This window comes from Drosophila sulfurigaster, chromosome 3 (assembly GCF_023558435.1).
Source record: "Drosophila sulfurigaster albostrigata strain 15112-1811.04 chromosome 3, ASM2355843v2, whole genome shotgun sequence".
In the NCBI taxonomy this organism is placed as follows: Eukaryota; Metazoa; Arthropoda; class Insecta; order Diptera; family Drosophilidae; genus Drosophila; species Drosophila sulfurigaster.
Window position 1 is genome coordinate 12,354,496 of NC_084883.1, and position 119,861 is coordinate 12,474,356.

Sequence of the window (119,861 nt, forward strand, 5' to 3'; positions counted from 1 at the left end):
TTCAAAATTGATGTTTACTATCGGATTTTAGTTATACCGCCTGCAGTTAGACTTCAGACTTTGTTAACAATAATATGTTTCTCTACAAATTTAATTCTCTGGATCTGTTTATTCTAGTTCGTGTTAGTTAATCGACTTTTTCAAATTAAAACTTCAATCCTACATAAGCATAATCCATAAGAAGCTTTAATTTTAATTATTAATAATTTATTTGATAACTTAGTTTTTCAACGTTTAATTAATTGTTCGCAGTTTCCTTTCAATACGTGCATGCAAACGTCACAAATAAATAAAAAATCAAGTAAATATATGGGCCAATATAAAATTCCTTAGGAAATAGTGGCCGGCGTCGACATTGAAAGAGAGAGACAGAGCGAGTAATGTGAGCGAGCGAGCAATATGGCGAGAGCTTGCACAGTGAGAGAAAACGATGACTTTGCCTCCAAATTTGGACTTTTTGCATGCAAATTGGGTTTGGCACCAAAGTGCAGTACTGCCATTTGAATGCCAGTGCTGCCATTTTAATTATCTAACGCCGCTAATAAGTGAGGTCGTCTTAGTTTTTAATTGTGTTATGCGCGCCATAAACATCCGATGGCATACATGATACCAATGTACGTAATGATTATTTCAGTAGGATTTATAAAGCAATTTCATCTATTTATTAAATAATTCGTAATCTACAACAAATACATTACATGAGTATTTATTTTATTGCCCAATTCACAGAAATTATTTTGTCGGAATGGCGAAGGTCAGTGGCAACTTTCCATGTGCCAGAATCAGAGGAGTGGCGATGTGCAAATGGGTTATCTACCAGAGCCCTACTTAATGTCAAACTGGAAATTGTGTTCATAAATCAGAAACGGTCGCAAATGTGACACTTCAAAGCCATTGGAAGCAGGGAAGCTTTCCTGTGACTCTCGACCAAACGTCGCATAACGTGTACTAAACTGTCCACGATTATTGTGTGGTCAATTTGCAGTGTTCATTGGGTCTCCATTGGCGTAATTAGATTTTGAGCTGCTCGGGCTTCCACGTAAACGGGAAGTGGCAGACAATTAAGGCAGCAGGCAGTAACCAACAGCCAATAACTAATATTCGACTGGTTGAGGGGTAGTTGCCAAACTTGCATTGAAGGAAGCATAGGACGGCTCAATTAAAACACAAACTGATCATATCAGCATTGACACTAAACCACTGCAGCTTCCTTTCCTCTGAATGGCTGACTATAAAACAACATTAAAATATTATTTTCAGTCATCTACTGCAGTTGATTTATCATCATACCCATGTTCTGAATAATCGAAATTAATAAAAATGGCAGGTAAACGGAATTGGTAAAAGGAAAAACTTAGTCTGATTCAAACTAAGTGATTAGCGCAATTTTAGCTTTTCTTATAGATAGACACCTAAGCTGTCCCGTTACCTGACACGGGATTCCATTTTGAATTATGTTCAGAAAGTTATTTAGTTCTTTCAATGAAATAGGTTTTTAATTGAATTTTTCGCCGTTTGTCACAAATCTGAGCACGACTATTGTGTAATGTCAGTAAGACCAGCTTTTATATTTCATGTTATATGTGAATGCATGGTTGAAGTAATATGGTAATGCATGATAATTCCAAAAAGAATAAATTGTTGTGTCAACTTCAATATAAATTTCGAAAAAATCCAAATTAGCGGATATCGTCGCAGCAGGTCGGCTTTCTAGTATTACATGTTTACATTTTTAAAGAATTCTTCAATACATATTTAAACAATAATACAAATCCAATTAATTCGATTTTAAAAACAACAAAATCATGGAAGATAAAATAAGAGTTGTTGAGAATCATTCTTGTTGTGGCCCGTGGTGTTCCGAGTGTAAATGTTTTATTAAAAGTAATAAAAATAATTAATCAACAAAATGGTTCTATTGCGAAGAATAAATCCTTTGATTAATTCTCTTAAGCCTAGCATCGATGATAACATATTGATTGACCACAATAATACTCGTTTGCACATATGCGTGTAATTGTTTCAACAACTTGTATTGCGAACCAGGTTAAGATGAGAGAGAGGAAATATACAAGTGTCTTCGCAGTCATATCATCTTCCCAGTTTGTTAGTTGGCTAAACTTCCGCCCCACGGGTGATGACGACGGAGCACCGACTGCATCCGCATGCGACTTTCCGTGACACATTTCCGCATTATGCAGTTGCAGCTGCAGCTGCTAGTCAACCAGTAGAGCAGGGCAAGTTGGTTTATCTAGCAATCACATATATGTGTATGGCCCGAGACAGCAAAGCTGTCAGGTGACCAAAACTTAGGAGTAACTCTCCTCTTGAGATAGGAAGTATAACCGAGCACACTGCTAATAACCGAATACCAAAACAAGTGAACACAATAGAGTGTTTAAGATTCAAAAGCACAATTAAAGTATTTATCTACAATAGCTCTCTTCTGGGCAACTCTTGTGATCGGTGTCAAACCTATTCTATTCAAATGTGGCACGAAGATAAGTAATCCCAAGCTCCAAATCCAGCTGTTAGTTTTATCTCTCAACAACTTAATCAACAATGCCGCGTTCGTGACTCTGATGATGACAACAACGGCGACGGAAGCTCTAACTATGGCTGTGGTTTAAATGCTTAAAACGTGTTGACTGGGCTTAGTTGTTGCGTCTTTCTTCTATCTCTTATTGCGTAAGTGTTGAACTTTCACATGACGCTGCTTGAGCAATTGTTTTCTTCCCAATTATCTGGCTACACTTTTGAATAAGTATGGAATAAATCATAGGGAAGGAAATAAATTATAAGATAAGGCACACTTAGCTATACCTTTTTTATATATTTAAATAAAGCGATATCATCTTACTATCGGAGTTTGGATTATACATGCACAACTTTAACTATACACTTTGTGAATATCAATATATCCAAAGCTATAATTATACCCATATTAACTTTATAGCATTAAAGCCATAATGATGCATTATTTAATTATGATTTTCCTACGATTCGTAAATCCTAACCAACTCTCAATTCAAGCATGATCATCCCCCAACCTCTATTATACCCTCTATAACCACACCAACATTTACGATGCAACAATAGCAACAACTTTTGGAAAAACTGGCTGGAATCTTTTGCGAAAATGTGAGTCTGCAATCACACAAAACTGAAGTGGCGCGAAAATTGAAGCCGCAGTTGCATCAGCAGTGCGCTAGCGTGCGGTTTTGCTTCAGTTTGAAAAGGCTTATAAAAATATAAACAGAAGACAGCTCAATAAGTGAAGAGAAATCACCGGAACAAGTTTAATGATACATATCAAATTTTGTTTTTAAAAATATAATAAAAATCAAATAAGTTGATTTATAAAATCATTAAATTTATTTTAAATTAATAAAAGAATTTAATAAAATCTCGGTGAAGTTTGAGTTGGTTCATTTTAATTTGAAATATCTTTTAAATTGTACCGCGAAATACATAATATCGAAAGTTTATTGAAGTTTGCAAGTATACAAAGCCACACTTGGAAAACATATATCAAAACCGGTGAAAAATAAAATACCAAAGTATCTTTAATAATGAGAAGAGCTACAAGAGGCAGCGGCTTTATATTGCTGGTAAGTGTGCCAATATGGTTTATAAATAATTACGCATATAAAAAGTAAAAAAATGGCACGAATTTAAAATATTATCTGAAAAAAAACAGCTGAGCGCTAGCACATTTACAACAATGAAGAATGCTACAGTTGAGAGACACTATTCAACTTTTAATAAAAGCTAAACAATTATTGTTCAAGTTTACCAAACTAATATACTGAAAAATAGTAAACTATAGTTATACTTTTACATTCAAAGTATATACAATATATAAATAATCTAAAAATTGAGACTTTAGCTATAAAAACTCTTGCTATTAGATTTGCTCATTTTTAAAAAATCGAAGATAAACTTGAACTGCGCTCAATAATAACAAGGTTTGTCAATCAAATCATAGCTCTATCTCGTATGGATCTAGTTCATAAGGACAGACATATAGACCGATGGTTATATAGGTTACAAACATATATCGAATATCGGAACCGAACCGGCTTCTTCCGCTTGTTACATGCATTTATTGTTGGCACACATTTATTCCTTTCTTCCCTATGGGAAGCGGGTATTAAAACAAAATACATACATTGCAGTCTCGATAAAAAACATCTTTTGTAGCTGCATTTTTTGCTATATAATTTCGTTAAATGCACATATTTTTTTAATTGTATATCTAGGATAATTCCGTTTTCATGTTCAGTCGCATACTCTATACCCTACCTTATGTTACGAGTCCAGATTTGATTGCATTTGTTAATGTAAATTTTGTAATTTATTTCGGGTGATTATCTATATATGAACATGTAAACACCTTTTGCTATAAATAATACTAGTACCGGATATATTGTCTGCTAGGATGTGGAAGCAAACATTGCCACTGTCGTTTAAATTCATTGCGTAATTAAATTAATTAGCACGATTTTACGTGCATACAACTATAAACAATAATCCTCCATTCAAGCTTGGCCAATATTGCATAACCAGAAGCAATGTCAATGGCGTAATTACATAAGCAATGTGTTAGCAATGAATGCTGGCTAATATGACCAGTCCTGAATATTAGAGAGTAAGTTTAACGACCATTACCAACGTTGTTGCAGTGAAAGTAGACACAGCTAGACTGTTGCAGACACGGATTGGTCCCGACGCAAGGGAACCGGTCGCGCAGCTTTGCAGCCTATTGCAACGCTGCAACGAAACGGGTTTTGTGCATCTCATTCAGGTGTCGAGGGGGCATTCGTTACCAGTAGGCTTTATCCAAATGAGGAACCACGGAGAGTGAAAGTTAGCGAGAAGGTTCGCAGGTGGGCAGATAACTCATTTGTTTTATGAATACTAATCAAGTGGAAGCGTTGCTGCGTACTCAAATTGTGTATTGTATTTAATTGTGTGCAGTTTTATTACTTGATGTAATTAGGATAGAAATGTATTACAATCTAATCAGCTTTGATCACAGTTTTAAGCGCATTATTTGGCTCTGCATTTATAAACTTCTTCGTACGAATTCTCTTTTTCAACATCGATCAGCAACTGTTATATTTTTCATTTAATCACCTTAAATTATTTTCGGGGATCATGTAACCGTCGGGTTCCCAGACTTCTGAAATATCGCAGTCACTGAGCACGTGCCGTTGATTTTGCGCTCCAACATGTTTCTCAAGCTGCGATTGCTTTTTGTGTGCCTCTGACTGAGCTTCTTATCTCATCTTTTGGGTGCCGAGTGCTTTTTTTCTCAACGACCATGAAACAATTGCGACCTACGAACAGCGTTCGTGAGAGAGAAAAATTAATTGTAGGTTGAAAGAAAGGTGCTTCACCGACTTTATAGTATTTATACCCGCTACCCATAGGGTAGAAGGGTATTATAACTTTGTTCCGACAGGAAATGTATCATATGGGCAATTCTCTAGAAAGTGCAACCGGCGCCAAAAAAATTCAAACTCTATAAAAGCATGTTTTCTTCACATTTGTGTATAGGGAAAATATTACATTTAACTAGTATAAACGATTTTTCCATTTACTCATAACACATTTTGAAAAATTTCAATGCAAAGTCGAAGATGAGCAAAAGTTCTGTATTGAAGATTTCTACTGCAAGTTTTGTTTTGATTCATTTCCTTAAAGGGAGTCAGTATGCATTGATACCCCTAGTTTAATATCTTGTTTAATATCCAAGGAATATACAAAATATATAAAAGAAATGATGAAATAGCTAATAACGGTAAATTTCTTTTCAGCTAATCAGCTTATATTTTTGTCGCGTGCGACAGTGAAAAACAGCATTTGTTATGAGTGCATCTAAAGTTTTTGTCCATTGAGCATGGAAAATTGTGTCCAAACACATATTTTGCTACCGAATATAATAAAATAAAATTTGGATGAATATAAGCACAACTTCATTTTTAAGAATTTTTGAAAGTTTGTCGCGTGCGACATGGCAAAAAAAAATTTTTTTTTTTTTTCGTTAAATTATTTTTTTAATGTAGATGATGCATACTCTTTTTATGTACAAAAAATAATATAAATTTCATGTCATAAGCGCCAATTGAGACTTTGTCATTATAAACAATGATAGAATGAATGTGCACAGTATACCGGGTATAAACCAAATGAATTTGTTTGGCTGAAATGGCCAACAAACGAAATCTACTAGAACACTATATTCATAAAAAAAAATTTTTTTTGACATTAATGATGTAATTTAAGATAGGTAATTATGTTTCTAATGTACATGATATTAATATATTACGGTTTGTTTACCTTTATTAAAGGTTTTTTTTTAAGTATGAAATTTCAATTGAAAATAAAAATATATATTGAATATATTAAAGAACTATGAAAATGCTTCATATGCTCTTCAAATGAACTTAAAAAGTAAAAAAAAAACAGCATAAAAAGTATGATGGAAAAAATGTCGCGTGCGACATGTCGCGTGCGACAGTGATTAAAATTTAATTAAAAAAAAAAACAACTTAATATTTTTAAGTCAAACCAAATACACTATTTAGATAAATATATGCATAATACATTAAAATAAATTGCATTAAAATCTTTCATCACGTTTCGCTGAAATTAGTGCTTGAACTGGTTTTTGAAAAAGTAACTTCTGTTTTTGTCGCGTGCGAATGCGCAACATTTTTGCAATTTTCTTGAAAACGAACAATTGCCCAAAATCCATCTTACCACCAATTATAGTGCTAACCGAGAGCTATAAGTTTCAATTTTTACAAAATTAAAATAATGCCTTGGCACATGTTTTTTTTCAGTTTGAATGCGTACAAATGTCGCATTCGACATCAGAGAATTGCCCATATGTAACAGGTAGAAGGAGGCATCTCCGACCCTATAAAGTATATATAATATATGATATTCTTAATCAGCATCAACAGCCGAGACGATCTAGCCATGTCCGTTTTTCCGTCTGTGTGTCTGTCCGTCCATCCGTATGAACACTTAGATCTCAGAGACTGTAAAAGATATTTTTTATGTTTTCACGCAGATCAAGTTTGTTTCAAATTTTTGTCCTTTCTTACTTGTTTTAACTGCGCATGTTTTCAGAACTAGCGCAGACTCTTTAGTGTATTCAAATTATTTATACAACTATTACTAATAAAATTAATAAAATGTTCTATCGTTTATGTATTTTTTTAAGATGCTGTTTTTGTATCTAGCAGTGTCAATCAATGCTTCGGATAATTGGCAACAATTACCTACCCTGGATACATTTGCCAGCTATGAGGTAAGTCATTTCACTTTACTAGTTTATCACAGTTGTGTCTAATGCTATGTGAAGTTGTTTTTTAGTGAATTATAATTAGTTTATTGTAAAAAAGTTGCCACTTATTTCTCAAATAATAGAACACGCATTATTTAAAACAAAAAAAAAACAAGTAAGAAAGCTACAGTCGAGTGTACTCGACTGTGAGATACCCGCTACCCATTTTGAATAAAAGAAATATATTTTGCGGTATTTTTCTCAAAATATAGTGAATATACTGATCAATACTAAAAATATACCAAATGGTATATTTGGTATATCGATATAGTACCGCATTCAAAATATACCATAGACGGCACAATATACCAGATTGTCAGCCAAAGCAACTAAGAACCCTAGTAAGTAGGCGTTTTTGCCCATACAAAAGTATTTCTTTAATAACTTCGACAATGTGTATCTGATCGCAACCAAATTCAAATTTCAGGAATCATAACTACTATAATAATTATTGTATATACCAAAATTCGTAACTCTAGCTTTAAAATACGCTTGTTAATCGATTTTTTTGATTTGCGGGGGGGCGTGGCAAAAATTTGAAACAAACTTGATCTGCGTGCAAACATAACAAATGCTGTCGAAAAATTATAGCTCTATCTCTTATAGTCTCTGAGATCCAGTGTTTCTTACGGACGGACGGACAGACACACAGACGGACAGACGGACAGACGGACATGGCTATATCGTCTCGGCTGTTGACGCTGATCAAGAATATATATACTTTATAGGGTCGGAGATGCCTCCTTCTACCTGTTACATACATTTCCTACCGACACAAAGTTATAATACCCTTCTACCCTATGGGTAGCGGGTATAAAAAGTCTTTCAATCCTAATTTTTTTTGCGATTTGAGATAGTTTGAGGGGGAATTTCGGAATACCCAATACAAAGAAAGTTGCCACAGAAGTGTGAGCTATATGTATTAATATGTAACTATGATGGACATTGGCTTGCTACATATGATAGAGTACCAATAAATGTTTTAGCTGAAAACTAATGTGGTTTTTCTCTAATATATTCTCAGGATATGCAACGCTACTTCGATCAACGAAGATTACATAGTACGCGACAGATTAAGAATCCCACCGGTGATAGTTACTTGGCCGCCTTTAATCAATATAACGAGCAACCAGAGAATTCCAACCCTGCAACTCATCTGCGTACCAAAAGAGAAGAGCGTCAACTGCCGACTGCACCTCGCATGTTGCGTTTTCAATTAAGCGATGCAGTGGAGCCAAGTAATGAATTAAAGCAGCTTCTGCGGATGTATCGCGACAGTGCACCCATTAAAGCAACTGTGGCAAGTGAAGTAACCAAATCGCCAGCAAGCCCTTCATCGAAGAACACGAAAACAGCAAAGTCACATCGATCGCGACGATCTACAGTGAATCAACAACCTGCCAATTTTAAGGTGCAAATGATTCCCTTTGAAGCGTCCGATGCTCGCGAACCGGATACGATTACAGCAAAACTTATATCGCGAGCCAGAGCCTTGGATCTGCAAAGACAACCAGTTTTGGTCAATCAGCCCATTCATAAGACAACTGCTAAGACGCCAAAAGTTTCGGATCAATCGACAAGGTCGCGAGTACGCCAAAATAAACGTTCAAAGCGCTCAGCATCTTTGCACGTGGTGAAGTTCGAGTTGGCTGATGCCAAGTCTGCCTTGCCAGACTCTTTGCAACGCTCTGGTAAGCAGTTGTTGACTATGGAGACGCTAGCGCCAGTGAAGTACAATAGAACAGAAGATGTAACCAATCGAGCCAAGAGTATGGACGATAACATGGTGCTCTCTGGAGAAACTGCAGCCGAAACCAAACGCATGTTTGTCTACAAAGATGCACCACATGCCAAGACTAAAAAATCGATAACACTTCCGCATGAGGTGCAAAAGGTCATTACGCATTTGATTAAGGATGGTCATGGGGGCAAGGCTTACATAAAGTATTTAAATCCCCAAAATAGCAACTATGAACACCTGAAGGCAAAAACTGTTTCTTACGTCCACAAGCCAGCTATCAAATTGGTACCCGCTAAGTCCATCGAGCCGGTTCAAGTGCATATTCAACCTGTTCCCGTTGTGGAGGAACTTCGTTATGTCTACAAGCCAAGTTTTAACAAAGTTTATCCTATTACACCAACCATTAACCAGCCAATTGTTGTACAAGAAACAGCAGCTCCAGTCCAGAATGTTGAGGAGATTCATCATACTTACAGTGCGCAATTGGCACCTCCTCAAGCAATTGCCGATGAAGCTACAGCGGTGGTCCATCCTTATGTGGCAACAAGCTTTGCCGAACCTCAGTTCCACCCTTCAAAGCCTGATCCTTTGCAGACAGAGCTGACGCAACCGGATACCCTCTATGAACACAGACCTATAGAGCAATACAATTATGAGACTCAAGCTGCGCCTCAGCAACTGATCAAGATTGAATATCACGCTCCTGTTGACAGTATTAACGATCACTACAAACAGATGCCCGAGTTCCGGGAACTATCAACTCTTATTGGGAAGTCGCCTGATGATCAAATCCATGGACTGACCTACCTATTGGCCAAAGATATGCAAGCCAAATTGCAACGCCAGCCCAAACTTGTTAAATTTCAAGATCGTCCTCAGGATAGCACAGCGCCTATACTATTTCATCCACAGCAAATTCCTTCACAATCAGACAAAATAAATACTCCTAGCGTACCAGATCATGGAACATTAGGCGTGCAGCCAGGTCGATTAATTGGCATGGCAAAGACCAAGCAATATGTGCCCATTGTGGAGCCTGGCAACAATGATGTTGTGGAATTACCTGTTGTTCCTAGCAGTGCCTCACCTAAGGTGCCTACGCCCAGTTCTTACATTGACTTTCAGCCCGGTCATGGACTCTCAAATGGCTACGATGGAGCGCAAGATGAACAGCCTTTGACCACTTTAAAACATATAGGCCATCATTCATCCGTACCCACTATTTTAAAGGAAGAGACGGTTTTCAAAAATCTACACTATGCGCCTATCCATAACGACAAATCGGTGAGTATCTAGAACATTCAGAAGTTGTACAAAATATCATACTTTTCCTGACTGACTTAATGACCGACAAAGTGATTTACTAAATAACTATCATACATGTCGACAGTGATTGCTATGACCCTGCAATATTTGATCGTTTTCAATTTCTTATCATATTACATCACTAATTAAATCACTAATTAGTATAGTAAGAATCTTCTCAGCAGCAAATGTTTTGTTGTTCTCACCTTGTGTTCATATCAGCTGACATAAAACACAGCTCTGCACTTAACGATATTTTTTTGAATTTCACACGACATTTAAAGCTCATTGTATTCAAACAAACTTTACCATATTGATTTTTTACGAGTACAAAGTTAAGAATCAAATTAAAACGGTGCAACACCTAGATCGCATGAAATAAATTTATTATCTTCCTCTCAGAGATGAATTCGATCACTTCAAATGAGCAGAAGATTCTAGGCTTTGCAAGTAAATATCAATTAAAAGCGTGAACGTTGAAAATGTGCTCACTACAAGGTTAGAGGCGAAAGCTTGTTGACCATTGTTGTTCATTAAGTTAATAGATGAGGCTTATTATAGGCTAATAGTATTACTACATGATTCCAATTCTTATATTTACCTAACAGAAAATATATATTAATAAAACTACATGATCAGGAAGGGCATTAATTTGTATGCATTCGATCTTACAGATGTTACTTAAATAATATTAAAAATGTAAAGTAAGAAAGAACATAAGCTAAAAAAAAACTTGTATGGAATAAAAAATGCCCTTGTTTAATGCCCTTGCCAACACGGCAAACAAACGCTTCAGTAAACACATGATCACGTCCAAAGCAAATAACAGTACAGCGTAGAAATTACAAATTTAGATCATTAATGTTCTGTATGCGCGACTTCTTTCTCTCATTGAATGGGAAACAGTGGAAGGTTGTATGCAATTAAATTACAATTAATCTGAATTTATGAAGAAATATCGAACAAAAATATTGTCATTTTATTTACGTTATATCTGCAAAGGTAATACAAAACAAAAACTTTTCACTTCACTTCGGGACACGCCATCTGGTAGACAAACTGCACTAGAGTTCTAGTCGGGCGTCCAGTCATGTAGCTGGCAGTCAGGTATGGGACTAAGCCGTAGGTGGTCAGCAAGCCAGTTCCGCGCGTGTCAATGTGAGCCCAATCCGCGCAAGGAACCAGCTCATGGAGGATGGCAGCGGCTAGACAAGAACTTGCTTCACCACGACCATCGTTGCTCAGATCATATCCAGTCTCGTCTGTAACTTGTTTTTTGTAATACTGCCACAGTGGCATGCGCCAGACGCGATCACCCGTCAGGGATCCAGCTCGCTGGAATTGCTTCCAGATGTAGTGAGAGTTGGAGAAGATGCCAGAGGCGCCACCTCCATAGGCTTTCTTGACTCCCATGCCCAAGGTAGCGACATCCACCACTAGGCGCGGCTTGTATGTTGTCTGGCCGTAGAGCAATGGGTCGGCCATAACCACGACACCGGCCTTGTCAACATCGCGAATTGCCATGGATCTGGCATTCAGCAATGTAACCACATCACCGGGCTTCGCAGACATGCCCGATGGCATATTCTCGCACAGGGGGATAACACAAGTCACATTAATGGGCAGCGAGAGGGCCGCAACGCAACGCATCATGCCAATGATTGCGGCAGCCGCCGACATGCTTCCACGGTACTCATCCATGCCCTCGCAGGGACGGAGATTGATGCCACCCGAGTTGAAGGTAATGCCCTTGCCGACAAACAGTATGGGCTTGTCCTCGGGCGCAGTACCGCAGTAGCTGATCTCGAGCAGAACGGGCGGTTCGCAGCTGCCCTTGGCGATCATGAGGAAGGCATGCATGCGCTGCATTTCGATCCAATCCATCGTCCGGACCTCTACCGTAATTCCGCAGGGACAAAGCGCATCCACTGTCGCCTGAGCGAACATCGTAGGTGTCATGCAGTTGGCCGGTGCATCTGAGAGTCGCCTCGCTAGATTTTGAGATTCCGCCTTGAAAATGCCTCGAGTCCAACCATCCATATCTGGGGAGTCATAAAGCTCGAGTCTCGGCACCACAAGACGATTCTTCTTCGCCAAGTTATCGGTAAATCTCCAAACGCCCAGAGATGATCCTTCAGCCGCCTGTTCGGCATAATCCATAGCATCAACGGAGATTGTGTGGCAGCCCTGCAATTGCAATGATCGGGCACCCACTCCAGCTGCAACACGTACATTCTCCATTCCCTCGTCTAGCATCTCCAGCTCATTGAAGCCAATTCCCTCGATTCCCACTCCCACAACGGCCACCGAGCTAAAGTCCGGATCCACATTGTTAAACACACGTCCACGACCCAAGCGTCCATCGATTTGAGTCTCACAGACGAGCTGCCTTAATTTTCCACCAACGCGATCGTTGATCTTCTCAGCGGACGCAGTAAATTTAGGCTCCTTGTCGCCTTCCTTCATATAAATGCCCAACACAAGACCCTTGCCACCGCCACCAGAGCTTTCAGCACCACAGGCAAATCGTACATTCGTCAATCTAACCATACGGGTCAGGTCCAGAACGTTACGGACCGTGTTGCGTCGCATATGCTTCATTTTGATTTAATTATTTAGAAACTACGAATTTGGATTTGAAAGCAATATATAAAATCAAAGATTTTTTTTCTAGTAACAAAAAATATTGAAATGTTCGGTACAATTTTCACAACTATAAATTTTGGTTTTTTACTTTTTACGAACTCTCTGTTCTGTGCTGGTCTGCAACTAAAACAATTGTATTAGGTCTAGCACTGTAGCCCCAGAGTTCAAAAGCATTGATGAATGAATCAATGATGATATGATAGAACATTTTTTTTGAAATTTTTAGTACACGACTTCTGACAAGTATGACTGTAATTTTCTTTTCTAAGTTATAATTTCTAATACTAACCATTGCAATATGTATTAGTAAACGAATTTTTATACTCGCTGACCAAAGAGTATTTAAACTTTGTGCCTGTAGCAAATTTTTGTAAGAAGAAAAAGGAGCCAACAGTCGAAGCGATTTAGTTAAGTCCGAAAGGCTGTGGGTCTGTGCGTATGAACACCTTCATCTCAAAGACTATAAGAGATATAGAAATTAATATTGTTGAGTGCAGACCAAGCTTGCTTCAAATAAAATCAAAATGGAAGCTTAATTTTAAAGATAGATTTTTGGAAAATACAATTACGATCAAATAAAAATTTTAGACTTTTTTATATTTTTCCGTATATTAATTTAATATATTTTAAGAATAATACCGCCTTGCTTTTATTGAAAACGAGTTACGGATGTCTCACAGTTGAGAACACTTGACTGAAGTTTTCTTTATATGGTAGTTTATGTTTGAATTTCGTTGGGTTTTATTTCTGAGGCTTTTTGATAGAAAAAGATTAGCATTTTCATATACAGAGTTTTACTTAATGATTTTAGGCTTAAACTCTTTCTATTCGGACTATACGTTAATTTTCAGTCATCTATTTTCCCACTTTTAAACATATACGAGTACATACCATTTATTGACCAACCCGTTTGATATTGATTGTGTTAAAAAACAGCTGTAATTTTTAAATTTGCATTAATAATGATTCAAACGAATTTCAAAGGTTTATTTATAAGCATATGTAAACGTTTTCACTTAACACTGCCTATGACATTTTGGCTCAATATTGCCATTGACTGAAAAATAATTAACGCAAGTATGGATATAATATTACTATTTATTGTTGTTAATTGTAAATATGCGTTGTCATATTTTGCGCATATTAATTGTAAACGTACTCATCGTTAATATTGCTAAAATACATTTCATCGCGTGCTTATAATATATATAATAATAATAAAAAATACCATGTCCATGTAACTTGTTTTTGGGAAAGTTTTTAACTTTTGACGTACTCCAGTTCGTTGATTTATACCTTTTGTTTGAAAAAAAGCGATTACCAGTTGTAGCGGCCCGTCCTAGTGTGGACACAGCTGCAAACCCAAAGATGCTTGTGAAGCTTTAGTTTTACGATAAAACCCGCTCCTACATCACCTCCTCCCTCCCCCTGCCATGTCTGTCAATGAACTTATTTCACAACAGCTGCCGCTGATGCTAGTGTTGGGTGCAGAACACTGACTCGGCACATGACGTTTATCGCAAGAATCTTGTATCCTGGTGCTAACCAGATTGTAACGCGTGCGAACATGGTCAAATTTTCTGGCCATTTGTCATTTTATTGCGGTCCAAAACGTTTGGTAACGGTCCTTCAACTGGAACCTTGTGTGACCAGCAGCAGGTGCAGTACTTTCTGGAAACTAACTCACATATTTTAATTCATTTTTTTATGATCCTTTAGCTCGTTTCCAATTTTTTGCGCAAGTGTTGCGAAAATGTTACCAAGTCGAAGGTCTTTGATTTGAAGGCGATTTCAAAAGCCGGTTAATTTTGTAGATCCCAAAAAAAGGGCCAAATCTGTATTAATATGTTATCCCAAAAATAAACATTTTTTTGTATTGTTGATTGAATTGAATTTCTTCTTTAATGTTTATGTACATAAGTACCCAAGATGTGAGCTCTTACAGTACGCAGACAAAAGCTGGTTGACATACCAATTTGTAATTTTTGTTGCATACTTTTAGGATGACGAAACTCTATTTCCATAGCTGACTATGAATATGCAACTAATTACTTTGCTCGCCGAATATGTTTAATATTTAAAAAAAAAAATAAGAATTGTGTGAAAGTAAAAAATTCAATTTTAGTGAAAAATTGATAGTTCTAAATTTAATATCAGAAATCAAATAAGAACTCTTTCTAATGCGCTCGACTTTCAAGAAAGCCAAATTTAATGAAAACCAATGAATCATGTTGAAAATTTGGGAATACTTGATTTGATATATTTTAGCTGCTTTGGTAAAAAATGCTATTTAAACTTAATTTTAACTTATTAACTCATCACGAAGTTTTGCAACATCTTTATTTAAATGCCATAAAGACCGCAATGGCTCCTCAACATGTAGGGAAAGTTGTGACAACTTGAAATGTACAACAAGAATCATTTGAATTAAATTTACAGAACAACATTTGTTGTTAAATATAACGAAAAATACTGAAATACTAAATATTATATTTGGTATATCGATTTTCCACTACAAGCAAGATATTCGCCAAGTACAATTCTAGTATAAATTGTATAAATTTAAAAAAAAAAGTTATTAACACACTGCAGTTGCTGTTAATATCATACATACTATAAATAATTTTTAGAAGATTAATTCTCTTAATTATCTTAAGTTCTTCAATTCCTTCGATTACATGTTAAAAACAACACTATAAACTGTAGATTTATTGTTGATAATATTGTGAGTTTTCGCAAGTTCACAATATTGAACCAGCAAGCATACACAATTGAGATTATCCTTAGTGATGACTGTTGCATATAAAAATATTCAATGTAGTCACATACACACATTTCTACCATAACACGAAGCTGACTTTAACGCCGTATGCTCTTCATTGCAGCTGCAGTATGCCTCAAAGTATGCGTTTGGCTATCGCATACGTGATTTCCATACCGGCAATGATTTCGGTCACAAGCAGAACAGAGACTCGCATGGAGTGACACGCGGTCAATATCATATTTTATTGCCAGATGGACGCATCCAGAATGTAATTTACCATGCTGACGATACAGGCTTCCATGCGGACGTTAGTTTCGAGGGCGGAAAATCAAGACACTGAACGAGATCATCAAACATCGGGAAATGTGCAATCAATGATGCTTAAGATTTAGTTGTAACTAAGTTAAGTGTTTTATATTATATATAATAAGATGGTTTACTTCTAATTCTATCAATAAATAATTATTTTCCACATTATATTAATAATAGCTTTATTTACAATAAATAATGTAAATTTCTTGTATACTTTCTTCTAAAATTCCATTAATTGTTGTGTCTCTTTGATAAAAAGTTTCGTTATAAATAAATGAAAAATAATGAACGTATATTGAATATTAAGGTGATTTGTCATTATTTTTACTTTTAACCAAGCACATATGGTTTAATCCAAGAAGAAGACGAAATCAGTTTATTCGACTGTGAAATACCTACACCAAGCGTTAATGAAAATCGTTAAAATCGGTAAGGAAATGCATTGCTTGTATGAGCTATGAGTACGTTCTAAAAATATAGTTCAGTAAAGTTTATTATATATAATATTATATTATAAATTCAGTTTATCATGTACAATATTTATTTTGAGTATTATAAACCCAAAATCTAGCCGATTAAACCCGATTTTCAGCATACAAAAATGAGGTTGAAAGAACATCGAGGTTGAAAGAACATCTTTAAAGTGAAGGTAGTCGAACTACATAATTCAAGCATGAGACGCTGAGCAGGAATACAATATGGAAAATTATAGCTTCGTGGAAACTCTCATAAGCAGTTTTCCTTTATTTATGCGTGTTATTGTTGAAAAAATAAATCAAAAGGCAAATATTTTCCATTAAACCTGTTTATTAACAAACATTGAATTTCGTGTGATCAATGTGACAAAATATTTCAATGTTCAATACGCACTCGTGAAACACAAGGAAGCGGCTGGGATAATTGCTTAGCATCCGGTAGTTGCTCAAACTGTTAGACGCATTAATCAAATTTTTAATGGAGTGGAAAACCTTCGTATGGCAGATGCGCATCATTTGCACCCATATTTAACATTCTAACTGACAACATGTTTTATTGCTGATACATGTTCTGTTTAAAGATACCCTGTTCCCTCCAACTCTATAATATGAATACACGTTTATAGTTTTTTGATTAATATTAATGTGAGATTTTGTTTCCAATATGTACGATTTAATGATGTCGTGAATTTTACTTTTCTAAATTGAATCTTAACTAAATTAAAGCGGGCATGCTGAAAGGTCAATCACTTTTTTATATACTGAATAAAAATAAACGTACTTCATAGGGTCGGACATAAATGCTCTCTATATATACTATCAGTATATACTATATCCATATTATAGTATATGGATAGAAGTATATTATATAGTAGTATATTATAATACGATTATCTCATTCTTAACGGGTACAGGGTATAATCAAATTGAATGTATCTTTTCTTGAGGCTCTCAGTTTTGATAACTCAAATACAACCATCGAATCGAAATAGTCATTGAATTGCTTAATTGGATACACAATCACTAGCACATGTTGCTTTGTTGCTACCATTTAAAGTTCAATGTTGGCAACAAATGAAAAATTTGCTGCGCCTCTCCTCACATCAACAGTTTTGTCAATTGTAGTGTTTCATGTCTTACTTCTGTCGGGGCCAATTTGCTCAGTTACTAATGCATTCAAAGTCAACAGCACAAAATTCATGTTTGCAGTTAATTATTTTTGTGGTCTAATGGGACTGTGCACGTTAGCCAATTTAAGCTACATACTTGTACTTGAGCACAACACTCGATTCCGTATACTCGATTAGAAAATCTCATTTCGATGTTTAAATGATGATTCTTTGGAATCATGGATTTTACATACATGGTGGAAAATTATTAGGTTCATATTAATACATTCTCAGCATATAAGGAACTAAACTAATTTCAAACAGAAGAGATCATTATGTAATGCGATGCATTTTTACGTAACAGAACACAACAAGATGTGTTTTTGTTTAATTAAATATTTATGGGAACATATATGCATATATGTACATAAAGTACTTGCGAAGGTTGACTTAAAAACATACTAAAACCAATGATGAGAACCAAGTGCACCACAGACTGAATTATGGGTATTATATTTATTAAATTGAGAAAAAAAATTACGGCCTTAAAAAAGTTTGCAAGCGCTTGAGAAACTCTCAGGCCACAACTGATTTTATGTGGTTTCAAAATACTATGTGAAAATGAGAACAAATGGTTAAGAATACAGAAACTATTGGAAAGAACTTGCTCGCCTTTAATATATCCTTCATTTCTTAATACGATATTAAACCTAATTAATATTTTTTAGTCTTTATATTATATTTACATATCAAATCAAATCATTTTATGAAAGTCAAGAATTTTCAGAATTTTGTCATTAACTCGAAAATAAACTTAAAAATTACTCTGTTACCCCTGTCTCTATAATCTGAATATAAATTAAATGTTTATATTACATTTTTAATTGAATTCATTTTGCTAAAACTGTTGATGCTTTAATATGTTTGAAAGTGAAAATTTTATTTGTTCTTATGAGCACTTTATAATAAAATTAACAAGAGTGTTATTAAAAACTTGAGTTCTGTCATTTCTACTGTTCAATTGACTCAATTAGTATCATACAGCGTTCACAATTAAGAGTGAATACCTCTCAAGATCATTGTGTTTTGATAAACGTCAGGAATTAAATGAAAGTAAATGTAAAATATGCGTCATTCAAAACATGCGTTTTCTGACCGTATCAATCACACACATAAGGTAAGAATTACGTCATCAAATGCAAATAGTACATACATACTTACACATAAATGTGCATAGTAACATATTAGCAACACAGAAGCAATCCTACATCATTTGACGATCAATTATTTATTGATAGATTCAATTTAGAAACGAGAATAAAACTGCGGTTGCCAGCGTCTGCATAGAAGTAAATCCAAATATTCTTTCAAATGCAACTTGCATTTAAGATTATCGAATACTCTTACCAAACATATTCTTTTATAAAGTTTTAACTGCATTAATAGTTTTGTCATTGACAAATTCCTAAAAATACAAACCATAAAAATAAAGCTTATTTCTTGCAGACCACGCATTTTTACACTCCTTTTTTTCTTGCTACCAAGTCAAGTTTATTTTAGAATTTAAACATGCCCACAGACGCAACTTAAAACCAGTTATTAATTAAATTTATTTTAAATATTATTATTATATTATGATTATTATTACACAACGGGGTTTTACAATCCCTGGTAATAATAGAAAAGCTGAAACTTACAAAATATAAGAACCAAAAAAAGATATGTGAAAAAAACCCACTATCAATTTTAAATAAAAACAAGACAGACAAACACAAATACAACACCTTTGCTTGATTAATAACAAACATCTGTATGTACATATCTTTATATATTAGGTTGGTCCGATTGTTATTTACATTTTCTGTTGGCACAAATTTAGAATACCTTTTTACCTTATGGGTAGCGAAAATATTGATAACATTTAAATTTTGCATAACAATATTATTATAATACAATATTATCATAATACTATTGTTATAAAGACAGTGTGTAAATTTCCCAAGTCTATGCCAAATCACAATCAGTTTTTTTCCTATGTTGACATATTTACAAAAATCAAAACGAACATAAATAATTAAATATATGTAACTTCAACGCTTACTTGTGCTTTAGCAAAGCCAACATTCAATTACAAAGACGATAATATTTTTAAAACTATAGTCAAAATAATATACATATATTGTAAAAAATATACGAAAAAGTTCCCTAAGTTCCATTTAAAATCAGATTCTAGATCATTTCAAACTTTCTTAACTCGAAAAATCAAATTCTTTAATGGAAGATTAATATTTAAAACCACATCGTATTCGTTAAAATCTTCGTCTTTTTCTTAATTATGTTTAACGTGCGTTTACTAACTGTCATTAAATATATGCAATTGCACATATTTGATTAATAATGATTACAAAATACTTATCACCTAATCGCCACATCATTTGCGACTAACTGCGAACATTTTTATTTCCTGAATAAAATTGTAAAGGATGAAAGTACGATAAAAATCGAAATTTTACATTTGAATTCATTTTTCATTTTATTAATTAATGTATGAGAGAGTGAATGAATGAATGATGACAAATAAATTATGACAAAAATGAAACGCTAAACGACGATTAGTAAGACTTGGCTTGCAGTGACTTCTTACACTAAGTAGTCGCCAGCTCTGCAGCCAAAACATCAGTAACTAAGCCAAAAAGCATAACAACAATGGTAGGAGTTACCATTGCTTTTGGCAATAAACGCGTCAATTACATAGCTTGGCTATTCTAATTCACTCATTTTGAGGCAAAATAGGTGCGCCTCATCGGGTTGCATTCGAAACTTGCATTCGATCTGCAACAGCAGCAGCAACAGGTTATTCGCCTTAATGTTGCACGAAAAGCGCAAAAACAAAGTCGCAGAAAAATGCTCAAAAATGTTTGCAGCATTTAAACTCGAATTTGGTAGTCGACAACAAGGTATTGTTGGGATTCTTATTAAAATTGCTAAATATGAATTTGCGAAATATGAATTGCAAATACTAAAGACATCTGCGAAGTTAAAAAATTCTTTTGTTGAAAGAATGTAAGCGGCTTAACAACCGAATTTAATTTTGATTACATTAAGAAATAACTAAATTATTACAATAAAGATAATTATCAAAAAAAGGTAGAAATAAAAATTGGTGATCATTTTAATTGAGCAAGTAATTAATAAAGATGCACCGCAAACCGCATTTGCTTAATAATTTATTTATTGTAGAGTTAACTAATCTACTCTTTTTATTGCCAATACCTAGGGTGTAAACGTTTTTAAATGCTTCTGTGGCTGGTAAGCGAATGCAGAATTTTTGTCTATTCTTTTAAATGTTAATTTGCTCAACTCCGCAACAATTCAATAACCAATACAACAAAAGAAAATGAACATTAACAAAGAACGTTCGATTTAAAATGTCATCAACAACATATTTTTGACAATTTGTTGGTATTTATTTGTTATCACATTATGCGATTCATTTTAATCCATTTCAGTATCAAGCGGAATGAGAGTTCAATGTAACAGGTGACTGCAATGTGAAGCTCATTAAAGTATTTGAGACCCGAGTTAATATGTACAAACAGTAGCGGCGTATCAAAAGTAAAAGTTGCCAAATACTATGAATTGATGTCAAGTTACTACTTCGTTTTAAAATAAACACAATTTGCTCCTATTACAATTTATGTAATATTTTTACCAAATATCAGCTTCCACATACAGATTGAGCTCAAGAAACTTGAAGTGAACACTTCAAGAAACTTCAGCACTTGCTCTCTTGGTTTTGTTTATTTTTGGGCATGGGCAACCGACCTGCGACTGCTCGAGATTAAGTGTGTAATTTACAATTTTCTTTGATTGACACATATTTATTATAAGCGATGTGTGTATGTAAATAATAATAATGAACAAAAGTTACATTTATGATGGAAATAGTGGAACGAGAAAGAGAGGTAAGGGTATATGATGTTCGGCAGTAGATAATTATTTTGAAATCTTCACCATCCACACACACACACACACTCGTGTTTGATAAGTGGGCAATAAAATTATAACAGCCACAAAATCAGTAATCAAAAATAGATTGCTTTTAATTGTTATTTAATCTTTGCTTGTCGTTGGTACATCAAATTCGTTTTGGTTTTTGCTTTATTTTATTATTATTTTTCTTTTTGATTCGCTGTTGCCTAACACATGAAGGTTAATTGGCATTTGAAGAACATACTTCGTTTCCTAAGCGGTAGTAGATACACGTGTATGTGTGTGTGTGTATGTACGTATAGTACGCACATGAACTTTTGACATAAGGAAGTGTTGCAGGTTTGTGTCTTTTCCAATCGAACGATGAGATGTGGCGGAAAGTACTCGTATCCATGTTTGAACATAACAGATAAGTTATGATTTTGAACATCAAACTCAAGCTCACGTCATAGATTGAATTTTGGCATCTATGCTCAGCTATGGGAACATGATGTCTCATGCCGTCAGGAGAACGTAAAAATCTGTACGTGGCCACGTACTTAGCCATAGACATAGACAGAGACAGAGACGCTTGTGCAATTTTTACTCACCAGGTTTTGTCACGTTTTCGGCTGAAACTTGTTAAGGTCTTCTTCTCTTTACATTCTGGAAATCAATGCTTTCTCTCAAGGGGCAGGAGCTGGCCGCCTTCTAATACACAAACTATGACTATGACCAAACGCCCATTTGACATTCACAGTGACATTTTCAAGAAGGGAAGGAAGCGAGCGAGAGCCTAAGTTGAGGTTTGGTCTAGTTGCCAGAGTGCTTGAGGCGCAGAATTGAAATTCAGTCAAAAAAAAAAAAAATGAGAAAAAAATTGAAATATCAAATTTGTATGCATTTAATACAGTCATTGCGAGAGTTTTTTCGCAAGCTTTGAGAAATAAAGTTACAAACAATATGCTATAATATCTATGTGAGTAAAGCCATGTAGCAAAATGTACAAAAAAATAACTTGTTATAGATTCACCATGCTCATAATGATCATTAGCAAGCGCATAACGAGCATCATTTGATCATCATCATCGCGAACGTCAACAATTGTTTTGCTGCTGATGCTTCACTTTATGTTTCTGTCGATCTGCAATAGTTTTTACATCAACAGTCTACGACTTGATTCTCAACGTTGAGCAGTAAAGAGCATAAAGCTCTCTGCGCCAATTACTGTTGAGTCATTTGGTAAGAGAGACAGCGAGAGAGAAAGAGAGAGAGAGAGGCGAAGAGACACTTGTACTCGTACTTAGTCGTCAGCCAAAGCTAAAGAAGATGAACTAGAAGTTCAACGCTATGAACCTGCTTCATTTGTTATACTACAGCCCTTTTATTATTTTTGAGTACAGAAGTTGCCGAAGTTGCTCTTTTTAAGTCGCAGCCGAAGTCGCAGTCTCTGCCTCAGTCTCCGTCTCAGTCTCCGTCGCAGTCGATGTCGTTGTCGTTGTTATTGTAGTTGTAGTTGTAGACGAGAGCATCGCTGGCTGCTGCGAATGCGCGGTGATTATAAAAAGCAAGCGCATCTCCATTGTCTAACCTAATTGAAATCGTGTACTTTTGCGCGGTACTTGTTACTTGTGCTGCACAGCAGTGGAAATACAAAACAATTGCACAAACAATTGGATCATTTAAAAGTGAGAAACGTTTACTAGTGATAAAAAGGATAATTTAAATCTTAGTGCTTGGATATACAGTGAACGATACTACGAATGGATTTAAACTACAAAGAAAAACATACAAAACATATGTTTAATAACCAATAAACTGAACATTTTTTTAATGAAAAGTGAAATCAACAATCGAAATAAAAATATTATTATAAATCCTTTACTAAAATAATTCATTTATTTGCCGTTACTTTAGGGTTGATCCTTAAATCAAAAATATACTTAAAGTGGAACTAATTCAACGCCATTCAAATTTAAAGTCAACAAAATGATGTCCTTTAAATCCTTCTTATTGCTTGTGAGTATAAATCGCTATGTAAATTGCATTTTGTATTTCAGTTGAGCTACTACTAAATAAAAAATATAGGAATTTATTGATTTTTCTTAAGCAAATCCGCAGCCAATCTTACATAAATCAGCATCAAACAAATCATTTTAAGCATCTTTCATACAAAATTATATCAAGAGAAAAACAAAAGCTCAAACGCAGGACAACTTAAGCTTGTTATATGTCAAAATTGTGTATGAGCTTTTGGGCAAAGGACATGTCCTGGACATGACGATTTTATGCAGAGCGTATCCTCCTTGAATTTTCTTCTACGAACTCGTACTCATTTTTCTTTTGAGCAATGACAGGTTAACTGACTTTTGAGCATGCGGGTTCCCTTAGCTATTTACAAACTTTACACAGAAAAAAAAATAGTTAACAATGTAAAACATATTTGTGAAGATAAAATTATATTTACAAATTATTTATACTTGCTTTCTGTTTATAATAACTAGCAGCCAAGACATAAAATTTCTCGTTTTTTAAACTATGATGAAAAATATGTCAAATGAATCAGAGTAAAATTACATATTTTATGTTTAATAAATGAAGACAAAGCGACTAGATTGCATTAGTTAAATATGCCTAAGTTGAAACTATTTCAACACTCAATTTAGGATCATACCTTATGAATATTATAATGTGCATGACCAAACCAACAAATAGCGATAGTTCAGATTGAATTTCACCGTCTAGATTTATGTTTTTCTTTAATTTTCAATTTTCTTTGTAAATCTTTGCAAGAGATATAAATATATATGCTTTACGATTTTACTTATTGAAGAACAGAAATTACTGTATCGAATATTATTATGTCTCAACAATCTTTAGAAACATTTAAGTGTTGTTTTAATACATGTAAATAGTTTTGTTAACAGAGTTTTCTGTGCAATCAAAAATATAAGATAAACGAGAAAGTGAATAGATTTTCTGTATTGTGTGCATTTTAAATAGTAGTGATAATAAGTCAAAAAACATTTATATTTCAAAATACGATAATATTTAGTTTATGCTAGAGCCACAACTTGTTCAAATAAGGGTCTATAATTACTTAAGTTTTTATTCTTCTTAAATTTTGATTTGCAACAAGCCAACTTTAACTAGAAAGTGCCTCTTCCCTGTTTATTACCCGATTATCTTAACATACATACAGGTGAACATACAGGTTTCAAATATTTGTGAAACACTAAACTTAGTTATTTAAAATTTAAACTTGGCTATTTTAACGTATGGAACAGGTAGAATTCACTATCACTATTCAGTTTTTAAAGTGAATTGAAAGGTAACCAGAATCTTTGCTTTAGTCTCACGTCATTTTTCCACTATTCTTTAAAGAGGAAAAAGTTGAGAGTAGTCGACTGGGCAAAACAAAATATCAGGTCACGAAATTAATTAATTAATTAATTAATTTTGTTGCGAAGCTAAATTCTTCGATGAGAATAATTTCGCAACGAAAATATCAGGTCACTAAAAAGTAATTTTCTTGCCAGCTAAATTCTTTGTTGAGGATATTTTCGCAATATTCACTACAAGGTTTGCACACTGAGGATATCCAGGAAATACATTTTCATTGCACAATAAAAAGTATTATTTGATATCACATTAGATTTGCATTTAATCAGAGAAGAATTTATTTATAAAGGATGTGATATTCATAAAACAGCACTCCCACAAATTAATATAATTTGAACAACCAATTTTGGTGTTCATAATCTTAGTAAATTGAATGCGCTGCAAGTATTTTTTTACATTTTTAACCATGTAGAAAAGGTTAATATTTTTAAGTAGGGTCACCAGAAGCGTAAATTTCAAGAGTACTTAAGCAAAATAGCAAAGTTATAGAATCGTAAAGGAGTCGTAAAGTTATAAAAGCTACAACTATAAAAAATAAGCATTCATAATATCAATTATTTCATCTATTAACCATGAGCGTGGTTAGATATGGACCTCGATGTCTTCTTCCTCTGCAACATAGACTTAGACCAAAATAGTTAAAAATTCACTGAATTACGAAGATCTAAGTAAATTTTGCGAAATTGCAACTGCTAATCACATAGCTAAGTCACCTCATATTGTAGATGTACTTTTTAATGCTTGCTTTATTAAATTGAATAATGACATGTGACTTTAAAATGTATTCACACCAATATTTGAATTGTTTGTTCAAAAAGAAGTTTAATGAATGGCGCTCAGTATTATGGGAAAACATTGTAGAGTTTTTTTATTTCTCGATTATTAAACAAACATCTCAATCTACTGCACAACCCACACAGCATAACAGAATATATAGAAAACTGATTCCATTACTCATACACACACAGAAAGAATCCGTTACAACTGTTTTTGTTGCCATTCACATGGCCCATTAACTTTTATTTTGGCAAATTTGCATTTCCATACCCCCGAAGTGGGGGAAATAAAAACAACAAAGCAACAACGACGTGCAACATGCGATGAAAAGGTCAGCAGAATGTTTGTTATTTTATCGACCGAACCGACGTTGTGTGTGTTGCAAGTTGCAAGTTGCAAGTCGCAAGTGGCAAGTGTAGCGAATCAATATAGACAAGATTCACTTTTGCGGTTTGACTAAAAAACAAAGATTGCCAACTTTGGTTCGAAAATGCGATAATACATCTGCAACACATGCACCTTGTGATATTCTATATAAAAACAGAATCAAATAGACCAAGAGTAGACAAGTCAGGCCTGGCTGGCCTCAAGCCTCGCACGCTACACAAAAGCAGCGTGTAGGTGTTGCAGAATGTTGTCTTGGGTGCCGCACAATAGCGAACTAAGCTAAGTAAGCTAAGTAAGCGAGAGGGAGACATAAATCATGAAATACTTGTAGCTCGAATATGGATGGGTTCGTTAGAATGGCACATAACATAGTCGAGAGGAAGAATTTGCAAATACTACATACAACAAAAAAAAAAAAGCAGAAGAAGACTTCTTTGCAAAATGTCGTGAGATCCAACCCCAGATCTGCTACTAAACTATAACACTCTGAAGCCATCTCACTTAAGTCATCTGGTCAATTAAATTAATTATTTTAAATGCTCGTTGTCTGTACATCCGCTATGGCTATCGCATCTCAAGACAGCTTTATGAATTTACTTTATTGCAAAAAAATTTAATTGTGCCCATAAATTCAAATTTACGCCGCTTCAATCGTAACTTGCAAACAAAAAATTACGAGTTCGTCGAGTAAACGCGCATTAATCAATTCCCAGATAGAATACCATTTAGCTCTAAATGCACTTAATGTGCAATGGGTAGACCATTATATATATATAGGTATACCATTAAGTTTGGTATTGTGCCTAGATTTATGGATTGCGATTAAATGTGAAATCATAATTTCATTTACATGTGCCACAATACTTTATTAGCATCATCTTAGATTTAACATATTGGTTTATATCTTGAAATTTTAATTAAAAGCCAGACAATTAGTTTAGGTTTCATCATTAGCACTTTATTAAAACGTTTCCTTTATTTTCACTAACTATTAATTAAAAATTTGAGACAATGAGTTTCTTTTTCACCTCTGTAAATTCTCTAAAAATAACTATTTCATGTATTGTTTTATGTACATAAATATTTAGCCTCCAACTTGACGCTTTTCCGTCAAGATACTTTGGTATTGTGCATTGTTCAGTCATATAATTATGTTTAAACGTGCAATGTAGAGCCTTCTATATAACTTTACTTCCGGTAATTGAGCTGATGACTTGAAAATATTATCAATTTATCCGTCTATATTCATGACTATATGTAATGATTTAAATTATACAACGATTGTAGAATAAAAGTTAATCTTAGATAGAAACAAATAAAAATTTGTTAATATTTATTGGTAATAAATAAAGATGGCATTTTGATGTATTTTGATACAACACAAAATATAAAAGAAATATGTATTTGTTGTTTGTAGATCCTCAGAAAAATCTACTATAAATAATACTGAATTTATCAACAAAGCATTTGTTGTTGTTGTTGTTGTTGTGGTTTGCCGCTGTTGATGTCATTTACTAAGCATTTATTCGCAACTCTTTATAAAGTCGTACTTTACTATATGGAACTGAACATCTTCAATGTCTGTTGCACCATTATTACCTTTCAGTTCTTGTCGCACAACGGCAATTTGTTAACCGCTCTTTGACGATGCATTTTATTTAATTTACACCCAAATTAATTTTTTTTCGGTTTTATTTTCTTGTATCTTGTAGCTAGGCAAAGATCAGACAAATTTCGGGTACAGTAATTACGTTGGTTAACGTTGCCGAAATTGTTGCTGAAATGTTTATGGTGTTTATCGAGTTTACAGCTGTTTTTATTTTTTACTTTTAAGGTTGGGGACCACCCTCAAGGAAAATGTTTGAGTAATTACATAAATTCGCAAGTTAAATGATTTCAAGAATTTCGAGGGAGTTGACTCGTATAAAATTAATCATGTATTATTAGTGAATCATATTATAGCATAAAATGTTTGCACCTGGTGGCTATGAATGCAATCGGATGAATCAATTGTTAATCACAACAACTTGGCAAATAATTCAATGCGTTTATTTTTAGCTTAGTTAACATATCTTCTTATTTTACTTATCATATTAACGATATGCAAGGACAAGTGCAGTTCTCCGATGTTTGAAATTCTCACATTTCCGCAATCCTCAAGTGAATTGCATAAATCAAATGCCCGCGACACATTGTTTATGATTAGCTTCTGCTAAAAGTTGTTTGTATAAATACGGCTGAGTTTCATATGTCAATTAAAAATGTTTGTGCCAATCAAAAGACATGACATTGAGAAGAACACAAGTCCACTTGAATTCTGCAGCTAACCTCTGCCATTCCCTGCCCTTTTAGTGAGCGTAAGCGTTTTGCTTTTGGCCCGTATTGGAATTGCGAATTGCCACAAGTTTATTATTATTGAGCGAGTGCACCTGCCCCAGAGCAAATGCTGTTAATGTTGCCGCTGAATGTCAGCTCCGATCTTATCTCATCTTCTATTTCTATTTGTGAACGTTCACTTTATATTATCTGCAACTTCAACATTTTTAGCGCTACCATTTTAAAATGTCAATTGCTCTTTGAGTGTTTTTTCCTCTACTAAGCTTCTTTTTGGATGTTCATATATTTACAGAGCTTATCAATTGCTGCCATTACCGCATATGTATTCGCCCAGGTTGCACCGGGATCAAATGCGTATCTGCCGCCCACCAAGAACGGATACGATTATCCAGAGCCCAATAAACCATTTGTAAGTACTAAGCCATCTACTGACATTCATCTATTTAAATCGTATATTAAACGAATAAGTCACTTGCAAAACAATCTTAAACATACTATGCATAAAGCAAAGGCTTACTATATGCAAATACCTAGAACTTAATTTACTTGCATATGTGAATGCATTAGGAACGTGTTCATATGTTTATTCAAGGGGCACTGAATATGCATAGTTTACTAAATAACAGCATTTATTCGTATTTAATTGGGATTCTACATAGACTTCCAAAGCTTACTTGATTGCTACAGATGGAGTAAAAGGGAGTTAAAACTTTATGCCTTCTATCTGTCTGTCTATATGTCCATCTGTCCGTATAAACTCTTAGATCTTAGAGAGTATAAAATATATATATAAAATATATACGCTTGTTTTGACAGCACTTCTGATTGTTGCACGCAGATTAAGTTTATTTTAAATATTTCCAATGACAACTTCCGAACCACGACATTAAGGATTTATAATAATAACTAAATTTATAATTTATTTAAGAAATAATTTTATATGGCAAACGATTGTTTTGGATGATAATTTAGTATAATTTGTACTTTATGGTATATTTTTACCATTGTGGTATAATAATATAGCAAATATTGACTTAGGTATATTAATTTAATATACTTTAAGAATAACACCGGACTGTTCTGTTTTAATTGAATGTGGGTAGCGGGTATCTCACAGTCAAGCATACTCTACTGTCTTTATTATTCATTATTAATTTAATATTTCTAAAATTGCAGCAACCAAGCCAACCTGGAAGACCCGGACCCGGACCCGGTCCACGACCACCAGGTCCACAACGTAACATTCCCGGACAACCTGCTGATGTAAGTTGATGTAAATACATAATCGCTCAATTATACAATTGTGATATTATCAAACAGGATCATGTTCATGTGCCTGGTATGCCATTCGACTTTGAGTACGCAGTTCAGGATCCAGAGACAGCTAATGACTATGCCCACAAAGCATCCAGCGATGGTGATGTTGTAACCGGCGAATATCGTGTGCAATTGCCCGATGGACGCACACAAGTGGTACGCTATATGGCCGATTGGAAGACCGGCTACCATGCAGACGTCAGCTATGAAGGAGAAGCTCAGTTCCCACAGGGACCAACTGGGGGACGTGGGGGTGGCGGCGGCGGAGCCGCTGGCTACAAGTACTAAACATGCATATTTCTAAAATCGCATTGCGATTTGTGTCATGTGTGATGCCACTTTTGTTGTGAATTACATTTGAAATGTTAAAATTGAATTGTATATCATTAAAATCCACTGATAAATCCACAATTAAGAGTTTTCTTTTTAATGTACTATTATATTACCTTGTCCAATCCGCTGCCTATATGGTAGAAGTGTATATAAAGACGTAAGATTATATACAAAGTTGATAATACCCACACTCAAATTGTTTGACAACAACAAAATCGGAACAAATATATAATATTATATTTAATATATAATCATTTTTAAAATAATGTCAAAATATTTAAGTTTTTTACGTTTAGTGCGCGTACGATCTTTGACAGTACCCATTATTTTGTTGAATTACGTACATACAAGAATGTTTTAATCGAGGATGTTTTACTACATGATCTTATAAACTAAATTTTTCCATTTTAACGAGAGCAAAGTATATGAAGAATTGTCTCTATTAGTTATTATAAATTGTGATTATAATTAATTATAAAACAATATATTTATTATTTTCATTGCGTTTGATTTAAGTTTAATATACCCGTATGTAGTTAAGACTTATTAAATTCATATTACAGCTACAACTATTAGCATATTGTTATGTTGTCCCTTGACCTCAAAAGAACTCAGACAGTGTATGGTTTTCATGGTCTTCAAAATATGGGAACAAAAACCCTGTCACTGTTTTTCTCATTTAACTAGCTAATAGCATATTGGTTTATTTCATACAGGTTTATTTATTGCTATATGCATACATATGCTTATTGTTTTGAATTGAATCAGTATTTTCTATTAGTCCCGCCACATGATTTGAAGAGTTGCCAGACAGTTCAAACAAGTAGCAATCAAATACAACACTATAATAAATACCAAACAGCAATAAAATACCATTCAAAAATTAATTTTTAAGCTAGTTGTTAGAAAAACGAATCTGAATCTAGTAATATAGATATTTTCAAGCATAAAAATTATTTTGTATTTTAGTCGCTCTTATCGTTCGATAAATGGCAGCGCCAGCTTGCGCAGGCCCCGCTCACTGGCCAGTAGTCCATACAATCGATATAAATTATCGATACTTATCAGTTGTGTTGACACGGAACTATACAACACTAACGACAAAAGATGGAGCCACTTCGCATAATTGTTGTAATCAAATCGAAAATAAATAAAATAACAATTAGCCTCACTTAGTATATTGAATTAATAACAAACAAAAATAAACAGATCCTAATGGGCAACTATTAAATTTACCTTATCTGGTATGCCCACTAAGGAAGATAACGATCTTCCTTGCGTTCAATACTTCCAGCAGCCGCCATGGAGAAAGAAATTAATTTAATTTTACCATATAAGTTTTGACATACATATAATCTTGTTGTAAGTAAACAAGTTTCTTTTTGAATTTTGCAAAAACTTTCAAAGTGTATGGAACGATGTTTTCCTACAATAATAAGGTAAAAATTATTACAAGAGTCGCAAACCATCTGAACGGCATTATTTAAAATAATTTTAAAGCGCCATAATTTGCTACTGTAGTCACGCTATCGATATCAAATTTTTTTCAATAAGAAAAATACTAAAATTTTAGTTAAAACGCGGCCACACATTGTGTATCATTCAAAAATCAACTTTATAAGCTGTCCCTCTCTTACTCACATCTATATATGGAAGGTTCAACTTTATGTTGATGTTTAGAGTTTTCGCCAAAGTAAATACCGTATTATAGAAAAGCTACACGGCAGTTCAAATTTAAATAAACTGGCAACAACATAGAATTGCACGTAAGTCAATGGATACTACTATTTTGTATGTCATTGTTATGTAATTGACTATAAAAAGTATCGAGAGGTATCATGAGTTTAAGATTTCGAATATTATTAACTTCACTGGAAAACTATAAGCAATTTGGTTTTGCACGGCAACAGCGAATGTCTATTTATAGACAAAAATCTGCAAATTGCGCGGTCATTTTTATTATATTTTAATTAGCGTTAATTGATTATATTCAGTTTTACATTATTCTCGAATACTACTAGCGAAATACTTATCATCAAGTCGCTCAAAATTTGAACTCTTGGACCTCGGATTAGTTGAAGAAAAAATCTCATCATTGATAGCTGATAGCTAGATTAAAATTATAAAAGAATTGATTGGCTGGAGAATTTTAGATTATATATTAGCAACTTTATGAACAATGCAATTAAATTAAGCAGCTGCATTGAGATCGAATTGTGCGTCCCGAAAGCATGCACCACATTTTTTGTTGATGTCACTCCCTTCATGCAGGTGGCAAAATGTATGTATAGAGTAGCAAAATTACCAATAAACACTAACCTTTTTTATAATATCAAATAATTTCACTCAAGTAACCGACACATTACAGATTTTTAATTGAAATTAACTTTTTTGAAGCTTTCGTAGGAAACATAAGCTTTAGTATACATCTGTTGCTAACTCTTCTAAGGTTTATAGGGGAAAAGTTGCACCCCTTCTCATAAATGTATGTGCTCAATGGCTGCATGTATGCAACAAGTGCTCAGCTGACAGAAGCTTGAACATATGGGAAATGAGAACGCTTTCAGTGCGCAGCTGCACGCGCATGTAAACAAACACCTGTAGGGCTTCGTAGAATGTAAATAAATGCAGAGCGCAGATGCGGCAAATGTCAACGCAATCGCAGAGCAATGCGGAAAGAGTGTAGCAAACGTCAAATTCGTGCTTACAGTATGTATCCCGCTCGCACTTTTTAACAGTAAACGCATTTGTCATCCATGACACAGAAACGTCAGCCAAACGTCAAAGCTAACGGCAGTATACATAGAAAAGTTTTTTGCAGTCGTCCTGAATTTTTCACGCACAAAACGAAAAGTGTAACGCAATCGCTACAATATAATATTTAAACAGAAAAAGGAGAAAATGTTATACTACGTTTAACAAATAACTGGAAATTCAAAATATGATTGTTATCTAATCGTGAACGTAGGGCCAAAGCCTTAAACTTGATAAATTGATGGAATGTCTATGTGTATGACAATATAGCAAATCGGACAACAATTTAATTAGGCCGGATAAGATTTATGTTGCGGCTCACATTAACGCTTCAAGTGCTGCATTATGGCGAGACTAACTTGGGCCCGGAGTCGCCTTTGCTTTAGTGTTCTATTGGTGTTCATATGTTGGGCACCTGACGTCGATCTAGTTGCTGGCGAAACTATTAATTACAATCTGTGAGTACATCCCAGCCTGATATTATTTATTCTGATTTTCTTCTAATCAACGTACAGAGTGCACTCATGGGCGGACAGACTAGGCTTGGAACTATTTTCCCTGGGCGATTTCATCACCAGACGCAAGGAATTACTAGAAGTAAGTTATTTATTGATTTTTCACATTACCACTGATTGCTCTTGACGTTTGTAAGTGAAGTTAATAACTTTGGCATTGTTGGGAGCCAGAACCCGTCACGATGTCGACGTGTACCCGAAAAAAGAAAAATAACCCTATATCTGGTATATCAATATACCATTACATTCAAAGTAGAATATTAAATATACCAAACCGTCAACCAAAACAATTAATAACCGACACATGCAACATTTTGTTCCCATATAAAATGAATTCTTAAATAAGTTCAACGATTTTTATTCAGTTCAACAACATTTTCTGAAATAACAAGGACTGTATGTTACTTTTACTGTATAACTAGAACAAGTGGTGTCATTTCGGCTGCTGATAATGATATCATGACATCATAACATCATGTACATATGTACTTCATCGGGTCGGAGATGTATCCTTCTCCCTTTGCATACTTTTTATATAGGCTCACTTCTTCCCTATGGAAATATATACCTACGGGTATAACAAATTGTGCAAAAAACCTTTTAACCCTAACTAGTTTAATGTAGTTTATTTAATATTCCAAAAGATAAAGTTTATGTAGTGAAGTTCTGCTTTATAGAGGTCGCCCTTATTGAAAATTTAAGTCAATAATGATTTATCTTTACAGCAGTATGACACAGAAATCGTAAATACTTGGTGGGGTAACAGCTTTCCGCCAAGTGATTTGAATATGTCCTGATTAGGACTGTCTGCTGGCTCTTTTCCAGAATTTTTTAATAATTTCATGGCTCGTCCTGAATATTTGTTCTTTGGAAAGAAGTTAATGGTCACTAGAACTTTCGCACATTAAAATCATTGTTTCAGAAATGTTGGATGCATTTTTCTGATAAAGTTTTATTACCATATGCCACGACAAGCATTTTGTAGTTCCTTTATTGAAATAAGAATTTGAATTCTTTAGTATGATGAAGAAATTAGATATAGTTTGTGTTTTGACTGGACGAAAATCGAATATGATTTATAGATATTATAGAAAACAAGATATAGGAAAGAGAAAATGTGCATTTAGTAATGAGAGAAATGTCTGTTGCATCCTCATTTTCAAATCAAGACATTAATGTATAAATACTTCACCTCAAATCGTAACATAATAATCTCTGAAATTTGCGTGCTCTAGCAAGGTGTCTAACACTCTTACATTTTTTTGCAGAACTTTAAACAAGAAGGAGCAAAAGTAGTTCCACGACAGGGAGGCGCAATTGTCGAATCAATGGCCAAAGAAGTAGAAATGATGATGGATCTTAAAGTCAGCGCAGTGCGAGTAAGTCTAAATGTCTTAAATAATTGTACATTTAACAAATATGTATATTTTTGTTACCCTAGCGTATTATGGATACCGCAGAGAACACCGCCTTGTCACATCAAAACGATTTGGCGGACAAAATGTTCTCATACTACAATGCCAAAGAGATGGCGGAGCCCGGCGAACCGACGCCACCACCTCCAACAACTCCACCGGATATGGATGACCAGATTGGTGAACCACTCATCTATGTGCCGCCCAAGGTGTTGGTTCTGGAGCCAAGACCAGAATTTCACAACACATCGGTCAACTTCAGCGTCAGTTCAGTCCACGTGCCTGTGAATGTGTTTGATCGAGGTTTGAGATAGCATTTTTTAACAATCTTACTTAAACTCTACTCATTAATGCTATTACTAATCTATGTTTTGTACAAGAGCTTACACACGCATACACAACGTTACCAGAGAAGATGCTATGTTGTTATAGTTTCTTCACACGCAATATACAATATTAGTTAGAATAATTATTAGTCGAAGTACTTATGTCGCTGATTTTGTAATTTTCACCATTCCGAAATGTTGAGTAGTCTCTCTAAAGTCTTCGCTTCGATAAAAAGAAATCTCAATATTATAAAGGGTTTATTCTCGTGAGGATTATATTATAATTTCTCATTTTGTATAGAGTTTCTGGGTTTATGTTTTCATAACATCAATTAGTCTCTTCGAGAGTATATTGCGTATACTGAAAATATTGAACTGGTCTGACTTATAAATTATTCCTGGATATCTGCTATACTGTGAATGATGTTTATATACAAAATGCTTTGCCAAATACCGTACAACTCCCAACTAAGCCACATTAACACTTGACTAACACGCTCACCATATTGCCTAAGTAGAAAAAATAAGCATACGCACTGTATTGCACCTGTGCACCGTTTTTATGCAATTTTAAAATGTATGCGTACAAAATTTTTCTAGGTTTAGTTTCTAAGGGATCCAAAGAAATGAGAACTAATTATAACATTCTCTGAAAACTTTTTCCGTTGCTTCCAACAAAAAAAAAAAAACAAATGTACACGCATACAACAACAATTCCACAAAAAACATTCAGCATCGGATGTTATAAAAGCGATTCAATGGTCGGAGAATTTGGATCAAATCTTTCGTGATAATTATAAAAACGATCCCAGTTTGTCGTGGCAATTTTTTGGCAGTTCAACAGGCTTTATGCGTCAATTCCCAGCATCGAAATGGAAGAAGGATGTTCCGGTCGATCTATATGATTGCCGATTTCGCTCTTGGTACATGGAGGCGGCGACAAGCCCAAAGGATATTATTATCCTATTGGATAAATCTGGCTCAATGTTGGGACAGAGGCTAGATATCGCAAAGCATGTTGTCAATACAATACTCGACACGTTGGGTACAAATGACTTTGTGAACATCTTGACCTTTGATAATAAAGTCACCCCGCTTGTCCACTGTTTCGACGATCAGCTAATTCAAGTATATACTTTTGTTTTGAATATTCTAAAATTATTTTCATTTTAATTAATTTACCGAAAAAACCAAAAAAAAAAACAAAAACATTTTAAAAAGCTGCAACTATGTGTGAGATACCCGCTATCCTTTTTGAGAAAATATACAAAATACCAAAGATACCGCAAAAAATACTTATAGTGTAACAAATATACCATAAGTTTGCCAATTATTTTTGCCTATACAATTGGTACTAAATTAACCTATGTGCCTTTTTTTAATTAAATTCAAAATCTATACAATTACTTTTTTCAATTCAAGAATTTATACAATTAATTTTTGTGTATAAATTAGACCAAGAACTTTAACTCAATATAATGCGCGTTATGTGTCGAATTTAAAAATACATTTTAACGACGTGCTAATACAAAAAGATCTAGATCTAATAGTCACTGAAATCTAGTTGTTATCTATCTGTAAAAATTATACACTTTATGGTTGACAAAAATTTAATTGAATACTCTAGGGATAGCGGATACTTTCACACATACACATTCATATATTTATATATACTACTGCATACATATAATTGCATAAATTGGTTTTAAATACATAAATATATTTCAAATATAAATAGTATATATAAATATATGCAGCTTGGCATACGTTAGAAACAACCCATTTTGACACCCAACTTCGAAATTCATTCAGGCAAATCTGGGCAACATCCGTGAACTAAAAGAAAAGATTGAAACGATTAAACCCCAATCGATTGCCAATTATACCGCCGCACTTACTTATGCATTTGAAATATTCGAAACTGCGAGACTTAATTCGCGCGGAGCACTTTGCAACCAGGCCATAATGATTGTTGGCGATGGAGCTCCGGAGACTAATGAAGAAGTTTTCCGGTTTTACAATTGGCGTGATCCGCCTTATAGGCCGGTGCGCGTGTTCACCTATTTAATTGGTAAAGAGGTGGCAAATTGGGATGATATACGGTGGATGGCATGCGAGAATCAGGGCTATTATGTGCACCTCAGTGATACTGCAGAGGTGCGTGAAATGGTCTTAAACTATATACCGGTAATGGCTAGACCTCTGGTATTGGGTAGGCACGATCATCCGGTTATATGGACGCAAGTTTATGCCGACCTTGAGGTGGGTACCTGAATCAATACAAAAAAACAAAAAACAAAAAAACAAAAACAATCTGGAAGCATTTACAATACCCACAAAACACTCTACAACCCACAATAATGCCACCATCTAGGATACCAAGCTGTCCGATCATTTGTGGGAGTTGAAACAGTGCGAGGAACAAAAAAGAAGATGTCCTTGAATACAGACGAGTTCAGGACGCGATGCTGGAACCCAGCCAAATGCGTCAGCGAGCGTATCAACGGACAAAGGAGGTCAGTCAGAATGATCGAATGTGATTTAAATAGCTCGTATTAAGTTGGAATACTAATCCATTTGATTTTATACAGACGTGGGACCAACCAGTTGACTCGGATGTTTATCAATTCATGACAACCGTATCAATGCCAATTTACGATCGACGTGAGAATGCGGTAAGTTAGGTTCACAAAATCCCAAGTGCCCGGGCACGAAACCAATTTAAAACCAATACCAATACCAAAAACCAAAAGTTAGCACTCTAAATTCTTAGCGAAAATATTATAAATTACTATGCGAAGTCGCACGGCAGACGACGATGCATTCATTTACGCTCTCTCATCATCAAACGATCAATAAAGCAATTATTAAATTATTAAAATGAACAACAGCAACAACCAGAACAAAAACAAAAACAAAAACCATTATCCAGATAAATTTCTATTCATCTATATAAATACTCTCACTATTTAATACAACTATATATTAATATTTTATGCGTTATATATATATAACACACAACAATTACTACTACTACTACTACTACTATCAAACTACTACTACTATACACAACTATACTACAGAATATCACCGAAGAAGTTTTAATAAATGAAGCACTCTGGGAATTGCAAACACGTGAGGTACAAACTATAATGCCAAATTCTAACAAAGCTACAAAATTAATTAATTAAATTTAAAGTAAACGTAAACGTAAAAGTACTTAAACATACTCGTACATGCTGTTAAGCAAAACGTTTTGTATACGCCAATTAATCGCAATATTGATTTATATCGAATATACTTTTGATGTATATTTACATTGATATATATGTGTATAAGACCTAAAGTAAACAATTTGTTATACTTTGCGCTACATTACATACATACTTATTCCATATTTAACCGATATACTTAATTATGTAACTTACTACTCGTATATAACTACATATATATATATTTATATACATATATAGCTAACATGATCTAGGATCATGATATTTTATTAGCTAATTTTTTGACATTATAGTTGACCACGTATTCTACATATACTAGGAAAAATCCAATTATTCTAAAATCAACTTATACAAACCTTACAAAACTTACAAATTCAATAATCCAATTCGAGTTGTAAAGTATTTACCAATATACTACTACTACTACTACTACATAATTATACTACATAATAATATATATCTAGCATATACAATTTTCTTTCTATATTCATATATACCTCGTTACCTCGTTACATATATATATTTACAAGTAAAAGTATATCTAGAATTTACAAAGCATTATTATAAAGCATTATGTGTAGTTCAGTTTGACATTTGTTGTTTTACGTAACAAAACAAACCGTACTCGTAATTATAATAATAATACAAAATTATTTAGCTGATACGCGTGGTAAAAAGAGTCTTCAAGTATTTATGTAAAATTGATACAAACACTGGAACATGATTGAAACACAAAAACTATAATCGATTAATGTTAGGATACCGATTTAATTCTGTTCTAAAACAATCATCATCGGGAACTCATGCTTAAGCTGCAAAGCACATTACTAATAATAAGAACAACAGACCCAAAAAAAAATCATTATTTAAATATTTATGTACATAAATATAAATACAAAACCAGAAAACACACAAAATTAGGTATAAACAATTAAGTTTTTATACCCTTCGTAAGATCTGCCTTAAGGACGGCAAACAAATTAACAAATTAATAGACATTGCTCCAATATTAGCTTAATACTATACACTTTATTACCCAAACCTTAGTTGCTTGCTGCTAAGCCCCGAGATGTAGCGCACTTAAGTTGCTTGGGATTATAGACATTTATTATTATTAAAAACTATACCAATACAAATTCACAGCTCATTAATCTAACGACCGATATAAATCCGGCTGCCAAGCAAAATACCATAGTTGTGAGTAAATTGTTTATAAATTTAAGCAACAACAACTGCAACAATCAAGAAATTGAAATCAACTGATTTATAATCTATTATTATGTTATATTTTTCTTCTGTTTCTCTTTAGTTTGATTTGAACTGTGCTGCATGAGTTTTATTCAAAAAAAAAAATAAAAATAAAAAAATGTCACCACGAAATTTTCAAATTTTGCACTTCCTAACTTTATTCTTTTCGCCACTTCATTAACCAGCATTCAAATTAACTTGTATTTACATATAAGATGGCTTTCGTGCGATTTTGGGTTTTTATTTCTCTTGAGAGATATCTTTCGATATCTTCACTTGATGCTAAAATATATTCTTGTATAACATTCATTAATCTTGTACGCTTCAACTAACGACTCTTGACTACAACCAAATGTAAAAAAGCGATTTATATGGAATCATGTGTACATATCTGTTCTTAATTCTACTGGCAACACTCGGCTGAACGATTTCCACAATACTACGCAATATAGCATATATATATAATATATAATATTATGCACCCTTCGTAATCGTCCCTACACCTAACAAGCTCTCCACCCAAACAACAATCTCTGTGAGAAGGGTATAAAAACTATGATAAGAAAAGAAGAAAAAAAAAATACAACTACACTCACACGAAATTCCATGATACAAATCCTAACTCAACACTAAAGTACACTGACAATTTACATACTATACTATATATTTTTTAGTTAGCTAATTTTATACTTGAACTGATTTTGCATTTAAGATTAAAGTTTCATTTAAAGCTTGTGAAATTTGTTCAACTAAATGAAAATTATTTTTGTGTCCTTCGGTTTACATTGCGCTACTTCGATTTCCACTCTCACTACGCTCTCTCATACGATCTTAGTACTTTATTTGGCAGACTATGTAATTATATTTATATGCCTTTAACTGCCAATAAAAAAGATGCAAAATTCAAAAATAAAAAGTTGCTTAATATAATTATTTTATGTTTCAAATTACAAAAAAAAACCAAAAACAACTGTCAGCTAATTTAACTGTATTGTAAGTTCTTGCGTAGTAAAAACAAATGCTTAATCATACTCGTATTCGTAAATGCATTTATAAATTTCTGGTTTACTTTTCAATTTCTTTAATGTCATTAAATGTAAGCAAAGTCAAACGTTTTCTTTTGTACTAGCAATGCCATTTCAACTTGAAAATATAAATTCATTTTCAGTATTCAGTACTCGTAACATGCAAACATAAAATATCTGTACTATTGTATTTCTATTTGCGCTAAAAAAAACAAGCATATAAATATCAAACTTGTGAATTGTTCTGATTACTCTACCCCAAATCTATCAAAATCATTTTAATAAACTTATGAACAAATGTTTGATTACGAACAGACAAGAATCGCAAACATTTTGGGCGTGGCTGGAACCGATGTACCAATAACTGAAATCAAGAAGTTGCTGTCGCCTTATATGGTAAGTAATTGATTTGATCTAAAAAGAAATCATATATAGTATAGTTATGAACAAAACCCTTTTTCACAGCTTGGCGTCAATGGCTATGCGTTTATAGTAACCAATAATGGTTATGTACTATTCCATCCAGATTTTCGTCCTATTGTAAGTATTGCACAATATTGGAAAATATAATTCGAAAAATCTATAAGCACGTCTTCCTTCTTTCGATTTTCAATAGTTCCAAGGATATATCTTAAAACCCGCTTACAATAGTGTAGACATGATTGAAGTCGAGCTGCTGGACGATGATAGAATCGCCAGAGACTTTAACCCAGTGCTAATGACGGTAGACTCTCTAATAAACATTATATATTACATAAAATGATTATAATTTTTATACAAATAAGATACGCGATTCGATAATCAATCAGTCAACTGGAAGCAAATGGATGTTAGTCAAGAATCATTTCGATGAAATGGTAAGTGAGATTTGTTAGCATTTTGTGTGTAACATTATTCTGCGACTCCCAAACACCATAGAAAAGAGTGATTCGTGTCAAGCGGCAATATTACTGGACTGCCATTAAGAATACGCCATTTACACTGGTAATCACATATCCAGAGAAGTATGGAGTGAATCGAGTGGAGCCACCAATCGAACAAGATATCCACCGCACTCACATTTCGGGTGGCAAAACAATACGCAGCTTCTTTGATGGCAAGCGATGGAAAATCCATCCCGATTGGTAGGAGTGAATGAATCTGTAATTAGTAAATCGTAGTAAATGAAAATGATTTCAGGCTTTATTGCAAGCAAACCAACAAGACATTCCGAACACCCGAAACAGAGCTACTTTATTTTGTGGATCGTATGTCTGAGCCTGGTTGGCACTGGCCATCGAGTCGAAGCGCAATGCCCCCGGAACATGCCGCGGCCATATACTGTAAGTATCGTGAGAACTTCAGCAGTAGTTAAGAGACATTGAAACCGCTTGTGGCGATAAGCAGCGTTTCCGTTTTCATGCCGATGCCGATCTCCAGCTATTTCAGCTCTGCATATTGTGTTTTAACGTTTTGTTTCTGCTCGACATACATAAATACAAATTTTTGCTAAAAAGAACATAAAAATGCAAATCTTCAAAAAAAAAAAGAAACCAATTTCAATAATCGTGCAAATTCACAGCTAACAACTCATCAACTGGCCGATATTCATCAATCAATGAAAAAGAAAGATACTATTGTGAGTAACGAAAAACCATAACAAAGCCAAGTCGCAACACTCTCTCTCACTCTCACTCTCTCTCTCTCTCTCAAACCCTCAACACAAATACTATGTGCACTTAATAATGGTAGCACCCAAAAATATATATATTTGAGCCAAGCACTTTGCACTTTGCACTCATACCATTCCACAGAAAATAAAAAATAACTAATTGGTTGATGCCTGAGCAATAATCGGCGATTCTGATTGTTTTTCATAGTGTGTTTGTTTGTCTGTCACCAGTTAGCTGCGGTAATTGCACAAATGTACTGCATGAGAATAAACTATTGTAAATATTATTGTTTTGTTTTGTGGTAAATCTTCATTGCAAATCCGGTAGCCTCAATCCGCTAAGCACCAATTACAATATCATTTGCATTTCCTAAATGACAACGAATTCTTTCGAATTCCAGGTGATCGCCAACTAATGCAATCTCTTGTCTTTGATGCCCGTGTCACGAAGGGATTCTTCGACAAATCCAATTATGATGAAAAGAGGTAAGTGGGCACATCAAAGAGTGACATCATTGCACTCTGACTCTGATATAATACAGTTGCGAGTCGCAGAGCTAGACGTGACTGAGCCTACACATCGTACAGTCATCGTACCATGTATATATGTTACAGTCAACGTCATGAGAGCGTGCACTCGATTCTTAACATGCAGCACCAGGCAGCACATACTATATATTATATATGTTATATATTGATATACTTTATAATTTGTGTGTGTCGCCTTTCTTTTTCTCACTTTTATTTGCATATTATTCCGAATTTTTTCGTGTATTATTGTTGTTTCGTCTATTTTGATAATAACTTTTGCACCCACAAATGAATACTGCAATCCTTGACTACTCCAATCTTAAACCACATAACATAATGCCTTTCATAACGTCTAAATCAACAACAAAAATACAATACAATATCTATCTAGCGTTAGCGCATCAAGCCCAATAGCCGTATTAATGGGTTTGCTGCCAAGGTAAACAAAATGAATACTCGTCAAAAACTTTCAAACAACTTTCTTATACTATTCGCTTAATGTAATGTAAATACATATGTATGTGTTTACAAATATATGTAATTGTTATACCAATGAATATCGTAATATATTCTAAAATACTGCATTCTATTCCAACAGACACGAATTCAAACAACGATTTGGCATTAACGTTGTTTTTTTGGCCACACAAAGTGGTCTAACACGTTGGCATGAGATCCACACGAATGCAGCAGAGCAGCCAGGTGCTGGGTAAGAACTATATAACTACCATATATTTATCTGCTTGGCATTTCACTATATATTTTTTTCTATTTTAGTGATAGCTTCAGTCAGCAACATAAACGAGCAATCGATGAGATTTGGTACAAGCGAGCTGTCGATCAATATTTTGTTCATCAAGAGAGTTTTGTCTACTCTGTGCCTTTCGATGCCGCCGGTAAGTTTAGCCAGTTTTATCAAAAGTTGAACTCACATTACTTTTATACGATTGCAGAGAGTGGCTCGGAAATTATCGTAACTGCCAGCAATGCCATATTTTATAATGAGAGTTCCAAATCGGCTCCAGTTGCAGTCGTCGGTTTCCAATTTCAATACTCTGCCTTTTACAAGCTCTTCCACAATATAACCGGCAATGTATTATTTAATGAATTTAATTTAATTCGATTGTTATTAATGCCCATTCACTTATATACTAGGCCTGTTCCATAGATGATAAGGATTGTTACATATTGGATAACAATGGCTTTATAGTCATGTCAACACAAAAACATGAAACTGGGCGATTCTTTGGCGAAATCAATGGAGCTATTATGAAGCGCTTAGTAGAGGAAAAGGTTTACAAACGTGTTATTGTCTATGACTATCAGGCAGTATGTTTTGAGTTGCCAAAACCCAATGACAACAATGCCTCAAATATGGTACTTTCGGTAAGAGTAGAACAAGTTATTCATGTAATCATGTAATTAATGTAATCTGTCTTTTTTTAGCCTCTATTCAATCTGTTGCGTATGAGCAAATGGCTGCTGCATTCGGCGCTGTGGTATATTGTTCAACTACTGCAATTGGCGCCCGGTGTTATAGCCAATTTTGATAACTCGTTTTTGAATTTAAGTCTCCCAGAAACAAAACAAGACCCAGCCGAAGAGAACCTCAACTCGAAGAACGGTTGGTTAAAGTATTTAACATTGCATCGCACTCGCCTCAAAGCGTGTGACATGCAACGCAACTTATACACATTATACAATGAGAAGGATAACGTTGTCTACAATATGACAGCGCACGCATGCGAGCGGCCATTTGTAGTGTTGCCAATACCTAACAGTAATCTAGTGCTGTTGGTCATCGATCAGCTTTGTCCTCGAGATGTCTCATTGGTTCTCACTGTGAATCCCCAAACGATGAATTATCCATACGAGACTAATGAGTCATCGTGTTATAAAAATGTTCACGAATTCCATCGAGTTCGTCCTGCGAGCTGCATTAATCGCCATATAAATGTAAGTGAATCTTCGACTTCCACTATCTTTTTTTTCCTCTTTTAATTGAATTTGTAACTCTCTTTTGCCATCACGCAGGAAAGCAGCATCAAGTTGTGCGGCAAGGGCTCCAGAATCTATTTGAATCTCATCCTATTGCTAATTGGCCTTATACTGAATCGCCTGTTTAACGTTGGTTGCATTTTTAATATAAATAATTAATTATTATTCACTATTAATACTCCTACATACATATAGTGATGTTTTTTTTTTTTTTTAATTACTACACTCTAAATTTCAAAACCACAATTTATTTGACTCTGTTCATTCAACTCATACAAAGCTACTCGAAATTGTTTAAAGGGGCATGCATTATGCTTTATATAAACTATTAAATCTGACAGGGTGCGATACGTACAATGATATTTCTACGTGTAAATTCAGTAAAGGCCTTAAGAAACTTACAAAACAACGTAGACCAAAATATAGCTAGCCCTTCTCGGTAATAACGTAATCCAATTTTACAAGAGGACATCAAAGTTGTTGGTGCGATACTCAAATATTATACTTTCGAAATTATAGATATAAGAACGTTGGGTGAACAATCGTACAATTGTATAATACTAAATCGAGCAAAAATGTCACTTATGTTATTTTCACGAGAAGGGCTCTTAATTACAAATTGTAGCAAAACAAACAATTTAATAAGTATCTCTTAACGTAATACTTGATTTTAATTGGGGAAACAACCTAATTATTGCTTATGCTAGGTGAATTGTATATATATATATATATGTGTATGTGAGAAATAAAGAGAAGACGACATCCATGAGTATAACTGCGTGTCAAATATGTGTTACAAGCTTATTTTTAATGCCCAAGTTTGTAAGTAACACTTAGCTAATTATTATGAAACATAAAAATACTTTCAAAAATGCGAAATGCGAGAAAGTTAGCCATTTAAACATTCATATAGACAATTAGCTCGGTATATTGAATAAATTTAAGTAGCTTTTGTATACTAGCTTAGCTTAGACATATGGTAAAACTAAACTTAAAATATAGAATCATTGAAATGGCTTAATACCATATTAAGTTATTTTCGAAAGATTTGTAATTTATTGTTTTTCTATTTAAAACACCAAATTCATCTATTAATAGCACTAATTGATCGCAAACATAACCCACAAGTACCTACATATGTATAAAATCGTTTTATTAATTACTTCTAACTTAATAGAAAATGCGAGCCAAAGAACTGATCAGATGCTGAAGTATCAAGCAAATGTAGATCAATACATAACCAAATGTCATAAATGAAATATCAAAGAATACGCAAAAGCATTTAAGCTTATTTGAATACTAAAACAACACTAAAGTAAACAAAACAAATTTGCATCTAGATTCCAATAAAAAAAAGCTTTATATTGTGAGGTTTAAGTCGTCCTACTTAAGTTGAGTAGATTAACTATTCTAACTGCCGCGCAAAGGCTACTGTTATTAACTATTTACTCTAAGCATAATTTTCACATTATTTATGTATATTTAAATAAAATTAATAAAAATTCTCCCAGTCCACTTGTTGTTTAATGTCTCGTTTCGTGTTTTGCAGATCGTGATTTTTTCTCGTCTTTTCATTTTGTTTTTGGTGTTTTTAAACTGGTGTTACTTATCGTTCGAACACCAAAATTTAAATAAAATTTAAATAACGGCTATGAAAATGATTTAGTAAATCTTTGTATAAACTTAGCAACACAATCCAAAAAAAAAAAAATAAATAATATTACTAATATACTATTATTAAAATAAATAATATGTACAATGCACGTCGGCAAATTTGGCAGTATCATGCATGCTGTTGATTTATAATACGTATCATGTATTTTTCTTTTCATCGGTAAATCTATGCTTAATTTCTTTTTATATCAATTTGAACCTCCCGCCGCATTGTGACATGAGCGGCTGTGTGCAAGAAAGGGACGGCTGATGAAGTGACATCTTCAATGGCGCCACAAAGATTCTGAAAGTGTGGCCGTTTCTTTGCGAATATTTTGGTATATTTATTGTTTATTAAATTTACAAGTTTTGTCGCTTTAATATTATTTCAAATTGCCTTTGAAGTCTTTATCAAAAAAAGTTTTATTAAATTGGTAATTTTTAGCTGATTTGTTTTTATTACTTACTATTATATTTCTTTCTACCTGAGCGAAGTAGTAAAATGAATGTATTTGTATAATTTGTACTTTCTCACAATATTTTCATATTTTGATATTTGTGAATGTTGCTTGTTGCGACAGACTGAAATAAAACTTATTTTAATTAAATTCTTTACGTAATAAGGAATCTGATTTGCACGTTAGGAATAATTCATTCAAATTATAATTTATGGTATAATATTATTCGATTTTTTTTAATAAAAAATCGATGATTTATAAAAAAAGTCGATACATCGATCTTGTCCTCGATGTTTGTCCACCTCTAAAAGACTTTTGAAAAAGTTTTTTAAGCAAGAGGATGTGTTAAGTAGTGACCCATAAAGAAGTATCAATTTTGAAGTGTTTGGAATAAAAAAGCTCGTTTGCAATCGATTTATGCATAAGTGCATATAAAATATAGTGTCTTTTTAATTAATTGGACGAAAACCAATGTAAGTTTAATGTGCAGTTGCAGTCTTGCACAGTCATATAACGGATGTGTTGCTAAAACATGGCGGTCAGTACTACATATATCTAAATTGCATTCGTGTTGGTGCCTACATTCGGTGTATTTGTATAGCTGTCATTAGACGGATTTATAAACAAAAATGAAATCATTATTGTATACCAAACTTAAGACAGGACAGCCTCCAATACTCGGTTTTCGGCAAAGCAAGCATGCGGAATAGCAAATGGTCAGCAAAATGCATATGTAAATATACATACATACATACATATGTATGTATGTATATGGTTGTGGGTGTGTATTGAGAAAGATCTCATGATTATGCAGAGTTTGCAGAATCATTCTTAAGGCTGCTTAAAAAGTAAAGAAATTCAATCCATACTTCACTGCGCAGCCAGCTTATTCTTTATCGTTATAAAAATCGTGTCTTGTTTTAATGTGAAACAAAAATATGTATAATTCTGTCATTTATTAATTCTCAATGTACATACATATGTATGTTTGTAGAATCATTCTTAAGGCTGCTTAAAAAGTAAAGAAATTTAATCTATACCTCACTGCGCAGCCTACTTGATACAGCTTATTCTTTATCGTTATAAAAATCGTGTCTTGTTTTAATGTGAAAGAAAAATTTGTAAAATTCTGTCATTTATTAATTTTCAATTGCGGGACTCGCGTTAAAAGTAGCACAGGTGTGCAGCAATAGAGCATAATTACGCTTTATGTGACGTTATTCATTCTTTTACTATTTGAGAACGTGAACTTAAAAGATAACTAAAGTTATTGCTGGCCTCCAAGAAACAGTTCTTTCTGTTCTCGTTTAGAAAGAGAGAGTCAAGTTTTCTTCGTATGCAGATGAATGTCAACGTTGCGCCGTCGCGACGTTTTTGCGCTCTTTTGTCACTTGCTCTCTCGCTTTATCTACGTTCGTTGTCGCGTTCGTTGTGCCCAATTTTGTTGTTGCGAATTTCATTTTTGCACACATTTGTTGTAGTTGTTGCTAATTGTATTTGTGGGTGGTGTTGGTGGACATTTCACAGAGCTTAATCATATTTTTAATCGCGTGATTGGCGTGTTCATATGTATGTGAGAACATGTGTATGTTATAATAATGAATATATGAATAATTATTGCGTTTTTACAGTGATCAACCATGGGGTTATTATCAAGAGAAGAGGAGTTGAAGAATGTCATCCTTGTGCTGCGTTCGTTGATAACATCGTCAAAGAATCCGTTAACCTTGCAATCCGTTGAACGTGATTACAAGTGTCTTGAATCTGAACACATTCCATACCATCGTTTTGGCTATCGAAGTACCCTAGAATTCCTGCAGGACACGAAAGAATTTCATATTTTCAATCGTGGAAACGAGGTGAGTACCGAACGATACTTTCTCATCCTCTTCCTCCCACCTAACACCCCAAACACAGCGCCCAATGCGCAGTGCGCACGCATATGTCGCTGTTACTCTCTTTCACGCTCCCCATTAGGTAGCTTTTGAGCTTTCGGTAGCCCACTTGCTCTCTTTCTTTACTGTCGCTTTGGCGTTCCATTGAATCGCACTCAGTAAGTTTCGTTGCCTCAGCGCGAACGGTGCTCTAGTGCTGGTGTCTCAGCGTCTGTGTGTGTATGTGCGTGTCTGTGTGCTGCTGCTGCTGTACGGGGCTTGGCTTGCCACAAAAGGGCAACGTGTCAACGTCGCGCGTCTCTCGCTCATCTGCAAAAAAAGTGTAAACAATGTTAGTTGTTTATTAATTTGTGTGCTATGTGTGGCCCACTGTGCCCAAAGTGTCTGGTTGTGTTTTCTTGCTGATTAAACACTTTTTTAATATGCAAATGCACCACATGGGTGGAAAAAAAGAAAGAAAGATTGAAATGTACAAATAAACACAACACTGACAAAGATATATGCTGTGCGCTTGTGTGTAATGCGAATAATGACGACCAATTTAAAACTTTTTGGGGCTGTCGCTCTCTCCCTCGCTTGCTCTCTTAACGCGCTCTCTGCATGTGCATGAGAGTGTGTTTACGTGTGTTTCGCTTTGCTTGCTCGGTGAAAGTGAACGAATTTTGTTATTGCAGTTAGCTGCTTTATTATTACACGACGATAGAGCAAAAGAGCAAAGTCGCGTCACATTGCACTTCAAATTATTGTTGTTGTTGCTGCTGCTGCTGCCCCACTCTTGTTATAATTTATTTTTAAATGCAGTCATTTCTGTCTTGCACTTTTGTTTGCCGCTCATTGTTTTAAATGTCAATTCAATTCGTTCATTCACTGCATAAGCGCATGCCATAGCACAATATTTATTGATGTCGCTGGCACGCTTATCAGGCATCCGATTTTTGGTTTTCGCATCGTTTTTATTGCATTTCCGTTCTGTCGGCAGCTCCCACGCTCCGCTCTCTTTAAGTTAGTCGTAGGATGGATGATAAGTGGGTGGTTGGCAGCAGGTTTTGACTCACACTCACATCTCCACTTGGCTGGGCTATTAAAAAAATCTGGCAATGCATTTTGCAAAATCAATAATGCATGTGGCTCTTGCAGATAAATGTGAAACAGTTGCCAAAAGTTTAGCTATAAAGCAATATAGCGCAAGAGTATTTCAAAAATTTTGCTTATAATAAATTCGTAAATTTCGTATACAGTGAAATAGCGCAAATTCGATTGTTTTTTTTTGTAAATGCTTTATAATAACGATTCCATGTTCAAATAATAATATCTCAATACAACCAATTTTGTAATTCCATATAATTCTCGAAAATTCGAAAAGTAATCAATCGGAATTGGAACAGTTGTAAATAAATTGGGTATAAGCAAAGTGGTTTCAATTCACGAAAATCTACTTATTAATTTATGTTTTACAATATATTTTGATAATACCTAAGTATACCCTGTGTAGAAAATACAGATATATGTATAATATGTTTACAAATAAACAACTTATCGTGCAATTCAATGCTCAAATGTACCCCATTGTTTAACATACAAAATGGGAAACTTTTATATGAGAGAAATTTGATATCTGCAAGCTCCATTGCTTCCGAGTCCGGAGAATTTCAGTTTTTGAGCGTTAAAGTTTTAAGGTCTTCGTTTTCGTTTTCGTTGCTGACAATCAAATTCCACAATACACTTTTGCGTTTGCATATTATAGTAAAAAGTTAACTTTCGAGCGAGCGTGGCTGAGTTGCAAGTGCCTTCTTCCATTTGAGTTATGCGGAATAAAGCAACTCGAGGCTGACTAATTGTTTATTTAATGACGGCTTTCACTGAGAAGCCTATTATTTCATATAATACGCATACACACAGCCATTGCAAGCTTATCACGTCCAGTGCTCAGAGCTTGTCTCTGTGCAATGCTCACAATGCTATGTAATAATAAAAACAATAATAAAAATAAAAAACAGTCCGCCCGCAGAATGTGAATCAGCATAACGTAACAAATGAATTTTGAAATTTCATCAAATTAAATTTGTATTTTTCATTCTTTGTCTGGATAGGTCATAATTGGTGTCAAGCCCAACGAGAAAACGGCACACATCGCTTCTATGGTACGATGCCAAAAGGCGAGCAAAAGTCACTTTAAACCCGCTCCCCAATCTATACGGCCAGTATATCCAAAACCAGCACCAACACCACCCAAACAGAACGTAGTGCAGCAATATCAACAGAAGTATCAACATCAGTATCTGCAAAAACAACAACAGCAGCAGCAACAAGTGCAGCAGTCGCTGTGGCTGAAGGAGCAACAATTACAAGCGGAGCGTCAGGCGAACTTGGAGCGAGAACTCTTGTCCTTGCGTCAGCAGCAGCAGGCCCAGGAGGAGAAGGATCTGGTGATCAAGCGTCGGCAGAAGGAACTGCGCGACGAGCAGCGATTGCAAAAGATTCAATTGCAGCAGCAACAGGAAATCGTTGACAAGAAGATCGCAGAACTGCAGCAACAGCACGCGCTCGATCTGAAAGCGCAGGCGCTGACTATCGACACGCTGCGTGAGGAAAGCACACGCCTGAAGCAACAGCTAAAGGAGCAGGAGCAACAGCAGAGGCTGCAAGTTGAGCAGGAGCAACAGCAGAGACTGCAACTTGAGCAGGAGAACACGCCACCAAAGACAAAGCCAGACGTCAAGTTAGACGCTCAGCCGGCGAAACCACAAAAGCTTACACCCGAAGAAGATTCAGAAGCCATGAATGGAAATGCAACTGGCGCAGGTGGCGGTGGCGGTGGTGCTGCTGCTGCCTCGACACGCAAGCCGCATCTGCGTCCCATACTGGGCAACAGTGCCCCACAGCGTTCGATGGGCGTGCCACAGCCAACAAATGATTCCATGTCTGCTGGCGGTGCCAATAGGCGGCCGCCTTCCCAGCATGCGCGAGTGCCTGGAACGCGTCCCAATGGCAGCGTCTCTGTCAACTATAGACTGAAGCAGCAGCAGACAGCGGCTGCAGCGGCTCCCTTAATCATAACGCCGCCAGACTCGCCAGAGAATGCTGCCAATAATCAAGCAAAACAATCGCCAGTTCCACGCACACAAAAGTTCAATATGCCGCAGTCTCAGATACAGGTGAGTGTTGAATTTATCCAAATCGAGAAATTAATTAACTTGCTTACTTGCAGCCTGCGGCTCATCCGAGTGTGCACTTTAAGTTTGATCCAGCCTTCGATGCGAGCTCCTCGTTGAGGCAATACTGCGTTGCCATGGGCTATGCGCCGCCAACGTACGAGTTCTCCAAGGTGAACAAAAGCAATCTGCTGCACTGCAAGGTGTGCATCGACGGCAACATCTATACCAGCTATCCCAAGGAGTATTCGGATGAAACCACCGCCAAGCAATGCACCTCGGAGGTGGCCCTAGAGAGACTGAAACAACTCGAGTCGCGCAAGCAGCTGTCGAAGCTCAGCGACGTCGAGTTCCTTGACAGCATCTACAAAGAGCTGATCAAGCATCCGCATGGCATTGTCAGTCACAAGTTGCCCGAGTGGTATGAGGCAACAGTGAAGCGTCAGGTACCCAGCAACTGGACGAGATTGCTCAACGAATCGCCGAAGATACGCATCGAAAGCAGCGTCAACACCAACATTGTGTTTGCCAACACCAACGACGATTCAACGACGACACCAACAACAGCAGCCTCTCCAATTGCATTCAATCCATTCCAGCAGACGATGCCAACTGCCATGCCCGAGCTGTTGCTGCCCTGGGTAGAAGGCCAGCAGGATTGGAACATGTACATTACGCACTGCGACAACACGATGCATGTGTGGGCGCGTCTGATCGATCAGAGTGCCAACTTTGAGAAGCTCACCGAGCAGTTGCATGCTCACATGGCGCTGCCACACAATCGGCAGCAGCAGCAAACGCCAATCGAACAACAAATCTATCTGGTCGAAGTGAGCGACAATTGGAATCGTGTGCGTGTAATGTCTGTGGATGAGAAGCAGCGACAATGCATCTGTCATTTCGTTGACTTTGGTGACGAAGTTGTCTTTGGCTTTGATGTGCTATACGCGTGTCCTTCAATGTTCTTGACGCTGCCAGCACAAGCTGTATGCCTCAGCATGTATGCTCTGGATAAATTCGAGGATCATCCACATGCTCAGCCAGTGCTGACCAAGGAGCTGGCTGGCCACAGTGTCGTCACGCGCATCATCACCAGTGAGGCGCAGTTTCTCAAGTTGGGTGCTCGCACGCAAGGCGTATTACTCGAGCAGCAGCAGAAGGAGCAGCCGCTGACTGAAGAGAATGGCAGCAGTCTGCAGCCAAGTGTACGACGTGCCTGTATTGTGGGCACCTTCTACGATACATCCACGGCCGAGGATATTCATCTCAATGATTTGGTGGCCAATCAGATCATACGCAATACACCTGCACCGATGCTCAAGCTGGATCAGAAGTCAAATAATGTGATTGTGTCGCACGTCAACGATGTGGGTGACTTGATGATTCAGCTGCCGAATGAAGATCTCAAATTTGTGCAGCGCAGCATCAGTCGCATCATGAGCGACAGCAGCGAACAGCATCGAGTGCGCTACTCGGATCTGCTGCACGATCAACTGGTGTGCGTCTGCGATGAGTCTGGCGATGGGACAAACAAATGGTATCGCGGCATGCTCACTAGCAAGCCCAAGAGCACCGAGGAGGAGGTCTTTGATGTGTATTACGTGGACGATGGACGGCTGCGCAAGACGCACATCTCCAACATCTATCGCCTGGAGGCAAACAATCACGCACTCGCCGCTTTTCCAGCACAAGCTTTGCGAGTGCGTCTCCACGATGTGCCTCCAATTGACAACCAGATGGTGGGACGGCTTCGTGGACTCCTTTCGCCGCAGACGCCAGTGCTGGTAATGAATTAATGAGTGATAATTGCGAGAGGTTGCATTTATAACTGATTCCCATTGTGCACTTGCAGCTCAAGGTGATGGAGGGAGCCAACGACAAGCTGCCAATGGTGACGATTCATGCTCGTGGCCAGGATAGTTTATACTTGTGCTTGAACAGTGCGATTCGCATGGAGTACGAAGTGCAGAGGTAGGTTTTGATTATCAAAAGTGGTTTATCTTCACTCACAGTTCACTCATACATGTACACACGCACACAACTACACGGTACACACACGCAAAACACGCACACACACACCCGCACACACACATTGTATAAAACAACTTTTTTGCTATTCTATGTGGTTTAATGATAGTTTCTAATTAGTGCTTTCAATAAACTGGAACTGACATGAAACTATCGCTACAAAATTCTCTCGACATTAACGATTCCTTCAACTCACAACATCTCCCGTAAGCTAACTGTTCGTACGCTCATCATCTACTACCTAGCTCGTATAAAACAAATCATCATTCATTAATGTACATAACTATTAAACAAACAAATATATGCGCAGATTGGAATACAGAGATCCATTACATTAAATATATGTATGTGTGTATAATCGATTGTTGTACTCCAAAAATGCCAACAAAAAAGAACAAACAAACAAAAAAAAAAGAAACGCAAAAAAAAGAGAGTTTTCATCTGATACTATGTGCCTTACCCAACTCCCCGAATATATCCTCCTATTGATCCCATTCCCAACTCCCCGTTCCCACCGTGCACTTCCCTCATGTCTACAGTACGACGAGGCTGGAACCGTTCGATGACGGCGGTCTACACTTCAGTCCAAGTGGTCAGCTGATACGCCGCTGCAGCTTCAGCTCCACCGTGTCCACACACAGCAGCAGCAGCGATCAGCCGACAACCGTTGGCATCGCATCGCCTCCAGCCACGCCTCGAAAGCCGCCGGCAGCCACGAAATTGTCGCTGCCCCAGCTCAAGGAATACGAAGCCATTCCAGCCGTGGGCGCCTACTTTGAGGTGCGTGTGGCACTCTCCGTCAATCCTGGCCATTTTGCAGTAAGTTGTGCCGTCATCCCGATTAACATTTGACTAATTCGAGTGTCGTATGTTACAGGTGCAACCCTATAAGTGCTACAATCAGCTGCAGCATTTGATGAAGGAACTGCAGGCGCATTGCAAGAGTCCAGCGGCTCAGACGGTGCAGCCTGCGCAGCTGAGCATTGGCCAGGCTTATGCCGCAGCTGACAGCAGTGGCGTGTATCATCGGTAAGTTGGAGTCGTGAGTCCCCAGAAGTCAGCCAACTCTAGAGCTTTGTAATTTACAGTGTAAATATTCGCAAGATTTATGATGAAATGATACATGTGCGTTATGTGGATGCGGGCGACGATGGCGTTGTGCGCTGTAATCAACTTCTGCAGCTGTCGAACGAATTTAGAGAGCTGCCAATGATGGCGCTGCCCGCTCAACTATATGGTAAGCTGTCCAATGATCCATCAAGGCATCTCGTTATTGCTCTCTTCTTGTTTGCAGGCATTCAAGTGGACGGCATCGATTGGACGCAGGAGAACTGTTTGCGCTTCCGTAAGCTGACGCTGGGACAGCAGTTTATTGGCATTGTGCGGCGCGTGGACAAGCTGAAGGATGATCGACGTGCGCTCAGCTTGGAGCTAATTGATACCTCAACGCCGCAGGACATCAAGGTCCATGAGACGCTCATTAGCGAAAAGCATGCGCTGCCTGCGCCATAAATATTGTTTCGTCGACGGGATAAATTACGAAATTATCGACTCATTTGTTTTCGTTTATGTTTACGTTTATTATCGTTTTAACTTATGTGGCATAAAGCCATCTACAAGCACATACATACTACATACATACATATATATTTATGAGCAAACATTCCGCGTATTGTAACTAAGAAAAAATGCTATTATTATTACTATGTTAATCTGTTGTATTTCAAAAGCAAAGCGCAACAATAAATTATGATTTTTGCTACCGAGAAAATGGATGCACTTGATTTGCTGATTTGATGTTCGTCTTTACTGCTGATGGTGCCTTGCCCAGTTGCTGTTGCACATTGCCCGGGCTCATGGATGGTCCGCCCATGGGCGGTGTTGGACCTCGTATAGAGGGTGGCACCATCATGCCGGGTCCAGGACCGTAGTTCGCCTTGAACTGCAATCCCTTGCCCATGCCTACGGCTGCCACCAGGAGCTGTGTGTCCGCCATGCTGCTGGTCTGCTGGATGCCAGTGCGTGAACTCGACTCAATCTCCCACTCCTCGCGAGCTTTGCTCACCATATCCAGGACGTGTGAGACAACTTTGTTGTATTGTGTGACTTGCTTCATGGCCGCATCGTTTGTCAGATTGGCCGCCTTCTGCTCGTTCTGCTGCATCTTCTGCTCGGTTATGGGATCGGGACGAGTGCGCAGATAATCGGGAACAATGTCGTGTGAAAAGACCGGCACACGACCCTCGGTAATGTTGACCATTGTCTCGTCGCGATCCATGGACACTAGTAGCGGCAGCACTGTGCGGTTCCGTAATGCCGGACACTGCTCTTTTGCCAGAATCTTTGTTAGACCTGTCAAATGACTGGAAATAATGGCAAAATTATCCAGAAATGTTGGCCAATTGATGTCCATGTATTCCATTTCCAGTTTTTGTATCATGGCTAAGACGGCTAACTTCAAATCGTTCAGACGCTGCACGACGGCGTCCAGCGTCATTTCGAAGTGTTTTTCCTCGCGCTGCATTTTGTGTGCACTTAATAATATTGGTTTAATTTAAGAAAGTTTTGTTTTTGCACAGCAACTTCAACAATCTATGCACAGCGGTGTTGGCAAGTGTGGCAACGCCGTTGAGCAAGCAAGTTGGTCACATTGCAAAATTGCATCGATTTCTAAAGCATCGATAGATTCATCGTTATCGGGATAATAACCGTAATTTTATAACTCGAATATCAATGATACTTTACGTAAATTGCTAGCGCCATATTAATAACTTAAAAGCGGAATCTCATTGTTAGAATTTTAATTAATTTTAACGATTACAGTTTGGAATAGGTCGACTCATGTGTAACCATGGCTGGCTTAATATCAGCCAATGTTTGACATCCAGTTAGTGCCATGGTAATTTCAAAATCTTTTCGAAGAACTCCCAACAATTGCTCGACTCCCTTTTGTCCATTGTAGGCTAAACCATAAACCGCAGGACGACCAATAAATACGGTTTTAGCACCCAGAGCAAGTGCTTTGAATATATCATTGCCTTGCATAATGCCACCGTCAAGCATGACAACCAAATCCTCACCAACGGCTCTAACTATCTCGGGAAGTGCCTCAATCGAAGCGGGAACTGTGTCGATTTGTCGGGCGCCATGATTGGACACGATGAGGCCGGCGCAGCCAAATTCACGGGCCAGCACAGCATCCTCGGCGGTAAGCACTCCCTTGACCACGATGGGCAGATGCGTGAGTTGCTTTAACCAGGCAATATCTTTCCAGGTGATGCTGGCATCAAATTGGCTGGCAACATATTCGTTAATTCCAGAGCCACCCTCGGTGATGACACCATTGGCCTGCTCTCCTTGGAAGTTGGCCAAACACAAGTGTGACGGCAAGCTGAATTTGTTGCGAACATCGTTACGACGATGGCCAAAGATGGGAGCATCTATGGTCAGCACCAGAGCCTTAAAATTGGCCTTTTCAGCACGACGCACAACCTTTTCGGTAAGCGAGCTGCAATTATTAATTAAATTATAGTTCCCCTAGAGCAGCTATGTACAATGCTATGAACCCACCGATCTTTGTAGATGTAAAGCTGGAACCACTTCGTCGTGTCAGGAGCACCTGCTGACAAATCCTCGAGAGATGTGGTGGACAGAGTGCTCAATATGAATATGGAACCAGCTTTGCCCGCGGCGCGAGCATTGCCAATTTCACCATCAGGATGCGCCATCTTCTGCATGGCAGTGGGAGCAATGCCCAGAGGCCACTTCTGCTGGTGTCCAAGGATCGTGGTACTTATGTCCAGTTGGGAAACATCGCGCAGGCAACGTGGACGCAATCGCAGACGCTTGAAAGCCTCACGATTTAGTCCTAGAGTGAACTGATCTCCAGCACCACTTTTGTAGTAATCCTTGGCACTCTTCTCCAGCTTGCGGTCCGCCTGCTGCTCAAAGTCCTCCACACAAACTAACTCCATCTTGCCAAAAAAATATCTTGTGTACTTATGTAAGAAATAGTCACCGAGTTTTGCCGTCGAATGCTGTCGCCAGTGTTCACTGCACTCCGTAGACTAAATCTGAGAGCTCATTAGATTATAAGCTGTCGCATCAGTAGCTGGCTATATACCCAAGTTTATTAACAGACATCATGGTGATGATAATCGTCTGACAGCAGTTTTAGCAGCTGATAACAGTCAACTCAAAATAAACACAACACAAACCACACGAGCGACGTCAAGAGCAAGATCATTGAAATGCGCAGAAGTGAGATCGTGGGTAATTGGTAGACACAGTCTTCCTATCTTAGTCTATATGGGGTCCACTGATTAGGCGAAACCCGTGTTTCAATTATACACACTATATATGTGTCGAAGTTCATATTATTATTTAACGCATCAAAGATCATTGTTTTGGGAATATTTCGCCACGATTGGAGAGATTTTGTCAAAATTTACACCAAAGACACTTTTTTACTATAAGCTGCTTTGCTTGAAGATCTTAAACGTACAAATTGTACAATGTAACCGATAATAACGAGCTCTCAGTTGGCCATATAATATTAATGGCTCAATATTAAGATAGATAAATTATTCCTTTCTTAAATTATTGTATAACGCTACAGTTCTAAAGTTTCCCAAAATAAATCTTTGAGAAAACTATTGAATTCCTGAAAGTATGATAAGATAATAACACACTTATTTCAACAACTTTTATTGTAATTTTTTAAAAAAATATGCCAACACCTGTGTTCATAAATAATGTATTACAATAAATAAACTCAAAATATAAACAATACAGTCAAACAATAAAGTCTTTTACAAATTAGACGCTATAGGATGCCTTTAAGTTCTTAAAGTACTCCAGATCCGTTTGGCTAATTGAAGGCACGAATTTGTTGAAGGATGTGGTAAAGTCATCGGATTCAACGATGATGTTTTCGGCACTCAGCTCCTTCGCTGAGAGACCGTCATTCACATGATTGTTGATGGTTCTTCTCACCGCGGAGAGCCAGGCATTTGAACAAATGGAATACAAATCTGCACCACTCATTTCGCTCTTCAGACGCTCGGCAATCTGCACCAAGTCCACATCGGTGCCCAGAACGAATCGTTGCGTTTGGGCACGCAAAACTGCAGCCTTGTCATCGGCAGTGGAGCAAGGACCAACATAGAAGAGTTTATCAAAACGTCCGGGTCGTAAAAGTGCTGGATCAATGAGATCAGGTCGATTTGTGGCAGCAAGTATAAAGATGGGTTTTGTGGAGCCGCCACTCGACATGCCGTCCATCTCGGCCAGAAGTTGCGACACCACGCGATCCATGACGCCTCCCGAGTCACCAGCAACACCACGATTAGGCGCCAGCGAGTCCAGCTCATCCAAGAAGAGTACACAAGGAGCTGCAGATCGTGCTCGCGTGAAGACTTCGCGCACATTCTGCTCACTCTGGCCCACGTACATATTGAGCAGCTCGGGTCCCTGCACAGAAAGGAAGCTCAGATTGCATTCAGTGGCCACCGCCTTGGCAACTAAAGTCTTGCCAGTGCCGGGTGGTCCGTAGAGCAGTATACCAGAGCGTCGTAAGTTTTTGCCCATCAGATGCACGTGTTTCAATGGCAAGCCAATGCTGCTCTGGATTTCATCCTTAAGCTTATAGAGGCCGCCAATATCCGACCAGTAGACCTTGGGCACCTTTGGCGCGCCCAGACTGTCGGCAAACGAGCTTTGCATCTCATTGAGGTTGGTGGCAAAATGTTCTAGCGTCAAATTCTTTTCCCCATACTTACTGCGACGCTTGAGTCTTACAGCATTATCGTAGAGCAACTGCAGATCGCCCAAGAGGAATCCCTGCGACTTGTTTGCCACTTCACGCAGCACATTCTGCGTCTCTTGCCACTTGGGAGACAGCTTGCTCATATATTGACTCTGCATTTGAAGCGGAAATAGCGGCAGCTGTGCAATCGCTTTTTGGTTGTAGATGGTATCCTTGAAGGATTCGCGCACATGCATCCATTTGAGCAGTTCAAAGCGCTCTGCTTGATTGGGCGTTTCAATGCTTATTATCTCCAGGAAAAGGCTCTGTATCATGGGCTTAAGATGCTTGTCGCTAGTCAAGGCGACCACAACAACGGGAAACTTGCGATCTCGAGAGAACAGCTCTTGGATCTGTACATGAAAGGCGGAAAGCAAGCGTAGATCTTCATTGCCCTCGTTGTCAATGCCGAAAATCTATAAATTAAGTAGAAGAATTAACACTGTATTTACTCTAAAGAATCACTTGAAGTTACCTCAAAGTTGTGGAAGCATATCAAAAGTGGTTCGCTGACCAGGTTCTTGGCAAACACCGCCTTCAGCTTCATCTCAGTGTGCGATGGCACCTGTGAAACAATTTCCGCGCAGTCCGCTCCATAGATATGCATGCCCAGCTCTTGGGCCACAGCATTGACGAGTTTCGTTTTTCCAGCTCCGCGTTCACCTTGCAACAGAAATACTGGGAAGATGTGCTTCGATGACAAGCACGCTGATTTCTTCGGCAGGAAAGCATCAATCGATGAGCGAAGCATTTCATAAGGTTTCCTCAAACCACTCGGATAGTTGGCAGCAATAGCACAATTGTCCAGTGTTTGGCGTGGCAGAAAGCTATGTGAATGCGGCACCTGCACCAGATTGCTAAAGTTCTTGGCCACAACAGCCTGCAGCTCAAACTCGCTGCCCTTCGCCTCCAAATGTATGCAACGGAAGTAGACTTCTCGCAAGTAAGCAAAGATTAGATAATAATGGGCATAAGCAGCGGTGCCTACTAACTCGGCGTTCACCTCAATGCGATAGGTGTGTCCACGATGCAACAGTCGCGGCGTATTGAAGTAGTTGCTCAGCATTAGTTCAGTCAGTTCTGAGGGCAACTCGTGCGGATTGTTGAGCAGATAAACGTGCGCCTTGGTGGCTATGCTTGGTATGGTTTGTTCGTCACTAAAACTCTCCAGCTGCACCCAGCAATTGTTGCGTTTATTGCCCAGTCTATCCATCAGATTGCTATAAAAGTTTTCCTAAAAAAGAGGACAAGTTAAATATGAATTCTAGTACAGTGTTTCACTATTCTGTTAATTGTTAATATTATTGATCATCAGCTACTGCTCACTCACCTGTACATAAAGGCAGTTGGGCTGGCAGTCTTTGCTTTCCACGGGGAGAATCTGCGCCACAATCGTGTATGGTGTGTCTTGCAGTATTTGCTTGATCACCACATCGGAAGAGCTCCATGATCGATCGTTGTTGGTGGTAGCGCTGTCTGCGTTTGCTTTGCGACTGCGTCGCAGCACCAGATTAACGAAATTCACATCGTCCGATTCGGCATAGGTATCGTAGACATCCCGGCTGGCAAATATAATGTGCTCAGACTTGATTAGCTCGTTCCTTATGAGCAATTCATAGAGGCGATTCGGCATAGGCGTCAACAGATATTTGCCCCTGTAGTATTTGGCATAGCGCCAGTAGACGGCATAAATCAGATAACCGGGATAGAAATACCAGGGCCACTTTGGCACCAGCAACTGTATCGCAGCGTTGTAGCCCTCAACCAGCTCCTGCATGCGTCCCGTATAACTGTATCTGACTTCGACATTGCCATCGCCATCACCATCGGTATCCTTATCAATGGATTTGGCTGGCTTGGGCGCCAGTTTTTTCTGTGAAGGTCAATGAACACATATATATAAATATAGTATTAACATATCTAAATATAAAAACACATACATACATATAAGCATGATAAGTGCTGCTTCTAATATAGTATAAAACCTACCACAACAATATCAACATCACTCATGGTACGAAGACATAAAATACAAAGGTTACTTGTTGCGGGGGGAGACAAAGTCTAATTGCGGGGAATTGGATTTGCTGAGGTTGAGACGAACACAAATTAAATCTGAAATAAGCTTTGAATTATTATGCTATTAGAACGAGTTAATATTTTGTTGCGACTACTGGCATAATTTCGATTTGTTAAATACTATGTATTTTTCATTACGTACCTTCTTCACGATTACTCGTTTCTTCATTTGGCTGTTGTGCACCGAATAATTGAGGGCAATTATTGTTCGCTTTTCTCTTCAATGAAGCCAAATGCCAAGTAGTTTAATTTGGCACGTATTTGTTATTTTTTTAATATTTTTGTTGGCGTAAATTATGCAATTTATTTAATTAAGAAAAAACACCTCCGAGTGTTTTGATTTTTTTGGTTGATGTGCGCTGCTATTCCAGCAGCCCTGGTATTTCTCAAACCGACACACAGCTGGTCGACTGGTCGGCTAGCCCTGTCGTTATTCATTATTATTATATGAAAAATGTTAATTTTTCTAAAAAGAATAAGCCAATGAAGAATAAGTTAATACGGTTTATTAAATATTAATAATTAATAGTACAAAATTATTATATTTTATATTATTTTAATATTAAAAATTCAAAAATAGTCTGATAACCAGTGTTAGAGAATCTATAATTTACCCTGTAACGTTTACAGTGTTGCATGTGGAAGTAGCTAAAAACACCGAAATGCAGAATATAATACATCTTTCGTACATTTGCATGATTAACAATGCGGTCACACTCATATCGCGATACAAAACAAACTTTTTGATGCAAATGAATTAGTTTGTTAAACAAAAATGAGTGTAGAAGTAAACAATTTAAACGGAAACCACAATAATGATAACCAAGGAGTTGTCCAGGATAAGCGTGAGTTGCTGTGCCTGCTCAAGCTACTCAAGAAGTACCAGCTCAAAGATGCAGAGGAAATTATCTGCAAAGAGGCGAATGTGAATCCTTCAGATCTTGCCAATGTTGGTGACAATGATGTGAAGACCATTCTCAGCGCAGTCTTGCAAACTGGCAACGGCCACGAATCACGTCCATCCACCGTTCCGCCAGCTGCATCGGCAACAGATGAACTGAATGCGGCAGAAGCGCTAGCCAAATTCATTGGCGACGATGCCTTCGATGCCCAGCAATACGAACAGGCGTACGAAGAGTTGCGGAGCTTTGTGGAGGATTCGCTGGACATCTATAAGCACGAATTGTCCATGGTTTTGTATCCCATATTGGTGCAGATCTATTTCAAAATCCTTGCCAGTGGTCAAGTGGAGAAAGCGCGCGGCTTCATTGAGAAATACAAATCAGATCTCGATGGTTACTACATCGAGGGATTGTTCAATCTGCTGCTTATCTCAAAGCCAGAGGAGCTGCTCGATAATGACCTTGTGGCCGCCATGGAGACGGACAAGTTCGTCATACGTATGTCGAGGGATGCGCATTCGTTGTTCAAGCGTCACATTCAGGATCGCAGGCAAGAAGTTGTGGCTGACATTGTGACCAAGTATCTGCACTTTGACACCTATGAAGGTATGGCACGCAACAAGATGCAGTGCGTCGCTACCGCCGGATCGCATATTGGCGATGCCAAACGGCAAGATAACAAAATACGGGTCTACTACGGTCTGCTCAAGGAAGTCGATTTCCAAACACTCACAACACCAGCGCCAGCTCCTGAAGAGGAGGACGACGATCCCGATGCGCCGGATAGACCCAAGAAAAAGAAGCCAAAAAAAGATCCGCTACTCTCGAAGAAATCCAAATCAGATCCTAATGCGCCGGCCATTGATCGCATTCCGCTGCCCGAGCTCAAAGATACGGACAAGCTGCTCAAGCTAAAAGCGCTGCGTGAAGCCAGCAAACGGTTGCCCCTCAACAAGGATCAATTGCCCTCGGCGGTCTTCTACACGGTGCTCAACTCCAGCCAGGGTGTCACTTGTGCCGAAATCTCCGATGATTCAACAATGCTTGCTTGTGGCTTTGGTGATTCCACTGTGCGCATATGGTCGCTGACGCCGGCCAAGCTGCGTGCATTGAAAGAAGCCGATTCACTGCGAGAATTGGACAAGGAGTCGGCGGACATCAATGCCCGAATGCTGGATGAGCGCAGTGGCGAAATGACGCGCAGTTTTATGGGACACACTGGACCCGTCTATCGTTGCGCCTTTGCGCCCGAGATGAACCTGTTGCTGTCGTGCTCCGAGGACACCACAATACGCTTGTGGTCGCTGCTCACCTGGTCGTGTGTGGTTACATATCGCGGTCACGTCTATCCCGTGTGGGATGTGCGCTTTGCGCCGCATGGTTACTACTTTGTCTCGTGTTCGTTTGACAAGACAGCGCGCTTGTGGGCGACGGATTCGAATCAGGCGTTGCGCGTATTTGTGGGACATCTTTCGGATGTCGACTGTGTGCAGTTCCATCCTAATTCCAATTATGTGGCCACTGGCTCTAGTGATCGAACTGTGCGACTGTGGGACGCTCTAACCGGTCAATCGGTGCGTCTCATGACCGGTCACAAAGGCTCCGTCAGCAGCTTGGCCTTCTCGGCTTGTGGTCGATACTTGGCCTCTGGATCGGTTGATCACAACATCATGGTGTGGGATTTGTCAAACGGTTCGTTGGTCACCACATTGTTGCGCCACACCAGCACTGTGTCCACAATTACCTTTAGTCGGGATGGCACTTTGCTCGCGGCTGCGGGATTGGATAACAATATGACGCTCTGGGACTTTCATAAGTTAACCGATGACTATCTGAGCAATCACATAACGCTCTCGCATCATCAGGATGAGAACGATGAGGATGTGTATTTGTTGCGCACGTTTCCCAGCAAGAATTCGCCCTTTGTGACGCTTCACTTTACACGTCGCAATCTTCTGATGTGCGTGGGCATATTTAAGAACTAGGAAACTACATTTAATAATTCGGAATTGATGTGTTGCAGTTGTTTCTCTCAATATCAGTGTGCAGTTTTTTATAAATTTAGTTTTTAATGTCAAAGTGAAATAATTTAATTGGCTGATTTGCCAATAATCGAAGCAGATTAATTTAGATTTAAGCCTAAAGTAATAAAAACGTTTTTCGTCTACCGATTTGTACTTTATATTACTTGCATATTCACTGATTTTCTCAATCGTTTGCAGAGCTAAGAAAGAAATACACTTTCATTTTTTGTGTTTTATCCTCAAGGAGGACATCTTATTTAATATACATACTTTATCTATGTACATAACATAAAAGTATCTTTGCTGAATAAGTCAAGGAATTGTTTACATAAAGATTACGCAGCTGTCTTCACTCAGCATCGGCAATGCCAAAAGTGCGTCGCACTGCCTCAAAGTTCTTGATGTTGAACACAGAGCAGCGTGGAGGCTTCTCACCACCAAAGGCCAGCGTATAAGGATCATCGGGACTCTGTCGCATGCACTGCAATCGTCCCATGTTGAAATCATGCTCGTAGACATGTTTCGCTTCAGTGCTGTTGAAGTTCCAAATCTTCAATGCACCCTCGGTTGATGTGGATGTCAGTAGATTGGGCATCAGTTTGTTGAAGCAAACTCCAGAGATTTCCTCGTTGTGCGCCTTGACGGACCACAGCAGTTCATTGGCTTTGCGTCGGTCGGCGTAGTGCAGACTGCCATCATTGGAGCCAATGATGAAGTAATTGGTCTCTGTGGGATGCCACAGGATCTTCTCTACCTCGCCGCTTGTCTCCCAATTTATGAACGAGACATTGACGGCCTCGGCATCACGACAATCGAACAGACGCACAATACCATCGGCACAGCCGGTAAGAATGCTCTGTGCATCCTCTGGATGGAATTCTATGGACTGCACCTTCTCTTCGAAGGCGGTAATTATTGTGTGTGGTTGGCCCTCGTCCATGTCCCAGAGGATGAGTGTCTGATCAACGGAGCCACTGGCCAATATATGCTCGAATTGTGCGTTCCATGAGAGATCGAGCACAGCGTCTTTGTGCCCATACTGTTCTTTCTGCTTCTTGCGATTGCCCTTGGAGCCCAGTTTGAATGTCGGTTCAATGGAGTCCTGTATGTCTAGATCCCAAATGGTGATGATGGGATCCATGCAGCCAATAGCACACATGTTTCCCGGCTTGTCGCTGCCCGCATCGTGATTCATCCACTCGATGCAGAGTGGGAAACTGGGTAGCAGAAAGTCGTGGTGTGTGTAGAGTGCTTCCTCCTCCTGATTGAATACCCAGACCTCCATGCTGGCAGCATCGTCCTGCACGTGTCCGACCAGCACTAGGTTATCTGTGGGCTTGATCACTTCGTCCTCAGCTTCGGAATCTTCGTCTTCGTCGGGCACCTGCTGATCGGCATCCACCACGTTGGCTAAATTTGTTACCGTAGAGTTCTCTTCGTTCTCGTAATTGTGAAAATCGAATTCGTCCTGTGGATTGTGATTTTCATTGCCAGCATTAGCAGGTGGATCCTCGTTATCCACATCCATATTATCGCCACCCTCATCATCGTCGTCTTCGTCATCTTCCGCCTCGAGGGCATTTTGTGTCTCACCAATAATACGAGCAAGTTCCTCATGTGTCAACACAATTTTGTCGGGACGCTCTTTAGTTACACCGCGCGGCACAAAGCACAGTGCTGGCACAAAGTCTATGCTGGGCTCTGCCGGCACGCCCTCCTCGACATCGGCCATTGTTTAATTATTGGATGAAATAGAACTTTCACAAAACTAACAAAACTGTGAGGGCAGCAAACACGTGCTGCAATTCTACCATTCAAAAATAGCACTAAATTACGATGAGTAGAAGTAATAAAACATCGATAGCAGTATCGATATGTCGATATTTGTCAATATGATTGAACATCAATTGTTTTGGGCGAACTAAAGATCTAAGAATCACTTATTATTAAGCAAATAACTCTTTTGTAGCGGCTTAAATCTATCTTTATTAAAAAAATTCATTTCTTCCAATTTTAGAGTTTACCCCAAATCGTATATTTATACCAAAAAGCAAGCTTTCAGAAAAATACTACCCTCTGTAAATCATATAACAGTTCGCTGTTAATATTTGAAAAGGAAAACAAGTTTTTACTGTATGATACAAGATAACCCCAAGAAATAGTCGTTATTCAAATTTTATTCATTCATTTATATTCAATTTATGTGCCACGATAGGTTGTGTATCCGTAAGGACTGAGCAGCAGAGCAATATGATAGTTTTGATTTTCATTACATTCTGCAATGATATCTATGACTGGATATAAAGTTGTTTGATTTTTAGCAGCAAAATAGGCTCCCACATGGAAAGTTAACTTGTAAATTCCGTTGGGAAACTCTCCGTGGTCCAGCAATAGGCATCGTCCATCCGCATTAGTTTGACCAGGACGAATAGCTTTCCATTCTTGGATTTCGTCCAGGCGATAAACTGTCACTTTTATATTCGCGGCAGCTTTTCCCGATGAGGTTTCCAGTACATGGGTTGAAAGTTTGCGTGTATTCATCGCGATTTGAAACTGACTAATGACGAATAGACAGTAAGATCAGTGGATTTTGAAGTATTAGCTATCTGTCATATCTTAACCAGAATTCATCTTTAATAACATTTTATATTATTCTAGTAAAAAGAAGATAAGATGTGAGACTCTTTTTCAGACTTGTACTATGTACCAAAAGCGTTGTAGCTTTCTGCTGTCATAAACACTCGACATTTTGAGGACTGATAAGACTTGAGAAAGTACAAGAAAAAAGTGCAGATAAAAGTGTACATAATGTAAAGATATGGATACCATCCACAGCATGCAACAAGTTGACTGTGACACAGCTGGCATGAGATCACTGTTCCTAGGGTCACTTAAAGCGTACTGTTAGTTAACATGAAATGTAAACATGAAGTGTTTTCATTCCCACTGTTACAAAAATTAAACTTCGTATTTACATCACTTCCATAAACGCATGAAATGCTGATTGGAAATTTTACTTTATTTTACTTCTTATCAAATAATGAAACTAAATCGCCATTATTGTAGTACAACTGTTATTTAGTTTCACCATAAATGTTTTAACGGACATTCAAGTAGCTTGCAGATTATCGATAACCAACAACAGATTCTGTAAATATGCAGTGCAAGCTAGCAACATTTTTCTGTTAAATCAGTGACAGCAGCATTGTGGACAGATTTTTTTGTTATTGTAAATTTTGTTATTGGAGCGGTCGGTTCGGTTGTTTTGTGTCGGACTCTTCGTATCGCGACTTTGAAAATGATTTTCAAAGAATAATGTTTGTTCGCCAAGCCAAGATGTTGCACCTATAAAAGTAAATATCGGCTACAATGTTTATAATATTTGAAATTGAACAAAACGTGCATATTCGAAGAAAATAAATCGCGTACTTGAAGCTTGAGTTTGTTTGCATTTAAACAAGTAAACAATTTGTGCATGCCGGTAAAAGATAAATAAATAAAAATCGTATATATATATTATAAGTATATTGAGCATGAGTCAAGTCAAAGTGCTTATGAATTTTGTTCACGTTGTAATAGAACTCATATGAATGTAAATTGCCCACGTTTCTAGTGCAACCAGAAAGTAAGAAGCAACAGTTGTTTGTGTAAATAATAATCAGTGTTGAAAAAGAATGAAATGAGAGGCAATGCAAGTTACAAGCATATCCGCGTTTCGATAAAAGCTGGGCAAACAAAACGGGGGAATAGAACAGCTTACATATTAGCATTATTGGAAAGTACAAACGTTCCCAGTTTGTAATGTATGTAAACTTGAATGTTTGTTCGCATACACATGCAGCTACAATATATACGTAAATGTATGAATGCGCCTATAGGTGAACGAGTGTGTGTGTGTGTGTGCACCTTACTAACGCACACACATAAACACACAGAGACCGTCACAAGCGCAGGTCTCCAGTCTGAACTGGCTGAGCAGAAGCATCGAAGTTACCAACTTCAATCCCCAACAAATCTTAAACCAGTTTTTAAGATACATATTCTTGTTGGTGTCCGTCTCTATATGTGTGCATGTTTTATTTCGCATTATTTTCGTTTGTGTTTGGAGGTTTTGCTCCCGCTGCTGTATCTCTGTGTATGTGTGTGTGTGTGTGTATGTGTGTGTGTCCGTGTTTGTGTATCAGTATACTACTTGTAAATCTATATTTTGTTAGTTTGTATGTAGACGACGGATACCCTTTGGCTGTTTCTCTTTTCCTTAGTTTAAACTAATCGCGTGTTGATTTTTTTTTTGTTGTTGTCGTGGCTGTGTTTCTTTCGTTATAATCGAATGGATCTCACAGCAAAGTACTGGACGTCTTGCCACAGCTTTGTTTAAACCATCTACTACGCCTACACAAAACATGTGATTAAGACAACAATAACCAGATCGACAACAATAACAACATTAACATCAGCAAAAACAACTCGAACCAATTTTTATGTTACTTCGTTTGCTGCTGCGTCTATTAAACTGGGATTAACATATTCGAATAGGTAAGTTGCACTGTCTTTAAACTATGTACTTTTATATTTATTGAAAAACATTATATTATTTATGTTCAATGTGGGTAGAAAGCAATTAAGCCAAAACATATATGACTTATTTATAGTTAATTTTTATTAAGGAAATTCACATTTCAATTACTATTAAAATAACAATATTAAATTTCTATTCAATATTTCAAAAGAAAGTAAGCTATTAATATTAATTTATATTATTGTTAACTAACTCTAAAAATAAAAACATTTAAATGAGCTTTCGGAAATTATTTTACTTTTCTTTCTTTTCCCCAAATTTGTTATAATGGGAATTAATACTTGTGAAAAATACGCTTTGAAATATAAAATTTAACTTAATTACTATTAAACATTCAAAATGAAGTTACATAATTAAATTCATAATTATTGTGGACTATTTTTAAAAATAACATTCAAATGGATCTTCTGAAATTATTATTTTCTTTTTCCTTTTTTTTTTTGTTTTAATAATTTGTTACGTTTATAAGCCCAAAAGTCTGGCTCATTATGTGCTGCGATCGATTACCACACACACCACTGATATTTTGCAAACTTTTGTTTATTAATTAATGATAAAAACGTAATCAGAAAGTGCTAACGGTCTGTCATTTGAAATGTGTCTTTAATTGATTGATATGAATCAATCGATAAACAACAACTTTTCTGCCCCAAAGCCAAACTAAAAAAAAAACCTAAAACCAAAGAAACAAGCAACATTTTAACTGTACATAAATTTGGAAATTTCTTTATGCTGTTTGCCCCATTGCCGCTATGAAAGCTCAGCGCATCTCCATTCGAAGATCATTTCCATGTGGAGATATTGGTTTTTTGCATAACCGAAGACAAGGCAAAGCTATCGGTTCGCTTTAACTGATCATTAAAGCCCCAATGGCAAATTAGAAACTAGCCAGCTCTTAAAGGGTTGGCAAATAAAACAAAAACAAAAACGAAACTAATCGCCGAGCGCAGTTCGAACTGAGAAGAGTTTTTGCGAGTGAAGTAAAAAAAAAAGCTTAAATGCCAGCCTAAAGAATGACACTCAGTGGAAACAGGAAATGAGTACACTTTTTCAAGTACCTCTTTCATCCGCTTGAGCGTTGCAGCGAGCACTTTTTGTGCCTCAATTCATATGGTTTTTTATATACTCTTCGCTAGTTTGTATAGGGCATTAATGGTGGGCTTGATGTTGTCATAATCTGCTCATGAATCAAGTGGCAAAGCATTATTCATTATACTTTCCTCAACTTCAAACTCGAGCACTTAGAATTGACTCAAAAAAAGATAAATAAAAAAATGCATTTACTTTAGTATTATACGATTTTTTTTTGTTTTGTAATATACTGAAAAACCCCAAAAATAATAAAAATTCATAAATATACTTTTATTTCCAAATATTATTATTTCGTTTATATTTTTTGTTTATCAAAAAAATCTATTTATAAATGAATGTTTATTTTTATCATTTCACTATAAAATAATTAATTGATATAATGCATTTTTGTAATAATTTGTAAGAGCATAAAATCAATTTGTACTAATAAAATTAAAATCAATGTTTTTTTTTCGTTGCGATTTATTTTTAAATTAAAATTTAACTCCTTATTTGTGAATTTATGTCTTGTTTTTGAAATATAATAAACAGAACAAAAAAATAAATTAAAATAATAAAAAAATACATTTGCTTCAACGTAATGATTTTTTTAAATACATTTTAAATATTTGTTTTGGTCTATTTTAATTTTTTCTCTTAAATCAAAGCTCAGTATTAATTTACCACTTTTCTAAATATTAGTATGTATTTTTTAGGAAAGGAAGCCAAATCACAATATAATTATTCATATGAACAGTTTCATGAATACTATATGCTGAAATTATTTGCTGTTGTATAAATTTAGCAATGGAATTTTCAGTGCATTAAAAAAACGTGTGTGTTTTGGGGTCTGACATGAACTGTTTCTATTTGTACAGATGTCCCGCATCGTGGGTCTGCGGTGACTCAGCTAATGTACACATATCCGTGAGATATGCATAGTACACTCAGTATATTCAGTAGAATGCACTTAGGGCCTGCATGCTAACCAAGCAGACATCCCTCATGTGAGAGACACTTGATCAGGCCAAGTCCTCGGGCACTCCCAGTTCACATTTCTCTTTATTCCCATTCCCATTCTCATTTCCCATTCCCAGTTGTGAGTTTGTGAGTTCTCATATTACATGTCGTCAACATGTTAACCTTGCAATAGAGTTGCACTTAGTTCACATATTTGCAAAGGAAATTGCAGTGCAATATGTACTATATAGTATAGTTGAATATAGATTACAGTCTGCAGCAAAATCTTAAGCGAATGAAATCATTTCAGTTAGTGCTGTACATAATTTGAAAAAATTCTTTTGCCTTGGTGTGGAAACTACAAACCTAAATATAAATATACCTATTTATGTGTTCAAGTGTCTGTCTAAGTACGTGTATGAGTATAAGTATGAGTGTAAGTGTGAGTATGAGTGTGAGTACTAGTTGTTGTTGTTATTGCGGTGGCAGGTAGCGTGACTAAGGCATTCGCCATGCTGAAGTGAGTTTTCAAATTTGAAACAAATTTCAGTTTTCAGTTTGGTTTTTCTTTCAGATATGTGTTGCGCTTTACTGCCAAATTACTGCTGCTAACAAGTCAACCAAGTCCAAAAAACCAGACATTATATTATTTTATTATTATTTTGTGCTCTTGTTGTAGTTGTTGTATTGTGTTTTTTTTTTTTTTCGCAAACAGTTCGCTTGCTTTGGCTGCATTCGCAGTGTGGCGCAAAATTCAAACAGTGCAAATAATTGGAAAGGCATCCCAAGATGTTTATAAGTATGAGCTCGTTTGGAGCTCGACGAGATGCCAATGGCGGTGATGTGATGTGGGGTGGTAATGGATGGCGATGGATGGTGATGGAGTGATGGCAAGCAAAGTCGAAGCAAAGTCTCGCACTAAATCCCAATTGTAACGCAACCGTTAATCGCATCAAAGATGCAGAGAGAAATAATAATAATAATGAAAATGTTTAGTCCATACCATACACTTATGAATGTATGAGCTTAGAATTGAATTAGAAATGCTGAGCGATAACACACACACACATTCTCACATCATTCACAATTTGATCGAGTTGCATGCACACGCAATCGGAATTGGAATCGGAATCGGAATCAATTGCCACATTGACACACATACAAATTGTTAATACCAATTGCAGGTTCCTCCTCCTCCTCCTCCTCCTTCTTTTGCAGACCCGACAATGACAACGATGACGATGAGCTATAAAAGACCTTCAATGGTTAAGCAAAAAAAAAATTAAACAGAAGACAGATGACGCGACGACAATGGCAATAAAAGCACTTGCACAGACCACTAGAGAGAGACAAGCCCTGAACCGGGGATGGGTTGAGGGTTTCCAATTGTTCGTGCTATGCATATTAAATAACAATGAAAGAGAGAGACAGAAAGTGAGAGAATAAAAGAAAAAGTAAGGAGAACGCACACAAGTTGTAATTCAATTTGCAATTGACAGCAAAAAGCAGGTTTCTTGTGGACTATCCCGATCATTTTAGCATATCAAAAATTCACTTTGAGTGCGACTGCGTGCCGTATATAATTAATCAACTCTTCACTAATCACATAAACATCAGCCATACTTTATTATTATATAGATTTTGCAGTCAATTTGACCTAAATGTGAGGAGTTTGCCTGGCGGCTTCGACTTCGTCTTTTGCTTCACTTGGCTGGCTTTTCGCCAAGTAACGTGGTTAATTGGGTCAAAATGCTTCAATGTTCCTCTATGAAGCATTAGCCCGATAATCTTTGCACCACTTCAGCACAGACCAAGACCCCAGCCTCAGTTTCAGTCTCATACTCAGACTCAGTCTCAGTCGAGAGTTTAGATTAAAGAGTCAAAGCCAGGCCCATCAATGTCCGGCTCTTTGTTAGTTTGGCGGAGCTTTAGACACATTTTCATTGCGGATAATTTCACCTTTCATAGCTGGCAAGACGTTGGTAAAACGATTTGGCGCTAATGTTGGCCCATGTTTACCATGTTTTGTGCTCGTCTTTATGGCTTTCTTTTAACATTTTTGCTTTATTAGCGTTACTTCTTATTTGCTTCATTTTTATTATTTTTTTTGGGGGCAACGCAATTAGATAAATTTGCTCATATCTCGCCCCATCATCAAATCTGTTCTAGCACAGAGAACTATGTAATGTCGATAACACACCCAAAAAACCAAAAACTTGTGGTTGGGGGATCGGGATTGATTTCTGGGAGCGCGAGATTTAATTGCGATCGCTGATTAATCCGTGATCGCAATTAGTTGCTGTCGCATTTGACTATTGACGCTGATTGATTATTGACCTCACTACTGTTTTGCTGCTTAATCAAATGAATAGCATTTGCAAAATCGACTAGTATTCACATTCGCATTCGTATTCACTTTGGTATTCGTATTTGATTATCAGCATTTAATTCGCGATCGCATGTTCGCAAATTACTCAAGCGTTGCGCTATTTGTGCAATGCCTTTTTCCACTTTTGTTTTATGTTCCCCAATGCTGGGACAGGTGCACTGTACACTATTTTTTTGTTGTTTTTGAATACCTTACACCCTTTATAAGAACTTGGGGTACTTAGATTTTTCGCATCTGTTCAGAATTTTTCAAATAATTTATTTATGTGTATTGAATTCTATATTCTATATCCATAGTGCCATAATTTTTTAAAGTAGCTTTCGTTATATCAATATACCAAATATGCATTTCGGTATATTTTGGTATATTCATTTGGTGTATTTAAATGATTATACCGAACTGTTTTGCCTATATTTTAGCTTAGTTTTCCTACTTATTTTATATTATTTAAGTATATAAATATAATAATATGCTTGTATATATTTAATTGTTAAGAAAAGAGTTTAGAGTAAGGTTTATTAAGAATTCAGAAATATACAGTTTTGGACAGAATTAAATTTTTTCTATAATAAAATTATTTGGGAAAATTATTTTTCTGATTTGTAATTTTTTTCCTATTAGCTTTTTATAGAGTAATTCAATAATTATAGTTACCGTATATTGGTTTGTAATTCGTTATATCAATATACTAAATATGCATTTTGGTATATTTATGGGTATCTTAGTATATACATTTGGTATATTTAAATGATGATACCTTACAGTTTTTGCCGGCTGTAGTTTTATTACCTATTTTATATTCTTTAAGTATGTATTTAAATAAGAAAAGTGTTTATTAAGAATTCAGAAATATAAAGTTTTGGAAATAATACTATTTTGTCTATTCTATACTTATTCTTTTCTTCTTCTTTTCCTACCAGCTTTTTATAGGGTAATTCAATATTTATAGACACCGTAGACTGATTTATAATTTCCACAATAAAAGCGTGATAAACATCTGTGAAACAATACCGGAAACAAGTTGTTCAATAGTTTTCCAGGGTGTATCACAGCTGTACAGTGTGACCTTGTCTATTGTTAGGGTTGTGCCCATAACTTGCCTTTTTGCACGATGTCGAAATTGTTGTAAAGTAAACAGTGAACAGTGTGAACAGTAAACGATCGCAATGACGTACACGTCCTTGGTCTGTGCAGAAATTCGCTGACGCATCAATAAAACAACGAGTGGCAATGTTGAAAGATTTGTGTCATAAAAGCAATGTAATTTTTGTTTTTGCTTTTTTTTGGTTTCTTTTAATATTTGCACATATCGTATTACAATGATGTTTGAGGCAGTTTGTCGAAATATGAATGCTATTAATTCTTTAACGATTTCGCTAAATATTTTTACGACTTTGCTGCCTTGGAACATAAACATAAATTCTATTTAATATGCATATCTTTATATCATTGGGTGTGTGTATTTTCTGGTTTCTTCTTCGTTATTTCCCGCTTGTTTCACATCTAAAGAACTCCGACAACAAATGCCACGAACTAGCTATCTGTGGTCAACAATCAGAGGAAGAGAGTCTGTGTACATTATCAGACTTACTATAGCAATAAATGTTGTGTAAACACATAAAGGGCTTTCGAATGAGAGGAATATAAATTAACGTAGCATTTGAAGTAGTCAACAAGCTGCTCCAGAGGGGAAAGGGAATGGAAATGGAAATGGATGCGAAAGAGAATAAATGAAATAAGTTGAGTTCAGTTCAGTTGAGTTGAGTTGAAGCACAAAAAATGCGGAATCAGTACACTGATCTTTGGCATTGTAATTGCTGGAACCGCGACGCTGTTTTATCGAAGTCGAACAATTTCTATTTATGCCGATCCCGGCGACCCCCACTGTAGAATCGACAGAGACTTCGACTTCGACCATGCGGAGGTTGTTGAAGCGAGTCTAAGAGTGAGAAAGAGTGCGAGAGTGAAAGAGAGGGAAAGCAACGAGGAAAGAAACATCATCAAGCGACTTCTCAGCTCTGCTTCGATACGATTGTATTTAGCTGTTTGGTCTTATTTTTACTTATGAAAATCAGAAGAGAAAGACACACACATTTACACACTCACACACACACACACACAGTCAGTTATAGATAGTCTCGTACAAGAAAATGTTAATTTTATGCCTCTGGCCTCACGTATGTGGAGATGTCTCGGCTGTGGCAGTCGTAAACGACTTTCGATTCAAAAGGCATCGGATCAACGATCCACTTGTAAAGTACAATACTAACTGTTCCAATTTTCACAAATTTTTATTCGAAAATAATGCGTTGTAATGTTGTGTAAGCACTTCAATCAGGCTGAGTTTCTAAAATGTGTGCAGACAAGTATTTGTAGAACTAGGTGAAGATAAGGTTTTCACTTTCACTTGATAACTTTACATGTCGCTTTCAGCGTTGTAAATTAGCATAACATTAAAGGCATTAATATGATCCTGTGTAATGCTGTTAATTAACATAAACAGTATGTTGTTAAATTTGTTGGAGTTTTTCGTTCTTTACTATTAATATGTTCTTGTATTTTTTTACACTTCAAAATTAAAATTTTTTGTAGAAAAGAAAAAGAATTTTTAGAACTAGTTTTCTATTTCAAATGATAACATTACATATTAAATTGAATTAGATAACATACGAAATTTTAACATTATCCTGTGCAATGATGTTAATTAACATAAACAGTATGTTGTTCAATTTGTTGGAGTTTGTCGGTCTTTAATTTTATCTTAATATGTTTAATATGTTCCTTTCTTATGTCTAAATATAATAATATAAGTAGAAAGGAAGAATTTCACATGATAACATTACATATTTAATTTAATTAGCACAACATAGGAAATTTTAACATTTTTTGCCCATTGCTGTTAATTAACAGTTACTGTTAGGCTACTAGTTACATGTACATTAATGTTAAATACATGTTGTTTCTTTTTAAATACTTTTTTTTCTGAACAATCTTATATTTTAATTGTCTTAAAATGTAATATGTAAAACTAGTAAGTAAAATGTTTCTAATGAAAAATAAGAATAATATTTAGTTCGATTTATTTATTATAACTCTAATTTAGAACTAACTTCTACAGTTTAATGGTATGCTTAGGTTATCAGGTTTAGTCATTTTTATTTTTTTATTTTAGTAATCTTACCGCAACAAATAAATTTAAATTTTTGCGATAGTCACGTCAATCAAAGGCATTATTTAAAAGTAGTAAGTAAAATGTTTCTAATGAAAAATAAGAATAACTGTTAGTTCGATTTAATTATTATAATTGTAATTTAGAATTAACTTTTGCAGTTTAATGTTACGCATAGGCTTTCAGGTTTAGTCAATTTTATTTTTTTATTTTAGTAATCTTACCGCAACAAATAAATATAAATTTTTACGATAGTCACGTCAAACAAAGGCATTATTTTAAGCAGTTCTAAAGTTAGTGAGATCAAGAGCATATAAAATGTGGTCAGCAACTGAGTTAAATTTAAAGTTGTCGCTGAGTTCTGAAGACTTGTATAATAATTTAAAACACCAATTTGAATAGAACTCACGCTCGCGGATATGCCAGCTAACACCTAGTACTAGTTTAGTTTAGATTTTGAATTTAGTTTAGGATTGATTTATATTTAAAATGGCAACTTCAATGACACTTAACAGTTAGTCATCCGAATTTTACGATCTAGCCATAAAATGTGATTCATTTTGGTTTTGGATTTTATATATGTAATTTGGATGCAACTTTGAAGCTTGAGTTGTTTGATGTCTACAATATATAATTATGTTTGAGATACACCTACAAGCATTTTTGTTGGTTGAAAATCATTTGCATATTACAACAAGTTTGGCATTAGCCAAGATTTACGCACGTATTAAATAACCGCAGCGTGTAAAGTAAGTTCAAATGCTTTGTGCGAGTTTTGTTTTATGGTACACAGAGTGTAAAGTTGCTGCTCACAAGAGATGTTGCCAGTTGTTAGTTGCTAGTTGTTGGTTGCTAGTTGCTGCTTGTTGGTTGCTGTTTGGTTGTCTAGTTTTACCCTCAAAGGGGCGACACATTAGTTGCCTCTTTCGTGGATTGTGTGTTGCTCGTTGTGGTCTCGTGGTTTTCAGTTTTCAGTTGTCTGTTTTCAGTTTTACTTTTCCAAATACATGACAGAGTATGTAAATACTTGGTTGTTGCTTCGATGGCGATGGCGGTGCGGTACCTTGTAGTATTCCACTTGTGGGTTATGGCATTGAGGTTTCAGATTACAAGCCATCTGTGCGCTAACATTTATCCGCAGCTATCTTTTATCTATATAGATGTTATGTGACTAAGGATATATTGTTTAACTCTATATCCTGTTACAGTTTTGATTAATCGATTTGGAGCGGTTCTGTGTTTGAACAGCTGTTGAACTTCCCTCCCACAAAATTGTCATAGAGAAAACGAAATTTTGTTAATTTAATACACACACAAAGCTTAACGATAAATAACCAACAAAAAAAAAAACAACAGTTGAGCCACATAAAATTAATAAGAAACAAAAGAAGCCGATAAAGCGCCAAAACACAAAATCAAATCAAACTTGTTTAGAACTCAAAACAAGCTGGGCTTTTGGTACGGCACTCAAATCACTCACAAATTATTCATGAATTCATTTAGACGCATTGTTCGAGCGCTTAAAACAAACTTTTACTTTTCATCAGCATTGTTGGGCCATTGTTGCTGCTCTGCTCGGCTGTTTATCTACGAATACATTTTTTTGTGAAGAAAGAAATCGTTTTGGTATTTGCAATTAATCTTCACCGGAGTCGAGCAACCAATTAGATAACCAACAGACCAACATCCCTCCTCCACCTCTTTGGACCTAGCGAAACCTCCAATACTTATGTGTGGGCAGCAGAGTGAAAGTTTTGTTCGACTCTCGTTCTATTCCATTGGGCCATTCAGTCAATGATCGCAATTTGCATATCTGAATAAAACTGAAAAACAAACAAAACAAACTCTTACTCTTGCCAGCTGCAGTTGCGTTGCATTTGAAATCGGGTCAGTTGTAAATGAATCCGGCTAAACGAAATGTGATTCAGCTTAAATAGTCGTTGACCAAAGCTAAAGCTAATGCTAAAGCTAAAGGATTAGGTCAGGGTGGTGGTGACCTTACACGAGCAGTTATTGACATTTCCTTCGAGCCATTCTTATGCAAATCAGCTAGCAACACGCACGCTTTCAATAGACGGCGGCTTACTATACGTATGTGTGATGATATGCCCATATGGATGTGGATATGCAAATGCGAATGCGAATACGAATGCCAGCAGTTCTTTGGCTAACCCCAAAAAGCAATGCCAAGTATTTGGCATTTGGCTATGGGCTTGGCTCCCTTTCTGGCACGTGCTTCAAGGCAGGACATGACTCCACGGAAGCGAGACTTCCTGCTTCAGCTTCAGCTTTAGCCTTACGTAATGCAATCGACTCCGTCCTTCACTTGAGGAATATTAAGTACCTGCTTCACTCAATCGAAGAACGATTGCTTGTAATATAAACTCGGTGTGTATGTTGCGATTTTTGATGAGCAATCAATTAACACTAATCATAAAGTTTCATTTGCTCAATAATTTTATTGAGGTCAAATTGAAACAAGAAATTTACAGTCGGATAAGCTTGGCTGTGAGATACAATCAAAGCAGTGCGGTATTTTCATTTAAATATGACAAATTAATATACTGGAAAATTATCAAAATATACCACAATGTATATTTGGTATATTTGTATATTAGCTGCCATCTCACAAGCTCTATCTCTTATATTCGTTGATCAAAGTGTTCGACAGACGTACATGGAATCACTATATTTAGAGCTAAGATTGATTTTAGGAACTTGATCTGTTTTCCGATAAAATATATAATTTCGTTCATTTTTTTGGTTTTGTGTTCGAATTGGTTAATTTTTGCAATTATCAGAACAGAAAATAAAACAGAAAGAAAATTCAAAAACCATTCTTAGCTCTAATTAAAGTACTTATCTTGAGCTATAAAAATAAACTTGTATTTTTTTTCAAAATTGTTTAAGTTTATGTTATTTTCATTGTAAAGAGTCTCGCACGGGACAAATTCCGTCATAGAATTACCCATATACATATGTATATATTTTATGGAGTCGGAGATACCTCCTGCTACCTGTTACTTACATTTCCTGTCGCCAAAAATTATAATTTCTCTCGAGCGGGTATGTTTAATAACAGATAGTATCAGAACCACTATTAAGTTTTCAATTTTTTGTGGTTACTCTGGGTGGGTACTCTGTGATATAATTTGAGTATAGTACAATATCATTATACAAAATATAGCCTATGGTATATTTTAATATACTGTGTTATATTTTGAATGTAGTATTATATCGACATATTTTCCGTATTGTATTGTGGTATATTTTGAATCTTAATCAATATACCAAATATAGTCCTTGGTATATTTTAGAATATTTTCCGCATATTAATTTCATATATTTTAAAATAATACCATCTAGTATATTATAGTACTCAATGGTATATTTTGAATTTAGTACTATATCAATATACCAATAATATCATTTGGTATATTTTAGTAAACTTTGTTATATTTTGAATGTAGTATTATATCGACATATTCTCATATATTATGGTATATTGTGATAATAGTATACCAATATATCAAATATAGCCTTTGCTATATTTTAGAATATTTTTCGTATATTCATTTCGTATATTTTAAGATAATACCGCACTGTTATGCTTATATTACAATAGGTAACACACTCGACTACAGCTTTCTTATTTGTTACTTTAAAGATTTCATGATTTAAATTTAAATATGTATGTAATTATAGCTAGTATAATAATAATTAAAAATTGTATCGAATTCACTCAAAATGTATTCTTATAATTACTTGCATTGAAATTCGATCATTACCTTAATTGCTTAATTAACATAATCTATGATCTTGCTACCATTTCAGAACAATGTAAGCGCACAACGGATGAGCAATTATTTATCAGCATAAAAGGCATTGAGGCTACTTCATTTCCTGGAGAAACAAACACAAATTAAAAATCAGGTAATTTATAAAATGCATAATATTGATAAATTATTTAAATATTGTTACTTACGGTAAAATACGTGTGGAATATTTATTTAAATATAATTATTATACGAATCTCGAGAGAGGCAACAAAATCTGATGCTGATATTTGTTTAACAAAAGCTGATCTAGTTAGTTGTTTGAATAGCGAATGAGGAAACAAAGAGCTCAAGCTGAGCTAAGCAAAGCAGACAAAATAAATTTCATATTATGCGCTTGTATATAAAAATCTTAATATGTGTATGCAAATATTATGTGAGCTGTTGGTGATTAGAGTAGAAAAGCGTATGCGTAATTCTGATATCATTCGAAATGGTTATTTTATGTTTGTGTTCCTTTAATGTTAAAAGGAAGTGTGTGTGCATTAATTTATCTTATATACTTGATTGGGATTTTCCTTTGTTTGCTTATCAGTGCATTTACCCTAGAGAAATCGTCTCTGTTATCGAGCATGAGTAAAGAATACTTTCGTATCTCTACTCTGTGGGGTAACATTAGAGGCAACACTGAGTACACACCCTCAATACAATTGCCTTATTTGGGTATTTGATGGGTCAAAACGGTGACAGAGTTCTTGGCTTCTTCGTTGACTAGGTCAGTATGTGTATGTCTTAACATTTTGCTACCCATGACGACGACTGCGCAGTGCAAAAACGCCACAAGGAATTTCAATGAGAGTGAGAGTGAGAGTGAGTTTGCCTTCGACCTTGGCAACACAATCAGTCAACAAATATTCGTGTATTCACACTCTCCACGTAATTAGTATTATTTTGCATTGAATTTAATTTATACCAGTCGAGTTTTGTGGTTTCCTTTGTTTCGTTTTTTGTTTTTGATTCGGTTTTAGTGCGCTGGCAACATGTTGCTGGACTGCATGTTGCTAACGTCTCGCTGTCGATGTCGCTGTCGAACTGCGCTGATGCTGCAGCTGCTGTTTTGCTCTCCCGCCGCCCACGCGAGAGCGCGGCTTTTGGTCGCACTCCTTGACCTTGGGCACACATAAAATGTTGCTACAGCTTTTTGCGTTTCGCTTGTGTCATCCCAACTGCCTATGTATGGGTGTGTGTGTGAGAGTTTCGCAACATATGTGTATGTGAAGCTGTGAATATGTGGAGTCCGTTTTTCAGAGACGAGAAAAACGCATTTTAGTCGGTTAGTCGCGCATTTCGTTGGCAGCCACAAGTTGTAGCCTCGCGGGCGTTTCGTCGTTCCTTCTGTCCGTCGGTTTGTTGTTTTGTGAGTGAGTGACAAAAAGTACAAAGCAGAAAATTAAAATCATAAGTATTTCATGTACTGTATGACTTGAATATACATGTACATATGTATATATTTATGTATGCATTTAGTAGCATATTAATGAAATGGCGCACACGCGACAGCGATCCCCCACAAAGTTGAATGCCGTCTGGGAACAGTCGACCGATGCGGGGTAGGTTCCATTTATCATATACCACATATCTTATATTGTATATAGCCTAAACCATATGAACTTGGGTCCCAACTGCGTTCCAAGTGACGCAGTCATTCGAAAATAAACAACAACCGAATCATCAGCAGCAGCAGCAGCATCGGCATCAGAGCATCGGCATCGGCATCTGTCTCAGCACCAGTTTAGGGGCCGAGAATCTCTGAATCAGCAAAAGCAGCAGCAGCAGCAGCGGCAGCAGAAGCAAGAGCAGAGCAGCGTCTGTCGCTTCGTCATCGCTGCGGCGACACTTTATCAGCATTTTGCCCTTTTTCGCCAACCTTTTCAATTTGTTGTTTGTTTATTGATTTTTGCCATTGTTTCATCAAAATGTGTTTATTAATACGCAGCAGCGCAAATTCCCTCAAGAGACACACAGCACAGCACAGGGAATTCCAATAAATTAAACAATGTTCCTAGTCAGCTACTTATTATACTGAGTACCACAATCTGTCGCTTACAATGCGGGCCATGCCAATAAATTCACTCTCAATGCTCACAATTTCACTGGGTGATGTGACTAAGCAATTCGTTTATATAATAAATGAGCATTGTTTGCTTTAATTAGAATTGAAATCAAAAGTTGAATATATAATATTGTTTGCTTAAATTAAAATTGAAATTTGAATTCGCTGGGGCAATGAAAGTGATCTCATTTCCGAGTTTGTTATTTTTGCATTTTAAGCATTTGTTAACAATTAAAATTCCGCAATAATTGTTTCCTCTTTGCATAAATGCACAGCAATTGTGATATACTCGCTATAGAAGGCATCTTTTCACGTTTTCAAGTATTTTCAGCTATATTCTTAGTCGAGTAAGGAAAGCGCCATCTATCTAAGAAATACGGAAGGGTGTCTTAGAAATGCAATGCGGTATTAGCGCCATCTATGTGCAAGTAGCCAAGACACTTTAAACAACAATGTGGGACATTTATTTTATGCCTTTTAATTGTAATTAACTTTAAATAATTTAAATTATATTATTTCATCTGTTATAGAAATGCAAGTGCTGCATTTTTCGCGCAATTAGTAAGCACAATATTGTTGTAGTGCTTATTGCAGGCTGGTTTAATGCTCTAGTGCAAATTGCTGCCCTTATTTTCAGCACTTTATATTTGATATTTGCAATGAGGCGAAAAATGTGACCGAGAAACAGGCGTCGAAGTTGTAAGTCATTAAAATTAATGGCCACAAAAAGTGAATACGAATGAAAAGTATAAAACCGAAACTGAAAAATAAAAGTCAACAGTTTACATAGGCCACTGGCAGTCTGGCACTAAGTAACTAAGGCCTCTGAGGTCTCTGGGCCTGAATTATTGTGCAAAACGTGCAATGAGCATGCACTTTTCATTCAATTCAACCCAAGTTAACTGAGCTCAGCTGGCTTTTCTATCTGCTTTCCGGTCAGGGGCACTTTCCTTTTCAATTCAAACTGTTTTCTGCGCATTATGCCATTTTGCAATGACGTTAGTTTTGCTCTTTGGCTCTTTTGCAGCAACAGCAACAGCAACAGCTGTGATGTGTTGTGTGTTGTCATTGAGATTAACTTTTTTGTTGTTGTTATTGTCATTGTTACTTATTTCTAGCAACAAGTGTTTGTTGCTCTGCCTTGAGAACATTTTGTTTTTTTCTTCTGTTAAGTGCATTATTTTTTTTTTTGTTTCTCTCGTTTTGGTTTACTGCCAAGGCGACAAAGTGTAAGGCAAGATGGGAAGTCAAGTCACACAGCAATATTTTTTTGGTGGAGGGGGGGGGGAGGTAAGCTTCCTTCTGGCCCAGAGTCCATTGTCTTAGGGTCTAATGTCTGAGTTGAATTGCGGCTTGCGGCTTATTGTTGTCTACATTGTTTGCCCCGGCACATCATAATTATGTTGGCAAATTTGAGTAATGAGCAGGTGCAATTACCGTGTGTAAGCAACAGATACAGATACTTACTCTACTCTAAGTAATGCTCGTAGCCAAACATTGACGTCGGATATGCAAATCTTATTTGTGATACAAAAGCACCAACCTCGCTAGTTTGTTGTATACGAGTATCTATATAATTAAAGTTTTGTTGTTGCTCATTTGCGTTGCGTTTCACGGGGTCTTAACTTTTCAATGTTTGTCTGTTTGCAACTAAAATATATCTACAAACACACACACACATACTTGGATACCCTCTTGCAACTGTTAAATGCAAATGAAAGCCAAAGTTAATTTGTAAGATTTTCACGTTGCGATATGTGTGACTACATGAGAGTGCAACACGGTGGCCGCATGCTTCATGCGTAGCTTTTTGCGGTTAGTTATGAGACTCGTAACTCGCAATGATCATTACGTTGCTAATGGTGTTGGTAATGGAGCCAACCCATAAATAGTTGCTGTTTTCTACTTAGCGCTGCAAAGTATGCAATGCTTTCTGCATTTCTGTCCATTTACTGCGTACTTTAAACAGAGCAGCAGCAATTAGCAGCTTTAGCAAGTGCTTGCTAGCTGTCTCTTTCTTACACACCGTATTTAAGTGTGCGCATCAAAGTGTAGCATACTTTGAGGCTGTTTGCTAAATTAACGACATACCCAAGAAACAATTTACCGACTTGATAAATGCAAAAATGAAATAAATATTAATAGTTGAAATGAAATTTAATAACTAAATTATTTTCTTTATTTAGTTACAGCATGTCTTCCGGACTGATGTCGTGTGTGCGTGAAAACTCGCCCCCACTCGAGCTGGATCTCTGTGGACCATCGGGTCCCTTATCATTGCCCGAGGGCAATAGTCGGTCACATGGCTATCACGGCCCGACAACATCCACACCAATTGCCAGTCCGGTGGCCGCAGAAGATGCTAACAGTTCAACGAATATGGGTGAGTCTCAGCTTTATGTTTATTCGCAAGTTCAAAGGTACTTATGTAAGCATAGTATGTACACAGATTCAAGATGCAAACACACAAAACATGTGTGCAAAAAAGAGTCCACGACTTTCCCGAACGACAAACAAACAATTGCCACAATGCGCAGCAATTGTTTATACACTATATAATAGAAGGGTAGCTGCTGGATGAGTTCCATTTGGTGCTTCCTCACCCATGATTATTGCTTCTCCCGCAAGAGAGAGCATTAGTTTAGCTAGTTAACTTCGCAAGTTTGTTTGTGCATAATTAGTTGGGATTGTGAATTTCGTTTTGTTGCAACCGCATTCGTCAGTGAGTCCCTCTGTCTGTCTATCTGTCTGTCACATAAATCTGCAGACAAAGCCCACACTGCGTACATCATCCATATGTATTCAACTATACTACATACATATGTATGACCTTTTAATTACATTTGTTTTGCTTTTGAGAAATTAAATTAAATTTCTCTACTCAACTGCGTGTGCGTGTATAGAAAATTAAGAAATGATTTCTTAAAAACTCTTTTTACGCCATACAATTGATAAATGAGCGTATAAATTTGATCTTCTTAGCTTCGAGTCGTGAAATTGAACATCATCAAATACAGAAGCCACAGTTAAATAGAACTTATCACGAAAAGTGCTCATAATATTTGTTCAGCAATGGAAATTTCAAATGTGGTTTTAGTGCTGTTTGAATAATGTTTATGTAATTACTGATGGTACAACAACTTTCTATGCTGATGAGATTTAATGCGATATTCTGAGTATTAGCAATTCTATGGGTATTTCAAAACTGGGCCCTTTGTTGTTGCCAGCGCACTGAGACAACAACAAAACAATAAAATAACAAAGCGAACTCTCACATAATCACATGCATGTCTGTATGTATGTAGGTATGTATGCAAGGGAATAGTCGCTGTTAAGCATTAACAGTGCGCTGTTAAGTGTAACTATGTAATGCAACTTGTTAGTTGTGTAGTGCGAGTGCGAAGCAAAAGCAAAAGCAGAAGCAAGAGCAAGAGCAAGAGCTAATCAGTTAGTCGCTAATAAGCCAAACATTTGCCGATCCGATCCGAGGGTCGTTCGGCTTTTTGTTCGCTTCGGTTTCAATACGATTCGATTTCAATTCACTGTCTGTGTATTTTTGTTTTTTTGTTGTTGTTTTGTTGTCTGCTAGTATTTCGATTTCAACTTCGTCGCTGCCTTCGTATTCGCGCATTCGTTTTTACCTATTCATTAATTCATTCTGTGCTTTCTGCTCCACCTGTGCAGGTGAACTGTTCGTAGTACCTGGCGCGTGTCGTACTAATTGCCGTAGTCACTCGTAGTCGAAGTCGAAGTCGTCATAACTACAATAACTCTTGAGTTGGTTTCGAATGAAACATCAAACCATAAAACGTTAAAGCACATGAAATTGTAATCGGTTCATACAATTACTAAATCGATATTTGTAATATAGTTTCGTCATTTCGGCTAACACAAAATACTACAGTGAGTCAAAATTCAAGCACGAGAGTGCTGCGAGTATTATCAATCGAAAAAATATCCAGAAAATTGTTAGCCATTAAGTGAAGTGCATAATTGTGTTGTTATTGATTTCTGCGATAGCATCATCACAAGTGAAACTCTAAGTATATACATATGTATGTATTTGTTCAACTTCTAACTGGGGTCGCATGTTTACAACACTCAGTGTAAACAATCGAGAACATCTGCATCTATTTTCGGTGAATTTTATTTGAACAGGTAATATTTTTTATTTATTTATTCAACTACCAAATGCTCAGCATATTTTCGCGCGGCATTCCGCCCATAAAACATCGATTGAAAGCCATAAACAAATTGTGCTAAAATGCGATTACTTTTTCAAAATCGAAATTCAGACTATTTTTGAATTCGAAGAATGCTTGCTCTGTGTATATTTTCATTAGAATTTCGACAGACTGTTTTATGTTAAGCTGAAGGGCCTATTGAGAACAATGTAGGTTCAGTACAAGCGCCAACTAAGTACTTATCTGGGTCAGATATTATCAAACAATTAAGCTGTTCAATGAACACCGAATTTAATGGTTCAATGAGAACACAATGCGGCTCTTATATAAAGCAAGAGTGAGTGAGAAAGAGATAGAGGCAGTGAGAGAGAGAGAGAGGAGAGCGAATAGAAGCCGACAAACAGTTGTCCGCAGAATGTCAAAGGTTTATCAATCGATTGCTGCTTAACACTTGACAAAGTAATCCGAAGTGCTTTGCGAAGAATTAGAGATGGAAACACCAGGAGATAAGAAATGATAGACAAGGGAAATATATATTTAGTTCTTAAATTGCAAGTGTGACAATCATTTTTAAAAATGTTAAATATTTCATTTGAATTAAAGGGTTCTTAAAACTAAGCTTTCGCTTTACATCTTATTTAAGTTAGCTTACATAAATAATAATATTTATTGTAGCTTATCAAATTAAAGAAAGCGTTCGAAATTGAATTGTAAATTTTTGTAAATGTGAGTTACATTTCTAAATGATAACTTTGAATTCAAATATTATTAAAAATAAATGGTCAAAGTCTTAAATTCTTATAGTAAATTGGTAAAGTTTTTTTAACATAGCTAATCAAGTTAAAGATGGCATTATATTCAGCTATTAAATTGTAAATTTGTAGGTTATAATTGTAGCTTATAAATTTGAAGTAAAATATAATTAAAAATAAATAAAAAATATACTATATAATTAAAGCCTTTAACTCCGTTATTAAATTGGGAAACTTATATACTATTAGTTATGGTAGCTTATCATGTAACAAGGCAAATAAATATTAAATAGCAAATGTGAGTTAAATTTGTAAATTGTATTGTAAAGTAAAATCGAATTACATATATATAATTAAAGCTCTAAATTAAGTTATTAAATTGGTAAACCCATGAAAGTAAGCTAACATAAATACTGCTAGTTATTATAGCTTATCAAGTGTAAGATAGCATTCATAATGAAAAAGTATATTCGCAAAAAGTTGAACAATTATGATAATGTTGTTTTTGGAATGCTTGATAAAACTTTTCCTATTTCTTTCTTTTATTGTGAAAGAATTCTTACTCTTCTGACTCGTGCCTGATCGTGTCACGACACGAAGTCTAAGAATCGGAGTAAATGTGACTCGTTGAGTTTGTTATATCATTGCCCGGAAATGGGAGGCAAACAAAAAACAGAGAGAGGGAGAGAAAGAGAGGGAGAGCAAGAAGACGTATACACAGACAAAGACGAAGTCCAATTGAAGTTGATAGACAGCGGTCAGACTTAGAAAGCTCTAATTGAAGTGTCAGCAACAGCAACATCTACAACAACAACATTGGGATAATTTGTAATCAGTTTCGTGCGTCTCGCAACATTTTGTTTGAGTGCTGAAAGGCTTCGAGTTGCTCTTAGTTTGGCTCGTAGCTGATAAGCTTCATGTCAACGCCACATTTGTTGCTTGATTGAAACCAACTTCCAGCAGAGATTATTGCCAATGGCAGCGCGCTATTGTAGTAGTCTCTTATCTAGCGAGTGATAGACGCAACTAGCCCGCTAGCCGACTTCATTGCGAGATCGAATTGATTGAATTATAAAACGAATTGAACCTGTTGAGTTGCCTTATAAATATAGAATGTTTGTGTAACAATTGGCAATAGAATTTGCGCTCGCAAAGCAAACTGATTACAGAACTTTTTGGGGAGCCAAGCAAAGCGGCTTGAAGGCCACAAGTATCAGAGTGTTCGATGGCATTTTGCATTGCAAGTATAACCGTGTTGTTGTTGTGTTGCATGTTGCACGTTGCAGCCGGTTCGACGGGCGGCAGCCAACGCAGTGCGAATTGCGCAATGTTTGTGTTGTGTTGTGTTATGTTCTCTATTTATATTCTACGTAAGTGAATTAAGCACTTGTAAAGCGGATAAGCTGCCCACACGCCAATGCCAACTGGGAATGGATGATGACGCGACCGCGAGAGGCAGAGAGGCGGAGAGGGCGTGGCAGGCAAGGGGGCAAGGCGCAATACGACGGCTCACTTGACCTTCCTTCCAGCCAGTCAAGCCAAGCCAAGCCAAGTTGGCCGCAGCTGAAGCCGAAGCAAAAGCCAAAGCCTCAAAGCATGGTTAACTGAACAAAAGGTTGAAAACACAAAATATATGTACAATATATATATAGAAAACTTGCCAAAGCAACTAATACAATAACACGTATACGCAGCGTACATGTGTCAAGTATCCGCTCACACACAGTGGCTGCTTAAACAGAAACAAAAAAAACAAGAGTCTCCAATTACTGCAACTTGCCGCTGGCTTAAATACTTTGCCAGTCGATTTGGATTTTGTCATGTCGCTGAGCTATTGCCAGTTGCCAATTTGCATTTGTGCGCGCAACATTTTCAATTGATTAATTAATAAATGCGCCTACTTTATGCCAAAGGCCGCCAAATCGCAGACAACTCGTCGCTTCACCATTAACATTTACCATTTACCATTTGCAGGTTTACCAGTTTTCACGCCTTTTCACAATCGCATTCGCATTCGCATCCATATTTCATTTAGAATTTGTGTCAACGCCACATGCCCTACTAACAACAATGGTAGCAAGCGGCATACATTCATTTGTGCAACAAACACACACAATGCTACAGTGAATGCTGCCAAAGGCAAACAACTAGTCAATGACATTTTTGGGGTACCAACAACATTTATTAAATAGAGTTGGTTTTAAAAAGGGGGAATAGATTGAACACACTTTAACTTAAGTGAGATAAAGCTATGCTGTCTTTTGTTAAATATTACACTACTTTTATACCAATGCTTTAATAATATACTGAATTATTTTAGTATAAGAATAGTAGAGTCTTTCAAAAGACAACAACTAGTCAATGACATTTTTTGTAGTTGATCAAATTATTAAAAAGAGTTTGTTTTAAAAAGATTAAAGACGCGTTAACTAAAGTGAGATAAAGCTTGCTTTGTGTGAATATTATACCACTTTAATACTGATATTTTAATAATATACTATTTTACTATAACAATAGTAGAGTCTTTGAAAAGCAAACAACTTGTCATTGAAATTTTTTTAGTTACCAAAATATAATAAAAGGAGTTTGTTTTACATTGAAGACGCTGTAATCAAATTGTGATAAAGCTACGCTTTATTTTCTTTATGAAATATATGTTTGAATATTATACCACTTTAAAACTGAGACATTAATAATAAGCTGTCTTACTTTAGTATAACAATAATAGAGTCTTTCAAATGGAAAACAAATACACAATCGATTTGTTAAGGCATTGTTTACATGATCGACAATAAAAATAAGATATAGATTGAAGTCAAAGAAAAATACTGCTTCAATACAATACTTATGGTAATCAACAAATACTTTGGAACATTTTGAAGATCATCTTATTGACTGGTACACAAATGCCTTAAGAAATTATTGTATATTTCACACACTTTAATTTAGACCTTGATTAATTGTTATAAAGCTTTTCCATTAATCCAAAGGTTGTGACAAAGAAAATGTTTTAGAAAAAGATTTTTTTTTCCATAAAGTGGATTCAAAATCTAAATTTAGACAATAAAGAAAACGTTGAGTATATTATACTTAAAAATAAATATAAATTATAATTAAAAATTAAAAATTTAAGATGTTTCAGGTATTAAAGGCTTAACTTTATTCCTGTCATTCGATTATCACGGATTCAATTCATTATTTTTTTACAAACGTTCCACGAGTAAAGTTTCTACTGTAACCCAATAAATTGGCACAACAGTTTCGATTGCATCACAGTGTATGATGGCCTCATGCTGCCAAATAAGCTGTGGGGAGAGACTTACAATGTTTTGATAAATTACTAAAATCACATACAAGACAATGAGCAAATAAATAAAAGAAATGTTAAATGACTGTGCCAAAAGCTAAAGAGAGAATTAAAATAATTTGGGCAAAAATATTGAGATACGACATCATCGCAAGCACGATGATTATATATAGAGTATTTAGAAGGAAATGTTTGTCATTTCAATACTGATTCATCATGATTCATTTCGTTGGTGATTTGTTTACATAAAAATGATGTGAATAAAATGTGTTTTAAGAAAAACGTTACGAATTTAAACATTTTTAGGTGGTATCTTATCTAAGAACAGCTATAGAAAGTGTTATATAGTTGATGTGTTAGCCACGATAACAAGTTTAGCCTTGCGAATTGATTCCTAAATTCGAATTTAATCTGAGTGAGCTTTGACAACTGATACCTAAATTTGTACTACATGAATGCTGCTCAGTGAACGCAGTGTTCGCGTGCCTGGGTTGATATGCATATGGATACGACTGTGACTACGACAGCGACTACGGCAATGGACTGGCCCCAAAACGTGACTGGCATACTGTCGATATTTGTTATAGACGCCACGGCAACTAACGGTAGCACAGGCCCATTGATTAGAAGCGTTTAAGGGGCGGCCAAATCGCATTTCGAATGTTTCAAATTGACGGCTCTTTCATTTCCGCTGACAGTCAGCTAACGCGAGTAACGAGTAGGTGGGAGAAAGTCGTAAATGTGTTAGCATTGCCGTAGAATACCCATTAAACATTCAGCATTCAGCTGCTGTGGGGAAGTGTTAATGGCAGCGATGAAAGAATCAGCACAGTAGCATTAACAGCGGCAGTAACAGTAGCAATAACAGTAGCAATAGCGATCGATGTGCAGTAGTTACTGAAGTATCAGTGGCAGTAACAAGAGAGCTAAGTTCAGGAGTGAACAATAATAGCGCCAGCAGTAGCAGTAACATTAACAGTATCAGTAACAGCGGTAGCAGCAGTAACAGTAACAGTAGCAGTAAAAGCGGCAGTAACAGCGGTAGTAACAGCGACAGTAACAGTAACATTAGTAGTAACAGGTTCGATAGCATTAACAGCTGCAGAAGCACTAACAGTGTGAGCAGCAGTAACAGCTGCATTAACAGAACAAGCGGCTGCTAACAGTAGCATTCGTAATAATAATAAGAGAAGTATGTATCCTCGCTTTCTATTTAAATTCAAAATTCTGAAGATTCTTCGAATAGAATAGAATTACCCAAAATATAGTAAACTACAAATACAAAAAAAAAAAACATTTTATTTTAAATAAATAAAGCAAAGAAGAGCAACGCTATATAATGACCTATATATTTGTTTAAGAAAATAAAAACAATAAGAGTAGTTGTATTGACCACATTTAGTTTAAAACTATTTTTCTTCGGAGTTAATCTCTTTAAAATACCAAATTGCTTAGCAGTGTTTATTCTCATTACTTCTTCTCTGTGCTTGTACACTATTTAAAAAAGTTGAATGTAATTTTAAAAAACATATTAAACCATTGACAGCAACTCATTGTATTGAAGTAAAAGCAAATTTAGCAGTAAAGGTTTACAGTCAGTCTTATTGTTGGTGTACTCACCACTAACTTTATCTAGTCGCCAGTATTCATCTGGGGCCATGAATGACACAAGCTCAAATGGGAATAGAAATTGAGTCACGTTGGAGGCCATGACATCATGGGTTCCTCTCTGATTCGATGACTGAAGCTCAATGGGAATATGTAACTCGAAATACATCATTCGTTACATACTTGAAGTAGGCGTTTAATTTAGAATATGGATATGAAAATTAAAGTACATCACTCGTGTTAAGTTAATTTACGAATTTTGCAAACGCGAAATGTCGTGTGTCGCGTTTGCTTTGCGATAAATGCGACTCTAATCGTTAATTGACCAATGTAAACACGGTGCAAAGACGTTAAAAGCGTTTGCTATTTTATTTATTTTGTTTTGCTATTTATCAGCAATTCAAATATAAACGTTATGAGAGCCCTAAAGTAGAACGCGAATTTACAATACGATTTAATTTAAATTGATGGCGTAGTAAAGCTGTTTAGCTGTTTGATATTTGTGGCACTCTCTGAAACACTTCAGTTCTCGCCTTTCTGACGCTTCACATAACATTTCTCTAGTGTTCTTTCCATGGAAATAGAAATTCTTACATACGTATTATATTGATAGATTAGATACGACCTTGCCCAAAAACTACGCATGCTAACATTTGCTCAATCTCTTTCAATTTAATTGAACGCTCTCTCTCTCCCTTTCTCTCTCTCTCCCTCTCTTTCTCTCTCTGTGAATTTCATTTAAGTTTTCATTACTTTGGGTGTTCCCATTAGCACATTGACTTTTGCTTATGCCTATTTATGGGCATGTTTTGTCGATCGTTTGCCAATTGAATTGCCTTTTTTCTTATCAGTCGTGTTGCTGATTTATGACACCAAATTGCTTGCTCGATTTCTGCAAACAAATGCCAAAGATGAAATAAATTCGATTCGCAATAGATATAAGCGCACCCTTTGTGGAAATCTACAAGCAGATAACGCCTTAAACAACTTGATCAACTTTTGAGAGTCGCAATCCGATAAACTATTCGAAGTGAACACAATGCGTTTCTTAAATGTAAAGTTGTGCTATTCTTTTTTGAACCTATACACGAATTTTATTTGTTCAGAAGATGAGCAAAGGAAGATCAAGTAAGAAGTGGTCTCGACAATTTAAGATCTTTAGGCTTTAAAGAAAAGAGCTGAAATAATATTGATATAGAATTAAGATATTATAAATTTTAGGATACTAGGATTGTTATAATTGAGAATATGTTGCATACAGTGGATCACAGCTTATTTTGGCTTATTTCAAGCATCAACTAATAATGTTAATTCTTTATACTGGCCAAACTTAGAGAAGTATTTAGTTTATTTAAAAGCAGGATTTTAATTTAATGCTTGAACTTTTTTCACCTTTTTTCTATCATTTAAAATTGAAAATAATAACAACTGAAGTCACACAGCTTATTTCAAACATCCAAAGATTAGTTATTATAATGTTTTAAATTGAAATTTATTTAAAATTAACAAATATTTATATTTTTATGTATGTGTGTACATTTCCTGAATGGACAAAGCTTTAATACTCATCTATCCTATTATGACTCAAAGAAATCGAATTGATAAATAAAAATATAAGGCAGAAACAGGGATTTCTAATCACATAAAATATATGTGTATATTCCTGATCAGCGAAAACAGCCTGTAATATATAAAGCTATAATATTTTTGGACATCATTAATAGCCCAGATATACATTTCGATATATATTTTAGTATATTTTTGGTATAGTTAAACGATAATACCGCGGCGGGTATCTCACTTATATCAGTTCATTGCAATATCCTCTGAAATACAATTTTCGCAGAGTAAGCTAGATTTTATTTGTCACCCCCAAATGTTTGTACTCGAAATTGTTTTTAAATTTTTAACTGTATCCAAATTGAATTGTTTTCCTTCGTTCTCTCGCTGTCCTTGCAGAGCATCAACACCAACTGCAGCAACAGCAGCAGCAGCAGCAGCAACAAAAGCGCCGTCGCTTCCATCCGCTACGCAATTTGCGGCGGATCTTTCGACGACGGACAATCAATAGTGCCGACAGTGCTGTCGTCGGTGCCACTGGAGATTCCTCGGGCGTGGGATCAGTTGTGGGACCCGGTTCGTGCAACACATTGCCACCACCAGCGAGCAGTTCAAGTGAGAAGAATTTGCGGAGTGTTGCCGCTGGAGATTCGCTTGGGGCATCCGCCTCGTCGCCAGCATCGCCTCTGACCCACCAACAGTTGCACGAAAGCTATCAGACGCAATCGCTGCCCAAGTCCAAGTCCTACGGCTCCCATCGCGATGAGCTGCTGAGCGTGTTGCTGGGCAAGAAGAGAGCTAGCAAGCAACAGTCGCAACAGTTGCAATCACAGCCGGGTCAAGTGCAATCCCATTCCGAGGCCATGTATCAGACGCAACAGCGACAGCAGATGGGCGTGGCCGTCTTCCCAGATTCGCTGGGCATGAGTCGCAGCAGTTACTTTATGGACAAGCGCCATCATCAGCGACAGCTGCGCAGCGTCGGCGACTCTTCGCAGGAGCTGAACAGTGGCGAGGACAGCGGCGCCGCTGGAGGAGCAGTTGCTGACATGTCCGACAGCCAACGCAGCCTCAGCGAGGGTCGACTCCTCGATGTCGATGTGGATGGGTAAGTGATTGACTGAACTACTTACTTAAAAATATATATTATACAACTCTTTCTTCATTGTTATTTCTCGTTTTTTGCAGCGATTACACACGCGAAACCCTTTCGCAATCCCATGACAGCGTCTTTTCTGAGTCAGCGACAGCCAGCAGTCTGTCCATCGTGCTAAAGGTGAGTTCATTTAGAATAATTTAAAAATTCACATATAACCTTGCCGACTTAGCTACACTCTACATATATTTATAATACTATTACTATTAGTATATTTATGTGTTGAGAGTATTTGTATTCAAATTATTGAGTCTTCAATTCTCATCTTGAAAAATCGCACATCGAGTTTATGCAGTATATTGTTTAAATTGAAGACTTCTTTATTTTTATAATTACACAAAAATCAGACATTATTGTTATTTTGAAGTTGAAGTTTTGAAGAAAATAAAAACTCTAGCATATTATACTCTTTAGTATTTGCCAATCTTCTTTCTAAAATTTAATAAAATAAAAATACTAAAATACTATACTATTTAGTATTTTTCTGTTCTAATTTGTCAATCTTTAGAGTTAAAAAGCGATGTTGAAAATTGAAATAATTTACATTTTTAGCTAAATGATAAATTTGAAGTATTTCAAATAAGAGTTACAACAGTACTTTTTATTAATAATAATTGTAATATTTGACAACTGCTTGCTAGTTTTGGCAGAAGAGAAGATTTAATAAATAAGAGTAAAGTAAAAGTTAGCAACTTATGCGAGAATTCCTCTGCAGTGCTTTTCATATGCTACAACTATTCCATAATATATCATAAATATATTCATAATATAATCAAGTGAAGTGACTTAGGGAATGTAGACAATACGTATAGGTTTAGTTTACTTCAAAAATGGAAGCTATTATACATTCTTTACAATATAAAGTAATAGGGTATTCAGTCTTCTGCCACCCAACTACAATTAATCGCGTTATGAATATCGTGCCAGCGGACAGTTAACGCAATAGACTGGTATTATTTGTATAAGTAGCAGAAAAATAAACGAGAAAACTCATTATTAATTCTTGGCCTAAAGGAAACTCTTTACTCGCAAATTATATTTTAGGGGTTCGTTTATATCGATCCGAATTCCATAATCCAGGCGCACAATTAGCCATGACTCATGTCGTGCCCACTGGGGCTTCTCTCTCCCTATCCCCAAATAATGGGACAAAGGGTCAGCTGATGATGATATCGTATTCATGAATTTATGCCCCCAAAAAAATTCTTGTTGCTATTGCGCTGTTGTGTTGCAATCATTTCAATTGAATTTAATCAAATTCAATTTACTCGCATGTTTATTGTGCTTTGTTGGGTTTTCGGGAAATTGAACTTTGCAGAAGATTGCTGCTGACTCAGCTGAAATGTGACTGACTGAGTTCTTCTGAGAGTTGGCCGAACTGTGGAAATTTTGAAATTATCTAACAGCGATGCTAAGAGATGAGCTTGAGCTTGAGCTTGTGTGTGGTGTCGTTGGCCGCGCTAGTTTTGACTGCATAATCGGCAACCAAACGTTGAAAAGTCGTGAAACAAGAAGCCGCAAGCCAGAAGAAGAAGACACCACACACACGCGCTGCACCACCGCATAAAAACACCGCAACGTAACTGGAAACGAAAGCCGAATGAACGCCTTACACTCTCTCTCTCCACCCTCGAGTCGACTTGACTCGATTACTCCCCTGGCCACTTTTGGCCAACTGCAGCGCGTGGCCAACAGCAATGTGTGGCTTCTTCCAGGTCTGCTCCCCACTTCTCCTCCTCCTCCTCCTCCTCCTCCTCCTCCTCCTCCTCGCTCTTTGCCACTCGTTGCACTGTTTCTAATGCTTCTTTCTGGCCAAACGAGTTACTGACTCTCAGTGCTGCACTCGCTTCTTGTTATTCCACTTTTTTCCACTTGACTGTCAGTTGCTTCCCAGTCAGCTCCCCTTCCTCTCTTCCTCTCCCCCTTCTTCTTCTCCTAGTTCCATTGGAGAGTCTCTGGTCTCTGGTCTCGGTCTCGAGTCGAGTCTCAGTCCAGCTGGCGGCTTATTTGCCAACCTGGTTAGCAAATAAATCGCATTTCTTTGCTGTGTTTCTATGCTATTGAACTCCTGGCGAGTTTTCCGCTAAATCAGTTTGCTTTCAGTCACTTGCATGTCCACATCGCTCTCTGTCGATCTTCGATTCATCATCGATGCTGCTCCAATGGCATCCAACAGCATATAGCAAATAACAAATAGAAATTCAACATTTAATAAACTAAACAATCTTCTGTGTTGTTCTGTGTTGTGTTGTGTAAAAAATAATCAACTAAACTAATAATAGTATTTATTATTGTTCTTGTGTTTGTGCTTGTGCTTGAATATCAACAAAAGTGCGCTGATAGTTGCAGTTCATCGCGTTATCTTTGAACCGGTTTCAAAAGTGACAACCAAGACTTGTCACAGTCTTTGTGGCAGATTAATAATAGAAAAGGAAACAATCTAGTTGACGGCCATAATGGGGCAGGCATTCAATTTTCACTCAATCTGCAGACAGCCTACAGTCTTTGGACTGCACTTCATACTTAGAGAGTGCAGACTGATGAGAGTTTTGATTTGGGGGGAACTCAAGGCGATGTCATTTCTCACGCTTTGCTTTAATTACATCGCAAACCTGTTGACCGACTGACTCTCTTCCTGTCTCACCTGCTGACAACTGTGTCCAACTCTCCATCTGTCATCACACTATCAAATGCAAATAAATTCACTCGTAGGCAAATAAAACAACATTTGCAATCGACCCACAAACATACTCATATATGGTCATTTCACATATGTTGTAAGTGGACTTTTGCCTCAGACTTCCTGCTCATTCGTTCGCCTGGACGAGTCTCCTTTGTGTGTTGCATAAGTCTCGCATTTGAATTTGAGTTTGGATTTGGATTTGGATTACCTTTTTTGGGTATTTCGCAGCAGCTGTTGTCGCTGAATAGATCCCGAATATTTCCCCATCTTGCATGCAGCTTGCAACTCTGGTTCTATTATCGAATTGTCTTCATTCGATTTGCGTAATTGAAGATCTGGTTTGCTTAACACTTTCTTAGTGAGCGTTTCCAAGAAAGAAACAACTTATCTCTCTCTACTTCTACATTATACTTTTGCCGTTATCAAGCATTTATTGAGCAACCGTGATCTTTTGATTAAATCAGATTGCAGCGTTGTGATTTCTTGCTTATCTAACTGACGGCATGTCTGACTTCAACAGCACTTTTGACTTCAACAGAACATTTTTCATTCTTGGAAAAAACTATTTATATTTCTATGTAGAAGAAGGACATTGTAACTTTGTGCAGACAGAAGGATCTATCTCCGATCTCATTAAGCATATATATTTTTCTGCATCAACAGCCAAGACGTACATATATCGTAAAGACTATAAAATAAATAGATACAATTCTTTATTGACTACACTTGTTACAGTTGCACACAGATTTCTGCAAGTTTGTTTTGGGCATTTTATATAGGAACGAGTAGAATACTTATTTTAACAGCTGTAGTCTCAATTTTTGGCACTTTCAGTAAAACTTATACTCTTTATGATTCCTGTTTTTGATTTGCTTACAATCAGATTACTTGCTTGTATATCGATTTCAATATGCTTTTTTGATGTTGCTTGAGTGTTTTGTTTTCTACTTCTGGAGTCTACACATGTATATGACAAATACTCTAAAAAACATTTTTTCTAACTCTCTTAATTTCTCTTTCTTCTGTATATTCTGCGAATTCAATATTATTTGTTGTTGTTTTCTTCTTGTGAAATCTTCATATGTCTCCTCGAATCATTCTTTCTAGCTATCTACATTTCTTTTCCTCTCTTACATTATTTCTCTTTCAATCTCTCTCTCTCTCTTTCGCTCTACTTTATATTATTTATACCATGTATTTTATATATGTCGAACAATTCTTCGCTGTTATTGGTGCAAATTGTTATGATTTCATTTGCATAATTAAATACATAGTTTGCTTTCTAGTGTTGTTTCCTTCCTCACGTTGACTCCCTCTCTCTTCCACCAACTCTCTCTCTCTCCCTCTCTATTCTTCTCTCTTCCTCTTTCCATCTCCCTCTCTTTCTGCAACAGATGGCAGTTGGTGCTGTTGTAATCAAACGGGGGCGGTCGACTGCTACCCGCTGCTTGCGGCACACTGCTTCTGCCTGCCGCATACCGCATGCCGCAAGTTGCAAGTTGCATGCTAGGCCAGCGGCCAGGCGGTTGGCCCACTCACGAAGTGTGCCAATAAATCAGCGAATGTGACGAGTTAGCTGCTAGCGAAGCGAAGCGAGTTGTAGCTAAATCCGAGTCCCAGGGCAAATCCATGTGGCAGGTAGCTGTGGCAAACAGCAGACACAGCTTGAGTCCCTTACCAAGTTGCAAACCATTAAAAGGGTGCTCTACCTGTGAGCCACACTTTTGGCAATGATAATCAGCAGTCAGCAGCCAGCAGCGAGAAGAGCAGATGTGTTAATAGATTTGCATTAGCTTGCTTGTTGACGATGCTCACTCTATTTCGGGGAAGACATGACGAAGGCCATTGAACTCACTGTACGATATAATACAATTGCGTTGTAGACACAATATGATGTGTGAGAGTGCTCTAGTTGAGTGTGAACGAGATTTAATGACTACAGAATGCTCTAAACTAATATATATATACATATAAATCTACATTATAGATTCTATATTTAAGCTAGAAGAAACGTTGACAATCTACGAATAGAGAAACTAGAAATAAAGTCAAATACCCGCTACCCATTTTATTAAAAGCAAAACATTACGGTATTATTCTTAAAATATACCAAAAATAGTAAATATAGTATTATTATTAGTGCGTTATTAGAATTAAAAGTATACCGAATTAACAGACCACAAAATATTAAAGTCTACTAGTAATATTTGGTGAATTGATGTAGTAAAATAAAATACAAAATATAAAAGATTGTCAAAAAAAACCAATAAAGATCCCACAGATGCGGATATTTTTTGCAATATACAATTATTAATTAGAGGATATAAAAGCTACTTTTTAAAAATTACTATACTCATCCTGAGTTTAAGAACTTTTTTGAACTTAACAAAGATTTTGTAAACAAGAAATCCAAATTGATGAATTCTTTCACCAAGATTTATATCATAAATTTTCCTTTAAATATTCAAATTACTTCTTTTAAGATTAAATCTATTGCTTGTGTTAAAACAACGTTTTCTTTGTTCCGCTTTTCACACATTCTTGACTAAAGTAATAATTATGTAATCAAGAAAATAAAATCTATAATAGTATACTGCAAACTAGTTTGTAAAGATAACGACCAATAACTGTATACTAAATTACTTTTCGTTATTAGAAAGAGATACGAAATTTGAATATTATTTTATTATTACATTACTTTGTTAACTATACTTTATGTTATAGATACCATGGTTATAGGAACTGAATATTTGGGATACACATTTTAGTAGATAAGGAAACGGGCGACTAAAGAGACACTTTGACACTGATAAAGTATTTAAATACATTTTTAGAATCAAAGATGCCTCTCGCAATCTGTTACATATGCTATCGCATAACTCAAAGACTCGCATTTCAATAGCTGCAGGGTATGCAGGGTGTGCTTGTACTTAATGTATGTGCAAGGTCTTTAACCTGGCAGAGACTAACACTTAATCCTCACGGTTTGGAGGCCGAAAATAGACGCCAAGTACAGCTATTGGTGTTATTAAGTATAAGTTGGATCCTCAGCACCCGTCACTCCCCCCTCTTAGACTTCTCCTCCCTCTGTTACACGCGTGTCATGCTCCATCAACGCGCTGATTAATGAAACGGGAAAAGAAACTGGATGCAAATCCATAAGGAAGCTAAGCAACAAGAGACAGCCGCGAGTTAGTTGAATTTGTTTACAGTTTGGATGCTGTAAATTCTTGAAACCGAGTCCGGATCGATCGAGGCGTACCCTTGAAATATGTTAACGACGCCGCAGTTGTTGTTGCTGCTGCTGCTGCTGCTGTGATTGTGCGATGACAATAAACAGATTCCCAGTGCCTACATAGAGAGCGTTGTTGTCTGCCTGGCTGCCTGCCCTGCGCCCAATTATGTTGGACTAGGTAAAAAGTCGGTGGCGGCGGCAACGACGATGCCATTTCACAAGCGTCGCATTGCTGTTGTTATAGTTGTGGCATGTTGCTGTTGCATCTGTCGAGGGTGCAACTACATCTGCGGCCTGCTGCCTGCGTTCCGTCCGTCCGTCCGTCTGTCCGTCAGTCTGCGTCTTGCCCTGCGTTGCGACGTCTTCGTTTGTTTTCTCAGTTGCACGTTGCACTTGGAGCTGCTCACAACGTTCGCTTGCCGCACCGCATAGTGTGTTGCATGAAAGTGAAATCTAACAGATCGCGTGTCTGCACCACAACAATAGCCCTTATTAGTTAATTACAAGAGAGTGCGAGAGTGAGAGCGGGCGGCAAAGAAAGCTTTGTCAAGCACTGTCAATAGTTTTTCGAAATGGTAGCCGGAAGTGCGGGCACCCGCAGCAAGCCAGTCCAGGGCAATCCCTTCCAGCTGTCGTTCTCGGTAAGCGCACTCAGAGTGTTGAATGTACAAGCACAAGCCACAAGGCACAATCAATATGAATAATAAGTGAATAATATGAATAACAATTTGCAATTAGCGTTTCATTTGGTGCCTCTGCCTTGCGACGAGGCACTCGAAATGATTGACTTTAAACAGAATCCCTTCAAGATGCGACTGAACGGCTCCTCCTCGGGTGGAGAGAGTCGCCTCAGTCGCAGCTGCCTGCGAGCGCGTCTCGTGTTTCGCTGGAAGAGCTGGGTAAAGCCCTAATCCCTAACAGAGCATCAAGCGATATTTCCCAACAATCACAACACTGTTTTCTTTACTAATCTGCTCTTTTATCTTTACTCTTTACTTACAGGCGGAGCTCACCGATGTTCTGCGCAAGCGTCGCAATCGTCCGGATGCCTCTGATGAGGATTTGGGTCTGCCCCGCAGTCCGGCGTCGCCACAGCGTCATGCAGCCGCCGGACAGAGTCGCAAGACAGTTGGCTATCAGTCTCGAGTCGTCACTCAGGGTCACGAGGTGTCCTCGTTGAGTCTGCTGAGCTCCAACAGCACCGATGGCGAGGACAGCAGCCAAAGCCATAGACAGCTGATGTGTAAATCGATGAGCTCAGATATTCTGCGCTCTCACGCCCCCGATGAGCAAGTGGATGGCGTCAGTCTGGACCGTCAGCGATTGTCGCATGCAGCGGCCAAGCACAAGATGGCCATCAGGCCGGCCAAGAAGAAGGGTCCCAGTCGGCACCACAGGAGAACTCTTGAGGTAAGTCGAGAAAGTGTCAAAAAAGTGTTATTACTTGGCTGTTTGAATTGCTAATTAAGTAATAGTTAGTATTACTGTTACATCATTGTTTTCAACCATACTTAGTTGAGTTTTTATAAAATTTGAGGATTCCTTATTATTGAAGTCAGCTTCCGTCTCCCTCGTTAAGCTATCCCTAGAAGTTCCATTGATCTTATTACCATTATTAAAAGTTTTTTATACACTTGATTGATTTGCTTAGGGTTTTCCCTTTAATGTCTGAATTGCTAATTAAGCTATGTATAGTTATCCCTATTATTTTATTGGGATTTTTTCTTAAATTTTTAAGATTATTTATTATTAAAACCAATGCAATAACTGTCTCCCTGGCTAGGCTCAATGATGAATGAATGAGTTCTTTATTATTATGATTGATTCTCTCAATATACGAAAACAGTTAAAGCAACAATTAAATTTTTGTATTATCTCTGTTATTTATTGCACTTAATAATCTTCCCTTTTGTTTATGAGTTTGCTAAATTTCCTAAACTAGTCTCAGTTCTATTTTACTCGAAAACTTCTACGTATTTCTTGTAGTAAATGTTAAATTTTTTGGGAGTACTTTTTTAATTATAACTAATTTTTCAAGTACTAAAATATTTTCTAATTTTTATTGTGTAACATTTCAAATTATAATTGTTTTCTTTAAAAACTCTGATTCTTCAAATACTAAAATTTTCTCACTGTTCGAGGTTGAAATTGTTTTTTTAATGAAAAAGTTAAGAATAAGTAAATAAAAATTAACTTATAAAGAAATTATTAAAACAAGTAAGAAAGCTACAGTCAAGTGTGCTCGCTGAAAATACTGAAAATATACCAAAAGCTACATTTGATAACTTAGTACATTCAAAATATACTATAGAGTACATTAAATTAAAATAAAATACAATGCAAAATATGCACATAATCAACTTTCCTATCTCTGTTGCAGTCTTCGATACCGGAGGCCAATGAAGAGTTGGCCAAATTTGGACAGACGCAGCTGCAAAATCCCAGCCTCAGGGCTGTCAAAGGTGAGTTAAAGATTGAGGACATATAAAATGAACTATTCTTTATTAATATTCACTCTTTGTAGAAACCGATCTTAAGAGCAAGACACGCTCTCTCCCGCCGGGCAGCAGTTTGACTGCCACAAGCAACGTCACTGCCACTGCCACCAACTCCACTTCTACTTCCAACTCCAGCTCCATTTCTAGTTCTCACATGCGTAGCAAGACAATCGAGCAGAAGAAGGCAACAACAATCACCACAATCAATAGCAGCAGCAGCACCAATATCAACAGCAACAACAAAAGCGAGCAACACATGACAAGCACTTCGAGCACATCGACAACATCTTCGTCCGCCTTTGGACTACGTGCACTGACCTTTAAGGCAGCCAATTCACTCTTCGATGGCCGCGGCGAATCCTCCACCGATGGCGACGACATCAGCAGCCAGCCAACGGACTCAGATCCTGGTTTTCTGCGTCGCCTAATGCAGCGCAATTCGAAGCGCAGCATTGCGCGTGCAAACGATGGAGTCGAAGATCTCGATGCCACACACAATGTGGCCAAGAAGCTGCAGATCTCCACATCGTGCCTGGAGGCAACGCAACGCGAACCCATCCCAGTGCCCAACAAATCGAAGAGCGCCACATCGCATGAGCAGCACATACAGGAGACGCGTCAGAACATCAAGCGCGAGATCCAACAAGAGGGCAAACACGGTCTCAATGCCATGGTCAGTAACTATGGAGTGCATCCCCAGCCGCCGACAGCGGTCAAGCCCAAGTCTGGGCCGGCGGCAAGGCAACGTTATCTGCCCCAAGAGCTGGCACAGCACGAGAACACGGCGAGCGATGTGACCAGTCTGTTATCGAAGCAGTCGCGAGGCAACGACACTTTCCAATCCACGGCTTTGGTGCGCGAGCAGACGCAGTTGAAGACAACGGAGATCGCAACGACAACGTCAACGACAACGACTTCCACACACTTTGAGCGCAAGCCACGCATTGTGGGACTCAGCGCCTTTCAGCAGAAGCTGTCGCGTTCCAGCGATTCGATGGGACAGCACTCGAGCTCCTCGAATTCGCTGGAGACAAGCACCGATGAACCGTCCCCACTTTACTACGAGGAGAAGCAACGCAAGATGGTGGAGAAATCGCGCAGTTTTCGCAACTATCAGGAGGAGCGCGAGAGCAGCGCTCACGATGCGTTGGCCGTGCACAACAATATGCCCAGTTTGCCGGATCTATCGATCAGCTTCCGTGTGCCAGCCTCGTACTACAGCAAACAGCAGCTGTCATCGCCGTCGCCGCAGTCCCCGATGTCCCCAATGTCCCCGATGTCGCCGAGCGCCAAATGCGCCTCGCTGGGCTTCGAGATCAACGACAACAAGCTGCTGCAAGCACGTGCCGAGTCCACGGGCAAGTTGCCCAGTCCGGCGAAGCTGTCGCCACAGCGCAGCACCACGTTGCTGGTATCGAGTCCACATCCCACGCCCAGTGCCAGCTCCACCAGCATCTCACAGATTGAGCAGAACATTGATTTGATTGTCAAGTCGCCGTTGATAAGCGTGCTACGCAAATCGGGTGCGGTGAATGAGCAAGTCAGCATGGAGCAGCAGCAGCAGCAGCCACCGCAGCGACCCAAGGTACTTGAGCTGAAGCAGACCACAAGCATAGCCATCAAGGAGCCGAAGCCAGCGAGTAGTCCACCCAGCACGCCAGGCAAAGCAACAACTCAAGCTGAGACACAGCCCGAGTTCATGAAGATCCAGCTGAATCGTGTGGATCAGGCGCGTCTGCACAACAAGTCCAATCATCTGGTGCTGGCCAAGAATGTGAAGTCGCCAGCTGAGCGCAGCCAGAGCAGCGATGATCTGAGCATGCGGCGACTGAGTGGCGACAGCACTGGCAGCATACAGATTGTGGAGCGCAGTCCAACGAAGACGGCAACTCCAGCGTCGCCATCGCCAGCAGCAGCAACCACACCTCACAGTATTAGCCAACAACAGCGGGCTGTTAGCCCCAACAGCTTGCGCTCCAGCTATGTGAGCAGCAGTTCGGGAAGCAGCGCAGGTAGCAGCGAGCTGCTCGCTGCCTCGCCCAGCACACCAAAGAAGCCAGTCGAGATTGTGGACAGCGTGCAGAGCAATCGCTTTTCGCTGGAGGAACGCAAGCGTCTGTTCCTCAACGAGGATAAAGCGCAGACGGATCGCAAGTTGGTCGAGCTGCGCTATGAGCGCAAAAAGTCCATCAACGAGGAGTTGCAGCGCAAGACTGAAACCGCAGCTGCCACTCCAGTCTCTCCCATCTCGCCAGTCAGTCCAGTGACGCCTGTGACTCCCGTTTCGCCTGGGGATCAGTCCAATGGCAATGTTGTGGTGCTGCGCAAGAAATCCTTTGCCAGTAGCAACAATGGCAACAGCAACAGTTTGACAGCAGCTGCAACGCCAATTGCTGCTGCTGCCACCAGTCAGGAGGATGGCACACCGGAGCTGATGAAAGTCTTTGCTCGGCGGTCGCTTAAAGTCAAGGATGACGATGCGGTGGCCATGGCTCAGGTGGCGGTGGCCACGCACAAGAAGATTACCAATGGCAGCCAGAGCGTGGACAGCGACAAGGAGAATCATTCCAACAGCGAGGAGAAACTCGACAAAATGTTGCCCAAGTACGAGGCACAGCTGAGCCTGGAGACGCCACGAAATCACGCACAAAGTCATGCGCCCGTTCAGACGCAATCGAGTGTGAGTAATCGCAGCTCGGTGGCCGATTTTCGCAATCTCAACAACAATCAACAGCCAACTGGGCAAAAGTTGGCCAATCTGCCGCCCATCAAGGTCAGCAATGTGCGCAACAACAACACGAATGTGGCCAACAACAAGGCGAACAGCCAGAGTCACAGTCCGAGCGTGAAGTCGGCTAACGAGCGTTACTCGCTGCAGCTGAAGCAGGCAACGCCAGCAACTGTTGCTGTCACAGCAACAGCAACAGTCGCCGCGACTGTAAAATCAACTGCAGTTGAGGCAGAGCCAGAAGCCACGCCCACCAAGGCAATTGAACGCTCGGCGACAGTGGGCGAGTTCAAGGGCATTCTTCAGCGACGCGCCGAGTGGGAGCAGCGAGTGAAAGAGGCGCTCAAATAGAAGCGCTGTTAGTTAACAGAGCAAGCGCTGTTAGTTAACAGCGCAACATGCTGATCATGACTCCAAGTGCTTTTGTCTAGTGATGCTCTCTAGTGTAATACTAAACAATAAACCATTCTGAATGCAAAACATCCCCATCCCAAAAAAAAGAAACAGTCTCCACACTCATTCGCCAGCACTCGTTAATGCATAGCGAGAAGCGAGTTAAAAGAGTACGAGAGTAACGAGTACTCGGATCCAAAGAAACGGGTTGGAGACTTGACTCCACGATCGATCTTCAAAATGATTACTTTAAAGGCTTTTCAACATAGTATCATACATAGTTCGAGTTTAAATTGTTTGTGCAAGTCAAAATATTATATAACATGTAATAATAATCAGAATAAAAAACAAAACACAAAAAACTATAATACTATTTACAAATTTAAGGACTGTGAGTAAAATTTACAAAAATCTTTTTATGATATTCGAACGATTCGATCTAATTCGCTGTAAAGTTGATATTCTTCTCTAATCTTAATATCTTAGACATACCTAAGCTAGTTACATAAATACATAAATGCGAGCTTTCAAACCAGGAACAGTTTACATACAAAATACATGAACTTATTAATGACTACAATAAATATATATATAATATCTGTAATAGCATTTAATCTATTATTTTCATACTCATACACATCATATACAAAAATACAATACTATATATAAATGCATGTATATTATTAATATATCGTATATATTGACAATTGTTGCTGTTGGAATTGGTAAACTGTTCAAGTTTGTGCAAATCTGTTACAAATCTATTTACGAATTGTTCATCAATAATACAAATCGACAACCTGTACGCTCGCTGGGGCAATATTCCAACCATATACAAATAAAAAAACCCTTAAATACAATAAATACCTGGTGAAAATGTGTACGATTTAATGTCTTGGCAATTGGGAAACTATTAAAGTTACCAGCTGGCATCATAAAAGATTATTTGCAGAACGTTGGCGTAGACATGGCATGACTTGATGTCTCTGTCTGGAAACTACACAAGTCAACAACATCTTGGGTAATAAACACAAATATTTTTAGGAATATGAATATTTTAAGTGCTATTCCCTGTGAATGAATTAAAATGGGTATTGTAAATTTGCTCGACAGGCAACATAAATCATTATGAAGAATTCTTCTTAAATTCTAAAGAACTAAGAGTATATACATATGTATATATATCAATGTTTTTGGTTGATAAACATAAAAGTTATTGCGAAAAAATTCTACAATAATATTCCCATTAAAATAACACATATTTATACACGGTATCTATAGAGCAGAAAGGTACTTAAACTTTGCGCCAAATGCATCTAATAGGCAAAGAATATAAAATAAATGTATTTTTGATCAACGTAAATAATCGGGTCTTAATTTCTGAGGTTGACAATTTGGTATTTTGTATTTTATGTTCTATGATATAGTTCGAATTCAGTATGCCTTTTAGTATATGGTAGTATTTTCCAGTATTTTATACAATTTGGTGTATAATAAGTAGTATATACTTTTTGGTTAGTGGTAGTATTGTTTGGGTATTTTTGTCGGTATATTTTAATATTAATATTATATATTAATTAGCATTTAGTATTTATTCAAGGTATTTAAACTTTGCTCCAAATGCATCTAACAGGCAGCTCATATAAAATAAATATATTTCTAATCAACTAAAATAGTCGAGTCTACTATTTTGAATTCTATGATATTGTTCGAACTCAGTAGTAGAACCATATACCTTTTTATATATTATTATTTTTTCGGTATATTTGTTGGTATATTTGAACGTTATTACTGTTTCCTCGGTACCTTTTGGTAGCAGGTATCTCCCAGTCGAGCAGTTTTTCTCGTTTTTTTAATTTCTAGAACACTTGTCACATGTATTCATATTATTAATAAAAAGTAAGAATGCTATAGTCAAGCGTGATCGCTTGTGAGATACCCGCTACCCATTTTGAATAAAAGCAACATATTCCGGTATTATTCTCAAAATATAACAAATATATACATTATACAATAAAATACTAAAACGTGTAAAAGGGTATATTTGGTATACTGATATTGAGATATACTATAAATATCAAAATATACCAGATTGTCATCCAAAGCAACTTAGACCCCTAGTAATTAGGCGTATTTGTCAATACTCAAATATTTATTTAATAACTTCGACCATTTGTATGTAGGTATTCATACGGACAGACGGACTTGGCTAGATCATCTCGGCTGTTGACGCTGATCAAGAATATACTTTATAGGGTCGGAGATGCCTCCGTATGCCTGTTACATACATACATTTCCTGCTGGCACAAAGTTATAATACCCTTCTACTCTGTGAGGAGCGGATATAAAAATGTTTACAGTAAGAGCTTATCAAATAAGTGACCCACAAAAAAACATAACATTAAATACACACATTTATTTAAAAAAATTGCGTAGTCTTAACAAAAGCGATAAAACTATCAGTCAAAAAAGTTATGTTTCTGCATAGTTTGTATAATAATAAACTATATCTTAAAGAGAACAATCTCAATTTAAAAAAATGATATATTATTTTTTAAATAAGTTATTTAAAACAACATTTTTCTTTATGGGTTGGCAAATGGGGTGCTCCAATAATAGGATATCCATTCAGCGTACTGACGTTTAAGTTTGGTGCTTGGCATGAGTGTGATAAGTTTATTTTTTGGTTTCCAAGAATTTATACGAAGAAAAATTTAAATTTAATTCATTAGTGTCAAGCGCTGGCAAATAAATGGCAAAACATTTGTACAAACAGCGATTTGCAGTTGCCCCTCAAAAAATATTAAGTTAAGAGAAATTTACGCATTAGCTGCCGCGTAAAATTAAAATAATTTGTGCTGAGACGCGCCTCTAAAAATATACAATAATTAACTAGCATAGAGCTGAAAAAATATACAACTCGACGGGTTCTAAACCTTCTGCTGCTGCTGCGAGACAAAGATCATTAAGAGATCGTAAGCGAAGAGTCAAAAATGGCGTCGTAATCTGGTCAAACTGGTGACCTCATGAAATGTCGATGCCGATTCGGTTGATGATGATGGTGATGATGATGATGACGAAGATTCCCCCCCGTGTTGGTGTCGTCATAGTGCTCGCTCATCGCTTCGTCGTTCCCTCGAGATGCCGAAATTTGCGCGCCGGACACACAGAGACATTCATGCTGTGAACATGCTGTGGCTGCTGCCTTAGTTTCACTTTAAATCAAGAACGAGGCGGATGGAAGCGATCCGCAGTAAATTCGTATACGCTATATTCGAACGGCGCTAATATCGCAACGCTACGCGACGCGACGAAACGCGAAGGAAATATATTTGTGCTGTATAGAAATTAAAAATAAAATACTTGTGTGAATTCGCGTATGGAAAACAATCGACTGATACACAAAAAGTGAACCATCGAAGTTCCTAAATCCATAAAAATAATAATACAAATATAAAGTGAAGTGCAGCATTGCCTACGAGATGCAGACTCAATCACCGACGCCCAGCACACCTCCGCCTTCGAGGCGCTCCAATCGTCCGCCTCGCATTAATATATACAACATCCATGGTGGCGGTGGCTCAATGCCGCCGAGTGCACAGCCTCAGTCACAGCGTCCCTACACCGCACAGTCGAATCATACAGGGATTGGACCATCTGGTCCTTATTGGCCGCCCATTGCGAATCCCTTCGATGCGGCCAATATTATGTCCAAGGGCTATGAGGGCTTTCTTGATCTCACCAAATCGGGCTTGAGTGTCGGCGAGAAGTTCAGCTTTGGACTTTACAACAAAGTTAGCAAATTGTCGAAGCGATGGTTCACGCACATCTTCCTACTGTTAGTCCTCGCCCTCTACAACGTTCTTGGAGCAGTGCTATTTAAATATTCTGAACGTGAGTCTGCTGAAGAAAAGGGAATAGATAAATGAATATCTGATATTTGTGTTGAGCCACTTGCAAACTCGTAAATTACGCAGCCGATGATTTGTTTGCTTATCAAGCTCTTCGGCAATTGTTTTCTCAAAAACTAGAACCAAACCCAACAGTAAACTAGAATATACAAATACCACTCAACATACATACATACGTATGTTTATCTGTAATCGGGTCGAGTTTTTGATGTCTTCTGACAATATACAAATTAACGAATCCGTAGTAGACCAGGTGAATGAATAGATAGACAACAATCAAATGAGTCACTCGCCACGCGAGCATCTCTGGTATAAACAATTATCAAAGATGATTAAGTTTAATTACCAGGAAGGTAGAGATTAACAGGGGGATCTTTGCGATCATTTCCGCTCTGAGCTCATCTCTGCTGCAGTCAATGTCCTTTTGCATTTTTAATTTCAAAAATGCTACCTGGAATGTATGGTAATTCGATTTTTGCATATTCATAGTATATGTTATTTATTGAAGGAAAAATCAGCGCAGAAATAAGCTATTACCTTAGCAGCACATATGTGCTACGGCATAATGCTTTGCTCCACTGAAAACACAAATAATAATATAGTATTGATAAGAAATGATATGGATATAAAACTACAATATTTCAAGAAGACATATTTGAAATAAATTAAAAAAGTAAAACAAGAATAAAAGAGAAAAATAATATTTTCATTGGTAATTGATGGTGAATATTATAGACATTAAAATACAATATTTAAAAAAATTTAATATATATTTATCTTAAAACAAATACAAAACAATTAAAAAATTAAAGTAATAAAAGAAAAGAGAATATATGTATAAGAAAGGTACAGTCGGGTTTGCTCGATTGTGGAATACCCGCTACCAATTTTGAATAAAACCAAAGCAGTGCGGTATTATTCTTAACATATACCAAATAATATAACGCAAATATACTGCAATACACCGAAGGCCATAGTGGGTAGTCAAAATATACCAGAATCAGAATACATTTTCGGTATGTTTGCAGATTATGGATTTATTGAAAATGGGTAGCGGGTATCTCACAGTTGAAGACACTCGAATGTTGCATTGATACTTGTTTCTTTACTCAGTTCAACGTCAATTGCTTAAACTAATTCAAAGTACTTGTATTTTCTAATTAAATTCTCAAGATTTAATATATATCTATATTGTCAGATGCATTCCCGTCAAAAGAAATCCCGAACAAAGCGACATTGATAGATTGGCAGGTCAACCAGACACACTTCTTTGAGGAATTGCAGGATTTGAAAATTAATCTGACGGACAAAAAAGTAAGTGATTACTTTGAATTTACACACATATAATAAAAAATTTGCCTTTAACGCTAGATAGATAATACCGAATTCAATGCAAAAGTACTTGGTGCTCTTCAAAGTCACAGACCTGCTGTAGAATCGCTGTTAGACTTTGGCATTATAGAGAACAATGCTATAAAGAATACAGTTAATTGGACATTCTGGGATGCAATGGTCTACAGTTGCACCATCTACACGACAATCGGTAAGCTTTGATTATATTATATACCCAATATAAAATAGAATTTTGGTTTGGTCTGTATGTGAGTACTCGTCAGCCTATTTATATTTTTAAGAACTTGTCAACATTTTCTTCAAAAATTCAAAATAAGAATGTGACACAAAAAAATGGAAATAGTTTCCGTTTGTTTTTCCTTGCACCAGCAAAAGTACGCACGAACCGAGAATGTGGATGAAAATGTTATTTATACAGAGAGAGGTAAAAAAAAAAAAAAGAAAACTCATATTTATACTATACACTGAGCATAGTATACACATATGTATGAATATTTGTTATATGCAGTCGACAGACAATAATCAGCACTCTTTGGAAGATTGTCATCGTCGTGAATAAAGAATTTAAAACGAATTTTATTCTTAGCCAAATAATTGCTTTCACTTAATTCGTATTTCGTTGTTTGTTTGATATTTATGAGCAAACGTATTCTCCCGTTCGACGAGTGATTTTATGGCCTGCAAATATGTTCAATAATGAATGAATTAAAAGTACCCGAAAATGTTTATGTCCTCGTTCACAAACTATTATGGCCAATAATCATCAACCGATGTTGGAACATGCTCGCAAATCCAATTGCCAAATTTTATGGAATTAAATCTCACCAAATAAAAATAAATAAACAACAATTCGGTGAAATTATTGTGAATTCAGAATTCGATCCGTCATCAAGTGAGAAGTATACGCAATATTGCGCATACGCCCCGAGTGGTCGATTTCGATGGGTTTAGTCACGCAGGCACGTCTTTGGCAAGTGCTTTAAATAAAATCTACATAGAATATTTTCAATATATTGAACGGTTTTTTGCATATTAATTTCTTATGCATATCCATTTGCACTTGGTGCCAAAATCTTTGAACTTACGTCATGGATCGTGATCTGATCAAGATTTTCAATGTGCTAAATAAATACAGTTGAGAAGCCCATTTCGATACTTTTTAATACTGAGTGTGATTTATTTAATTTAAACAGTTTTGTTTATGAGCAGCAACACAACTCAACAAGGTCGATGCCAAAGGAAATTGCAATTACTGTTTCAGTTTTTCAATTCCCCCAAAAATCTGTTGACGTCCACCAAATATCGAGTAGAACATGTTTTTAATTAGTATACAAATGGGTTAAGGGGGATATTATAAATACCAGACAGACTGAACTGTCCATGTCCATGTCTATAGCATTTTTGGTTGTCGTTGCCGAAAATATCTTGGGTGCTTAGTAAGAACATTAATCTTCGTTGACAATGAATTGGAAGTAGTTAATCTTTGGTATTTTAAGAACATGTCGGAAAAAGGCGCCAGATTCGGTTAAATATAGCGTCATCATTTATTTTTTCAAAAATCAATTCATTGAACTCGAAACTCAGAAAATTATGTTGGCATCGCGAAAGCATTTTTGGAAGAAGAAAAGGTTTTAGAACTATTGATTTAGTTAGAAACAGTTAAGAATATTGAAACTTTACAATGCAAGAATATTCTTTTTATTTTGATTTATACTTCAACAAACTAACTGATTACATTTTTTTTTAATGGTTCAAAATGAATGCAAAAAAAACAATAAATGCTGATTTATTCAATTTTTCACTCCAATACAAAAATGCATTGAAATTACCAACTATAACATTTTAGCTATATGAAAGAGTATGAAATATATTTACAATTTTTCAGAATACCTTCATAAATGTCTTTTGATCAATATTTAAAGAATGTTTGAAAGAAATTCTTTTATTCAATTAAATGCAGAAGTACAGAAAATCAAAGCTTAATATACAAAGTAATTTAATTGTATTTTAAATCACTTTGTCAATTAGAGTAATTAACAAATATTTGACACTTTTTAAAATTACATTGATGTTATATTGTATATTTAAATTTATACAAAGAAATGTGGGTCAAATTGATTGAATATGAAATTGAATATTTTCAAATTTTTTTCTAATTAATAATTGCCTTTAAAGTCAAAATAAATACTTTTTATTTTTATATACTTAAATGCAAAATAATTGAAATATAGTAGACTGATGGCAAATGTTGACTAATTAAATGAACAATTGCATTGATATTACAACTGTAATATAAAAGTGTGCGAAATTAAATCAAATGTCTTAATCAATTTCTTAATCAATTTCTATTTAATAAGTTATAAATAACTTCAAATTCTTTAAATTTGCATTTACACAAATGCAAAGAAAATGATAGATTTCAAATACAGTGCTGGCAAATGCAGCTTTTAATGTCGAGTTCAACTTTGGCGCCATCTATTGCAGCGAGCTTAAAGCTTTTGCAGACAGTCGTGGGCTGCAAAGTGTGAACAACCTGAAAAACCATAAAAGCCGCTACAAAAATAAATATATTTGTTTTGATGGATGTTGGGCAATCTTTTTATGGGCAATAAATACAAATGCCCAGACTTAAGTAAGTAATAAAAGTGGTATTATTTAATTGAGCGAAACAAGTACGAAAATAGAAAATCTAGTTGAAAGCAACAAACAGTGGCGGCCACAGCTATAGATATGGAAAACAAAAAAAAAATCAAAAGAAGAGATACAGCAGATAGAGAAACAGCTGTTGGCTGTTCTAAACATCATTTCAAAATGTTGTATACAAGAATTTTGAATACTTTTCAGTTCGAAACCAGACGACGTCGCAGCCGAGTGTGCGACGCGACGCGACGTGTGCTAGAATAGAACAAACATATATATATATATAATCAATATATATGCCATAGATATATACTAGGCATTAGTCAACCCGTCGTATGAAATGATATATTATCTTTCTATATATGTGATATTAATGTGCAAAAAGGGAAAATTCGCGTAAATCGAGTGAAAAGGGTCGAGTGCCAGCTATAAAAAGAAAATTTGCAGGCCAAAGTGATATAATTACATTTTCAAATACTTTTTCCATACGGTCAATTTGGTCAAAATATGAACACGAGTTATAAATAGAGCCATGCGCTAGACACACACGCAAACACGTAAAACATAAATCGAGAACTGAGCAAGTATTGAGGAAAGAAAAATTCTATAGAAGATGATGGAGAATGCAACTGATGTGGCCTCAGGAGCTCGACAGCTGCGCCATCGACGTCGTCCGGGTCGCAGTCAGCGGGAACAGACACCCGATGCCAGCAGACAGGTGAAGCAGAGGGATCGGGATTGGGATGATGACGAGCAGCCACAGCCGCAGGTTGTGAGCATGCAGATTCGTCCACCGGGTGCGATGTCCGCCCACGAGAGCAAGATCTTGAGGCGTCGTGACAAGAACTTTGCCGGAAATGCGGCACGAAGTCAATCGCAGCCGCGTGAGGCGGAGAAACTGAGCAGTCCCGATGCCCATCAGCTGATCAAGCATCGCAGTCTGTCCTCGCCACGTCACAAGGAGCTGGAGTCCAGCGAGAGCGAGCTGACAGGCAGCTCACAATCCTACACAGCTCAACAGCAGCAGATGCAGCGGGGAAGCAATGCGCTCACCCGACTGGAGCAGAATATGCTCCGATTCGAAGATGAGCGACGTCGCTTCGATGCCGAGAAGCGACTGTTTGAGCGTGAGAAACGCGAGCACAAGTTGCGTCATCGCCAGCAGCTGGATCACGAGGAACGTAAACGTTTGCTGCAGAACTATCGCAAGATCAGCGACGGTTTTCAGTTGCCACAAGACGAGGAGGAGCGTCGTCGCCTAGTGCAAAGTCTGCGGCTGCAACGCAACGAGGCGCCCACAGTGCGGCTACGTAATCGCAGCAGCGGCTACGAAGAGTCCTCCACACAGTTCAGTTCATCGGATGCGGACACCGCCGAGGAACAGCATGCCAGGCTTAAGCCAACAATGCGCAAGGTCACCGCACCTCCAACAGGTTACATAGCTGCTCCGATACGTGGCGCTCCACCGCCGCCACCCACACAACAGGTGGCGCCAAAACCGCCCGAGCGTCGTTCTGTGTCGCGGAATAACTCGCTGTCGCCGGTGCGTCCTCAGCGACGCTCCAAGACGCCAGAGCAGCGTGCGGCGGCGGTCGAGGAATTCAACCGCAAGCAGGAATACGTGGAAGTGGGCGAAACTCCGCTAACCACGCCGCTGAAGCCCAAGCTCAGCGAGGAAGAGCAACGCGCGGAGCTGCGTCGTGCCTACGTTGAGGCGGCGGAGAAAGCCGCAGCGGCTGAGGCGGCTCTCGCTCGGAGTCTGGGTGTGGAGCGTGTAAGGCGCAGTAATAGCCTCAAAGTGCCACAGGAGAACGAGCAGAAGACGCAAGTGGAGACAAAGCGAAGTTCCAGTCTGGAGCGACCCAAACGAAGCAAACGTACGCCAAGCTTGGAGCGTCCCAAGTTGGAGGAAGTGTTGCCGGAAACCCAACCCGAAAGCAGCAAGGAGTTGCCGGCTGCAGAGGAAACCACTGCAGCTGAGTTGCAGCCACTTGTGGCAGAGAAGCAGCAACCAGAGAAGAAGCCATCGTTGCTACAACGTCTGAGTAATCTGTTTAGACGCAAGCAACCAATCGAAAAATTGGAGCAGTCAAATCAAGTCGCTGAACCCGAGCAGCTGATATCGCTTGCATTTCTGAGACACTTCCGCTTGGAGGCGGTTCACGAATGGCGTCGCCTCAAGCTGGATTACCCCGAGCGCATGGAGGAGACGCGAAAGCTACGCAACGAGTGCATTGGACACCTCATATTACTGATGTTATTGTTGGGATTCGGAGGTCTGTTATTTCGCTACACAGAGGGTGCGTCGGAGGACATTTACAAATGCGAGGTGCGCAAGGTGAAGCGCGACTTTATCGAACAACTTTGGACTTTTAGTCACAATTTAAGGTACTTATTTGGCAGTTAAAGTCCGTTTGATTGTCGTGTGTGTAATTAAACATTCGTTGTTGTTGCTGTAGAGAGGATGACTGGAAGTCCTTGGCTCGCCAGAAGTTGCGCAAGTTCGAGGATGAGCTCAATGCACTGGCCGAGCTGGGTTTGCGTCGATTTCCCGGTCAGAAGTCCTTCAATTTTGTCAATTGCATCATTTACTGCTGGACCGTCATCACAACAATAGGTAAAGCTCAGCGCGAAAGCTCATTAAATGGGTGAGAACTCATTGAAGGCGTGAAAGCTTGCTAAAATGACAAAAGCTGATTAAACGAACATGAAACGTGAAAGATTCGATGAACTAAAGTGTCAAAATGTTTGAAGAATTCTCTTGAAATACGCAAGTTCATAAAAGCTTTAAAACCATAGAAAGTTTGATTAAGAGCCTTAAGGATAGGCTTACGCCTCTTAAATTTGGTATTTATTTATTTAAATTAAGTAAAAATAAAGTATAAAAATATAGAAAATAAAATATTATCAATTTATCAATTATAAAATTATAAAATTATATTTTTCAAGTGCATTTAAAGGTTTTAGATTTTGTGTCTTCAAAAATATTTGTTCTACTTTATCTGTTTTACTCTTTACTTATTATTGACAAATATTTTTAATTAGACTTCAATTTTAGTACTGTTTGAAGAATATTAAAATTTTATTATTCGGAATAATTCTTGTAGTACAATTTTTTACTTTTGGTCTTTTTACGGAAAACATTATTCTAACTAATTTTATTTTCTAAAAATGAATTGATAAATCTGTTTAATCACAAATAAGTTTGAATAAGTTTACCATTAGGTTGATTGGGAATTTGAATATAATTTGAAGATATTAAATTAATTTACATTCAATTAACTAACTTGAATTCTTAAAATTTGTATTTATAAGTTGAAAGTCTTTAAAATTTACCCTCTATTATATATTGTTAAATTCACGTTGAAACGAATTTGAACTTATATCCTCTTTCATTGTCTCTCTTAGGTTACGGTCACATAACGCCAAAGTCAATTGTGGGACGCATACTGACCATAGTCTACGCCATCATTGGCATTCCGTTGTTCTTGATTGTGCTCGCCGATCTGGGCAAGCTTTTCACGAGAAGCGTCAAGTTCTTATGGGTATATGTGAGGCGTCTTTACTACACTCGCTCCTGCCGCCGCATACGAAAGCAGCAACAGTTCCGGGACGCGATGACCGGAATCAACACGATGTACGACATGGCCCGACGACCGAGCATGTTCTTTGCCAAATCCGACGATGTGGACGATGAGGAGTCGCGAGTCGATGATGATGCTGAGGCGGGCAAGTCACTGGGCACATCGCATCCGGAGACACCGACATCGCCGTATCCGGAGACTTTTGAGGTGGATGATGAATTTAATTTGCCCATCTCGGTGGCCACTTTGCTGCTCATCACCTACATTATTCTGGGCAGCCTAATGTACGCATACATCCTGGAGCCGAGTTGGGCAGTGATGGATTCCTTCTATTTTGTGTTCATCTCGATGTCCACCATTGGCTTTGGCGACATGGTGCCCAGCAATCCCTTCTTCGTAATGCTCAGCATGATCTATCTGATCTTTGGCCTCGCCCTCACCTCCATGTTCATCAATGTGGTGCAGATCAAGCTCAGCGATCACTTCAAGGCTGCTAGTGCCAAGGTGGGTGCCACCATGGGCATGGCTATGGCCAGTGAGTATGACGACGGCTCTCAGATAAAGACTCCATCGGAGATGGCCTCGGTGCATGGTTCACGATTGGGACGCATCGAGGAGGATGGTCACGAGTCGCGTGGAAATGGAGCTGCTTCAAATTCGCGTCAGCAACCGCCCCTGACATCGATACTACGGCCTCCACGCCCCCTCTCTCCCGCAACCACCACGAGAGATAGTCCGCCCCCATTGGCGCCCAGACGTCCAATAAGTCCACCAGTTGTGCCAGTAGCTGAGGCTCCAAAGAAGAAATACAGATTCTTTTAGCAAAAGAATGGAAATTGAGATCGCATTTGACTCTTTGAGCAAGGATTCGAGGAGGCTTACAAGGGGAGTCTTTTGAGCCTGAAGATTAACTAATTTTAAGCAAATTTACAAATGACAAAAATGAAAGCGAATTTATGCTCCAGCAAGAGCCTATTTATTTGTTTCTCTAATAATTTAGTGTAAAATATATACGTATACAAATAAATCTATAATCATATGCAATTTGTTTCGGATAATAAAATATAATGATGGAAATATAGGAAAAATATATAGTTATACCCGCTACCCATAGGTTAGTAGGGTACTATTACTTTGTGCCGGCAGGAAATGTATGTAACAGGCATAAGGAGGGATCTCCGACTCTATAAAGTATATATGTTCTTGATCAACGTCGACATCTGAGACTATTTAGTCATGTCCGTTTGTCCGTATGAACACCTAGAGCTCAGAGACTATAAG

At 37.2% G+C, this 119,861-nt stretch overlaps 14 protein-coding genes across 23 annotated transcripts; 8 read left to right on the top strand and 6 right to left on the bottom strand.

Moving 5' to 3' along the window:
• The first annotated feature begins 3,398 nt into the window (after nt 1–3,398).
• On the top strand, nt 3,399–16,341 carry LOC133841625 (uncharacterized). Of its 2 annotated transcripts, none has more exons than XM_062274237.1 (4): nt 3,399–3,611; nt 7,238–7,324; nt 8,385–10,385; nt 15,938–16,341. In XM_062274237.1, the coding sequence occupies exons 1-4, from the start codon at nt 3,573–3,575 to the stop codon at nt 16,154–16,156; spliced, it is 2,346 nt and encodes a 781-aa protein (XP_062130221.1). In that variant the 5' UTR covers nt 3,399–3,572; the 3' UTR covers nt 16,157–16,341. The 2 variants fall into 2 exon arrangements, with proteins under 2 accessions (XP_062130221.1, XP_062130220.1); XM_062274236.1 differs by lacking the exon at nt 3,399–3,611 and adding an exon at nt 5,312–5,377.
• LOC133841626 (cytosol aminopeptidase) lies at nt 11,351–13,183 on the bottom strand. The gene has a single exon (XM_062274238.1). It carries the CDS (start codon nt 13,005–13,007, stop codon nt 11,430–11,432), a length of 1,578 nt encoding a protein of 525 aa, XP_062130222.1. The 5' UTR covers nt 13,008–13,183; the 3' UTR covers nt 11,351–11,429.
• A 6,926-nt stretch (nt 16,342–23,267) lies between the features above and the next one.
• Nucleotides 23,268–30,316, top strand: LOC133842447 (pro-resilin). Its single transcript, XM_062275530.1, has 5 exons — nt 23,268–23,373; nt 23,603–23,704; nt 28,881–28,997; nt 29,765–29,851; nt 29,909–30,316. Exons 2-5 carry the CDS (start codon nt 23,675–23,677, stop codon nt 30,191–30,193), a joined length of 519 nt encoding a protein of 172 aa, XP_062131514.1. The 5' UTR covers nt 23,268–23,373; nt 23,603–23,674; the 3' UTR covers nt 30,194–30,316.
• Nucleotides 30,317–32,885: 2,569 nt separating this feature from the next.
• LOC133841874 (voltage-dependent calcium channel subunit alpha-2/delta-3) lies at nt 32,886–45,159 on the top strand. Its single transcript, XM_062274663.1, is given in 25 exon segments — nt 32,886–33,450; nt 33,508–33,589; nt 34,776–34,886; nt 34,949–35,225; nt 35,982–36,376; nt 37,061–37,510; nt 37,623–37,673; nt 37,675–37,764; nt 37,840–37,923; nt 39,625–39,678; nt 41,070–41,150; nt 41,220–41,294; nt 41,371–41,478; nt 41,540–41,611; nt 41,673–41,878; nt 41,934–42,076; nt 42,316–42,372; nt 42,807–42,891; nt 43,328–43,375; nt 43,535–43,645; nt 43,714–43,832; nt 43,890–44,029; nt 44,092–44,322; nt 44,383–44,892; nt 44,971–45,159. Coding segments are annotated over 25 exon segments (3,816 nt in total). The 5' UTR covers nt 32,886–33,337; the 3' UTR covers nt 45,094–45,159.
• A 2,204-nt stretch (nt 45,160–47,363) lies between these two features.
• Nucleotides 47,364–55,880, top strand: LOC133844891 (tudor domain-containing protein 7B). 5 transcript variants are annotated; one of them, XM_062279167.1, is made up of 9 exons: nt 47,364–47,518; nt 48,677–48,904; nt 51,031–52,095; nt 52,149–53,876; nt 53,945–54,063; nt 54,660–54,939; nt 54,998–55,149; nt 55,209–55,357; nt 55,415–55,880. In XM_062279167.1, the coding sequence occupies exons 2-9, from the start codon at nt 48,686–48,688 to the stop codon at nt 55,630–55,632; spliced, it is 3,930 nt and encodes a 1,309-aa protein (XP_062135151.1). In that variant the 5' UTR covers nt 47,364–47,518; nt 48,677–48,685; the 3' UTR covers nt 55,633–55,880. The 5 variants fall into 5 exon arrangements, with proteins under 5 accessions (XP_062135151.1, XP_062135155.1, XP_062135154.1 ...); XM_062279168.1 differs by lacking the exon at nt 47,364–47,518 and adding an exon at nt 48,451–48,614; XM_062279169.1 differs by lacking the exons at nt 47,364–47,518; nt 48,677–48,904 and adding an exon at nt 49,127–49,262.
• On the bottom strand, nt 55,676–56,746 carry LOC133844897 (mediator of RNA polymerase II transcription subunit 8). The gene has a single exon (XM_062279180.1). It carries the CDS (start codon nt 56,642–56,644, stop codon nt 55,880–55,882), a length of 765 nt encoding a protein of 254 aa, XP_062135164.1. The 5' UTR covers nt 56,645–56,746; the 3' UTR covers nt 55,676–55,879.
• A 165-nt stretch (nt 56,747–56,911) lies between these two features.
• On the bottom strand, nt 56,912–58,196 carry LOC133844896 (uncharacterized). The gene is made up of 2 exons (XM_062279179.1): nt 57,691–58,196; nt 56,912–57,628 (listed from the first exon to the last, which is right to left on the bottom strand). Exons 1-2 carry the CDS (start codon nt 58,092–58,094, stop codon nt 56,938–56,940), a joined length of 1,095 nt encoding a protein of 364 aa, XP_062135163.1. The 5' UTR covers nt 58,095–58,196; the 3' UTR covers nt 56,912–56,937.
• Nucleotides 58,197–58,833: 637 nt separating this feature from the next.
• LOC133844893 (peroxisomal ATPase PEX6) lies at nt 58,834–62,369 on the bottom strand. 4 transcript variants are annotated; one of them, XM_062279174.1, is made up of 5 exons: nt 62,148–62,369; nt 61,916–62,041; nt 61,257–61,799; nt 60,402–61,160; nt 58,834–60,342 (listed from the first exon to the last, which is right to left on the bottom strand). In XM_062279174.1, the coding sequence occupies exons 2-5, from the start codon at nt 61,937–61,939 to the stop codon at nt 58,939–58,941; spliced, it is 2,730 nt and encodes a 909-aa protein (XP_062135158.1). In that variant the 5' UTR covers nt 61,940–62,041; nt 62,148–62,369; the 3' UTR covers nt 58,834–58,938. The 4 variants fall into 4 exon arrangements, with proteins under 4 accessions (XP_062135158.1, XP_062135157.1, XP_062135156.1 ...); XM_062279173.1 differs by having other exon boundaries at nt 61,916–62,051; XM_062279172.1 differs by lacking the exon at nt 61,916–62,041.
• A 333-nt stretch (nt 62,370–62,702) lies between these two features.
• On the top strand, nt 62,703–65,089 carry LOC133844894 (transcription initiation factor TFIID subunit 5). Its single transcript, XM_062279177.1, has one exon. The coding sequence runs from the start codon at nt 62,781–62,783 to the stop codon at nt 64,890–64,892; it is 2,112 nt and encodes a 703-aa protein (XP_062135161.1). The 5' UTR covers nt 62,703–62,780; the 3' UTR covers nt 64,893–65,089.
• A 59-nt stretch (nt 65,090–65,148) lies between these two features.
• On the bottom strand, nt 65,149–66,761 carry LOC133844895 (periodic tryptophan protein 1 homolog). The gene has a single exon (XM_062279178.1). The coding sequence runs from the start codon at nt 66,661–66,663 to the stop codon at nt 65,281–65,283; it is 1,383 nt and encodes a 460-aa protein (XP_062135162.1). The 5' UTR covers nt 66,664–66,761; the 3' UTR covers nt 65,149–65,280.
• A 315-nt stretch (nt 66,762–67,076) lies between these two features.
• On the bottom strand, nt 67,077–67,509 carry LOC133843068 (5-hydroxyisourate hydrolase). Its single transcript, XM_062276435.1, has one exon. It carries the CDS (start codon nt 67,470–67,472, stop codon nt 67,131–67,133), a length of 342 nt encoding a protein of 113 aa, XP_062132419.1. The 5' UTR covers nt 67,473–67,509; the 3' UTR covers nt 67,077–67,130.
• A 694-nt stretch (nt 67,510–68,203) lies between these two features.
• On the top strand, nt 68,204–107,749 carry LOC133840145 (uncharacterized). 2 transcript variants are annotated; one of them, XM_062271808.1, is made up of 9 exons: nt 68,204–68,412; nt 69,275–69,467; nt 80,934–81,032; nt 85,181–85,371; nt 94,799–95,507; nt 95,588–95,675; nt 102,476–102,883; nt 103,854–103,935; nt 103,998–107,749. In XM_062271808.1, exons 4-9 carry the CDS (start codon nt 85,182–85,184, stop codon nt 107,048–107,050), a joined length of 4,530 nt encoding a protein of 1,509 aa, XP_062127792.1. In that variant the 5' UTR covers nt 68,204–68,412; nt 69,275–69,467; nt 80,934–81,032; nt 85,181; the 3' UTR covers nt 107,051–107,749. The 2 variants fall into 2 exon arrangements, with proteins under 2 accessions (XP_062127792.1, XP_062127794.1); XM_062271810.1 differs by having other exon boundaries at nt 68,267–68,284.
• Nucleotides 107,750–110,066: 2,317 nt separating this feature from the next.
• Nucleotides 110,067–111,021, top strand: LOC133845614 (uncharacterized). Its single transcript, XM_062280111.1, has one exon. The coding sequence runs from the start codon at nt 110,575–110,577 to the stop codon at nt 111,019–111,021; it is 447 nt and encodes a 148-aa protein (XP_062136095.1). The 5' UTR covers nt 110,067–110,574.
• A 4,174-nt stretch (nt 111,022–115,195) lies between these two features.
• LOC133842474 (trichohyalin-like) lies at nt 115,196–119,620 on the top strand. Its single transcript, XM_062275571.1, has 3 exons — nt 115,196–117,384; nt 117,456–117,613; nt 118,405–119,620. The coding sequence occupies exons 1-3, from the start codon at nt 115,610–115,612 to the stop codon at nt 119,400–119,402; spliced, it is 2,931 nt and encodes a 976-aa protein (XP_062131555.1). The 5' UTR covers nt 115,196–115,609; the 3' UTR covers nt 119,403–119,620.
• Nucleotides 119,621–119,861: the final 241 nt, after the last annotated feature.

What these genes read in the sequence shown, in the direction of transcription:
- LOC133842447 (XM_062275530.1), top strand. Translation starts at nt 23,675, where the DNA reads ATGATGTCCTTTAAATCCTTCTTATTGCTT. An exon ending in TTAAATCCTTCTTATTGCTT is followed by an intron (nt 23,705 to 28,880) that starts GTGAGTATAAAT and finishes ATATATTTACAG; the next exon opens with AGCTTATCAATTGCTGCCAT. An exon ending in CAGAGCCCAATAAACCATTT is followed by an intron (nt 28,998 to 29,764) that starts GTAAGTACTAAG and finishes CTAAAATTGCAG; the next exon opens with CAACCAAGCCAACCTGGAAG.
- LOC133844893 (XM_062279172.1), bottom strand. Translation starts at nt 62,174, where the DNA reads ATGAAGAAACGAGTAATCGTGAAGAAG. An exon ending in AACGAGTAATCGTGAAGAAG is followed by an intron (nt 61,800 to 62,147) that starts GTACGTAATGAA and finishes TGACCTTCACAG; the next exon opens with AAAAAACTGGCGCCCAAGCC. An exon ending in CCAACTGCCTTTATGTACAG is followed by an intron (nt 61,161 to 61,256) that starts GTGAGTGAGCAG and finishes CCTCTTTTTTAG; the next exon opens with GAAAACTTTTATAGCAATCT.
- LOC133844891 (XM_062279167.1), top strand. Translation starts at nt 48,686, where the DNA reads ATGGGGTTATTATCAAGAGAAGAGGAGTTGAAGAATGTCATCCTTGTG. An exon ending in AGCAGTGGCGTGTATCATCG is followed by an intron (nt 55,150 to 55,208) that starts GTAAGTTGGAGT and finishes TGTAATTTACAG; the next exon opens with TGTAAATATTCGCAAGATTT. An exon ending in GCTGCCCGCTCAACTATATG is followed by an intron (nt 55,358 to 55,414) that starts GTAAGCTGTCCA and finishes TCTTGTTTGCAG; the next exon opens with GCATTCAAGTGGACGGCATC.
- LOC133840145 (XM_062271808.1), top strand. Translation starts at nt 85,182, where the DNA reads ATGTCTTCCGGACTGATGTCGTGTGTGCGTGAAAACTCGCCCCCACTC. An exon ending in CTCGATGTCGATGTGGATGG is followed by an intron (nt 95,508 to 95,587) that starts GTAAGTGATTGA and finishes CGTTTTTTGCAG; the next exon opens with CGATTACACACGCGAAACCC. An exon ending in CAGCCTCAGGGCTGTCAAAG is followed by an intron (nt 103,936 to 103,997) that starts GTGAGTTAAAGA and finishes CACTCTTTGTAG; the next exon opens with AAACCGATCTTAAGAGCAAG.
- LOC133841626 (XM_062274238.1), bottom strand. Translation starts at nt 13,007, where the DNA reads ATGAAGCATATGCGACGCAACACGGTCCGTAACGTTCTGGACCTGACC.
- LOC133843068 (XM_062276435.1), bottom strand. Translation starts at nt 67,472, where the DNA reads ATGAATACACGCAAACTTTCAACCCATGTACTGGAAACCTCATCGGGA.
- LOC133844895 (XM_062279178.1), bottom strand. Translation starts at nt 66,663, where the DNA reads ATGGCCGATGTCGAGGAGGGCGTGCCGGCAGAGCCCAGCATAGACTTT.
- LOC133845614 (XM_062280111.1), top strand. Translation starts at nt 110,575, where the DNA reads ATGCAGACTCAATCACCGACGCCCAGCACACCTCCGCCTTCGAGGCGC.
- LOC133844897 (XM_062279180.1), bottom strand. Translation starts at nt 56,644, where the DNA reads ATGCAGCGCGAGGAAAAACACTTCGAAATGACGCTGGACGCCGTCGTG.
- LOC133844894 (XM_062279177.1), top strand. Translation starts at nt 62,781, where the DNA reads ATGAGTGTAGAAGTAAACAATTTAAACGGAAACCACAATAATGATAAC.
- LOC133844896 (XM_062279179.1), bottom strand. Translation starts at nt 58,094, where the DNA reads ATGGAGTTAGTTTGTGTGGAGGACTTTGAGCAGCAGGCGGACCGCAAG. An exon ending in CTTTACATCTACAAAGATCG is followed by an intron (nt 57,629 to 57,690) that starts GTGGGTTCATAG and finishes TAATAATTGCAG; the next exon opens with CTCGCTTACCGAAAAGGTTG.
- LOC133842474 (XM_062275571.1), top strand. Translation starts at nt 115,610, where the DNA reads ATGATGGAGAATGCAACTGATGTGGCCTCAGGAGCTCGACAGCTGCGC. An exon ending in ACTTTTAGTCACAATTTAAG is followed by an intron (nt 117,385 to 117,455) that starts GTACTTATTTGG and finishes TTGTTGCTGTAG; the next exon opens with AGAGGATGACTGGAAGTCCT. An exon ending in GACCGTCATCACAACAATAG is followed by an intron (nt 117,614 to 118,404) that starts GTAAAGCTCAGC and finishes TGTCTCTCTTAG; the next exon opens with GTTACGGTCACATAACGCCA.
- LOC133841625 (XM_062274236.1), top strand. Translation starts at nt 5,327, where the DNA reads ATGAAACAATTGCGACCTACGAACAGCGTTCGTGAGAGAGAAAAATTA. An exon ending in ATACATTTGCCAGCTATGAG is followed by an intron (nt 7,325 to 8,384) that starts GTAAGTCATTTC and finishes ATATATTCTCAG; the next exon opens with GATATGCAACGCTACTTCGA. An exon ending in CTATCCATAACGACAAATCG is followed by an intron (nt 10,386 to 15,937) that starts GTGAGTATCTAG and finishes TCTTCATTGCAG; the next exon opens with CTGCAGTATGCCTCAAAGTA.